The sequence below is a fragment of the Ochotona princeps genome, chromosome 2 (genome assembly GCF_030435755.1).
Source record: "Ochotona princeps isolate mOchPri1 chromosome 2, mOchPri1.hap1, whole genome shotgun sequence".
NCBI lineage: Eukaryota > Metazoa > Chordata > Mammalia > Lagomorpha > Ochotonidae > Ochotona > Ochotona princeps.
In genome coordinates, this window is record NC_080833.1 from 115234531 (window position 1) to 115337597 (window position 103067).

Sequence of the window (103067 nt, forward strand, 5' to 3'; positions counted from 1 at the left end):
AAAGTCAAGTTTTGGGCCTGGCGCGATGGGGTAGTGGTTAAGATCCTCGCATTGTGCCCGCTGGACATATGGGTGCGGTTCTGGTCCTGGCGGCCCCGCTTCCCATCCAGCTCCCTGCCTGTGGCCTGGGAAAGCAGTTGAGGACAGCCCAGGGCCTTGGGACCCTGCACCCACGTGGGAGATCCAGAAGAGGCTCCTGGCTTCGGATTGGCTCAGCTCCAGCTGTTGCGGCCACTTGGGGAGTGAATCATCAGACGGAAGATCTTCCTTTCTGTCTCTTCTCTCTATATATTCGCCTTTCCAATAAAATTAAAATAAATCTTTAAAAAAAAAGAGAGAGAAGAAAAGAAAGGCAAGTTTTACAGAGAGGAAGACAGACAGAAAGTTCTTCCATCTGCTAGATCACTCTCCAAATGGTTGCAACAGCCAAAGTTGAGCTGATACAAAGCCAAAAGCCAGGAGCGTCTTCCTGGTCTTCCATATGGGTCTAGGATCCCAAGACTTTGGGGGCATCTTCTGCTGCTTTCCCAGGCCATAACAGGGAGCTGGATCAGAAGTGGAGCAGCTGGGATATGAACTGGTGCCCATATGGGATGCTGGCACTTGAGGGCAAAGGGTTAGCCAGTTGAGCCACTGTGCCACCCCTGTTGTTTTATTCTTAAGTGTTCTTCAGACAAAACTCTGGGGTAAAATTATTAGGTGATAAGGAGTACAAATTTTGAAAAATAGTACCAAAATATCCTCAATGTTTAATCCATGGTTTGTGTCTCATTTTTTTAAATTGTTTTAATATTGTTTCTGTTGTTTAGAGGATACATGTTCTTGTGGGCCTCTAGTTAGGGTTGGAAAGGTCAGGTATGGAGGAAGGCGGGTGGGACACACGCTTCAGTCAGTCTTTTTTTTTTTTCCACCTGTGTTCACAGGGGAGGAGAGGGTCACTCCTCGCTGTCAAACCACATCAGCACCCCGGGCTGAGAGATGGTCCTATGATAATGCTTAGAGGTCCTGATGTGGGGAAGAGTGGTCTGAAGGTGTTACCTGAGTGTTTTCGATAGCCCTGAGATGTTGCCGGTTTCGTTGTTGTGTGGTTGAGAAAGTCTTTGCAAGGTCTACTCGTTGATAAAGGCCACCTTAGTGCATCCTCGGACCTGGGAACATGTGGCAAAGTTTGGTCAGGGGAACTGTCAGTCTTTTTTTTTTTTTAAAGAATTACTTATTTTATTACAAAGTCAGATACACAACTGTCAGTCTTTCTATGACATGGCAATTAACGTCCCCTGCTAGCTTAGATGAGCTGGCCGCCATGTTCTCCATGTGCAATTGGACATGCTGTCCACTGCACCCGTGTTCCACTTTTGAAATACATCAGTATGTACAGAAAGCAAACTGCTCAGCATGGGTAGTCTTTGACAATTGGAGTGGGGGAAACCTTTTACAATTCTATTGGGAAAAATATAATGTAAAACAAAAGCAGTCTTCTCCTGTGTTTCTGACCTTAGGGTGCCAACCACACCCGAGCACCACCATCCTCCCTGGCTCTGACCCTCTCCTGCTCAGGGCTGCAGCTTGGCTGCTTGCTGGTGGAGCCTTTCTCTTTGGCTGCTGCCGAGAACAAACCACTGCAATGACTAGTCGTTGTCACTGAGGATCATCTGTGTAGTAGATGTGGCAGGATTTTCCTCTTTTTAAGTGTATTTATTTGAGACACAGAGGGAGACAGGCAGAGACCTCCCGTCTACTTTTTTTTTTTTTTTTTTTTTTTTTTCAGTCTCAAAATGGCTGCAATGGTCCCCAGCTAAGGCTGAAGCCAGGAGCCGGGAAGCCAATCTAGTCTGTCTCACAGGTGGCACGAACCCAGTCATTTGAGTCAACACTGACGCTTCCCAGGTCTGTATAACAGGAAGCTGGAGGCAGGAATCATGCCTGGTATTGAACTTCGGCATTCTAACATGGGCTGCAGGTGTCTGAACTGTGAGGCCAGATGCCTGCTCTCCTTATTGAAGGCTGGTAATACTCCATTGTGTGACTATGCCACATTTTCCTTAGCCATTTACTTGTTGGTAAACATTTGAGTTTATTCTGCCTCATGGCTACTGTAAATAGTAGTGCCCAGGCCTGCTTCTTATCCCTCTGGGTATGGTATCCAGACAGTCAGAGGGGTCTTTTGTTCTTATAACAAAAGACAGCTTTTGGACAGCTTCAGAATAGGGGCTGGTTGCCAGGAAAATTAGCCATAATGATAAGTTTGGAGCTTTTAGCCCTATCTCCTTAACCCCAGGGAACAGAGAGGTGCCAGAGCATGACTTCATAACTGATCACATACATGTTAAAGACTCCATTAAAAAATCCCTAGAAAACCGGTTCTAGAGAGCTTCCAGCTGATAAACATGTCTACATGGCTCATGACTGGCACACCCCAAATCCAGAGGGACAGAAGCTCCCTGCACTTGGAATCCTTCTAGAACTCATGATCTACGTCCTTTATCATCTAATGCTCAGGGTTCCCTCCTGAGTTCCAGCAAATTACCAAGCCTGAAGAGGCGTTATGGGAACCCTGAATTTATGGCCATCGGTCAGAAGCAGAGAAGCCCAGTCTTGTAATCTGAAGGGAGGGCCGTCCTGTGGGAATGTGTCCTCAATCTGCTGGATCTGATGTTACCCTCCAAGTAGACATATTAGAGTTGAACTGAATGTGGAACACCTGGCTGGTGTCAGAGCAGTGTTCAGAATGGAAAAACCCCACGTGAGGAAATAAGCAGCCAGAGGGGGGAAAGAAAGTTTTCCATCTTTTAATCATGTTTGACTTTGCTCTCTGTGTTTTTGTTTTTTAAAGATTTATTTGTTTTTATTGGAAAGGCTGATTTACAGAGAAGGAGAAGTAGAGAGAAAGATCTTCCATGCACTGATTCACTCCCCAGGTGGCTCCTTGGCCAGAGCTGAGCCCATCTGAAGCCAGGAGCTTCTTTTGGGTCTCCCACACAGGTGCAGGGTCCCAAGGCTTTGAGCAATCCTGCTTTTCCAGGCCACAAGCAGGGAGCTGGATGGGAAGTGAAACAGTGGGGACATGAACCAGAGCCCATATGGGATCCTGGCGTCTGCAAAGCAAGGATTTAGTCACTGAGCCATCACACAGGACCCTTTGTGGTTTTCTTTTTTCTTTTTTTTTTTTTTTAAAGATTTATTCATTTTATTACAGCCAGATATACACAGAGGAGGAGAGACAGAGAGGAAGATCTTCCGTCCGATGATTCACTCCCCAAGTGAGCCACAATGGGCCGATGCACGCCGATCCGAAGCCGGGAACCTGGAACCTCTTCCAGGTCTCCCACGCGGGTGCAGTGTCCCAATGCATTGGGCCGTCCTCAACTGCTTTCCCAGGCCCCCTTTGTGGTTTTCTTGACAAGACTATATCTTGAACTTGAAAACTTTCTTTCATCTGCTGAGGGAAGTCAGTGAAGTAGAAGGGGCAGGGGAAATAGGTTTGCCTGTTGCATATTTACTCTGAGAGTCTCTTGGATGGAATGTTCCTGCAGATAGCGATCCTGCTTTGCTGTTTAGTGTCAGTGCCTATTGGCTACAGACTTTGGGCTTTTGTGTCTTGTTTGAGTTGAAACTCAATTGGAACTTTCTGTGTATGGCTGACAACATCGTGTAACACTGTACAGAGTGCTATGAGAATGGCATTGGCCTGACAACCCAGGACACCATTCTGTTTATTCCTAAGCTCTGCATCCTTGTGTTCCCCCAGTGGCTTCTTCACTGGCACACTAATGACCTCTCTCCCCAGGGCTTTCACAGGGCACACAGGAGGATACATGATAAAGAGATTTACCTGGAAATCAGACTCCACTTCTGTGACGCGTTAGTCATTAGATTAGCAGAAACAGAGTCTGCTAACAATGACTGCAAAAGAAGATGAAATAATTTCCTTCCTCTTTTCTAAATTTGCCTCCTGAGCCCCACTGGAGGCTGTTTCAGTTCTGGGATGACTTTGAAAAGCCATATGTTTCAGCATGTTGCTTCCAGAAGCCTGTGGCTACTTCAACCCCTGATGACTTTGCTGCTGTTAGGTGAGTGCAGGGCCTGCTGGAAAAGGGCAATTTAGGGCCCCTCTGACTGTCTGGATACCAGGACCTAGAGGGATAAGGCGCAGGCCTGGGCCCTGGAAGCTGGGCGCTGGAAGCTTGCAGGGTGGAGAGACAGGGGACACTGGGTTTTGTTTCAGGGTTGTTAAGGTCAGAATTCAGGGGTGCTTTCACAGTTCTTGGAAAATAATTTCTGTGCCATGCATTCATGTTTACTTAATGCCTCGCCAGGGATGGGGGTGTGATAAGGAGGACCCAAGAAGTGAATTTTCTTTTAAGAAATCAACTGGAAACAGGTTGTGAGATGGCACCTGGGGAAAGAGCCTAAGATGTTGCCTGTCACGCCCCTCGCCACTTATGCACAACTAAATGCGTTCTCCTCTGTTCTTCTTTCATTCACTCTTCTTTTACAGCTCCTGTGGACAAGGCAGCTGGTGAGTTGGCAACTGGCTTTCCTGTGTTGACAGTGCTGGTACAGATATGACGCAAAGGACAAAGACCACCTCGGTTCTTGTCTTGCACAGAGCGAAAATTTCTGTGCAGACAACACAGTGAGCAAAGCAAGATTCGTTAAAGCCAGGAACCTCCTGCTGCAGCCATCAATAGGGGGGCCATCCAAAGGAGCAGCACAGGAGAATCTGGTCTAAGTGGAATCTCTTAGGCATACTGTTTTGTGTGTGTGTGTGTGTGTGTGTGTGTGTGTGTGTGTGTTGCTGGGTAGGGTGGAGGGCAACGATAGAACAGCAGCTAACAATCAATGTGAGAGGGTGGGATAGAACTCATCAAAAGGCCACAATCCTGATCTTGTCTAGCCTGCTCAAAACAAAAATCCCTCAAAGGGTGTGATTTGTGATGATCATAAGCTGAAAGCTCAGAAGGGTGAGATCACTACTTTTCATGGTAAAACTTGTAACCCCGAGGAATGGGCATCTTTGGGTGAGAAAGAAGCATTTTGCACTCTCTTAAAGAAAGCTCACTCCTTCCTCGCTATTCTTTTGTTAAAACTGGAAACTTTCTGGGCACTTGCAAGCATCTTGTACACTTTTAAAAGGACTCCCCGTTTGTTCATCCCATCATCTGGCCTCATCTGCCTGGTTGTCTAACTCCTTCCAGTATTTCGCACAGTGCAATGCTGCAGACACCACGGAGGAAAAATGTCTCTCCCACCAAGAATCAGGCTTGGGTTCAGAACGGGCCTGGGCTTTGCTTTTTGGTGAGATTCCCAGAGGGGTCACCAAAGACCAGGGAGTGAGCTGGAAGCAGACAGGCAGACTTTTGAAAGTTTGCGCTGGGACTCTGCTGCCTGCCCTTCCCTGAAGTCTACGATCCCTCCACGATTACTTACCTCTGTTCCTGCTTCCTGCCCCTCAGCCAATCTCCCGAAGGCCGTGGTGGAAATCCAGCCCCCATGGATCCCCGTGCTCCGGGAGGACAGAGTGACCCTGACCTGCCAGGGGGCCCACAGCCCCGGAAACCTGTCCACCAAGTGGCTCCACAACGGCAGGCCCATCCCCACGCAGGTCCAGCCCAGCTACACGTTTAAGGCCGAGAGCAATGACAGCGGGCAATACAGGTGCCGCACAGACCGCACCAGCTTCAGCAACCCTTTGCAGCTGGACGTGATTCCTGGTCAGTGCTAGGAGGCCTGGGAGGGCCTGGGAGGATGACACCTGGGAGACAGCTGCTTCCAGGGCAGCGGGGTGGGGACAGGGGAGGGGATTGCTGGGAGTTGCTTGAAGTAGCTTTAGCTGCTCATTGCCCCTCTCCAGCCAGCTCTGCTTAGCATGTATGTGGAGGGTGGAAACTACCAAACTCATGAGCGTTTATTAGCTTGTTTTTTTGTTGTTGTGGTGGTGGTGGTTGTTTTTTTTTTGTTTGTTTTTGTTTTGTTTTGTTTTGTTTTTTTGTACTGATTGAGCAAGAAGATTCTAAGGCTACAGGCAGCAGGTGGGTATAAGAGAAGCAGAAGGAAATTCTGACTCCACAAAACTCCCCTGCTTGGCTGGCAGTGCAGTTGAGCAAGGCAGTTAGAGGCCAACAGACGTGCGAAGGTCTCAAGGCAGGAACCTCTCTGCAAACGCGAGGAGGTCCTTATTGTGCCAGAGCACGGGAAGCGAGGCAGGAGAGAGTGGAAGGCGAGTTGAAGGTGAGCGGGAAGGGATAGGGGAGCTCTGGTAGAGTAGCCTGTGGGTCATGGCCACGGCTTTGGCTTTCATTTCTGCATGAGAAGAGAATTTATGAGAGGGTGTTGTGGCAGTAACACCACCAGAGACTCAATAGCCACTTGTGGGTAAGGAAGTAACCTCTACTTCAGGGAGAGTCTGCCAAAATCTTCAATGGCTGAACCCCCAATTTCTCTCATCATCTTTTTCTTTTTTTAATTTATTTTTATTGGAAAGTCATATATACAGAGAGGAAAAGAGACAGAGAGGAAGATCTTCCATCTGCTGATTCACTCCCCAAGTGGCTGCAATGGCCAGAGTGGAGCAGATCTGAAGCCAGGAGCCTGGAGCTTCTGGGTCTCTCTTGCGGGTGCAGGGTCTCAAGGCTTTGGGCCGTGCTCGACTTCTTTCCCAGGCCACAAGCAGGGAGCTGGATGGGAAGTAGAGCCGTCCATGTGGGATCCTGGCATGTTCAAGGCGAGGACTTTAGCCACTAGGCTACCACGTCAGGCCCTCTCGTCATCTTTTGTGGAGTTAAGGCACAGGTGTCTGTGTCTGGGAGGGATAAGCAAGCAGGGAGATACAGAAGCAAACAGCCTGTTTTCAGGCAGGACTTCACGCAAGCCTGCTTTTCCCCTTCAGTCTGCTTTGGATCTGAGCAACTGAGAGTATTCAGTTTAGTCGATTTTGAAGAGAAAATGTCTTTACACATTATATTCACACACACACACCCCCCCCTCTCCACCGAATAGAAACCTAAGCACCTTTATATTGCAGTGTGCTTTGGTTGCGCCATGACCCCTGCAGAGGGTGGCATGTAAGCACCCGGTGTTTCTGAGTTTCCTGTTTGACATCAGGAGTCTCGTCTTCCTGCCCCCTGCTAAGGCTACTCTGCTGCAGAGATCCTGGCGATGGTGTCGCCATCCGTGGGTGGCGCTCTGCTGAGCTGGGGTGAATATTGGGTCAGTCACAAAGACCTGTCCAGTGGTGGCCTCGCAACTACTGTTTCCTCTCTCTCCTGCTTCTCCAGGAAGAGCAGGTGGCACTTCTGACATTTCCCCCGAAAATCTAAAAACATAGATCACAAAACCTTCGTGTGAAGAATGGGCAACCATCTATCCTCATCAATGAAGGAGATGAAACCCAAGAACTCAGGGGTCAACCATGGAGCCACACTCAGAATCCTGACTTTGGCTTTCTGTTCCCTGCTGTCTTCAGATCAGTCTCTTGCTTTTTCCTGTACAGAATATTGCGTTTAGTGAGTGTTCAACACCATACATGATAGTATTAATTTCTGTAACCGAGCAGTTTAATTCCCTTCTAGAGCGAGTTTCCTGAAATGTTAGTTTCTCCACAGACTTGTTCTCTGCGATGGCTGAGTCTTGGAACCTGAGTCTGGCCGTCAGGGAAGGGAACATCTGGGAGAGGGTGTGTTCGTAGTTTTAGGTTTACAAGCTTTCTTAAATGCCTCCCTTGCTCAGAGTTACAGTGAGATACTGAAGTCCAACTGTCATGCATTTCATTTCTTACATAGATGAAAGAATCCACTGAGGGCATGCTGAGTTGAATGGTTATGTCCTCCCACGTTTCTTAATGTTGAAATCCTAACCCCCAAGGTAACAGTGTTAGCAGGTGGGCCTTGGGGGAAGCATTTGTGTCATAAGGGCAGAACCCTCACAGATGGCATGGACTTCTTCGTAAGAGAGGCCAAGAGTGGGCCAGTGTTGTGGCATAACGGTTGAGGCCATCCTCGTACAGATACATGTTTGTGTCTCAGCTGTTCTGCTGATGATCCAGCTCCTTCTGCTAATGACCTGAGAAAGGCAGAGAAGTTGAGCAGGGAAGTTAGAGGTAAACAGACATGCCAAGGGCCTGAGGCAGAAACCTATTTAGGCAAATATGAGAAAGTCCTTCTGCTTGAAGCACAGGAAGACAGGAGAAAGAGTGGAAGGTGAGGTCAGAGGTGAACAGGAAGAAATAGGGTAGCTCTGGTAGAGGCTTGTGGCCCATGGCCTTGGCTTTGACTTTCTGCATGAGAAGAGAATCTGTGAGAGGGTGAAGACGGTTTAAAATGTTTCATCTCCCTACCATCCGTATGGAAGACCCAGATGATGCTCCTGGCTCCAGCCTGGCCCAGTGCTGGCCATTGCAGCCATCTGATGAATGAATCAGTGTATGGAAGATGTCTTTGTCTCTCCCTCTTTATCTCTGTAACTGGTTTCAAAATAAAACAAATCTTAGAGTGACAGAAAGGGAGACGGCCTGGCTCAGGGTAGTTTACTGACCTCTTCCACCATGTGAGGACACGAGAACCAGTCTGTGGGCCCTCTTCAGCAGAGGACCTGGAAGTGGCAGGTGTCTTGGTCCCAGATGTCACAGTTTAGAACTATGGGAAAGACATTTCTGTGGCGATATTTTATGATACTTTGTTACAGCAGCCCAAAAGGATAGAGTAGCTGGCGTTATTCAGATTCTACTTCATTGCTAATGTACTTACTGGCTACCCACCCTAGCTTTCCAAAACTTGTTTCTGAGTTACCATTACTAATAACCCCCAAGCTACAAACACAGTGTCCACAACAGACAGAAGGTTGCAGGTTCCGCTCCCTAATGTCAGTGACTAAAGTGCACTATTTTCCTTAAGCAATTACAGTACTTTAAACTCAAAATTGTTACTATCTTTTCTTCCTTTTTTGGAGTTTCTGGAACCTTCTATCCTTCAGGGGTCCCATAGACAAAATAACACCACATTTTACCTGTGGGAGAATCATCACTTCTGCCACGAAGCATCTTCGATTCCTCCTGCCCAACATCCTTGCTAACTCTGTGACTAATGCAGCCCTGGGCATGAGGTTGCAAAAGCTGTGGTGTCCCAGCCCAGCTCCTTTTCCTTCCATATGCTGTCTTTCAGAATGGCTGCTGCTACAGACTCCACGGCTGGTGTTCCAGGAGGGCGACCCCATCATGCTGAGGTGCCACAGTTGGAGGAACAAGCCTGTGAATAATATCACCTTCTACCAGAATGGAACATCCAAGCAGTTTTCTGGTTACAATACCACCTTCTCCATCGCAGAGGCCAACAGCAACCACAGTGGTGATTACCACTGCACAGGAAGAATAGAAAACACGTTCTACTCCTCCAAGTCCGTGACCATCACTGTCCAGGGTGAGAATCTAGGCTGTCGGAGGAGCTTCTGGCCTGGCAAGGCTCAGAGGGAGGGGCTTAGTCTCCGTGTTCTGCGGAGTTCCTAGCACACCTGATTGCTGTGACTTTATTCCAGCTTCTTGTCGGGGTTTAGGAAATGAGTGTCCTGTACTCTCGAGAGACAGAGACCATTTTTGTCTCTCCTCAAACCTAATGCAGGCATTGATCATTACTCGACCTTCCTACCTCCTGCCACTGTCTCTCGGATATTTTGAGGCTGCTGCCTTCCCTCCTAGTCCTGAGAGTCTCAGCTGAAGGTGGACACATCAGCTGGGGAATCCATCCATTTCTGCCTACAAGGCCCCTGTGTGTTCCTGGGGAAAGTTGCTGTGCTGTTGCGTTCTCCCTGGGTCTTACTGGAAGGCATCACTGGGTGCCTTGGGTAAAGCTGTGAACATAACCCTGGCCAGGGCTCAGAGGAGCTGCAGATTCGTTGTTGGCATCTGTGGATTCCCTAGTTCAAGGTTGCATGAAGGTCGTTCCCAGGGAGGTAACTCCTTGAGGGATTTGACAATGGAGTTCTCTGGTCCAGCAAACAGGGAGCAAGGTGTGGACTCGGCTTCTCTTGTTTGACATTCTTAGGGCAGAGTTCAGGCTTCTTCCAGGCGTTGTTGGCAAGAACACCTCTCTGCTCTGCCTTACATGGCATTTGTTAGACCTAGATGACTGCAAAAACATTCCCCTCTGTAACTTCTGCCCAGAGGAGCCCAAGGTCATCCTTCAGGAAATGTTTGATCTGGGAAGCCATAGAGATGGACCTGCCTGGCTTAGCCTTGGCCTGGCTTTGGAGGCTGGCTAGAGTGATTTTACAGAGCCTCCTCACGGGATGGGGGTGCGGCGAGGTGTGGGGGGTGGGGCAGGGAGGTGTGGGTCCTCACGGTTTAGTCCAACTTTCTGCTTTACTAACCGCTGTTTCTTCTAATCCCTCTGCTGCTCTCACCAGATTGGGTGGTCTCACCAGATTGGGTGGTCCCACCCATCTCCACCTCTCCACCTTGGTACCAGATCACTTTCTGCGTGGTGATGGCGCTCCTGCTTGCGGTCGACACAGGGCTGTATGTCTCTGTCTGGAGAAACCTCAAAGTTCTGAAGGAAAATCCGAGGGCTTGAAGGAATCACCAGGTCACATGGAGACAGGGCCTGTGGGACAAAGGACTCAGTCCCGTGGCCGTGCCTCTTCAGGCCACTCCTTCCTCCTTCCTGTGGTCCCTCCTTGAAAGCCACCTGCTTCTCTTCTTCAGAATCCACCCAGCAAGCTGACTGCTTCTCCATGTTCTATCTCGCTGGGCCAAGGCGCCCCTTCTGTTTCACTCAGATGGCCACAGCAGCTTCCTGTCTGGGGGTTTCCCTTTGCCATCAAACAGTCTCTTCTCACCACAGCAGCCATCACGATCTTTGAAAAAATTGTGTGTTGCATTAATCACTGGGCTCAAAACCAGAGTAAAAGCTGGGGCCTCCGCAGTGTTCTACAGGACATCTTGCAGTCCGCCTCTCACTGGCTCTAGGACCTCCTCCCCTACCACTCTGCCAGGCTTAGCCTTGTTTGCTTGGGCTTGTCTTTGAATGTGCCAGCGACATTTCTGCCTACAGCCTATGTTCCTTCCTGTGTCTGGATATTTCTTTTCTTGTGGATACCCCTATCCGTGCTTTATCATGTCTGTGGTGGTTTGAATGTGGTTTGCTGCCATCAACGCAAAGTGCTTGATGCAGCAGTGTCGGGTGGTGTTGGGTCCTGGCTGAGCCCTCGTGAGTGGGCCAGTGGGAGTGGGTTGGCTACCGCATGAACATGGCTTGCTTTTGTACTACTCTTCTGTCATGCTTGGAGCAACACGAGGCTCTCAGCAGAAGCTGAGCAAGTGCACCTGCCCGTTCCTGGACTTCCAGCCCCAGAACCACGAGCTAAACAAAGCTCTTTTCATCGTAAACTTCCCAGGCTCAGATGTTCCATTATGACAGCAGACAGTGGACTAAGATAAAACTCTTTCGGTCTTTACTTAAATGTCATGTTACTGGAAAGGTCTTTTGATTATTTAACCCAATCTCTCTTCTATCATATTTCTTTTCAAAAAAAAAAAAAAAAAAACCCACCAAAAAACATGAATGTCACTGGAAGTACGCCTGTAATGGTGACTTTCATATACACAACCTCGTTTTGGGGTTTTGCCTGCAAGTCTTGGGGTAGAGATTTTTGAAGCTGTTAGGGGGTTGAGGAGAAGGTTGGAGGAACACAGGGCTCCAAGGCTGGGTCATCGTTTCCCGTCTGAGGTTAAGATTCTTCTCCTCCAGGTCCCTGGCTAAAACACTTAGACTCTGCCATCCACCTGTAGTGGCCAGGTCAGTGAGAATGATGAACTGAAAACGCACGACTTCTCTCCCTTCTGCCAGTTACACACGGTTCTCAAGGACGGTCTCGTTTTTCGCTGTGGAAGTAACTCATTACCACTTCTTCAAACATTCCCCCTTTGCCCGGACCTCGGAAGCAACAAAGTGCCAGCTCTGTCTCCCCGGTCCACTGGGAAAGGATGGAACAAGAAATCCAGTTGAGGAGTCCACTGGCTTTTTGCATTCCCGATTCCCTCTTCCCTGCTTCAAGGGACCCACAGGTAGCTCAGGGAGTACTAACCCATCCGGGAGAAAACGCCCAGGCACCAAGTGGAAGGTTTTAGCTTTTTTCTTCTTCTTCTTTTTTTTTTTTTTTTTTTTTTAACAATTTGACATTTCCTTTGAGTCAATGACCATGCATTTAATAAATATAACTTTGAAATGTTCCAATATGCTAGTGAAACATTAACCTCAGAATACTTCACATGCTTTGTTCCTGAGAACTGGTACTACCGCTGTCCTCGTTAGTATAGTGGTGAGTATCCCCGCCTGTCACGCGGGAGACCGGGGTTCGATTCCCCGACGGGGAGGCTGGAGTCAGTTTTTGTGTAATGAGAATATTGCACTCATGATTGTGAAATGTGTTTTGGCTTTTAATAAGATCGATGGTCCCCTCGCCGGTCAGCTACTCCCACTGGAGAGTGTTGGCTGAGATAGAGACAGACCCGACTAAGCAAGGCTATAACACCTGTGCGCTGCATGTGGACTAGATCAGGGCCGCAGCATCAGCTGGCAGAAGCTGGCACTGGGGACTAATTCTGTCGAGTCAAGTCACAGGACCACCTAAAGAGTGCATAAACCGGGACAGAGAGACCTGGGAGGGAAAAGTGGGTTCCCCCTTCCTGAATCACTATTCCCGTAGGAGGGCATGAAAACTAGGATGGGGGCTGGGATGGCTAGATAGAGAGGCACTCAACAACATCTGTGAGGGCTGGATGGTTGAGTTGATTAGATAGAACTAAGCTTTAATACCCATTGACGGGTACCAGAGCCAAATGGGATGGGGGACAGACGGGTCTTCTGCTACACATACTGGCAAACCAGGGTGGGGGGCGGGCTTGGTGGGGGTTAATGTGGGTCGCCCCGACTAGGCTGCAGCTCCCACTGGTTGATGTAAGGGCCGAACCAGACTGGACTGCAACACCCATTGGTTCCAGTGCAACTCGGGACTGAAAACAGAACCAACCCAGCAGTTGCAACCACCAGCTGATCGGGGTGATGGACTGTGCCGGGCCCTGTGCTTGCTAGAACATACAAAAAACTAATCTGGGAATACCTCAAAGTATCTTTGGAGATCTCCCCAATTGAACTGCTGGACTCAGAACTCTAACCAAGAAAAGACAGAAGACAGAACAGGTCAATCATTCATCTCAGCTATATGTTGGCAGCAAATTATGGGGCAAACGGAGACTTTATGATGGACCATATCAATCAGTGGACGACCTCATCGAGCGAAACGCGCAGCAATTCATAACTAGAGAACTATTAACACCACTTGGGCACATATCTCGGAGCATGCCCCACATCCGGGACTTGGGGTGGGCGGGAAACCGGGTGGGGCTTCTCCCTCAATGTCCCCCTTTACCTCAGATGCAGGATGGAAACAATATGGACATAATGGCATTGCCCACTTTCCTATCCCTCTGAACCTTTTTTTTCCTTTTTTCTTTTTTTTTTTTTCTTTTTCCTTTAACTGTAATTAACTATGTAAAGATTGTCAACAACAATACAATAAAAAAAAAAAGAAAAAATAAAAAAAATAAAAGATCGAACATCCTAGAAATTCAAGTAAAATGTTCTGGAATAAAGTTTCTCAGATTTAAAGACTTTGGGTTTTTTATGGTTGTAAATAGCAATTGAGAATTAAAAGGCAAAAGAAACTCGGCGTGCATTGGCCGGGAATCGAACCCGGGCCTCCCGCGTGGCAGGCGAGAATTCTACCACTGAACCACCAATGCCTTCGCTGTGCTTTCTCTCCTAACAACCTATCTTAACGTGATTTCTGATTAGCTCCATTCCACAGGACTCAGTTTTGAAAACTTTACCTTCCAATCTAAAGTTGAAATATTTGTAAGATTTCAACGACGCTTTAAACTCCCGCCTGTGAAGCCGCGTCGCCATTTGCAGGGCTTTCCCGAGCCGCGGGACTTCGACCGCCGGTTGGGGAAGTCCGCAGGCGGGGTCCGGCCTCCACGCACACCGTGGGTCGGCGTGTTCGGGAATTTATCCCTCTGACTGACTGGCCTCGGAACCAGCCGAGAGGAGATCGAATCCTTCTCGGCACATTTCTCGGCCGCAGCTCTGAGACCGAGGCGGCGAGGTCCTCCCTGCCGCTCGGCGCTTCTCCTTGCTGGGCCGCGTCGGTGCGCGAATTCCCGGCGGCTGCGTCGGCCTGGCCGGCGGGCTCCCAGTGGCCCCGGGAAGGCCACGGAGACGGCGGGGGCAAGCAGGTGCCCGCGACCCGACACAGCGGAGTGCAGCCGGCGGGCCTGGAGCCCTCCGGAACCCGGGAGCCCACAGCTAGGGCCGCCCGCGGGGCGCGTCGCTGAGCTGCGCCCTTGGCACCAGGCAGCCGTGCGTGCCCGTGTTCCAGCGGGGTCGCATGGAGGTCCTCGCCTACGACCAGGACACCCGCACCGTGTCCAGCTATCGGGCCTTCTCCGACACCTCGTAACTGCTGGGTGACGCCTCCCAGAGTTCAGTGGTCCTAAACCCGCGCGACGTGGGTGTTTGGCTGCGGCGTCACGGATGTGACTTTTCAGGTGGTGAGCGCAGGCGGCCAGCCCCAGGTGCGTGTGTGCAGCGCTGGAAGGACGAGACCTTCTTCCCTCAGCAGAACCTCTACCCGGTGCTCAGCGAGATGGAGACGGCCAGCAGGGAGACAAGGGGGATCAAATGCAGCACCCCTGGCTGCTGGATGTGCCCTGGAGACAGCAGGTGGGCGAATGCAGACACTAATCCAGAGGAATGCCAGCAACTCGGCCTAGCAAACCCAGACCTCAGCACCTATTTTGACATCAGGGTCATGAACAAGGGCAATAACCTCTTAGGCGTGCAGTGAGCTCGGTGGGATCTCTCCGGCACCCCACCCCTTGGGGCCTCCAGATAGAGGTGATCTTTGATGTCGACACCAGCAGCATGCTGAGTGTCACGGCCACTGACAGGAGTACAGGCATGTTGACCGAAATTACCGTGTACAACCTCTCCTGTGCTGTGGCGATCGGCCTTCTAGATTGCCTTCTGCTCTCTGTAACTTTGGGAGTTGGGGGAGTCTTCCCCTAAATTTGGAAGCCTTTATCTCCGTGTGTTTTATAATTGAAGACTTTTTTTCCCTTTCTCTTTTCCCACTTGGTATCCTCATCAAGTAGACCCATTAATTAATTATCATATATATATTGGTGGCACTGAAAGCCCTGGGGGTTAGTTGGGTCAACTGGCTAACACTTCACCTCCATATATGGGATGCCGTTTGGTGTCCCAGCTACTCTACTTCCCATCTGGCTCCCTGCTTGTAGACCAGAAAAGCCATGGAGGATGGCCCAAAACGTTGGGGACCCTGATCCACGTGGGAGACCCACACAGAAGAAACTCCTGGCTCCTGGCTTCGGATCAACTCAGCCCTGGCTGTTGTGATCATTTGGGGAGTGAACCAGCAGATAGAAGATCTTTTTGGTCCTTCTCTCTGTAAATATATTTTTCCAATGCAAATAAATAAAATTTTTAAAAAGAATAAGGAAGAAAACACTTCTCTGGTTTTTCAGTCCAGTTGAGTAAGTTGCTGAGGAGGACTCAGCTTTCAGAAGCAGAAAAGGCTGAATGAGGAAGAGCAGAGTGGGGGAAATTTGCAAGGCTGTGGGCCTGATTTCTACAGCTGGAAACGGGAAGGGAGGGTGGAGGCAGGTGTGGTGAGGGCACAGAGGAGGGTGGGGGCTGATGGAGAGGGAGGTGAGCTGGAGGAGAGATGAACTGTCAAGGTGTGGCCCGGAGATAACAATTCTGCCTGGGCAGCCTCCTTATCTGCCAGCCTGCTTGTCCCACGGAAGGCTCATTGCTCCTAACCGGTCATTGACAGTGTTCTGTTGCTGACCAAACCCTGTCCTGGGCTGTGGGGCCCGGTCTAGGTTACAGATGGCAAAGACAGTGGTTGCCCCTTCAAATTACCCCTTATCCGTGGACAGCATGGGTTTGTCTGCATTCTGCTGACCTGCTCGAGGATGAAACAGTGACAGTGTAACATAATGGCGACATTGGAACTAGGCTGCACAGCTATGCAACAGTCCTGCCACACTACATGCTGTGCCATTGAACTCTCTAAACTTCCGTTTCTCCTTCTGTTCATTGTGGATGTTGTTAATAACAGTATGTATCTAAGGATACTACATCTAAGGATGGTGAAGGTTTAATTTGATGTTAGAGGCAATGAAGCATATAGGTGGAATAACATACATGTTAGCTATGACTAATTATTGTGGTTAAGTCCAGCTATGTATCAGGTATTTAGTACACACGATCTAGTGTAATGTAGCAGCATTTTAAGAATGAGGATGTGTAACAGAATACCACGGAAACACCATCTTGAGTCTTGGCCCTCTGCCTGGACGTCTGCCTGCATTCTAGAGCAGTGAGCAGCCCTGCCAGCCCCGCCAGCCTTCCAGACCTCACTCCCTAGCCGTAATGCGCACGCGCCCTGCTGAGTCTTCCGTAAGGTCAGGGAAAACAGCAGAATGACTGAGGGGGCTAACTCCTCATGCCCACGTGAAGACGTTGCTGGGAAACCAGGTCTTACTCCAGCTGCCTCCCGAAACTGTAAAGCTTCTGAAATCGGATCCCGTCTGCTGTCCTTGCTACAGCTTCTGACCGGATGGCTCATTCTGGGATCCCGTGACCAAGTTTCCCCGACATAGTCTTGTATCCTACCACCGAACTTCGGTCTTCCTTCTCCGATAGGATTAATTGTCAAGGTACCTGTACTCCTGGAAGTCTGGAATCTCCAAAGAGACACCTGCATCCCGTTATGAGAAAACGCTCCTGCTTCCTAAAACACCAAGAGGCAGGCAGGAGAATCTTGGAGTTTTGACATTTACCCTCGAGGCATGCTGTATTATTATTGTCTGCATTGAAGTGATAGCATCAGCACCCCAAGCCTATGCATTATAAATTTCTGTTGCCTGCTTTCTGCCTTGCGTCACAGCAAGCCCTAATCATATATTTGCCCACTGTCACATAGCCTTTGATTTTTCTATAGATATTTGCTATAAAAACCCTACACTTATTTCATTCAAGGAGCTTCTTGCTCATGGCAAGAGGTTGTCCCCGGACTGGAAATTAATATCATTTCACTCATCATGGAAGTAAAATTAAAATTATTTCATGCGTTTTGGAATCTCACTTGATTTCATTGAACCCCAACACTTGTCAGGGCTCCGTCTCCATTTCGGGTCATTAGTCTTCCAATATTCAGACAGAGGATTTTCAAAGATGATCAAAAACTTCCTCAGGTCACGTAGGTATTTGTGTAGGGCCAGGGGAGGGAAGGTTGGCAGTAAGACCCTTGTTCTGTCTGATTCTAGAATCCAGCTACTCTCACACCTCCTGCCTCATGTTGCAAAACTGAACACAGCATTCCTTTAGAACACAGGTGGGTGCTGAGTCCTGAGAGAAAAAGTGTACATCCTATTGTGAAATAGAAATTACAAAGTGTCCAATTGTGTCTATTTTAAAATTTATTTCATTATTTTTCATTGGAATGGCAGAGTTGCAGAGCAAAGACAAGACACAGAGATAGATCTTCTATCTGCTGCGTCAGTCCTCAAATGGCCACAACAACTAAGGGTGAGCCAGGAGCCAGGAGCTTCTTCCGGGTCTCCCATGTCAGTGCAGGGGCCCAAGGGCATGGGCTGTCTTCTGTTGCTTTTCCAGGCTATAACCTGGGAAATATCTCCAGTTAAGCCTTGCTGCCAGTTAAGCACATGATGGCATAAGACTAGGAACAAACTCTGATGCCCGAGTTAGCTGTTGCAGCTAAGCCACCCTCACTGTGTCTATCCTGTGGGGAATAAGAAGTTCATCCGCACATTAGACATGAGGTAGACTTGGCTAGAGCAAGAATATTTATGCTTAGCTGAGGTGATCTTTGCAGCTGGCGAGGAGGTGGTACTAACAGGCCACTTGTTCCAGGTGGTCATGTCAGTTTTAGTTGCTCTTTTTGCTTCCATCTGGCCCAAACCCCATGCAGCCTGGCTTTCACTCTGAAAGACCCAGAAGAAAAGAATGGAGTCATATACACATTCTCTCTTTATTGCATTTTCTCTCAATTTCCACTACCGTCCACCTTAATCTGCTTGGATTTCCCCAGGGGAACAATGGTACTCATATGATGTATATGGTATCCCTGAAAATCATAAAAGACGATTGTTTTGGCCTGAGATCCCGCAATGGGTCCCACCCGACCAGACCAATCCAAAATGGAGTCACTAAATGCTAGATAAGGGAACTGAAGCTTTAAGGGGCAGATAGATTCCCAAACAGCAGCTTTTCCTGAAACAGAAAAGTACAGCCTGCCTGAGTCAGTGTTACCAAGGATGTCCTGTCTGCTTTAACCTTTATAAAAGAACAACCTAAAGTGATCTATGCTAACCAATCATTTCCTCCTACTGTGGTTTCTTGTCCTTTTTCTCACCTGACTAAACTCACAGTTCTGTTACCGACTAGCAGGAGCTGAGGCCAAATTCGGTTTTTGAATTCCATCCTGAGAAGTCCATTTTTGATGGTGACCAAGCATGATGGTCCTGCTCACAGTTTTTAGTCACCCTGTTGAGGGAGTAGTTATTAAGCTGGGCTGTTGGGCCCAAGGCTGCCTGCACACATATATTACATGTGGTCTAAGGATTACTTTGTAATCTAACGTCCTGTATACATTGACTAAAATTACTCCTTCAGTAAATTGTCTCAGCCAATCACAAGTCCACTGTTCAAACTACATTCAAATCAGACAGCTCTGAGTGATAAGGCATGGGGCTGTATAGCTCGCTGCTTTCCCCCTCTCCATATGTTCCCCCCTTTTTTTCTAGCTGTAAATACAACCTGGCCATGTGATAGACTGGACATTCAGCATCATTTTTGATGTGGACTGTTGGGCCCGAGTCCACCTCCAGCCGAGTTCGGAGCTCAAGAAGGGTGCATGGATTAAGCATAGAAAAGAAATGGACCACTACGACTTCATGATCATAATGGACAACGAGAGAAAGCTGTCCCCTTTATTTATACAGAAACCCTCACAAGCTCTGGCACAGACTTGGTCAAGTGGGTGTATCCAAGAATAATTCTGCCATTTGTTTCACCTAAATACTCAATAGAAGTTTCTACTACAATTCTTATTCTACAACTCAACCTTGTATCACAAAGAAAAGGAGAACCTAAAGGTCAAGAAAAGAATGAAACCCGAAACACAGATCCCTTCATTAGCTAAGGTTGATGGGGGACAACCCGCACAGCATGAATAATAAAAGGCCCTTTGGCAAGACGTTATTATTGACATTAAGCTCAACTGATTGCTCAGATTGATAATAAAAAGCTCAGATTGATAACAAAAAGCCAACTCCACAACAGCAAACAATGCCTGAATGGATTACAGAATTCTTCTGCAGGGCGGTCCGGTGTCCATGCAAAGGGAGGTGGAGCTGAGTTCAGGCGCCTGTAGAGATGTGGACCGGGCCCTGCCATGCAGCGGGAAATTCCTTGCAGCCCTGCCTGCAATGGAACACCTCCGTGCCCCCCACATCCACTGCACGGACCCCAGCACTGTTGGCCAATTCTCACAAATGAAGGCAATTAAGACTTGCACAAATGACATTGGTTGTGAAGTTCAGCACAGATACGGCAGGAAGCTACTGTATGCCCTTTAGGCACTTTCCCTTGAAAGGGAACATTTAGGATTGAAATGACAGAAGGAACATTTAGGACTGAAGTGACAGAAGGATTTAATTTGCTTTTTTGCTTTCTGTATTTTGCTTGCGGAAAAGGACAGTGAAAGACAGTAATGTTTAGGGTTCCTTCCCTGTTTATGTTTAGGGTTCCCCTTCCCTGTTCATGGTTATGGTTTTTTATGATTTTAGCCTTGGTTTAGCCTTTAAAAAGGATGCTATACCATGACTCGGGGTCGATGCCTACCTCCTGCGTGGGGAACCGGCCCCGGCCCCAGTGTGCTGGTGATCGAATAAAGCCTCTAGCTTTTGCATTAAGCCTTGTCTTCGGTGGTCATTGGGGAAACTCACTCTCTCGAGACAGACGGTAAGGTGTTCCCTGTTGGGGGACCTTACACCCTGAATCCTAAGATTTTTACATAACCGCTCTTCTTGTCAGGTACTAAGACATTGGCAAGGGACAAAACTATTAGGTATGGATTTTAATCAACTTTTATTTCCTTTTCCACTAATGTCCTCCTTTTTTTGGTCCAAATGTTAATCCAGATACCATGTTGCATTTTGTTATTTTATATCCTCAGTTCCTTGACACTGTCAAAGAGCGCCAGTCAGGTGTTTCACTGTTGATATATATATATACATACATACATATATATATATACATACATACACCATCCAGGTCTTCTGAGGTCTTGGCCACACCTTCAGATGGGTGGCACCAGCATTGCCCACCCATTTTCTAATTAATTAAGAGACCACCAATGGGGAACATCTTACCTGTAGGTTCCCCGCACAACAAGGAGGGGTCAGGGAAGGCATAAAATCCCAAGACCCTTTCTCAAACCTTTGTGTCTCTCTCTCCCTCCTCTTTCGAGAAGCACCCCACCTCCCGGCTCTTCGGAGGTGCTTTCCCCTTGCTCTCCCTTCCCTGCTCACCTGGTCCCTTCACAAATAAACTTATCTGTTTGCAACAGATTCCCGGCTTTGTATTTCTATACTAAGCTGAGGAAAGAACCCACCGGGCATTTCTGCTAATATATATATATATATAATATATATATATATATATCTCACAAATACATATATTTTTTTATGAAAAAGAATTTTATATATATATAAAATTGAAAAAAATATATATAAAGTGAACCGGTGGTTCACTTCGCAAATGGCCACAACGCTGGGACTTGGGCAAGTCTGAAGCCAGTGACCAGGAGCTTCTTTCAGGTCTCCTGTGTGAGTTCAGGGGCCACATAGGACTTGTGTTATCTTCCATTGCTTTCTGAGACCGTTAGCAAGGAACTTGAACTCTAGCCGGAATCGGAATCCATATGGAGTGCCAGCTCCACAGAGAGAGACTGAAGCTATTACACCACAACTCCTGCTCCTAAAAACTGTTGCATGTCTGTCTTGTCAATGCATTACTGTCCTCTCTCGTATAGACACAGTTTTAACTTTGTAAGCTCTTTCCTAAGCTCGGTGTGGCAACATGTTGCAAGACCCTGTGTGACACTGAATAAAAGGTGGTGAAACGAGTTGGGAAACGGTTTTTAACAAGGTTGTTTTGGGTCAGGGCACTTAGACTAGACAGATTACCATCTCTCAAGCTGTAGTGGACGTATGGAGGTCCTGAAACGCAGGGTCGATGGGTCTGGCGTGGAGTCCGAGACGTGCATTTCTAATGAGTTCCTAGGGTATCTCAATCCACTTCACCCGCGTTTCCAGAGTGAGGCTCGGAAGGACCAAACGCATTTCCAGAGAATGCCGCTGTGGTTGGCAAAAGGTCCCTAGCCAGCTTAAAGGTGTTTTCTTACTGAAAATCCCCCCAACCAACTTCTCTACAGCTCTTGCCGCCGCTTCCCAATGGGTCAATCTTCTCCCTTTTTCATATCAGTCTTCTTCCAAATCAGAAATTGGCTGGTATCAGCTTCTAAATCTGCAGCTTTTGGAAACAGCCAGCTCCCTGGGTTGATCTCTTCTTACAATCCTCCTCTGGCCCTTAGGAATTTCTCTACTGAATTCCTTTCCGGGTTTCTGAAGATGGGCAAACCCCAGTTAGAACTGGGTTTGGCATGTATTGGGCGAGGCTGCAGACGGAGACTTTGGCAACTGTCTGCCTTATAGTATTTGGGACATAGAAAGGACTCATCGTGCTGTACTGTCGAATATGGAAGTGGCTAAACAGTCACTAGGAAGCTGGAGGTCTATGGTAAACATTTTTTTTTCGTAGTTCGGAATACATGCTTAAATTACAGCCCAATTTCAACCATAAATTTCTTGTCTATAAAACATGAAAACCTAGATTTAGCTCTTTTACAATGCAGTACCAATAATTTTTGTATAGATACGCATAATTTATAAGAGTGGTGTCCGTAGACAATCCTTTCGTTTTGATTTTACTCCTGAAAGGCTTGAAAGAAAAAGCTCAGAGTACTTGTCAGAAGTGGGATTCGAACCCACGCCTCCAGGGGAGACTGCGACCTGAACGCAGCGCCTTAGACCGCTCGGCCATCCTGACAACTAAGAAGGCCTGTCCTTACTTGACTATAAGTTTTGAAACAAGCCGCGAAGTAAGAGTATATCATAAAAATCGGATTCTTGGATGCCTTCGAATTTAAGCAAGGAAAATAAAAATGGCAGTTTTGTTTATTTCCTGCTTTCTATCTCCTTAAATCGTAAGGCTCCGTTCTTCCTGGTGCCGATTCAAGCGTCGCTCTTCGGAGAGGTGGACTCTGCGCTGGGTGTTCTCGCTTAAAACCTCTGCTGCAAATGCGCCTGGATCCGGTGCGGGACGGCGCGGGGTCCGGCGGGGTCCGGCGGGGTCCAGCGGGGCCGGGAGCTGAGAGTGCGGGGCAGGCGAGGGACTCAGCGACGCCTTTCCCTCCAGGCTCCGCACGGAGCTCACCTTCCCCCTGCAGGCGCGATCGGCCTCCGCAGAGCGGAGCCTGCTGCTGGCGGCGCTGCTTGGAGGACAGGTCCTCACCAGGTGACGCCTCCGCGGCTTCGTCTCGGGTCTTTAACGCAGAATTCCTTAAAGGCTGGGCCACAGTCACGGCTTGGTCTTCCCTTACATACTGAATTTTCAGGAACTGAAACCAGCGGCGTTGGTGGTATAGTGGTGAGCATAGCTGCCTTCCAAGCAGTTGACCCGGGTTCGATTCCCGGCCAACGCAAGGACGTTTTTGCATCCCAAGTTGCTTCTGCTTGTGTTTCTCTGCCCGGTCCTTTTAAAGTGTTTCGAATCTGAACACATTTTTCTTCCCTCTCTTTTTAAACTGGCAAACTCGGGCTGACCTACGATTTTCTGGCCTCTGGGCATCTCTCCTGTAAATCTTCGTTTCGGGAAGGGGTTCCTGGTGTCTCCGTGATGTTCCCACGGCGGCCACTAACCCGGGAGCACATGAAAGCGAAGGGTGTGTGCAAGACACTGCATTTTTAGATTTGATTTCAGTTAAAAATGTAACTGAAATAAAGATGTGAGTTCAGTGAAATTAATAAATAAGTGGATATTTTTAAATGGAAACTTAGCTCAGCTATTGGCTAGCTATTGGAAGTACTTGAATCCACTATTTCATCAATGGGATGTTTCAATGAAAGTGTTGTGAAGTGTAAAATTCATATCAGGTTTTGAACGCTAAGGCAAAATATATCCTGCCAATAGTATTTTATGTTAATTAAGGTTGGAATATTAGCACTATTTTGATAAAGTTGCGTTATATGAATTTATAGTTAAACTAATTATTTCTTTAAAAGATTTTTCTTCTTCTTCTTCTTATCATTTTGTGATAGAGTTCCATAGGCCCTGGGATTTCTCTTTCCCCCTCCCCAATTCCCTTCCCCCTCACTGAGTTCCTCTACATGATTGCTATAGCATAGGTCTTCATACTCAGTCATATGTCCATCATTGAAGGCATGGACAATGGCAGAGTCCAGCATGCTATTGTCAAGATATAGTTAACAGTTTCGTTGGGTAAAAATAGTTATTTCATGTTTCCTTTTACCATCTCATGTGATTTTGAGAACATTATAAATGACAGGTGACTTCGCTATATGTTTCTATTGTAATGTGTTGATTCTGACAGCAAAGGTACAGTTTTGCCAGCAACTAGAAATTGTTCACCAAATTGAACTGGTAATTGGGAATCTTTCCTAAGGAGAAATTTGAAATCAGAAGTCACAGTCATCCTCGTTAGTATAGTGGTGAGTATCCCCGCCTGTCACGCGGGAGACCGGGGTTCGATTCCCCGACGGGGAGACGCTGTCCAGTTTTGTTTTTAAACCAACTCTGACAATGAATCTTTTTCTCCTTTTTCTTTAACCATTGCTCCAATACCAATAAAACCCTTTACTACTTTGTCGTATGTGTTTATCTCTTTGTCGTTTTCAAAAGTAAATTTGGGATCACGATGTGCATGTCTTTTTTAAAAAAAATAGTATTGTTGTCAATTTTACATTCTAGCAAAATTGATAGGACTCACTCAACAAGAGATCTCCCCTCTATACCCATCCCCACGCATGTACAGCCTTCCCCATTTTCCTGGTCCCAAGCGCGTTATAAATGATTATCCTTCATTTCCCATCATCACCTCGCAGCCCACCGTTCGCACTTGGGTTCATTCTGGGTTGAGTTCACCTCGCGCGATTCACAACTCTAAATAACACACTTTCCAGATGTCTTGATCACAAATGTGAATATTTCTACAAATGTTAACTGTTAGTCCAAGACTTTAATGATTTTATTATGTTACATACTACATACCCACATCATTTAATGATTTCTTTAACACATTTCTTGTGTTTTTGAATATGCATGATGCTTCCAGGGTTTATTCTCATATAGCAATTTCTGGAAATCTCTGAACAGCCAATGTATGCACAATTTCTCTAGTCTTTAAAAAATATTTTCTGAAGGCTTGTGTATCTGTCATCTCTGTTACACAGGAGTCTGTGATACGGATGAATACATAACGAGCTCAGCTTAGATCCCCAGCAAGCAGGCTGGATGAGGCAGCAGAGTGTAATGGCCCTCTGCCCTGGACCCTGGTGCTGTCCAGGCCTGTTTCCTCAGCGGCCGAGCAGTGTACTCCTGACATCCGCAAGGGTGTGATGTGCCTCTAGAACCGAGCCTGGCACCGAGCAGGCATTGCCATTGCTTTCTATGACTAAGTGAATGGCAGGATGTACGGGTTTTCAAGCAGTCACACCTAGGAAGGGGCACCCACCGGCCAGTCAACCTTGGCTCCATCCTTGACGGGAGGGACATCCGGCTGAGGCTCTCCGCGTGGTCTGTCACTGCTGCCTGCCTGCTGTCTCTCCTGGCCGCCGGACTTCAGCTGTGATGTCCCGCAGGAATGCAGTTTCCGTGCAGCGGACCACAAATAAGGGTGACTGCAGGGTAGAACCAGCAGGCCGTACAGTCTCTACCTCACCGTGTGCTTGCTTTTGGCCTCCATTTTGTTTTATCTTTACTAAATGCTGTTTCATTTCTCTTTTTCCTGCTTTCATTAAGGTTGCTTTCAGGCACACATTAGGTGAAGCATAGCAAATGGTTCATCTTTACGATAAAGCACTAAGTAATAACGTTTTACTTTCTGCTATCTAACCCAACGAAGAGCTAAAGCTCAAGCAGTAGCTCTTCAACTTGGACTTCACATATGGGCACACTTCTATCACGTTGGTTACCAATCTAGGTTTCTCAACTTCGTGTTCTAAGGAGTTAATAAAACAGCCACAGACACAGCAACCGTAGCATCTATCCTAATTGTAGCACTATAAGAGAAAAGTTTTTTTTTAAACAGAAATTTTAGGTGCGGAAAACATTATTTCAGTTTAAAGGCCATTTGGCAAGTTATATACCAGTGTTTCAAAATGTTCACAATTCGACTTCTTTAATTCCATGTTTGCAGGAATTTTTATCTATTTTTGACAATCTTTACATAGTTGATTAGGGCACAAAGGGTCAAGGGCTACAGGAAAGTGGGTAAGACTATTGTTTCCACATTATTGCTTTTTTACTCCCCTGTATCTGGGGTAAAGGGGAAGATAAAGGGAGAAGCCCCACCCCGCATCCCACCCATCCCAGGTCCCCGATGTGGGGCATGCTCCGAGGGTCTTGCAGGAATTTAAGTCCCTCTGGCGTGGATATACACACATCCGTGTACGCAGTGTGATCTCCGCACACGCGTGCCCATGTTCGCCTACGTTCTCATTTCTCATGGTTAAAAGCCTGGAGCGCACCTGCTCGATCACACTGCTCGGCGTGGGGGCGGCAGACGGAGCAAGGAGGGGGTTCTGCGGCCGGCGCTGCGCAGGCTTTGCAGCCAACGGCTCCTTAGGCACAGCCCCGAGGGAGAGCGCTCGGCGGAGGAGGGAGGAATGAGGGCGGAATGAGGGCGTCAGGTGCCCAGGGAAGTCCTTCCCTCACGGGAGGTCGCGGCTCCGCCTTCTGGAAGAGCGCCCGCCCCCTCGCGGCCACTGGAGAACGGCCGGGGGCGCCGGGCCGGACTGTGCGCAGCTCCCGCAGTCAGCGACCACGCTTGACCAGACAGGTAAAGCGGACACCTGACGGGAGGGGACACCATCTTCTAAACCCGCCCCCGGGCGCACGTGAGTGAGTGCTCGTGGACGCACGCACACGAGGATGTCCAGATCGGCCGAAAGGGTTCTGGACCTGAACCGTCCCAGGCGAAGTCAGAGAACAGGAGCCAGACGAGGTTCCTCGATGCGTTCGCTGTCGTCTTCTGCTCCCCTCTTTCTCAGCTGTCTGGGGCTGAATCTGGGTCAGGGTGCAGATCTAAGCAGACGCTGTCGCGGACGGGCGGCCTGCGCGTCTCGGGGTGCGGGTCTGCGCTGCGGGATCCGGCGAGGTGCGGGCTTCCCACGCGGATCTGCAGCCCAGAGTTTGGCAAACGGGAACAGCACCGTAAGTGTCTGCTGCAGTGAACTAACTGGGCGGGGACAAACTACCATGCCTGTCTCTGTGGCGCAATCGGTTAGCGCGTTCGGCTGTTAACCGAAAGGTTGGTGGTTCGAGCCCACCCAGGGACGGCTACCTACACATTTTGTCAACACTGTCATGCAGCGCGGCTCCGGTACCCTTTCAGCTGGCCTCTGCCCAGTACCCACCACAGCTTAGAACTTTTCCATTTCAGTCTCGTAATTGTCGTTTCAAGCAGGGTTTTTTTTTTTTTTTTTTTTTTTTTTGTAGTAAAATGTACTGGTAAAGGAAAATAGGACAGAGGAAGTAACGGAAAGTTACGGAAAGTTACATTCCGTGCAGTGTCTAGCCTTTCCTTGGCAGCTGGGACGTAAGCACGGCGCCCGCCAGCCGGCTCCTCAGAGTCCTGCGCCCCGTGGGCTGCACGTCCCGGCCTCGGCACCGGGGATCGGCTCCCTGCGCTCCCGGCTGCTGCTCCCAGGTTCCGGCGCCACCTGCCACCGGGCAGCTCTCCTCCCCGCTCTCCTCAGGCTCCCGCCCTGGCACGCGCCTTCGCCCGTCTCAGGCGCCCTGGCTCCCTGGGCGCCACACAACCAGATGGTTCTCTTGACCCACTGCACCTACCCTTGACCTTTCTCCTCACCTGACCCCGTGGCCTCCTCCCTCTTGCAGTTAGTGGTGTAACTCTCTAGAAAGCAGAGTCCCCGTGGTGTTCATTCACTCAGATCCCAGCCCGGCACTTGGTGCGAACCAGCAAAGGTGAAGAGAAGGCCAAGAGGTCGCTGATGGAATATTGGAATATTGGCACGTAGCCCTGCCTTGCTGCTGAGTCTTCCCCCTGCTGTCCCCATGACCTGCAGGCACATCCACCTCCCCACAGCCCAGCACGGGCGGAAAGGTCTTGGCCCAGCTACCTGGGCAGTGTGTGGGCAGGAAATGGGGTGACTGAGAGAAGAGGGGCTTCCCATCAACATTCACCAATCTCTGATGGGATTGTGGTCAAACAATGAGAAAGGAAAGCTGATTGTTCTTGCTTTATCATCACGACTTTTCCCATTTTTGTGTGAAATAGCATACAAGAACTTGCAAAGTTTTATTGGAATCAAGAAATCTCTGACAACTTGGAAAACAGTGACAGCGAGCTGACGCTTTCTGCCATGAGCAACCACGGCCTTCTTCCTGCCACTCTGGAGCTGGCGTGCTCAGGGTGTGGATTTCAGCACCTGCCTCGGGGGAGCGCGGCACCTTTGCTCTTGGTTGTCTGATTTTATTCCCTCAATGACATGAGCTAAGCTACCCCTGCACCAGACACAGGAACAGGAAGCTGGCTTCATCATCGCCTCCCATCCTCTCTAATTCTTGCTATGTCTCCTGCCCCAACCCTCAACAAAAGCATCTTCAGCCCCTGCCTCTCCCTGGCCTGGCACTCCTGGGGGACCTCCCTGCTGTGCTTTCTTGGTTCAAGGTCCACTTAGCTCACAGCCACCCAGGAGCTGCACTTTCTTTTCTGGATCCCCCAGAGCCCTGTCTCCAAGCCAGGCCCATCTTCTACTCACAGGGTGGAGATGTTGGTTCCTGGCTATGAGGAGGGACCAGGGAGTGGGGAGGACCCTGCATGTAGGTTCTGGTCGCTGTCAGGGATGTCCCTTGGGGATGAGGATGTTGCAAATTCATGGAGAAATTTGGAGATCTGCTGCCACTGTCCTTGTAGTTCCCCCCTCCCCTGCCAAGATGTTATTTGTCCAGAGTGTCCTTGCTCCACACGAGTGTGTAGTCCTTCCGGGTGTTGAGGAAGCTTCGAAGGTTTCTCTTCACAGAGAAGTACAGTGCTGTGTCCATGGCCAGCAGGAGCCCCATCACCAGGCCATAGGCGATCAGGTACCAGGACAGAACGGAGGGTGAGATGCTTGGATTGGCTGCACCGAGCAGGAAAAGTAAGAGATGAGAATAATGACAGGCATTTGGCAGACAACTGGAATGATTAGCAAGGTCACCAGGTGACAGTTGTCCTACCCCTGCCAACACGTGGGTCCTAGGGAGGAACCTGTACTTCCTCCCACTGACACCTGCTCTAGGTGGTCCCTGGGTGAGCGCAGCCCTCATGCCCCGGGCAGTGGCTCTGTGTGTCAGGTGGCAAGGTGACAGAAGTGGGCAGCAGGTCAGGCTGTTGCTGGATTTCAGTGACAACTGTGAAGTTACCAAATAACTGTGCTGTGTATAAATTGGCACACATTTGTGTCCTAGTTTTTAGGGATTTGTTTTCTTTAATTGAAAGGTTGAGTGACAGGCAGAGAGGCTGAGTGAGAGATTCTCCACTCAGCGGATCACTCCCAAATGGCTGTCACAGCTAGGGCTGGGCCAGGCTGAAGCCAGGATCCCAGAGCTTCTTCCCAATCTCCCAAATTGGTGTACAGGCCCAAGACTGGGCAATCCTCTGCTGGAGCAGCCTGATCTGAAATTGGTGCACATATAAGACCGTAGGCGTCAGCTTCGCCAGCTAAAACTTAATACTGGCTTTTAAACTCTGTCTGCCTTTCTGATGGGAGTGCAGGCCACACATGGGGGTCCTGAGCTCTCTGGCAATCAGCCCTGCTCACCTTGAACAGTGATGATCACAGTCTCTGAAGATACATTTTTCTTTCCGACAAGTCCCCTACAGAAGTAGGAGCCGCTGAAGGTGCGTTTGGCTTCTGGAATGTGGAGGTCCGTATTGTAATGAAAATACTTGACGCCTCTGCCATCTTCGTGTAGATAGGTGACCTTGTGCAAGCACTTGTTCCTCCAGCTGTGGCACCTCAGATGAATGGGCTCCCCTTCCTGGATCACCCACCGCGCAGCCTGGAGCACCAGCCAGCCTGAAAGACACCAAGACCCCTGCTGGCCTCAGCTCCCGGGAGGACAGCACTTGGGAAGGGGGCACTGCCACACAGAGCCGAGAACCACCTTCCCAAGGCTCCCCCTGGGGCAGGACTGGCTGGACCTCAGAGCTCAAGTCATTCCAAGGTCCTTTTTCTGATGGGGAAGAGGGCACACGGCCACTGATGAAGACCTGGGGTTGGAGCAGAGTGCTCAGCCATGGCGCAGCTGAGAAGCAAGGTTGGGACAGCTGCAGGTGCTGACACACTGGAGGTGGGGTTGCCGTGGTGGGGAAAGAAGAGTTCCAGCATGTTCCAGAACCAAGAGCAGGAACTGTAATTGCAGATGCTGATTTGTCCCTTAGGGCCAAGCTAGGCTCTAGAAGGAAGAGGCGGTTGTGGAGATACTGAAAGACTCCTGAGCAGGCGGGACGAAGTAAGGGGAGGGCACAGCAGGATGTGCAGACACAGTGGAGGGGAGAGGCGGGCCTGGTTTGTGAAGGGTGCTGGGCCTTCGGAGGACAGCCTTCAGAAGAGGGACTCCTTGCACACCAGGACACCTGTTCCACAAACACCCCTCCCCCACCCCACAAGGAGGTCAGCCTGAGCAAAGCAGAACCTGAGGTCGTGGTCAAGATGGTGCCTGGAAAGGTGAGATGACAAGCTGCACAGCCCTGCAGTGACATAAGATATTGTAGAACGTACACATGCATAGAAGGGAGGAAAGCCGTGCATCTACACACAGCAGGGACTGTGTCTTAGGGAATGGGATGGAAGTCATTTTTAATTTCCTCTCTTTTGCTTTATATTTGTTTGAAAATTGAACACAGTGCCCTGGCATAGTAGCATAGTGGCTAAAGTCCTTGCCTTGCATTGCGCTGGGTTCCCATAGAGGCACTGGTTCTGGTCCTGGCTGCTCTACTTCCCATCCAACACCCTGCGTGGAGTCTCAGAAAGCAGCTGAGGACAGCCTGGGGCCTTGGGACCCTGAATCCCTGTGGGAGTCCGAGAGGAGGCTCCTGGCTGCTGGCTTCAGATCAGCTCAGCTTTGCCTGTTCCGGACGCTTGGGGAGTGAACCAGAGGACAGAAGATCTTTCTCTCTGTACCTCTGTCTCTCTGTATATCTGCCTTTCCAATAAAAATAAATGAATGTTAAAAAATAGAAAGGAGAATTGAACACAAATAACTTCTGCAAAGGAAGCAAATGAAATTTAGTAATTTTACTGCTTCATGCTAAACCACTGGTTAGCATGTATTTTGATGAAGCCTTTCTTTGCGTAACCCTGCTGTCAAATAAATAAATATTAAAAATATAATTAACTAAAAAAGACTTGCAGGTTGCAATTAACATGCAAGCGCTCTATGGAAATTTTTAGTAAAAGGCATAAGATTTATATGATCTAACATGCAAGCTCAATGTGCCTTTGCCTGCACCAGGAACGGTAAGCCATGCCAGCCTCTGCACAGTGTAGCTTTGAGCCTGGTGTTATGGGGAGTGGAGAAGGGAGAGGCCACACAAAGAGACTAGGGATGGTCTGGGAGGTGGCTCAGGGTCTGTGTGTGGGAGACACACGGCGTCGTGGCCTGTGTACCTCAGGGGGAACAGGGCGCTGTGCACATCTGTGCGGGTGTGACTCCTGCCATGGTGAGCGCCCCAGCCCTGATCGGGGCGCCCAGAAGCTCTGACATTGTGCTGAAGGCCTGGGTGTAAACCACAAGTACAGCTCTGGCCCACACTCCTCCTCCTAGTTTTGTTCCCCGACATCACTTCCTGGCTTCTCCGAGATCTCGGGGCCCCTTGTTGGTCCTCAGTCCCACAGGCTGACTCACCGACGCGGACATGCAACTGCACTGGGTCACTGAGCGAGGAGATGTTCGAGGAGATGTTCAAAGGGAGGTTTGAGGAGATGTTGGTGCCGCACCTGTACTCTCCACTGTCTTCAGCGCGGGCAGATGTGATGGTGTAGGTGGGGGCATGGCTTGAGATGAGGCTCCCGTTGTGCAGCCACTGTATGGAACTGTTCGCAGCAGGGGGGACCCCCTGGCACTTGAGAGTCACTCTGTCGTCCTGGAGCATCCTGTCCCACGGAGGGTCTAGCAGCACCACAGGTTTCAGGTCTTCTGCTGAGGAGCCAAGACAATAGGGGGTGAGGATGGGGAGCTGGGCAGGCCTGGGGCTGGCTTCTCTGGGAGGCTTCCTGCCACAAGGAGCAGGTGCAGAACCCCAGAAGGCAGCTCAGCCAGAGCTACTGACTGGGCCTTGGAGCCTGTTGGCTTGAAAACACTCAGCTCCATTTGAGGCAAAACTGGCCAAGCAAACTCAGGGGCCAGTTTCGCTGTGCTGGGGAACTGTACCCGACCACCCCACAGTAGCCATTTCCCAACATCTTGTGGCCATTGCACTCTCATGTACCCTATCTGTTCACCCCAAGACAGCGAAGTGAACTTACCAGCCTGGGAGGCAGCTGACACTGCAAGGAAAAAAGGGCATCAGAGGCTGAGCAGGGCAACATCAGGGTGAGTGGGGCAGGGACTGAGTGTGACACCCTTCTCTCTGCCCAGGGGACCAAGGGCACCCAGAGTGTGTGCTGCTTGGCACCCTCCACCCACACCCTGGTCACCACCCTCCCTACTCCTTGCTCCCTCAGAATATGCAATCTAAGGGCACCCCTGGGAAATCCCTGGATCAAGTCACACGGACAATGTGACCCCTAGCCACCTGGAAAGGGTAGAATTGAAGCAGCCTGAAGGGGAGCCTGAGAGGTTGACTGGGCACCTGTGAGAGCAGGTTCTCAGTTGACAAGGAAGGAACCTGAGGCCTAGGGAGGAATAAGGGTGCTCACCCTGGTCCTACACCTCCTGATTATGCCCAAGGTGGAATCGGCTTCTTCCCTCTCTCTAGGCCCTGGACACAAGGCTTGTCCTGGAGCTAAGTCCAAGCGGCAAGCTTGGTGCAGGTCCAGCCCCTGGTGCAGGTCTGACCCCTTGGTGCAGATCTGACTCCTCAGTGCAGGTCCCACTCCTGGCTTGGGAAGGCATCTATTCTAATCCCAGTACCCCTTAGCATTTCCTGCAGCCTTGGCAGCCCCAACTTACCCAAGAGCAGCAGAGCCACTGGGGACAGCAGCTGCCCCATGCTGCAGCACTGCCGTGAGTCACACTGATCAGCAAGGGACCTTACAGACCCAAAAAGGGGAAGGAAGCAGCCCCGCCTTCCCACCAGGCAGCCACTCAGCAGGCTCCTTTTCCCATAAGATCATCTGATTTATTCCCAATCCGGATTCTGAGTTACTACCATGGCAAGAATAGGAAGAAAGCGCCTGGCGGGGAAGCTGGAATTTCTGGGTCTGCTTGTTTCTGGGAACATCCAGTTGATCATCTGGATTTCACGGCTCCTGCCAGAGTCCACCCTCAGTACATAGTACAGGATGTCTGTGTGTACCTGCTGGGCTTAGGTCTCCCAGTTCAAGAAGAGGGGCAGCCAGAGCCTGCAGCTGATGTGCAGTACAGAGTTCTGTGGTCCTTTGGTCCTATGGTTCTGTTGCAGAATTTCTCTTTCCCCACAGGCCCTTGGACATTTGAAATGAACCTCTGACCACTCTCGTGTGCTTTTTCTCAATGGTCCCTTCACATCTTGCAGAATTTCTCACTCTTCTGCCTGGTCCCCAACCCTCTCCATTCAGGCCTGCAGGTTGGAAGGAAGAATTTAAATCCTCACACCACTGGCTGTGTCTTGCCTCAATATTGTTACTACCAAGAACTTTTTAAAACATGCACCTGCTCCAGAAAGTTACCACTTTCTCAGGCCCTGGAGAGAAAGAACTGGCCCTGGGGGTAGGGGCAGTGGTGCCATGGTGGAAGAATCACCAACACAGTGGGGTAGGGCTGGGGAGGAGAAGGTAGCAGCTCTCCACCTGCACCCAGACACTGCCAGGGCTGTGCTGAGCCCCAGCAGCTCAGGTCAGCTCAGAGCCCTCAGAGGCTGTGGCCCTTGGCTGGTCTGTGGGTCTGGTGGTCCAGGAGGGTCCCAGGGCTTGTAAGTAGTAGAGGTGCAGGAAGTGGCAAAGTTGTTAACCTCTTTCCCCTCCTTCAGAACATATCCACACCCTTGCTACCTTTGCCGGTCAGGAGCCATACATAAAGTCCAGTCCCTCTGCTTGGTAGAGCTACTCCCTCGGGAATTCCTGACAGTTCTGCAGCTGTCTTGGAGAAGTCCAGGAGGTGAGGAGCAGACAGGTGAGAGGCATGATGCTTGGCTGGATGGAGAGGGGGCAGGGCCTGGCACAGGTGCAGGGACCATGGTGAGACCACTTCCTGCTAATGTCCTTCCCACCCTGGGATCATGTAAGTGCTGATCTCAGGGTTGGTTGGGTTTGTTTTGTGTGCTCTCTGTCTCATAGTCATCCATGTACCAGGTTCATTGTGCTTGCTAAGACCCTTTCCCCACAGGTCCTTGGACATTTGAAATGAAGCTCTGACCACTCTCGTGTGCTTTTTCTCAATGGTTCCTTCACATCTTGCAAAATCCGGACTGGGATCAGCGTATGGAAATCTTAAAAATCATAGAACTAACAAGGCAAAACAAAAACCAGGATGTAGACAGTTTTATTTTTAAGAGCCGTGCACAGTGTACTTTCCATGAGCGTTCAGGTGGGTGTCTCAGGGTGAGAGAGGCAGTGACCAGGGTAGCCAGTGTAAGCACTGCAGCTGCCCCAAACCCCAGGGGTTGCCACTAGCGCGGTGGACACCTGCTGGCCACGCATCACGGTCCCTGTTTCAGACTCCCGGGGTGACGGATGGTGAGAGTGACCGGGTTTGCCTGTCTCCTGTGACCATGTTCAATGTTAGTGTGAGTCCCTACATGTGATTTCCCCTTTTTGTAACATTCTTGAGCCTGGAGTTGGTCAATGCCAGTGACATTTCTGTGGCTACCATCTTCCAGCCTCATGTTCTAGCTGGCCCCCAACCAAGATAAAGGAGAAATGAGTGGGAGCAAGCAGGGACAGGCCAGAAATGGAAACTGGATATTCCTTGCTCAGGCTCTTCTGCTGCTCACCTGGGCCACCTGGGCCAGGAAAGGCACTCAGAGGCTGTGGATGTCCATGAGGGCAGAGGTGCCTTTGCCTCAGCATCCTAGTCACTTCTCAGTTCTCCAAGTGGTTTCCCCTTGTGCCTGGGGGTGCAAGGCTTCCCTTTGGCTTCCCTCCCCTGACTTCATTTTCCTGTCTGTGGTCCTCAGTGAGGGAGCAATCACAGGGTGCATTGCAGGCTGATGAGTCAGATAGAAAGGGCAGGAGATTGGGCAGGATGTGAGAGAATAGCAGCCATCACCGACACACCCTTCCATCCACAGGAGCACGCCTGGGGAGGCGATAGTGACCTTGGGCTTTGACGTTACAGAATTCTGCATGGGAGTGGAGGTCTCAGGTGAAGGTGTCAAGTAGGCATTGAGACACGTAGTCCTGGAACTCAGAAGACAGGTGGGGAATAAAAACACAGCCTAAGATAACCCAACGTGACCACTGTTCTAAACTTACAGAGTGGTTTGGCATTGATGAAGCCACACTGGCATCGTGTATCAGAATGCAGTTTTGAGTCAAGGTTGTCCCCCTTCTGAGCTGGCTTTCCTGCAAATGAGTCTATGAAGGCATCCAAAGATGTTCCATTTGGGTCCATGCCACCCATGTGGGAGACCCAGATGGAACTTCAGGTTCCTGACTTTGGTCTGTTTCAGACCTCATTTTTTTCTGCCTGTTTTGTTGCTCTCCCTTTCAAATAAATATTTTTTAAAAGATTTACTTATTTTTATTACAAAATCAGATATACAGAAAGGAGGAGAGACAGAGAGGAAGATCTTCTGTCTGATGATTCACTTCCCAAGTGACCTCAATGGCTGGTGCTGCATCAATCTGAAGTCAGGAGCCAGGAGCTTCTTCCAGGTCTCCCACACGGATGTAGGCTCCCAAGGCTTTGGACTGTCCTCGACTGCTTTCCCAGGCCACAAGCAGGGAGCTGGATGGGAAGTGGAGCTGCTGAGATTAGAACCGGCGACCATATGGAGTCCCAGTATGTGCAAGGCGAGGACTTTAGCTGCTAGGCCACCGCACCGGGCCCAAATAAATAATTTTGTTTTAATACATGCACTGCAAGCTTTAGTTTGCTTTGAACAAAAGTTGCAAATATACTCAGTGGGAGCCCTCTCACTGAGAAAGTTCCGTGTGAATTTACCCAGAGATCCTCGGTTAAGGCACCGGGTGGATGAGGTCACTCCCATGAACAGAATTATTGAGCAAGAACCATAGGAAGGCTTAAGAGGAAGAGGAGAAAAGAGTCAAAACCAGATTCAGAGCATGCAAAGAACGATTGGCAAAGGGCTGTGGATGGAAGGGGCAAAGAAGGACGTGGACAGCTCAGGGAGGTCACAGGCCCAAGGAGGGCTTCAGCAGCAGTGTTAAAGGTCGGAGGTAAGGGCTCGAGAAAGTTCTCTCCATGTGGCAGCTGGGAACTACTTTCCTAAGCTGCCTCCAGCTTCCATTCACCACAGGGTTTGGGTGACAGAAACTATGAAAAAAAGAAAGGAAAGAAAAAAATTTTCGGTGACTCTCTCCATTGTGAGGAAAGAGGGAACAGTTCTGACAGTCCAGGAGCCACCCCACATCCTTTGCTATTGGCATCACATTCTCCCTTAGGGAAGAGTGGCCGGGAAGTAGCCCGGAGAGAAAGTGTGAACTGCCCCCCTACTGCAGAAGCCGCAGGGACCAGATGCTCCTTTTAATAGCTTGGGGCAGTGTCCTGGGCTGAGTGTGTGTCTTATCCAAGATCATGTGTTGAAGGTTCTATATTGAACTCTCCCTTTCTCAGCATGTGACTGTATTTAGAGCCAGGGCCTTTGTAGAGGTAATTAAGTTAAAATAAAGTAATTAAGAAGAACCCTAACCTTACATGCCCTGTGTCCCTATGAGAAGAGGCTCTTAGGATACAGATACGTATACAAGGGAGAAGAAACATCTACAGGCCAAGGAGAAAGGCCTTGGGGAACCCAGCCCTGCCACCTCCTTGGTTTCAGATTTGGGCTTCCAGAAGTGTGAGAAAAGATGCTGCATGCTGTGGATGCCAGCCAATCTGCGTTATCGAGACAGCCCCAGCCAATTGGCAGGCAGCCGGAAGGCAGGTCTGTGACCCTGGTTGGCCTATTGGATTCTGCTCTGTGGGACTGAATCCTGAAGTGACACTTGCCAACTTGTAAGGCTGGGAGGTGGTTGGGTCCCCTGAGTCATTGCAGTTGGAGGGGCTGACTTGCTGCCAGTTTCCACGCAGTAGATTCCCTTGTTTGATCCATCTGGATGATGTGATATGGTTACTTATAACTGAGACTCCCATGTCATGGAATAAGAATAAAGCAGAGGATGGTCACTAAAAGTTACCAAGGAAATTAAGTTATCTTTGAAAGATTTGAATGTGTTTTTATGTCTCTGGGAAGGAAGCAGGAAGGGAGAATCTCTTGACAGATCACAACTCAGAGCAATGCTGAGATCATTTATTTTTATTGGAAAGGCAGATATACAGAGAGGAGGAGAGACAGAGAGGAAGATCTTCCATTCGATGGTTCACTTCCCAAGTGAGCCGCAACGGGCCGGTGCTGCGCCGATCTGAAGCCAGGAACCTGGAACCTCTTCCAGGTCTCCCACGTGGGTGCAGGGTCCCAAATGCATTGGGCCGTCCTCAACTGCTTTACCAGGCCACAAGCAGGGAGCTGGATGGGAAGTGGAGCTGCCGGGATTAGAATTGGCGCCCATATGGGATCCCGGGGCTTTCAAGGTGAGGACTTTAGCCGCTAGGCCACGCCGCCAGGCCCCATTTCTGAGTTCTGTTGGTAGAACTTTGAAGGTCTCCCCGAGACCAAAGCTGAAACACCCAGGCGGACGGGAGAGGCAGCACTAGCACCTGGGCTTGGCCTCAGCTCCCAACTCTATGAGTGCAGAAGCAGCTGTGGCTGAAGCTGCTGCTTGGTGTGCTGGCTGTGGCCCCAGAGCCCACTGAAAGGTGCTACAGGGCAGGCCTGGAAACTGGGCTTGACCCATCAGCGTCTCCGCCTGGTACCCAGATCCTGAGAAAGTGCCACCTGCTCACTGCCAAGGGAGGTCCAAGTGGTGTCAATACTATCACTGAGTTTCAGAAGCAACCAGTGCAGGTTCAAGTCCACTCCAAGTTGAAGTGCATTTCCTTGTTGTTTAAGCCAGTTTCAGTTGCGGTTTGTGAACCTCAGCCATGGGCATCCCACTGAACACTACTAGTTATCTCCCTAGTAGCTGCTAGACAGATCTGAAACTGTTTTGGGAAGGAGCTACTGATTAAAAGTAGAGAAAACATGATGTTTACTGAAGGAGAAGGGCCGGAAGCCCCGCTGTCTGACATAGGGTGAGTGATATAATTTCACTGAATCTCAGCCTCCACATCTCCTCACTGAGAAAGCAGATAGCCTCAGCTGTAGGCAACTGCCTAGGCTGCATTATACCTAGGCAAGTGTTATACTTCTGGGAGAAAAGCTGCTAATAACTGGCAGGCATCAAGGGCCTGGTTAATGCCAAATTTGTGTTAACTATACCAGTGTGTCAGTATGGCTTTTTTTTTTTTTTAAAAGATATGTGTGGGGCAACACAGGCACACCAAAAGACAGAGTCCGTGAGTGTGTGTGGGCCCTGGATACACAGGTAGGGCCCCAAGCTAGCACAGCACACTGCTGGAGGACTGGGCTTGGGCATCTGTGTCCTCACAGGAATGGGATGCTGTGGATTGCTCAGGGAAGTGGGTCTGGAGATGTGTGGGAGGGAGACTGCTGAGGGAGAATGTGACATGTGAGGAGTGACTTCTGGGGGACTTCCACCAACCAGGTTAATGGATTTGAGTGATTTAGAGGAGGGAAACCGGAGAACATTTCGGGGCCAAACCAATACACTCACCCATGTGGGAGACCTGAGCTGGGATTATTGGTATCAACCATCATGTGCCAGCACACATAAAAGCCATGAATGAGGGGCCTGCCTGGTAGGGCTTGACCACAGTACCCACCAGTGAGTGCCAGGGCAGGGCTGGGCCACATTAGGCTGGGCCATGGCATTAATTAGTACATGAGCAGATTCTGTGGGGGATCACTGGCTCACCCCTGTGGGACTACCATGTAAACTGGTTTGTTCAGGGGCTGGGGGTGGCAACAGGCTGAGCTAGGCATTGCCATGGAACTCACTAAGACTCAGGGTACCGGGGTTGGGAACAGGCTGGACTGGTCCAGACTGTAACACCTGCAGGTACATCCAAGAACTGGGTGTGGGGTGGGCTGGGTTGCAATATCTGCAAGCACACACAAAGGCTGACACAGTAGGGTAGACTATGCCAGATAAGGACCTGGCATGCATGAAATCTGGGTCTGGGAGTGACCCTGATGGGGAATTTTGGGGAACTCCCCTAGTGGGTTGTTGTTCCTGCTGGTGAGCACGTGAATCACAGCTGTGTGTTGGTCAGGCTGAACAGGGCTGCTCCACTTGTCAGCAGGTGTGTGGGTTGGCTCTTGGGGGTGCAGACCTGGCAGGGCCATGCCAAACCATAGCACACTAGCATGTGAAGAAGCCAAAATGGGGTGCCAGCCATGCTTGGCTAGGCTAGGCTAGGCTAGGCTATCACACCTACTGGTTCGCGTGAAAGGGATGCAGGGCTAGGCTGCAGCAGACACCTGTGAGAGTTGCAAAGGGGGGCAGGCCGGGCCAGACCAAGCTACAGCATCCAATGGCAAAGGCCAAGCTGGTTGATGGGCTATGCCAGGCGAGGTTTGAGGAACCACCAGCACAGTCAAGATCTGTGAATAGTCCTGGTTGGGGAGCTAACGGGACACCCCTACTAGGCCATGGTTTCCATGGGAGAATGAAAGCGCTAGAATGAGGGTGGCGAACAGGACTGGATATGGCTGTGGTATCTGCAGCATGGGTGTGGACTGGGTGTGGGGTGTGTTAAACTGGACTAGGCTCCAGCACCCACTGGTGCTTGCAAAAGCCAGAGTAGGTGTAGCATAGACAGGGTTAGGTCTCAGCACCTGCTGAACCCTGTGAAAGTTGGGTCTGGGGGTGGATTAGGCAGGGCTGGGCTGTAGCACCCAACAATAAGAGCTGGAATGGGTGTGGGCCAGTCAGGCAAGGTGCTGTGCCTGCTGACAGAGGAGGTGAACCAAGTCAGGCCAGGCCAAAACCTGACTGGTGTATATGAGATCTGCCACTGGGAGGCAACCTGAAAGAGGAACTTAGGGAATTCTGTCAGGATGCAATCCCTGCAGGTGAGCACAAGAACCAAAGCTGAGAGCAGTCCAGACAAGGCCAAATTATAGTACACACTGACATATGTGTGGGTCAGGTTTGGGGATGGGCTAGTCCATAGCACCCAATGGTAGATTTGAGAACCAGTACAAGGTGCAGGAACCAGCCAGTTAAGCTGTGGAACCAGCCAGTTCATATTAGGGCTGGGACCAGGGACTGGCTTGGTTGGGTTAGGTTGTAGCATCCACCAACATGACCTGGAACTGGAGGCAGAGCAGGCTGAGCCAGGCTACAACACCTGCTGGTGAATACTGAGGTAAGGCAGGCCATGCCTGTCTGGCTTCATTATCCACCAATACATGTAAGTCCTGGGATTGGGGATGAGCCCAGTAGGTGAGCTGCAGGGACTCCACTGTTGGGCCACTGTTTCTGCTAGTGAGTGTGATAGCTGGGACTAGGGCCAGACCAGGCTGGGAAGGGCTATAAAACCCATTGGCATGCAATTGACCTGGGTTAGGGAATGCCAGGTTGGGCTAAGTGACCATATCCACCGGTACATGCATGAGCCAGAGCAAGTGTGAACTGGTTGGGCTTTGCCACAGCATCAGCTGACAAGTGTTGGGACTGAGGAAAAGTCCTGTCAGGATAGACCTAGAACCACTTGGAAAATGCAAGATCTGGGGCTGGGAGTGGGTCTGGTTGGGATATACGGGCACTTCAGCTCCCACTGGCAAGCATGAAAACCAGGGCTGGAAACAGGCCTGTTTGCACGGGTAGTGGCACCTGCCAGAGTGAGTATGGGCTGAATAGTAGGTTGGGCTGAGCTAGGTTCCAACACCTATTGATGTACAAGAGCTGAATGAAATGTGGGACAGACCAGAACCATCTGCTACACATGCCATTATGCACAGGAACCAGGGCTGGGGCAGGCCTGGAAGAGGTTATTGGGAGTTGCATTGACTAGACTGTAGTTCCTGCTGGTGTGTGTGAGGGCTGAGTGTGTGATGGGCAGGGCTGGGCTGGGCTGCAGCGTCCGTTGGCTGGTATATGAGAATGGGATGGAGACAAAACTGACCAAGTGACTGCAACCGCCAGTGAGGGTGTAGGCTGATGTGAGTGATGGACTGAGCTAGACCTCTACTGCCTGGTACACACAGGAATCAGGTCACCTCTGGCAAGGTTTCTTTGGAGAGCTCTTCCAAATAGATTTCTGGACTTAGAATTCCAACCATGGTGAAAATCACAGGATCTGTTTTCTGACCATGGAGTGTGTGTGTCAGAACTGGGCGTCCTAAGTTGCTAAAGATGGTGCAGTGGACATCATGCCCAGGTGCTCATGGGGGACATGACAACCAGGTCATTGAGGCCTGTAGAGGACGTCTAACACTACGGAGGGCAGAACGAATTGGACAGCTCTCCCAGTCAAGCTTTGACATTAAGTATCCTGGTGAGCGTAGACTCTAAGGTGGACTATGTCAGCCAATGGACCTTGGAGGGATTTTCTCAATCTTGGAGCAATAAAATCAACACAATCTTAGAACTATCAAAACTGCTTATGTAGTATCCTCGGAATGGCCCTCTTCTCTTCTCCCTCCACTTTCCCCTGATACCAAAAGAAAAAAGGAGATTGGAGGCAGTTGTCTCATCTACTTTTCCCATTTCTCAACCCTTCCCAGGCTAATCTGTGGTCCACATGGGCATGCATTCTCTTCAACTATGTAAATATCATCAAAGATAAAATGAAAAAAAAAATTTAAAAAGAAAGAGAGAGAAAGCGGATAGGATGTTTGCCCCGATCCCCTGTGGCTACCCAGCTTCCACCTTAATATGCGTCTGGTAAAGTGAGGCAAAGGACATTAAACTCCCTTTTATGGAATATTCTGCTTGCCTGTTTTCTAATAATAAGAAAAATATAGTGGGCTTTAAACTATAAATACTGTAGGTGGTAAACCACCTCCTGCAAACAAGTCACTGTTATATGTCTGATAATGTGAGGAGAAACAGGGAAAGGAAATTGGTTAGGTTAGAGAAAATGGGGGAGAACAGGTGAGAAGAGAGAGCATAGGGCCAGCACAATAACTAAATTGGCTAATCCTCCATATGCAAGTGCCGGTTTCCCATACTGGCACCAGTTGGTGTCCTGGCTGCTCCCCACTTCTATCCCAGCTCCACACTTGTGGCTCGGGAAAGCAGTGGACAATGGCCCGAACCTTGAGACCCTGTACTTGTGTGGGAGACTTGGACAAGGAACCTCTGGTTTCTGGCTTTATACCATGTGGGCAGTGAATCAACAGATGGAAGATTTTTTTTTTAAAGATACCCTTATTTTATTGGAAAGGCAGGTTTACAAGAAAGGTACCAAGGCTTTGGGCCATCTTTTATTTCTCTCCCAGGCCACAAGCAGGGATTGGTTGGGAAGTGGATCAGCTGAAACACAAACTGGTACCCACATGGGATCCTGGTGCTTGCTACACTTGATCTTATTCGAAAGCCTGAGAAGCAATCAATCCTGGTGCTTCCAAGGCATGAATTTAGCCACTGAGCCATCATGCTGGACCAAAACAAACAGATTTTAAAAGAGAGAGAGAAGGTGAGGTGGATAGAGAGATACTTGAGACTTGACCTAGGGTGGAAGATGGAGAAAAAGCATTGGGGAGGGGAATTACTAAGGAGAAACTTAGGTTTGCAAACCCCTAGCCACAGTAGCAGATGGAGGATGCCCTGGTATATGCTCCCAGAGGGGTCTGGAAACAGATACATGGCAGTGCAGACCAGGGTAGCCCTAGCTGGAATACAGAACATTCCCAAATGTAGGCAGAAATAGACTCAGGAGAGCAGGGGAGCAGGGACTCCTCTGTGCTATGTGGCTAAGAGCCACAGCATGTTTGTGTTGCCATTGGTTACTGAAATAACATAGACAATTGACACCAAAAAGTTTCCAAAAATTTGTTGTTTTGGCTCAGAGTGACTTACAAGAGTCTCGGTTCACATTACCTCCCATCAGAACAGACAGTCTCCAAACCACAACATTTTAGTTTCAACAGAAGAGTGTTGGTGGCATGTTGCAGGAAGGATATTTATTGGCTGAGGAGGAAGGAAACCCAGGTTTCGGTTTCTGTCTGGCGGGGCTGAGTTCTCAAGGCACTTCTCTTCCCTAAAGCCACTTTTTCTCTGCAAAAGTAGGTGATTCAGCTTGATTATATCTGGCTGCATTATATATATATTCTACGACCCTGACAGCTGACTTCCTTTGTGATCTGGACACTGCAGAATGCAGCAACCATGTCTTCTAAACATCCTCATTAAAGCCACTAGGCTACTTTTGGGAGTCAAAGAGATTTTCTAACAGCTAGCAAATTATTTCTTTAAGCTTTAAGTGTTGCTTATAAACATGGAACAATGCTTTTATTAACAAAATATTCAAAATCCATAAGAAAAATGTAACACTGAAAATAATCTTTTGGTGCTGGTGCAATGTCTCAATTGATTAATCCTTTGATTATAAGTGCCAGTCTCCTATATGTGCACTGATTCATCTCCTGGCTGCTCCACTTCCCATCCAGCTTCCTGCTTATGGCCTGGGAAAGCAGTAGAGGATGATCCAAAGCCTTGGACTCTGCACAAATGTGGGAGACTTGGAGGAGACTCCTGGCTCCTGACTTTGGATTGGCTCAGCTCCAGCCGTTGTGGCCATTTGAGGAGTAAACCAGAGGATGGAAGATCTTTCTCTCTATCTCTCCTTTTTGCTGTAAATCTGATCTGCTTTCCCAATAAAAACAAATATTTTTTTTAAAAAATTTAATTTAATTAGATATTTAACTGGTATATTCTCTCTATATTTGGGATACCATGAATTGTTTGTATATATGTTACACCAGATAATATTCAAATCAGGGTAGACATATCTGGTTCTTTAGATGCTTATAAATTCTTTTTTTTATTAATTACATTGCATTATGTGACACAGTTTCATAGGTACTGGGATTCCCCCACCCCTCCCCAAACCCTCCCCCCATGGTGGATTCCTCCACCTTGTTGCATTACTACAGTTCAAGATTAGTTGAGATTCTTTCATTGCAAGCATATACCAAGCATAGTGTCCAGCATCTTACTGTCCAGACAAATTCAACGGTTTATTGGAGAGACCATCTCTGGTGTGAATGTAGAGCTGGCTGAGTATCATCCCCATCAATTAAAAGCCCCAACCTAACATCACAACAATTTACAATGCTATGGAATTAATTGACATAGAATTGAGTAATCAACATGTTTAAAAAAAAATGCAAGTTCTTTACCACATCTTATGACACCTTTGTTGACATTTCAATTTTCAATACACGACTGGGTTCTATACACCTTAAAATGGCTATAGATTACTATTCAGCTGTCTCGTGACTGTTTTCATTATAGTATTTAGATGCTTATCAATTCTTTACAGTGAAAACATGTTAAATCATTTCTTGTGACTGGTCATTTTTTAAAAAAGAATATACTTTCAGTAACATATTATTATCCATAGTCACTAGTTATACAAAGAACAGCTACACTTAAAAAAGAATAGTTGAAGACCGGCACTGGGGTCACCTGCAGTACCGGTATCTCATATGGGCACCAGATTTGGAATCCTGGCTGATCCATTTCTGATCCTGCTAATATGCTTGGGAAAACAAAAGTGTATGGCCCAAGTCCTTAGGCCCCTGCCATCCAAATGGGGGACCTGGAAGAAGCTCCTGGCATCTGCTTGGTTCAGTTCCTGCTGTTGAGGCCATTGGGAAGTGAACCTGTGGATAAAATCTCTCTCTCACTCCCTCCTTCCTTCTCTATGTAACTCTGCCTTTCAAAAAGTTAAAAATTTGAAAAATTAAAATTTTTTTAAAAAGGAAAATAATAGGCTATAGCATAGTGGGCTATAAACCAAAACTTTTCATATATTATCACATATTGAAGTGAATCACATACTGAAGTGCTCGTTCAAGTTCTGACTGCCCTGTTGTGATATAGCTTCCTGCTAATAATGCTCCTAGGAAGGCAACAGAAAATGGCCCAAGTGGATTGGTGAGATCAACAGAATTTCAGAACTATCAAAACCACTTGGGGAGAACCTTTGGAGCATGTACCACATCAAAAATCCTGAGTTGATATTGGATAGCCATTTCCTATCCCCAGGTACTGGGGTGGTTGGGAAGCTGGGTGTGGTATTTCCCCTTATTTCCTTCTTTCTCCCAGATACAGGAAGAAGAAATACAAAATTGGCAAACAATGATCATACCTACTTTTCCCTCTCAGTCCTTCCCCCCCCGATCAACTATGTCATCATCATCATAAAAAAAAATGTGCCAATGTTAAGTATGCATGTGAATCTGATTGTATAGGGAACATTCTGGAAGGATACATAGCAAACCCATTTATTACCTTACAAAAAGTGTATGCTGGCAGGTACTATAACCTGGCCTGGCCTGGGCAGCTCCTTGCCTTGGTTTTTGTGCTCATTGTCAGGGACTGCATCCTGACAGAGGAGTTCCCCATGCTCCCCTATCAGGTCACCTCCCAGTGGCAGATCTCATGTGAACCAGTAGGTCCTTGTCCCATGTTGACTTAGTCCACTTCTTGTCCTGGAAGGAACAGTGCCCTTGCCCAACTGGTCCACACCCATTCTGCTTCTTACTGTTGGGTGTTACAGCCCAACCACACTGGTCCACGCCCAGACACAGCTCTCACAAAGTTTAGCAGGAGCTGAGACCTAGCCCAGGCCATTCACACCCACTCTAATCCCACGAGTACCAGTGGATGTTGGAGTCTAGCCCAGTCTGGTGCTCCCCCAGACCCAGTCCACACCCATGCCAAGGGAGGTTGCAGCCATGTTCAGCCCAGACCACTGTACCCATTCTGGCTCTCGTGTTAACCAGTGGGAACCCTAACCCAGCCGGTGTCACCCCTTAGCTACCCAACCAGGCCTGTTTCCTGCCATGGATTTTGCACTTGCCAGCAGAGATTGCAGCTCCACAAGGGTGCACCCATTAACACCCATACCCTCCCTCAATTCTGCCCCCAGACCTGTTCTCTCATGTGCTGGTTATTGTCATGGCCCAGCCTGAGGCTACCTGTCCACTGTTCCAACTTTCACTGGTTGATACTGTGACCTAGTTCTGCCAGGTAGGCCCCCAGCCCTAGGTTTAGAATGCTAGTGAGTGGTATTTGGTGGTGGTTGATGCTAACTAGCCCAGCTCAAGTCACGTGAGATGGTGTTTTGGTTTGACCCTTAACGGTCCTTCCATTCCTCCCTCCAAACTGCTTGGTCTCAGCCCCCTCACTTACCTGCAAGTACAGTGGCCTTGTCCATAGAAGTCCCCAGCAGTCATTCCTCACTTGGTCTCATGAGCCCTCAGGTCCCCAATCACCTCTTCCTGTGACATCTCTCAGACACCCCCCTTTAAGCCCACACCCCCAAGTCCCCAGAGTGTGTCCCTGACCCAGAGCCCTCCCACCTCATGCCTTGTGGGTAGGTTGAGAGTGTCCGAGTCCAACACCAGCCGAGATCGGAACTTGGGAAGGATGCGTGGAGTAGGTGTAAAAAGAAAATAAATGAACTGCTACAATTTCATGATCATAATGGACCATGCAAGAAAGCTGTCCCCTTTATTTATACAGAAGCAGTCACAAGCTCTGGCATGGACATTTTACATCATGGTCAAGTAGGTGTTTCCAAGGATAATTTTGCTGTAGACTGTGCATATGAATTAGTAACACATTCCTACTACAATCCTCATTCTACGATTTAATCTTGAATCAGTTAAGGCAAGAAATGCACCACAAAAAACGGGGAACCTAAAGATCGAGGAAAGAATGAAAGAAACCCTAAACATAGATCCCTTGATTAGCGTAAGGTCAATGGGGACAGACGAGACAACACGAATAATAAAAAGCTCTTTTGCAAGATGTTATTAGCGGCATCAACCTCCAGGCTCACATTGATAGTAAAAAAAACAACTCCACAGCAGCAAACAATGCCTGAATAGATTACAGAATTCTCAGCATGTTGGTCCGGTGTCCACGCAAAGGGAGGTAGAACTGCCTGCAGGTGGTTGCAGAGACATTCTCTGGGTCCTGCCATGCAGCAGGAAATTCCTTGCAGCCCTGCCTGCAATGGAACAGTTCTCTTCACACCTTTGTGTCCTCCACATTCACTGCACGGACCCCAGCATGAGAGACCCAGGCTTGGCCTGACCCAGGGACTGCCTTCCACATTGGTACGTCTTTATATTTTGTTCACCTGTGTTAGTGTTGCTTGCATATTACATGATACATATCATTCTGCAATTTATTTGCTTAAATAACAGTTCCACATATACATACACAAATGTATAACCCACTCAGCATTTTATTGACATTTTTAAATGGGAGAAAACTGCAAAAGTAATGTTTTGAGGATGTGTGAATAGGAAGAAAAATGTTACTTCCTCAACTTCCACTTATTAAAAGAGGCAGGTTATTCAGCACTGTAGAAGAGTGGATCCTGTTTGGAGGTTGCCTACAGAATGTGACTTTGTTCAAATACAAGGTGGCCACGAACAATTGCACAGGGTGGACCTTTTCTGACCCCTGAGCTGTGCTTTCGACATGTCCAACCTAGTGTTCTCAAATGTGGGCTTTGTCAGGGCCATTGGGAAGACCAGAACAAAGGCTGATGGGAATTACGGGTTAGTTATGTTACCAGAAATGCCCGGTGGGTTCTTTCCTCAGCTTGGTATAGAAACAAAAAACCGGGAATCTGTTGCAGACAGAAAAGTTTATTTGTGAAGGAACCAGGTGAGCAGGGAAGGGAGACGGAAGGGAAAGCACCTCTGGAGAGAAAGCCGGGAGGTGGGATGCCTCTCCAAAGAGGAGGGGGAGAGAGAGACACCAAAGGTTTGAGGAAGGGTCTTGGGATTTTAAGCATTCCCTGACCCTTCCTTGTTGGGTGGGAACCTACAAGTAAAATGTTCCCCATTGGTGGTCTCTTAATTAATTAGGAAATGGGTGGGCAATGCTGGTGCCACCCACCTGAAGGTGTGATCAAGACCTCAGCAGGCTTGGATGGTCTCAAGGTATCCACTATGGTATTTTTGTAATCCTACCAGTTAATGAACAATTACTTCTCCCAAATGGAAAAGAAAGAAGTACAGGCTGGAGCTTGTTAGTTCAGTAGGGCTAAAGAATTTGCATGTCTAGTTAGTTTTCAGCTAATGTTGAACTTGTCAGTTCAAAGTGTTCCTCATATGGCTTGCATTGTTAGGGTTATGGATTGCAGTTCGTTTTCTCTGAAGGGAGGCAACCACCTATTCCTTCTGTCTACCTGTCTGTCTTCATGCTCCCTGGGGCAGCTGCTACCTGAAGGGCTTTTGGAGTCACCATGCTGTTTAGCTTCTTCCAAAAACTTGTCCAAACCAAAAGGGTCTTCCCCAGGCTGAACTGGTCCTTGTTGGCCTCTCTGCCTGTGATCCAACACAGAAAACTCCTTGTGGGAAACGAATCTGTTGGCCTTTATTCTGACTTCTAGGTTATCACTATGCATGTCCTTATTCAGATTTTTTACTGGACCTGTAAATATTCTGGACCATATTTTTATCACCTCTCCGGGCTTGATCATAAACATTGTCAATTTCATCTTTTCTACCTGCAAATCCACTGTCTATACCCTTGCGCTGGTTGAAGAGTCTTTGGTCATACTGAAGCCCATTAGAAGTCTCTGAACTGGGCACACCAAAAGCACTGGCTTCACTGATCTTTCTATTTTCATTTTTCTGTGCTTTTGACCTCTCATCAGGAGCTTCCCTGAAAGATTTGTTCTTTCTGCCTCTTTTTGTAGAATTGAAAACAAAATGGAGTAAACATGGCTCATTGCTACGGCCTATGTGACCTTTAGCACCGATGGGCCCCAATTCTCATGAATCAAGGCCCAAGTCTGGTTATTTCACAGGTGGCCCCAAGTAATTAAAGGGGTAGTTACCTTAATTACTGGACCAGAGAAGAGCCAGGCATGGGCTGTCCAGCCAAGATAGGTAGAGAATGTGTGGTATTTCCCCTCTACCTTGCAGGCTAATGTGAATTACGGCTTTTCAAGTCATTGTGGACTGCCCCTATAAAAACCCTGTGAATGTGCTGTTCGGGGTCACCCTCCTGTAAGACTGTGTGGTCAGCTGCTCAGTCTATCAGTTGGTTGCCTTGCCTCTCATTTATAATAAAACTTGCTGTGACTATCACTGGTGAAATGCAGCTCTAGTTTCAAAAGCAAGATTTATTTGAAGAGAGAAGTGACTCTGGTCCTAATGACGGGAGTGGGGAGGGGGCTCCAAGGGCGGAAAGACCCGTATGCAGGGGGCACTTGTATCTTTTAAAACTTCATTTCAAAGGAGCTCCTCCAAAAACAAAGGAAAAATTCTGGTTTCCATAGTGCCTGGCTCTGAAACAAAACCCTCAGAAAGGTGTTATTGGTTAACTTCCTCAGTCCCTTTCTAGTGATAAACTGATCATTTAGACACCGCCTTCTAGACAACGGCCTGGAGATGCAATTAGGCTGGTTGCTTTAGGTGGTGAGTTGATAAGTTAATATTGCCCCTGTCTCTGGTAAAATTAAGAAAGTGGAGTAGAAATATGATTTTTATATTTTAGAAAAATAACTCAGGTACCAGGAAAATCTTAGCTGCCTCACCATCCAGTTTGACTCCTCACACACTAGCATGTTTGTCAGGTATATGTTTATCTTACTAGTTGCTTATAGTAAAAATATATCTGTGGTGAAGTAATTTTTTTAAATAATCTTATTTAGTTGCTTAGGGTACAAATGGTCAAAGGCTACAGGAAAGTGGGTGATACGATTGTTTCCACACTAATATCATCATTTTCCCCCTGTATCTGGGGTAAGGGGTGAAACAAACGGAAAAGCCCCACCCAGCCTCCCACCCATCCCAGGTCCCCGATGTGAGGTACGCTCCGAGGGTCCTGCTCAAGCAGTTTTGATAGTTGAACAGTTCTGAATTGCTGCCAATCTCGCCGTTCCAATCGTGATGAAATCTATTCAGAATCTACTGGCTGACATAGTCTCTTCGTGGTTGGGGTTCTGAGATCAGCAGTCCAGTTGGAGGGATCTCCAAAGAAACTTCATCTGGGGTGATCCCAGACCTGATTCTTGTGTGTGCTTGCCAGTACAGGATCTGGCACAGTCCATCACCCCAATCAGCTTATGCACATGCTGGTCGTTTCAATTGCTGGGTCAGTTCTGTTTCCAGCCCTGTCTTCCACGTGAGTCGAAGGGTGTTGCTGTCCAGCCGGATCCTTCTACTTCATACTCGGCCCTCCCACAAACCAGTGGGAGCTGCAGCCTAGTTGGGGTGACTCCGCATAACTCCACCAGGCCTGCCCCCTACCCTGGTTCCCATGCTTGCCACTATGTACCACAGACATGTTCAGTCTGTCCCACACCCCATTTAGCTCTGATACTTGTCAATGGGCATTGAAGCCTAGTTCAACCCAACCAATCCTAATATCCAGCCCACACACATACTGGCAGGTGCCTTTCTGTCTAGCCACCCCTGGCCCTGTTCTGGTTTTTGTGCTCTTGAGTGGGAGTGGTAACCCAAGAGGGAGGTGCCCACTATCTCCCTACTAGTCCACCCCAACTTCCAGGTTGTGCACGCTCCAGGTGGTTCTGGAGTTTGACAGATTTACCTCCCAGTGCCAGGCTCTGCCAGCTGATGCTGTGGAAAAGCCCAACCAACCCTCACCCACTCTAATTTTTGCTTGCACCAGTTGTAACAGTCAGTCCAACCTGTCCCTTTGCTGATCTAGCTCACCTGAGGCCCACAGGTGTTGTAGCCCTGTTGGTCTAGTCTGCCCCTAACCCAACTCATGCTCTCCAATGGGAGTGGTTGTCCAACAGGGGAGCCCACATTCCCTCTGTCAGTTCTGCCCCTTCCTCCCTGGATCTCACATGTGCTGTTTGGATGCTGCAACCACATCTGGTACGGCTCACCCCACCTTGGCATTCCTTAATGTGCATTGGTTTGTGTCTCGACTGAAATTGGCCCGACCCACACTCTATTCTGGTGCTCATATTTACCAGCAGGTGATGTGAACGGGTTCAGCCTGGTCTGCCCCCAACCTATGCCAAATGTATGTTGGTGGGTATCTTCCTCTGGCCTGGTTTGGGTTGCTCTATATCGTCATTCTTGCACTCACCTGTAGGGGCTGTGTTCTGACAGAGGAGTTTTCCAAGCTCCTCCATCAGAACCTCTCCCTGTGCCAGATCTTGTGCATACTGGTGATTCCATGGGTAGGCCTCATTGCTGGCCATCAATCAATTTCAGTTCTTGTCCATACCCAGACACTGCTCACACATGGCTCAGTAGGGGCAGAGAGCCAGCCTAGTTTGTCCTACATCTACCCAGGTTCTTCAGAGCACTAGATGGTGCTGGCATCTAGCCCGGCTCAGTGTGCCCAGCCCCAGCTCACACTTGTGCCAAGAGATTGCAGCCATATCCAGACCAGAACACAGCCCCCACTCCGGCCCCTGCACTCAACCCAGCAGGGATGTACTCTCACAGCTTCCCAACTGAGTCTATTCCCAGCCCTAAATTATGCACATGCCACTAGTTACTCTGACCCAATTGGCTAAGACTCCCACCTGTCTCAATCTTTGCCTTTGATGCTGTGGCCTAGTATACCTGCCTCAAGCAGACCAGTAGGTATAAGGGCCTAGTTCTGCATGACATGTGCTTCATGATTTCTATTCTTGTTAGTTGAGGTTTGCTTGGCTCTCCCCGGTCTGCTGCCTTCCAGTTGTAGCCCAGCCACCCCATCCTATTTTAGGATGTACCTATGGGTGCTGCTGCCGTGACCTGCCCAGACTGCTGTCAGTTGCTTTACCAGTGTGTGATGGCAAGTTTCATGGTCACACCTAGCTCGTGATCACCCCAGCTTGCGAGCTAACCTGCGGGATTTGTATTTCCACAGGGCTGGGCCCACACTTGCCCCACAGAGTCCATCCCCGGACCGAGTTCTCTCGCATGCTGGTTAGTGTCTTGACCCGTCAAGTGTGACCAGTCCACTATTCCATATGGTGGAGTAAGTTTTTATAAATATTCCCTTTTCCCATTTGCTGTTGGTCTTGTGTTTTAGGTTGGTGTTTCTTTTGTATCATTCAGTTTACAGGTTTTAAGATCTCCCTTTGCATGGTATTCCATGTTTTCCCAAGCTGAGAACTTTCTTCCTTCAGAAAGTCTGTTGCAGGGTGTGAGCGAGATCACACCAGACATGTCTAAGGTTTATTAAGGAATCTTTATTAACCAAGCTTGGTGAGAACAAGGCCCACTAGAAATAGCAAATCACAAGTCCATATGGCAATCCAATAAGCTGTAACTCCAGGAGGAACAAATGATCATTACCCTCAAGTCCATGCATTAAGCTAAAGACCTATGTCCCAGCTTCCCCAACAATATAAGTGATCCTAAGAGACATGTAATGAATAACCTGGACACACTTACAAAGCTGCAGATATTCACCTTTGCCTGCCTGCCTTCTCTGCCCACATTCCACTACTGCTAGGCCTCACCTCTCCTGGAACCCCCAATAGTACACAAACTAGAAATACAAAGCATCTTCGCATTGCTATCTTCACTGTTCTGCCCAAGCAGTGAACACAGGGTGAGGAATACAGACACAGAAACCATGCTCAGGGGATACCTGTTCTCAGAGGTACTGGGGAGGCCAAGAGTCGGAGTGCTAGAGCAAAGGAAGTAGAGGACCACAAGAGTGAGTCCCTCCCAATCATGAGCCTTTACAGGGGCTTGTGAGGGGAGTGGTTACACAACGATGCTGCACTACCGTCCCCTCTCAGGTGATAGGTGAGAATCACAGGTGGGCAGAAGGGAACACCTAGGTGGTGGCGTGACTTCCAAGTGACCCTGAACTAGTCGCCTACTTCACCGCACTGATTGGCATCTATTTCATTATCTTCTGAGTCTTCAGCTTCTTGAGATTCATTCTGTGATTTTTCTGAAGTGGATCTGCTTGTGTTCTGGGGAGAGTTGTCTGCCTGAATGCTGTCTTTCTGAAGCCTCCAAATCCCTGCACTTAGCTTGGTATGTGCTGACTTTCCCCAGAACCCAGCACAAAGAAATTTAACAGAGATGAGATAGAAATGTGAAGTGTTACCTTGTTTTCTTCCTTTTGGTCACTTGTCCCCTCCCCCGCCTTCTTAAATTGGTACTTATATTTGATGACATTTGAGGTAGAACTATTTAGAAATGATTAAACCTAGGTTGGATGCTTGACATGGCAGTTACAATGTTGCTTGGGGCACCTGCCACCCTTATCAGAATACCTGGGGTTGAGGATGTCTCTAGTTCCCAATTCCAGCATCTTGTTAATGCTGAACCTGAGAGGCAGTGAAAATATCATTGGAATTTGGATTCCTGTCACCCATGGGGGTGGGGGTTTGAGTTCCTGGCTCATGCCTTTGGTCCCTAGCCATTGTGGGTATCTGTGGAACAAGCCAATAGATGGAAGCTCTGACTATATGTGTGTGACAGATGGAAAGAAATTTAGCTGGGGCAGTGTGGGTATTCTGAGTCACCTGGGGGACCTGACAGTGCCAGGTTCAGGAGAACATTTGGAAGGAGAGGCTTTAGGCTACAACTACACACAGATTGGAGATGAATCATGCTTTTAGGAAATTAGATGGCAACCAGGGAGATGATTCCTCCATTTGTTCATGGCTTGAAATAAGTCATCTCCCTGTGGCAAGCAGGCTGTTTTGCATTAGTTAGAACTTCATTTATGGTTCCTCAAATGTTCTTGTTAAATATTTGCGTTTACTGAGCAGGGCAACCTGGGTTTTCCCCAGATGCAGCTTCCAGTTCCCTGCCACATGTTTGGCTCGGGATAGTTCCTACCTTCTTGAAGTTTTCTGTTTGCTGGAGAAAAACACACTTCTGACAGGTAAGTGACAAGCTGATCTGATGGCTGGAGGGCTGTCCTAAGCTTCTTGGGTTGCAGATGCCAAATGCTGGAATCTAACCTGTGATTTTTTTCTACACAGTCATATTCCACCTTTCCACAAAGACCCAAAGCCAGCATGCAGATGGATGAGGAAGTGTGTTATTGAATACCTCTGGCTGAGTCACTCACTCAGAGCAGCAGAATCAGTGGATGAAAGCAAGGCATCCTCGAGCTCACCTCTCCTGCTGATTCTCCCTCCCCTAGACCATTAGCTGCTGCTCCTCACGTCTAAGCCGTTTCTTTTCTTTTTTTCATTTTTTTCTTTTTTTTTTATTAATTATTTTGCATTATGTGACAGTTTCATAGGCTCTGGGAATCCCCCACCCCTCCCCACGCCCTTCCCCCCTGGTGGATTCCTCCACCTTTTTGCAGTATTACAGTTCAAATTCAATCAAGATTCTTTCTTTGCAAACATACACCAAGCATAGAGTCCAGCTACTTATTGTCCAGATGGGTTGAACAGTTTCTTGGGGAGACTATTTCTGGTGTGAAGTTAGAGCTGGTAGAATATCATCCCAGTCAATTAAGAGTCCCAATATAACATCAACAGCAATTTGCAACATTATGGAATTGACATGGTTTTGAGTAACCAGTATGTTAAAAAAAAATGCAAGTTCTTAACCACATCCTATGATTAGCTCATTGACATTTCAATTCACTCCTCACCATGGTGTTGAGGATTTTCCTGCACACCCACCCCCCCAAAAAAATGTTCTGCACCTTAATTGTCGACAAATGTCTTGTTAGAGTTACAAGCCAGGCTAGATTATCCCAAAATCTGCCAAGATCAACAAAATTATACTTCAACACAACAAATGGCTAAATACTAAAATGAAATAGACACGAGACAGCTGAATGGTACCTTATGGCCATTTTAAGGTATACAACGTCTAAGCCGTTTCTACAGTTGTCTTGAAAACAGGGCTCTTTTGTCGCACAGCAGAGACTCACAGTGCTGCCCTCTTTGCTTCAGTAGAGGGCAGTAGAAAACAGCAATCACACCAGTGTGAAACCAGTCCATTCCAACACTATTATTAGAATATTATTAGAATATGGCACATCCTACTTCACATGTTTGTAGACGAGACAGATTTTTGTGGAGACAGAGAATCAGGAACCCAGACTGTCCTTCCACAGACCCCAGGCAAGGAAGGCTTTATGGAGAAGGAATTGGATCCTAAAGAGTGAGTGTGAGCTTGCAAGGCCACTTTGTTCACAGAAAACAGCATGGGTAAGCATGGTAAGTTTGGGGATCAGTAAGAAGCTTCTTAGAGTCAGGGTTAGGGGCTGCAGTGATGCAAACAGTCCTAAAGGCTCAAACCCACTCAAACTCTTTTGGAGTGTTTGGAAGGTACTTTGAAGACTGACCACCATCCAAAAGGCAATGGGAAGTTATTGAAGAATTCTGAGCAGGGCAGCGATCTGTTTGGTAATTTCAATTTTGTTTTTAATTGAGAAATGTTATTATTGTTAGTTTTTAAAATTAGTACCAATCAGGTGAGTATGTACATTTTTTAGAGGATTTGTTTGTTTATTTGAAAATTGGAGTTGAGAGAGAGAGAGAGAGAGAGAGAGAGAGAGAGAGAGCGAGCGCTTCCATCCACTGGTTCATTCTCCAGATGGCTGCAATGGCCAAGGCTGGGCCAGGCTGAAGCCAGGAGCCAGGCACTTTTTCAGATTTTCACATATTGGTAGCTGGAGCCCAGGTACCTGGGCCATCTTCTGCTGCTTTTCCAGGCCATTAGAAAGGAGATAGGTTAGAAGTTAAGCAGCCGAGGCATGAACTAGTGCCTTTTTTGGGATCCTGGTATTGTAGGTAGCTGTTTTACTCACTAGCACTGGCCCCGGTATCTAGGGTTTTAATATACAGTTCTCTGTAAGACATGAGTTGCTGAGTTTCTTTCTAGATGCTTGTTTGGCCCTTTGATATTCTTTTTTGTGAAGTAACTGTAAAACCTTTCACTAATTTTTAAATCCTTGTCATTGATTTTTGAGGACTCACTATGTATTCTAGTTATGATTTCTTTGTGCAATATGCCTATTACAAATTTCTTCTACTAGTCTGTATAGGGAATGGATTAGAACGGAGCGAGGCTGAGGAGGGAAGACTAGTTAGGAGTTTGTTACACTCCCTCTGCCCTGTGAGGATACATGGAGGGCATTACCTAAGAGAGCAAGCCCTTAGCAGACCTTGAATCTGCCAGTACTTGATCTTGGACTTTGTAGTCTCTAGAATCTAAGAAATAAATGTTTTTTGCTAAGGGGTCGTGGGGGGAGAGAAAGAGAGAGAGAGAGTAGAGAAGAGAAAGAATGTGTGAGTGTGTTTGAGAATTTATTTCAATGCTCAAACATTTCAATGTTTAGTTAAACATGAAATAATGACATGAAATAATGATATAGCAACTCTTGCTTAGTACCTAGTACCACAGATACTATTCTAAACCCTTTAATTTCTTTAATATTTTCTGTGTTATTTATTTTTATTGGAAAGGCAGATATACAGATAGGAGGAGAGAGAGCAGAAGATCTTCCATATGATGATTCACTCCCCAAGTGAGCGCAATGGCCGGAGCTGCATCGATCCGGAGCCAGGAGCCAGGAACTTCCTCCGGGTCTCCCATATGGGTGCAGGGTCCCAAGGCTTTGGGCCATCCTTGACTGCTTTCCCAGGCCACAAGCAGGGAGCTGGATGGGAAGTGGAGCTGCCAGGATTAGAACCGGTGCCAATATGGGATCCCAGCGAGTTCAAGGTGAGGACTTCAGCCTCTAGACTACCACACTGGGCCCTAATTTAATCTTTATATCAATTGAAAAGTAATTGTGTTATGGCTAAGTATCTAGTATTACAGATGAGAAAATCAAGGCATAGTCATGTTTAGTGACTTGGTCAAGGTTTTATACCAACATTAGCCAGCAGGAGGAAGAGTAACTGGAGAGAACTTGTTGACTGGATAGAAAATGAAGAGGTAATCTACAGGAAGTTGCAGGGTTTTTTGTTTTTTTTTTTTAACTCCGTGATTTATAAAGAAAGAAGCATAAGTTTGGTTGAAAGCAGTGAATTTTAGTGTAGACAATTTTTAAAAGTAGAAATGCTTACTAGATAGTTAAATACATGTTTATAGGGTGCAATAGGAAAGTGTTGGCTGCGGATAAAGCTTTAGGAGTCATCTCAACAGGGAGCAGAGCTGGATAGCTCATCTTCAGCTCTGGGTGAGCTAGGTCTCTGGGGTTTGACTGTTCTGTCCTTCAGAGAACGCCAAGTAACAATCTTGGCCTCCACACTGAGATGCCCAAAGCAGCTCTCTCCAAATGTGAAAGCCCAAGGTGGCCGCCGACATGGGCTGCCACTCCTTGGGAGCAGAGTCCTCAACAGCTGAGAGGCTCTCCTGGAGAAGCCATGGGTGTTCATAAATCATTTAGAAGCCGTGAGAAAAGTACAGAATTGTTTCTCAACTCCTCAGTGTCATAACTCTTTTAAATGCAGTTTTTTCATCTTCCTTTGATTTTTAACTTCAATTGCACAAGTAGTTTGTCTTGTGCAAGTATAAAATTGCATTATAGGGACAGGTGTTTGGTGTAGTGTAGTGTTTAGGAGGTCACTTGGATCCTTGCATCAGGGTCTGGGTTTAGTTCCAGAATGTTCCCATTTCCGGCTCCCTGATAATGGGGACCCCTAGAAAGCAGCTGGTGATGGCTGATATGGCTGGGTTCCTGCTACCTGTGTGAGCAACATGGATTAAATTCTGGGTCCTTGGGGTTGATCTGATTCTCCTTTGACTGATTCAGGTATTTGAAGAGTGAACCGGAGAATGAGAGATTTCTGTTTCTTCTGTTTCTCTGCCTTTCAAATAAGTAAAGATCATTTTTTGTAATTAAAATAATGTATTATTGGGCTTAGCAATCTTTCAAGCTACAGCTTTATATCTCTTTACTCTCCAAGCCTCCCAATTTAGAGCATCACTGATAGAAGTGCACTGGGGACAGAAAGTAGAACAAACACCAACATGGGAACAGGCGGCTGAAGACCAAGGTGCACTGAGAGAAGAGCCGTCAGAGTGGCAGTAGGAAGGGCATCCTGCTGAGTAATACAAGAGCATATGATAGGTAATACCAGAGTGTTTCTCATGCAGATAGCAAGGACACATCCGAGATTACCCTTACCACTGCTGGGCATGGAGGGTGACACAGCTCTGTTCTGTCCTTTGCAGGGCACCGAGTGACATCTGGGAAAGCTCTGAGGAGGAACCTGTGAGATCCAGAATGAAAAGTGACTTCCCTTTTCCAGGAGAAGTTAATCAGGGCTGCAGGTAAGAGGGGACCTGAAATTTCCATTTAGAAGGGAAGACAAGAAAGAGTATGAGATCTGGGTTCCCAGATATTTCGTGAGCAGAGCACTGTCAGGTGGTTTACTTGAGAAACTGAGTTCAGGTGTTCTTCTTCTGCTCATCTCCACTACCCAGAAAAGTTTGTTCCTAAATTTCCCAGCCAACTGAGATGGACAAGAGGAAAATTTAGATATTTTGCTATCTCTGCTGATACAGTATCTAGCTATGACTTTGGTGGCTGGTTAGAATGAGGACACTCACATTCCAATTCTCTTAGATATATTTTTAAAGGTTTATTTATTTGAAAGCCAGAGTAACAGGGAAGAGGGTTGGGGGGAGGGAGAGAGAGAGAGAGAGAGAGAGAGAGAGAGAGAGAGAATTCCTTTGGCTAGTTCACTCCCTAAATGGTCACAATAGCCAGGGCTGGCCCAGTCCAAAGTCGGGGGCCAAGAGCTTTATCATGGTCACCTAAATGAATGCAGGGACCCAAGGAACTGGGCCATTCTTCACTGCCTTTCCCAGGCACATTAATTAACAGGAAGCTGTACTAAAAGTGGATCAGCCGCATGAGAGCCAGGCCAGGGGAGGGACTGACCAGGCAGCTGGACCCACTGGTACATGTGTCGGCTGGTGCACCAGATGATGCACACAAGAGCAGGTCTGAGGACGTCCCAGGGGAGGTTTCTTGGTTGGTTTCACAGCCAGACTACTGTGCTCAATCCCCAGTCTCAGGGAAAATCATATGAGCATGTGGTCCAACCTCAAAGCACATTTCAGGACTGGGTCACCTCAGCTGCTGACTCCTGTGTTAGAATGGAGAGTATACTCAGAAAGATCAAGACAGCCAGCTCATCTTAAGCCAGCAGTGGACTACTAGTACTGCATCAAAAGACGGAAAGCAGGACAAGTTGAACAACACTAGAGGCCAGGCTCTACAATAAGCAACTGAGGTCTGTGGGCAACTGAGGTGGACAGAGACAACCAACAGGCCTTAGAAAGAGTTGTTCACCTCTGGTGTAATGAAAATGATAATATCTCAGAACCTTCACGACTACTTAAAGTAACACCCTCAAAATATTTCTCCCCACACTGGGGTCTCCAAGGTGACATCAAAAGTTCATCTCTGTCTTTGGGCAATGATCAAGTCTGACAGCAAGGAGCGATATACTATGTTCCTCCTACCTGAAACATTTTACTAGTGTCCGCCCTGCACCCCAATCCTCCCTATCCTAGTAGGAGGCCTGCATGGATCTGTAATCCCTTCATCTTTGTAATCAATATTGGAAAAAAGAAGAAGAAGAAGAATGAATGAATGAATGAAAGGAAGGAAGAACAAAAAAAGGAAGGAAGGAAGGAAGGAAGGAAGGAAGGAAGGAAGGAAGGAAGGAAGGAAGAAAGAAAGAAAGAAAGAAAGAAAGAAAGAAAGAAAGAAATAAAAGAAAAGAAAAAGTGGAACAGATGATACTTGAACTGCTACCTACCCACCATGCCACAATACCAGCCCCTCTCTTAGATTTAAAAAAATAAACATCTATAGGTATTTTAATGACTTAACCTTTGGTTTACAGCAGTTGCATACAATGTGTTTAGATGTTGGGTATGCATTTAGTCAGTTCTCTGAGCTTCTTGAATGTATCTGTGGTTGGACATTTACATTGTGCTCAGAAAATTGGTGATCATTGAGTCTTCAGATGTTTCTTCTGTCTCATTCTTTGAGACTACAATTACATGTGCGTTAGACTACTTCATATCATTCCATAGTTCTTGAATGTACTATTGCTTTTTTCCCATTGAAATTCAGTTTTGGTAAATTGCATGATTCTTCAAAGTCTGATTATTTATCAGGAGTATATGAAATCTTTTTTCCCCTTTTATTTTATTTTTAATTTTATCATACAACTCCATAGACTCCAGGATTTCCCTTACCCCTCCCAAATTCCCTGCCCCCCAACTGATTTCTTACAGCTTTGTCCTAATACTTGGTACTCATACCTACTTTCAGCTCACATGTTGATGTGTTTGAAACAATAAACCTCTTGATCAGACACTTTGTCTCAACAATTAATAATTGCTTCCTGTAGCATTCACATTTTCCCTTAATTATTAATTCCAGTCACAAAAACAAAGCTCCTTTCTATTTTTCAAATATTTGTTTATTTTTATTAGAAAGGTAGATTTACAGACAGAAGAAGAGACAGAGAAAGATCTTCCGTTCACTGCTTCACTCTCCAAGTAGCTGCAACGACCAGAGATGAGCTGATCCGAAGCCAGGAGCTTCTGCCATGTCTCTCACATGCATGCAGGGTCCCAAGGCTTTGGGTCATCCTCTGTTGATTTCCCAAGCCACAAGCAGGGAGCTGGATGGGAAAGTGGAGCACCCTGGACACAAACCGGTGCCCATACATGATCCTGGCATGTGCAAGGCGATGATTTAGCCACTGTGCCATTGTACCAGGCCACCCCCTCTTTTTTTGAAGATTTTTTTATTTTTATTAGAAAGGCAGACACAGAGAGGAGATACAGAAAAATCTTCCATTCACTGGTTCATTTCCAAGTAACTGCAATCAGGCCCTTCTCTTCTAGCATAGGCAAAGCACTGGGTGTTTGTGTTATTTTTATATTTGTCTCCTGCATGTGTCTCCTTTGCTTTACCCTGGCCATTCCCCACCCCTCCTGTTTTTACTGGCATAGACTCAACATGTGGCCAGAGATGTGGGTGAAGATTAGGTAACTCAGTTGCTAGTTGACTCTTACGACTTCTTTTTCCCTTGTTTGGATTTTGATGCTGTTGCCAGCCTCAGTTTCATTTCCCTGAAATCAAACAGAAGAATCAGTGATTTTTAGCTTCGCTTCTGCATTTCTGTTGGGTCTCAAGGTCACTCTAGCCCTCCCTCCTGACTCTGCCGTCCCATGGCTGCCTCTGCTGACACTGGTGGCCGCAAGAAAAATCAGATATTAGCAGGGACCCCCACCATCCTCTTGTACACAGTAACTTTCCTCACTGCTTGGGAACATTTACACAAGACTACTCAACCAGCAACAGCACCACTTTCATATTTGTGTTGAGTGACTCACACTCAGAAAGTTAGAAGAGCAGAACTTTCTCTGTGGTGTGAGGAGGGGAATCAGGAATCGGTGCTCCAAAGAAACTTGTCTTTCAAAGGAAGGCTGCGGACAAAGGAATTTCCTAAGTCCCATGGAAAGAATGGGGACAGGGTGCAGAGAAAACCCTGGCTTTCTGCTGTGCATCACCAGGCTACATGTGATAGACTCGCTGTGGGTGTGAAGCTCCTTGGTTATTTGTGACACTTGCTCAGCTGCAATACCCAATAAACACATTAATGGCTTTGCAGGCTTTGCCTCTCCAAAGATAAGCATTCTGGTATCTTTCTCCCTGATGTTCAGTGCAAGAGTGCGCTTTCCCAGTCACTTAATCCATGTGGAGACTTTGGTCCCCTAATGGTCTCCCAATTCCACTTTGAAATGTGATTTCAAAGCTGCTTTTTATTATAGTCTTCTTCTGCCCATCACATTGTCACCCTCTTTGAGCACGATCGAGATAAGATCATTCTTTGGATTTTGTCTCAGTTTCGTGCAGTTGGGAAGGCCCATTCCCTGGATATCATATCCCATAAAGGAGATGTAGACGATGTAGAAGACTACAGATGATGGTTTTACACCATGTTTGAGTGACGAGCAGGGCAGATAGGGCGCAGGGCTTAGGCAATAACTAGATATTTTTCATTGCAAGCTGCCCAGGAAAGATGACTGATTTCCTCTAGTTGTCATATGTTCCTTACTTTAGCAGAAGTAGCAGAACAGTAAGCCACACAGTTGCATTAGGACCTGACAGAAAACACAAACGAAAAGAAGAGAAAGTAATAATAACAGTGTCATTAGCAAGAGTTTTAACTAGCTAAGGCCTGAGCCAAATCAAATCTTTAACAAATCTCTTAAACTAAGTGAAGGCTCATTTAGGATAATACCTTGTCTTTTCATAAGATTGGCAATAGGAGTAAAATTTGACAAGTCATCAGGTATACAGGTACAATGTTGTGTTCAAATAGAAGCACAGATTCTCCCTTGGGAGATAGTGATGATATCAAGTGCCTTGTGGTTTGTAAGATCACTTTTCTTACCAATCATATTACCAATGCTGTAGTACTTGCTGGTTGTTGTTTAAGAGTTGTTTAGTGAATCCAGGTAGTAGATCACATCTTCAGCCCATAAAGGATGGATGAACACAGAAATAATCATACCAATGGAACAACACTTGAACCATCTGTCCTTTAAAAGTGGAAAATTACAGGGAGGGCATTTGGCTTAATTGTCTATATCCCACATTGAAGGGTTTGGGATTGGGTCCAGGCTTCTGCTCCTGATTCCAGCTTTCTGCTAATGTGCACAAAAGGCAGCAGGAAATGGCTCAGGTGTTGGGATTCCTGCTGCACAGGCGCGAGATGCAGATGGAGCTCTTGATTCCATTTCAGGCTGGGCCACCCCAGCCATTAAAGGCATTTTGGGAGTGAACCAGTAAGTGGGAGTTTCTCGCTCTTACTCTGAGCATTCCACCTCTCAGTGTATGTGTAAGTGTGTCTGTCTCTTTACCTGTCAAATAATTTAAAAAAAAATTGGAAGCGTAGCAGGGGCCATATCAGATGGGCTTGATAGGCTCTATGTCCAAGGAAAACCCAAGTGCAAGAGGAAGGTTGATCCCACAAGGTGTCACCTGGTTAATGCCAAGCCTTTATTCTCATTCAAAGCTGAAGCCATCAGAGGGGTTTCAGTTATTACAGTAATATGGTATTCAGAGCAGCACCTGTGAATGTTATATGGTTGATTCATTTTAATATGATTACATTGTTCCTAATAGAAAGACTTCCTGTTCTATTAGGAACCAAAGTGCTCATGACCAGGTAAGAACCAATACAAATCTGTCCTATAAGGCAGCCAAAGGCCCAGTATGTATGATGGTTCAATGGCTAAATCCTTGCCTTACATGTGCTGGGATCCTATGAGGGTGCAGATTCGTGTCCTGGATGCTCCACTTCCTGTGAAGCTCCTTGCTTGTGCCTGGAAAAGCAGTAGAGGATGGAGCAAAGCCTTGGGACCCTGCACCTGGTCAGGAAACCCAGAAGAGGCTCCTGCCTCCTGGCATTAGATTGGATCAGCTCTAGCTGTTGCAGCCACTTGGGGAATAAATCAGTGGGTGGAAGAACTTCCTTTCTTTCTCTCTTTCTCTCTGTGTATCTGACCTTCCAATAAAAATTTTAAAAATGTTTAAGAATATTTTTAAAAACATCTAAAAAAAGAAGTAGTCATAATTATCCTTAGACCTTTATTCTACCTTTTTTAATAAATGATGACTTTATAGCAGTTGGTACAAGGTGAGGGCACACACCCATGGGCCTGAGATCAGTTTCTGAGGCCTCCGAAGCTAGGTTATCTAGCTGTCAAAGCCCATTAGTGATTTCAAGAGCAATCTGATAAAGGCGAGTGTTCCTGGAAGGCTCAGGTGACTGGCTTCTGGGACTTGGAGGGGACACAGGCAACAGCACCCCTGAATTAGTGTGTAAGGTTCAGGTATATAGTCCCCAGGTGCTCCCAGCCATGCTGGCCCTGCCTATGTCCAGGCCACCCCCAACCCTCTCCCAGGAAAAAGAAAGAAAGAAAGAAATTTTAATTTGAGGTCTTTGATATCTTCAGTAGGTTGGGTAGCCTTTTTGAAATGAGAAACATAAATCCATGAGTCGATACCTTTTGGTTTAGCAGCACAGGGGTTAGTTAATAAAACCTATTGTGGTCCTTTCCAATGAGATCGGGAAGGACTTTTATGAATGTGGCATTTCCAATATACATAGTCACCAGGTTATAGATTGTGGGGTGATATTTCTTTATCTCCTTGCAGTGTGCTGTGGAAATATTATTCTATAAGTTGTAAACTAGCTTGAGGGAATTTGGTGAGTCCGTTAGAGTAAGTGAGAAGGTCTCCTTTAATCACAGCAAATTCATAAAGTCCTCTATCTAGTCTCTTAGTTCTACCATTAACTAATTCAAAAGATGACAGCTTGTTGTTACCTGAAGAAGTGGATTTTTAGGTTAAGTAAGATCAAGGACAGGGCCTGAGACAGGGACAAATGGTTTTTATTAATTTGGCCATCTTAATTTTTATGTTTCCATTAGTGCATTCCACGAATCCTGAAGACTAAAGGTAGCATGCCCCATAGAAATGTGGGCCTGAAGATCAAATATTGCAAACAGATTGAATTCCTTGCCTAGCACAAGGAGATGCTCCGTTGCTATGTAGTTCAGAGTTCTCGCCAAGGAAGAATAAACTTTTCTAATAATATTCTACTGACTCCATGTTGTGATCTTGTGACATGAGGAATCTTTTATTTAATGAAAAGACAAAATATCATTGCTGACTAGTATTTGTACCCTTGTGAAGGTGGCAGCTGGATACAATTCATCTGCCATATATTTTTTAAATTGTTTTATGATACAGTTCCATAAGCTCTTGCCTTTCCTGTCCCCCTCCCCAAGTTCTGTCCCCTCCATTGATTTGCCCTCTAGTATTACAATAGACAGTCATAAATCCATCATGCTATCAATGAGGTGTTTCCCAACATTGTGAGCATGGACAATATCTAAGCATCCAGCATCCTATTGCTAGGATATTTTCAACTGTTTCACTGGGAGTTTATCTTTGGTCTGTATGCACAGAGATATACTATTCATACTGCACTTTCTCTCCACTTCTGAACATGTCAGTCTCTGCTACACTTCTATTATACATCTCCTTAAACACAGAGCCAGTGAATACAGTCCACAACAGGGAGAAAAAGAGTAAGTTTTCATCAATGTGAAGTTAACAAACATGCTACATCTGTCATATTCCAAAATGCCCAGATGGTAAAGGAAAATGCCTTTTCAGGGTCGTGTTTTGGGTAGTTCTGACAGTTCAGACATGCTTGCTAGGCTACTTTTAGAGATGATTCACTCTTACATCTCAAATACATCTGTTATGAGTTGAATCATTTCCCCTTCAAACTTCATATGCTATAGTTCTAACTGCTGGTGTCTTAGAGCGTGATCTTATTTTTATGAGGACTTTGTAAAGGTAATCAGGTCAGGATTGTCATTGTGATGGACCTTAATCCAATATGACTGATATCCTTCAAAAATGGTTAAACACATATGGAGTAGAACTCCAGGTAACACATCGTTTACAAGCCAGGTACAAGCCTGGAACAGAGATTTCCCTCACAGTCCTCATAAGAGACCAAGCTTGTCAATACTTTGTTTTTTAGATGTTCAACATCAAGAATTTCATAACAATAAATGTCTGCTGCATAGACATTTTTAAATTTTGTCTTGCAGAAAAATCATGTGTTACTCCAAAGGCATATCTACTATCAGTATAGACATTTGTGGTTTTATTTCTGGCCAGTTAGTGTGTTTGAATTAAGGTAAAAAAGCCAGCCTGTGGGCTGAAGAGGCTTCAGGGATAATCTTAGCTTTTGTAAGTTCAGTCTGTAACACAACAGCACATGCAGCTGTAAAATGTCCATTTTCACTTCCTTTTAAAATTATTTAAATTAACTTGATTAAATATTAGAAATCTAGACAGAGAAATTTTCTATCTACTGATTCGCTCTGCCAATGTCTACAACGGTGAGGCCTGGACCAGGCTAAAGCAAGCCCTGGGAACTCAGGTTGCATCTCCCATGTTTGGTGGCAAAGATCCAACTCTTTAAACCAATACTTGCTGCCTCCCAAGATATACTTTAGCAGGAAGCTGGAACTTGAAGCAGAACTAGGACTCCAATCCAGGTTCTTCAACATGAGGTATATGGAACTTTGGCATCCTCATTTTTATCTCTTAGCTAACATCAATCAGCAATTCAGATGACTTTTATGCTCTCTGACGTGTTTGCTGTAGGTCTAAACAAGAAATGGAATGACTGTCTGGTAAAGTCAAACAGTTAGGAGGAATTGTGTCAGGCAGAAGGTAAGGAGAGCAGCCGAGATGAGGGTGTCACTGTGGGCAACAGTTACATCAGAAGGAAGAGGCACAAGTTATTCCCTGGAAGTCAACCTGCTTGGAAACAGATGCTGAGTGTGATGGGGATTGGATCAGGCTTCCACAGAATGAGGAACCTTTTTGTTAATAGACAGTCTTTGGCAATTTCTTGTAAAGCACGTGAAACTACAATGGGGACAACAATTATGGGAACAACAATGGGAGCAAGCATTTTGAAGGGAAATGACTAGGTCTCTATTTTTTTTTTAAGAATTATTCATTTTTTACTGCAAAGTCAGATATACAGAGAGGATGAGAGAAAGGAAGATGTTCCATCTGATGATTCACTCTCCAAGTGACTGCAATGGCTGGAGCTGCGCCAATCTGAAGCCAGTAGCTAGGAACTTCTTTCAGGTCTCCCATGCGGGAGCAGGATCCCAAGGCTTCGGGCCAATCTGGACTGCTTTCCTGGGCCACAGGTAGGGAGCTGGATGGGAAGTGGGGCGCTGTGGGGATCCATATGGGATCTTGGCACATTCAAGGTGAGAACTTTCACCACTAAGCCACTGCGCCAGGCCCTCTATTTGTTATAGTATCAGCTAGTCCACATTGTTCTACATGAGGCTGGGACACAGTGTTCCCAATATATTCTCTTCTTTTCCATGAATTAAGAAGAAAAATAGTCATTTGTAATCAAGAATCCCAGTGCAGGGGATGACAGACATGCTCCTTTATCTCCTTAAGGGTAGTTTCTGATTCCTTTTCCAGTTGAAGGCTTCGTTTGGATTTTGTCTAAAGTAATTCACATAGAAGCTGGACTATAAAGAGAAATTGGAGATCCAGTTTCTAAATATCATGCCAGCCCTAAATGTTCTTTTAACTTTTTTTGATTGTCCTCATTGAGTTTATTTTATTTTATTAATAATAAATTTATTTTGGCTCTAAGCCCCTTCATCCTGGGTGCTTTTTGCTCCTGCACGAGTGTAGGCAACCTGGTGGCATAACTCCCTAGGGGAGGGGAGGCCCTGGACATCCTGGGTGCCAATGATGCCAGGTAAAGTCCTGAGGTTGCTTAGTGGCACACTGTGGAAAATTGGGGTTTAGGCTTACATGGGGTCTGGTGGATGGCACAGGCTGGGGTGAGCAGGGACCTGAGGGTTTATGTCCAGGTGAAGAAAGACTATTTAGGGACTGCCATAGACAAGGTCACTGTACTTGCAGGTAAGACTTAGCATATTGAAGGGGGTTGGGGACCTTTAAGGGTCAGGCTGAAGCACTAGCACACATGGGAGACCTGGGCTGGGCTAGTTAGCATCAACCACTACAATACACCACTCACTGGCACACACTAAAGCTAGGGTTGGGGGCTTATCCAGTTGGGTTTGATAACAGTATCCACCAGTGAGATTTGGAACAGGGATCAGGTAATATTAGGCTGGATCATGACAATAACCAGCATATGAAAGAATCAGGTCCAGGGGCAGAATCCGTGGGGGTTGTATGAGGACCCATCCCTGTGGAATTGCAATCTCTGCTGACACAACAAAACATCTGTGGCTGTGAACGGTCCTGATTGAGGAGCTAAGGGGATGCCCCAGGTGGGTTGGGGTTCCCATTGGTGAATGTGAGAACCAGAATGGCAGCAGCTTTCTGGGCTGGAACATGGATGCAGTCTTCTTTGGCATGTGTGTGGACTGGATATGGGGAGCGCCAAACTGGCTCAGATTCCAGCACTCACTAATACTTGTGAGAGCCAGGGTGGGTATAGAATAGGCTGGACTAGGTTTTTTTTTTTTTTTCCACCGCCCCAAGGGCAGGTTCCCTCCTGCCTTCACCCCCTACTTTCCAGCTCTACCCTGGGGGTAGGTTTTTGCTTTCTCTGAACCACGTGAGAGTTGTGTCTGGGTGTGGACCAGTATGGCTGAGCTTTAACTCCCAACAGTAACAATCGAAATGGGTGTAGTCTGGCTGGGCACGGAAACTGTTCCTGCCAACACAAGAGCTGAACTAAATCAAATGGGTCAGACCTACCAGTTCACGTGAGATCTACCATGTGGAGGAGATCTGTTAGAGGAGCTTGGGGAACCCTAGCATGCAGCCGCTGCAGGTAAGCACAAGAACCAATGCAAGCAGCAGCCCAGATCAGGCCAGGTTTCAGTATCCGCCAGCATACATACAATTCAGGTCTAGGGCTTGGCCAGGCTGAACCAGTTCATAACATCTACTGGCAAATGTGAGAACCAGGATAGGGATGGGATGGGCCAGGTTGGACTGTAACATCAGCCAGTCAACATTAGGGCCAGGACTTGGGGCTGACTGAACCAGGCTAAACTGTTTCTCCCACCAGCAGGAACTGGAACTGAGAGTCAGCTGGACTGAACCAGGCTGCAGCACCCACTGGTGAATGCTGAGGTGAGGCAAGCCATGCCAGTCTGGGCACAGCAAGATGAGGTGGGTTCTGGGTTCATGAGTCCTGGGGGTGGGGGTTCAGGCAGGGCCTGAGTCTCTTAGCCTGTGTCCTTAGGCCCATTTGTGCAGTGGGTGCCAGGTTCATGATCCCCGGTAGCACCGGGTTCAGCGATGCCTGGGACTCCTGCCCAGGTCCTTGGGCCTGTCTGTATGGTGTTTGCCAAGTCCATGAGCCTGGGGCATTGGGGGGTCCAATAGGGCCCAGGGTCTCCTGGCCTGGGTCTTTGGGCCTGCCTGCATGGTGGGTACCAGGTATGTGAGCCCCAGAGGCGATGGAGTCTGTCAGGGCCTAGGTCGCATGGCCTGGGTCCTTTGGCCTGCTAGCAAAAACTTGTCCTCCTAAGTGAAAAAGATGGAGCAGTGGACACCTGGCCCAGATACACATGGAGGATATAGCAGCCCACTGGGGCCTGCAGAGAAATTTAGTACCATAGCAGAGGAAGGAGCACAGAACAAATTAGACAGCTACCCCAGCCAAACAAATGACAGGAAATATCTGGTTGAGTGTAGACTCTAAAGTAGACTCTGTTGGCCAGTGGACATTGGAAGTGTTTCTTCTTGGATTGGTGAGATTGACAGCATTTCAGAACTATTGAAACTACTTGGGCAGAACCCTTAGAACATGCACCACATCAGGAATTCTGGGTTAATATTGGGTGGTTGGTCCCTATCCCCAGTTACTGGGCTGGTTGGGAGGTTGGGTGTGGCATCTCCCCTCATCTTCCCTCTCCTCTCAGACACAGAACCTTTGGAAACAATGATCATACCCACTTTTCCCTAACCCTTGATCCTTCCCATCCTGATCAACTATGTAAACATCATATAAATTACAATAGTAACAAAGTCATTTAGTTTTGATGATGTTTACATAATTGAGGGGTATGCATATCTATGTGGACCACAGATTAGGGTGGGGAGGGTCAAGGAATGGGGGAAAATGGATGAGATAACTACCTCTAATCTCCTTTTTTTCTTTTGGTATTAGGGGAAAGTGGAGGGAAAAGAGGAGAGGGCCACTCCCAGCAATTTAACTGCATCAGTCCCAAGGAAAGGGGAATGACCACCTGATTTCATCCCAGGGTCCCCGATATGGAGCATGTCCCGAGGATACTACTTAAAGCAATTTTGATAGTTCTGAGATGCTGTTGATTTCGTTGCTCCAAAGGTAAGAAAATCCTTCCAACATCCATTGGCTGACATAGTCTACCTTCAAGTCTTGATTCACACAGATACTTGCTGACAAAGCTTGGCCAGGAGAGCCATCTGATTCATTCTGCCCTCCATAGTACTACATGTATTCTGCAGGCCTCAATGACCTGGTTGTCATGTCCCCCATGAACATCTGGGCATGTCATACACTGCACCATCTTCAGCATCTGAGGAGGCCCAGTTCTGACACGTGTGCTCCACAGTCAGACCACAGATTCTGTGATTTTCACCATGGTTGGAGTTCTAAGTCTAGTGACCCAGTAGGGTGGTCCCAAAAATGTCTTCACCAGGGGTGACCCCAACCTAACTCCTGTGTGTGCCAGCTAGTGCAATGTCTAGCTTAGTTCATCACTCACATCAGCCTACACTCACAATAGTGGTTGCAATAACCTGGTCAGCTCTGTTCCCAGCACCATCTCATACACCAACCAATGGATGCTGTGGCCCATCCTATCCTTGCCCACTCAACGAGGATGTACACCTCATGTACACACACTTGACCCTCATGTACACCAGTGGCAACTGCAACTTAGTCTAAGCGACTCCCAATAACCCCCACCAGACCCGCCCTCAGCCCTGATTCCTAAGCATGCCAGTAGGTACACGGTAGACTAGTCTAGTCTGTTCCAAATTCCATTCAGCTCTTGTATACTTTAATGGGTATTGGGCCTAGTTCAACTGACTCCACTGTCCACACTCATGCCTGTCTAACCAGGCCTGCCCCGAGCGCTGGTTCTCATGCTGACCAATGAGAGCTGTAGCCCATCAGTTTCCCTTTTGGGCCCACTCCCAGTCCAGAATCTTACATTCTCTAGGTGGTTCTGCAGTCTGGCTTGACGGGATTTGCCTCCAGTCCTACTACTTGCTAGCTGAAGCTTCAGCAAAGGCCAAATAGCCTGCACTTACTCTGGCTACTGCATGTAGCAGTGGATAGTTGCTTAGCCCAGCTTGGCTCTCCCCGTAACACTGTTCACATGCAGGCCAATAGGTGATGGGGTGCTGAACTAGCCCATACTTATTCTTGTTCTTACTGTTGGGTATACAGCCCAGCAATACCTGGTCCATGCCTAGATACAGCTCTCACATGGTTCAGCAGGAGATAAAACCTAGCCCAACCAGTCCCATATTCACCTTGGCTCTCATGAGCATCAGTGGGTTCTGGAGTCAAGTCCAGCCTGGCACACCCCAGACCATTCCACACCCTAGCCAAGGGACTCTGGAGTCATGTCCAGCCCAGATTGCTACCCCATTACAGCTCTTGGGCTCACCAATGGGAACCAGACACAGATGTTGTATGTGTCAGTGGTTGATCTGACCAAGCCCAGCATAGTTCATCCATGTTTTGGCCTTTGCCATTGGATGCTGCAGCCTAGCCTGTCCTGGTTTTTTTCCAACTCTCACTGGTAGGTATTGGAGCCCAGCCTGCCCCTTCTGATCCCATGCTCAGCTTTCATGCAAAACTGCAGGTGTGATAGCCTAGCCTGTCATGACCCACATTTCAGCCTGACTCCTGCAGATACACTGGGCTAAGGTTGGCCCTGTCCTGCCTGGTCCACCACACTCCAGAAGCAACCCACATATTTGCCAATGGGTGAAGCTACTTTGCCCGGCCTGGCCAACATCCATGCCTGAACCATATGGTCACCCATGGAGCTATGGCCCACCAGGGCAGTTTTCCAAGTTTCCCTACCACCCAAGACCCACCCAAGACCCAGATCTCACATGTGCTGGTTGGTTCTAGGTCCCCTCCTGGAGCAGTTTGCATCCTCTGTCCTGGCCTTTACATGAGCTGGTGGATGTTGTGGCCTGGCCAACCCCCACACCCTGTTCTTGAGTGTACCTGAGAGTGCTGCAGCCTGATCTAGCCCAAACTGTTTCCGACTCCAGTACCCATGAGTGTCGGAAAGTTCCATGGTCATGCCTATCTTAGTCTGTTGCTATTCCCACCTCTAGAGCAAAGCAGTGAAAATTGCAGTTCCACAGGGTTGGGCCCACATATCCCCCACAGAATCTTCCCCCAGACCCAGTTCTCTCACGTACTAGGTAATATCATGGTTCAGCTAACATAACCTATCCCCTGTTCTGACTCTCACTGGTGCTTACTGTGATCTACCTTACCCTGTGAGGCCCTCAGCCTTAGCTTTAGTGTGCATTGGTGAGTGGTGATCAGCCATGATTCACACTAACTAGCCCACCTCAGGTCTTCCACTTGGGCTGGTGCATAAAGGTCTTTTAGCTTCCCCTCCAAACTGTTCGGTCTCAGACCCCTCACTTACCTGCAAATATTAGTGGCCTTGTCAATGGGGGTTCTTCAGAAGTCACTCTTCATCAGTGGTCTTCCCTTGAACGCCCCGGGATCCCATATGGGCGCCGGTTCTACTCCCTCAGTGGTCTTCCCTCCCACACATCCCTTTGCCCCTTCCCCTGCACCCTGAGAGCTTGGGTTCCCCAGCCCAACCTTCTGAAGCCCAATCTTCCAGTGGGGTGGGGTGATGACCCAGAGCTTTGTCCGCCCACCAGGATCCCAAAGTCCTGGCAGGTGTGCTGGCCTGTAACCCTACTTCTCCAGATACCCAAGACCCAGGCCCCATCAAAGTTCCCCAAAAGTCTAGTCCACTAGCATACCAGGCCTGCTTGTTAACTGGGTCTCTCCTCTCCCTTCCCTCACCATGCCCAGGACCAGGGATATGGAGAAATCCCCAGGCTCACTCAGCCCACCTAGGTCTCTGCATGCCTCTGCCTGCTCTATCCTCCAACCACCCGCAAACTGCACCCCCGGCCTATATGCCTGTGTCCTCCATGTGGGCACAGCAGGTGACAGGCTGTCTCCACAAGGGCATAGAAGGCAGCAGGCCCTATCCGCTTTCAGCCCTTTCAAATTGTACTTATACAAGGTATTGTGAAATGTTGGGTAAGGATTTTTTTTCCCCTCATATAGGATGTTATAGCTGGTACTGAGTTGATTCAGTCAACATCTGAGCTATTTCTAGACAACAAACACTGCAGTGATGAATCGTTAGTTTTCTGATAGGGATTTTTTTTTTTTAAGATTTATTTTTATTACAAAGTCAGATATACACAGAGGAGGAGAGACAGAGAGGAAGACCTTCCATCCGATGATTCACTCCCCAAGTGAGCCGCAACGGACCGATGCGAAGCCAGGATCCAGGAACCTCTTCCAGGTCTCCCACGTGGGTGCAGGGTCCCAAAGCTTTGGGCCGTCCTCCACTGCTTTACCAGGCCACAAGCAGGGAGCTGGATGGGAAGTGGAGCTGCCGGGAGTAGAACCGGCGCCCATATGGGATCCCGGGGCGTTCAAGGCAAGGACTTTAGCCGCTAGGCCACGCTGCCGGGCCCGTGATAGGGATGTTTTTAAATGAGTCTTCTAGCATAGGGCTCAAAAGCACTGTGGCTGATCTAAATCTTCAGGACAATGATACATATGCCTGATGAGCTTTAAGCAGATACCTTCCTCCCAGGTGAAGAGGAGTAGGTGGAATGATCAGTAACTGCTGAAGTTCTTGTATAGATCCTGATCAAAAAGGAATGAAATGAGACCAGCGCAGTAACCTAGTAGCTGAAGTCCTCACCTTGAATGCATCAGGATCCCATATGGGCACCAGTTCTAATCCCTGCAGCCTGCTTCTTATCCAGCTCCCTGCCTGTGGTCTGGGAAGGCAGTCGAGGACAGCCCAAGGCCATGGGACCCTGCACCCACATGAGAGACCTGGAAGAGGCTCCAGATTCCTGGCTTTGGGTGGGTTCAGCTCCAACCATTGCAGTCACCTGGGGAGTTAATCATCGGACGGAAGATCTTCCTCTCTGTCTCTCCTCCTCTCTGTATATCTGACTTGCCAACAAAAATAAAAATAAATCTTTAAAAAAGGAATGAATTGGGGCTTAAAAACCATTGTAGACTGGGTTGATTTCTGATGTTGAAATAGTGTTGTGACTCTAAGATAGGAAGACTGAGCTGATAAGGTTAAGAATCAATAAAGTGACTCCTGTGTCAGTCAACTTCTTGGTAACCTCATTCCCGACTATTAGATCAATTTTCCTCAAAGAGTTTGGTGAGTTTGTCAGGAAAATCCTTTTTTTCAGGACCCAGTGAGATAGCCTAGTGGCTAAATTCATGCCTTGTGTGCCGGGATCCCATATACTGGTTCATGTCCCAGCTGCCGCACTTCCCATTACAGCTCCCTGATTGTGGCCTGGAAAAGCAGTAGATGATGGCCTAAAGTCTTGAGACCTTGCTGTTGCTTGGGAGACCTGGAAGAGGCTCCTGATTCCTTGCTTCAGATTGGCTCAGCAGTGGCTGTTGTGGCCACTTGGGTAGTGCACCAGGGGATGGAAGATCTTTTTCTCCGTCTCTCCTGCTCTGTAAATCTGCCTTTCCAATAAAAATGAATAAACTTAAAAAAAACCCTATTTTTCATTGTTTGAAGTATTGAAGAGCAAAGGTAAGACTGTTTATTAAAATCGTGCCTTTGGCAGTGATGTTACACACCAAACTTCCACCTCCCCCTTTTAAATGTCCAGGTTTCTCACAGTAGTGACAAACACCCTGGAGCAGTCTGAAGGATGTGGTTTAGGAGAGAATTGTTCAAGCTGACCATCCCGGATCTGAGAGTCCATAAGGTTTGGAGTGTTTTCCCTTAGATTTCTTGGCAAGAGTTTGGGATAGATAGTTCAGCTAGGGCAACTAATCAGGAGGCTTTTTGTCAGATCAGATCAGGGAATACCATTTAACCTAAGTATTTATATCTTCCTGAAGAATGGCTAAGAAAATAGAGTTGAATAGACTTTCCATGTCATCTTTCAGGTGTTTCATATCTGAATTTCAGAAGATGGTTCTCTCCAGACAGCTATAACAATCACAAATGGGTTCATGAGGCTGCTGGCTACACTGTTGGATGATGGAACACTCAATTTCTTTGGAATTCTTAGGAATTTACTCATGATGTGTTTGATAAGTTCTTTCTTTCTCTTTCTTTCTTTCCTTCTTTCTTTCTATGAAATGAAAAAGAGAGACATACACACATATCCACATACACATTGGGGGTGGGACAGACAGAGAGAGAGATATTCCATTTTTTAGTTTATTCCCCAAACGCTGACAACAGCTAGAACTAGGCCAAATCAAAGCCTGGAGTCCAGAACTCAGTCTTTGTTTTCCATGTGGATGGCATGGATCTGCTCCTCTCAAAGTGCAGCTAAGTGGGACTTTTCATATTTATTAAAGAGACAGAGAGATTTTATTGAAAATACACAATTCAGTTCTGCCCAACAGACATATGTAGTTGCCTTAATGATGTACTCATGACTATGGTTTGAACATGATTTGACTCTCAAATTTACGGAGAGCTTTAAATGCCCCAAATGTAAATTAATGGTACTATGAGGTTAGAAATTTATTCCAACTGTGGTGCTTTGGAGGGAGACTTAGTGAGAGGTTCTTAGGTCATGGGGATGTGCTTTCAGAAGGTAGTTCTTTTAAGAGGGTTGCTTATTCAGTCTGATTGGGCCTATCTGCTTCAGTTTACCACATCAACATTCCTACCAATGCTTTGTCATTGCTATCCTCTTGCTGTATCAGGTGACCAAACCAATGGGACCACCAAACCATAAAGCTTGTTCCTCTTTAAGTAGCTTGTCTTGGGTCTGTAACCATAGTAAAGACAAGTTGATGAGTACACACATTGAATCTAATGTTTAGTACGATTATTAAAATAGTCGGTGTGTCAGAGCTAACCTTCCATTGCTTCTGACCTGCATACTGCAGCCTTAGTGATAAACCTACCTCTTCTCTGGCTCCTCATGCTCTTGCTGTCTCCAGGCAATGACATACCTTTTCCTTTCTGGTTCACTGCCCACTTGGGAGGCCAACCACCATCAGTCGTCTCTCTGTCTCTCTCTCTCTCTTTTTTCCCTCTGTAATTACTTTATTTGATAATCTTTATGGTTACTTAGGACACAAGGGATCAAGGGCTACAAAAAAGTGCATAAGACCATTGTTTCTACATTATCATTTTTTCCCCTTGTATCTGGGGGAAGGGAAGAGATAAGGGCAGAAGCCACACCCACTCTCCCAACCATCCTAGGTCTTGGATGTGGGGCATGCTCCAAGGGTCCTGCTCAAATAGTTTTGATAGTTCAACAGTTCTGAATTATTGCCAATATCGCCATTCCAAGAATACACTGGCTGACATAGTCCACCTTAGAGTCTCTCTTTGTCCAGATTTTCACTGCCAACAAGTAGCTGGAGTAGATATTGATTTGTTCTGTCCTCCATCCTGTTGTGGTATCACGTGTCCTCTGCAAGCTTCAATGGACTGCCATATCCTCCATGTGCACCTGGATATGTTATCCACTGCTCCATCTGAGCCTCTGAGGAGGCTCAGCTTTGACACATGGAACCTACACTTCTCTTCACAGTCAGAATTCTGAGATTAATTCAGTTGGAGGGATCCCCAAAGAAACTTTGTCTGAGGTGTCCCCAGACCTGGTTTGCGTGAGGGCTGAGTGTGTGCTGGGCAGAATCAGGCTGGACTGTAGCACGCAAACCAGTTGGAGCTGCACCCTAGTCAGGGTGACTCTCAATAACCCCCACAAGGCCCGCCCCCTGCCCTAGTTCAAGTGCTTGCAAGTATGTATGGCAGACTTGTTCAGTCTGCCCACACATCCCATTCAGCTCTCATACATGTCGATGGGTGTTGAAGCCTAGCTCAGCCCAACCAGCTCCCCAACTATTCAACCCACTCACATGCTGATGGGTGCCATTCTGTCCAGCCACCACTGTCCCAGTCCTGGTTTTCATACTCTCCAGTGAGAGTGACACCCCAAGAAGGAGGTACCCACTATTTCCCTCCTGGGCCCACTCCTGCTACTGGAACATGCACTATCCAGGTGGTTCTGCAATTTAACTTGACAGAATTAGCCCCCAGTGCCAGCATCTGCTGGCTGATGCTGTGGCAAAGCCCAACAAACCCTCACCCATTCTGATTTATGCTTGCACACATAGGAACAGTCAGCTCAGCCTGGCTCTTCCCTGATCTGGCTCACATGAGGCCCACAGGTATAGTAGTCCTGCCCAGTCTAGTCTGCCCCCATCCCAACTCACACTCTGCAGTGGGTGAGGTGTTCCAGCAGGGGGGCCTTCCACATTCCCCCTGCCAGCTTTACCCCGACCCTCCATGGTTCCTACGTGTGCTGGTTGGGTACTGCAGCCCATTCTGGCATGACCCTCCTCGCCTCGGCATTTGACAGTGGATGCTGTAGCCTGGCCCAGCCCGGCCCACCCCAATTCCAGCTGATGCTGGTGGGGGATACAGCCTAGCCCAGCCCAGCAGACACCCAATCCCAGCTGTAATGTGTACTGGTATGTGTTGCGACTGAACCTGGCCTGATCCATACTCTGTTCTGGTGCTTGGATTCACCAGCAGGTGATGTGAACTGGTTCAGCATGGTCTGCCCCCAACCTATGCCAAATGTATGCCAGTGGGTACCTTTCCCTGGCCTAGTCTGGGCTGCTCCTTATCATGGTTTTTGCGCTCACCTGTAGGGACTGTGTCCTGACAGAGGAGTTTTCCAAGCTCCTCCATCAGAACCTCTCCCAGTGCCAGATCTTGCACATACCAGTGTGTCCATGGGCCAGCTCTACTTAATCTACCTCCTGTTCTGGCAGGAACAGTGGCCTTTCCTGACTGGCCTTCAACCCATTCCAGTTCTTACTGTTGGGTGATACAGCCCAGCCACAGCTCTTCCATACCCAAACACAGCTTACACATGGCTCAGTAGGGACAGAGACCTAGCCTAGTCTGTCCTACATTTACCCTGGTCCTCCAGAGCACCAGATGGTGCTGGAGTCTAGCCTGGCATGGCACAGTCCATACTTGTGCCAAGGGAGACTGCAGCTATATCCAGACCAGAACGCAGCCCCAACTCTGGTCTCCACACTCACCAGTGGGAATCCCAATCCAGCCAGGGTGTCCTCATAGCTCCCAAATCAGGCCCGTTCCCAGCCATAAATCGCATATGCCAGTGGTTGCTCTGACCCAGTTTGGCACGGCCCCTCACCTGTCCTGGCCTTTGCCTTCGATGCTGTGGCCTAACATCCCTGGCTCATGCAGACTAGTAGATATAAGAGCCCAGCTCGGAATGACCTGTACTCCAGCCTAATTTCTGTTCTTGCTTGTGAGCTAAGATTTGCTTGACTCTGCCCCATTGCTCCCTTCTATAACCAACCTACACATTAGCCAGTCACTGGAGTTACTTTGCCCAGCTTGCCCGACCCCCAGGCATGGACCATGTGATCATCAGTGAGAGTTGTGACCCAGTAGGGGAGTTTCCCAATTTCTCCCACTTGACCCACTCCCAGACTCAGATATCATACATGTCAGTGGGTGTTAGGTCAGTGCCCCACATAGTATGCGCTTCCAATTTGGCATTGTATGAGCTGGTGAACGTTGCAGCCCAACTCACCCCACACCCTGTTTTAGGATGCATATTTGGTGAATATTTGGGTGCTGCTGCCTTGACCTGCCCAGATTGTTGTCGGTTCCTTTACCCATGAGTGGTGGCAGGTTCCATGGTCACACCTAGTTCAGCCCATCACCACCCCAACTCTTGAGCTAACCAGCGGGACTTGTGTTTCCACAGGATTTGGTCTGCACATCCCCCACAGAATCCACCCTCAAACATGGTTCTCTCATGTGCTGGTTAGTGTATGGCCCTGCCTAATGTGATCTGTCCCCGAGCCAATATTCTGTCAGGTACTAGGATCTAGCACTGCTAGACAAGCCCCCAACCTTAGCTTTTGCGTGGACTGCTGTGTGGTAGTCAGCATTGTTCAGTGATAACAAGTTCGTCACAGGACTCACAAGTGGGCTGGTGTATCAATCTGACCCATAAAGATCGTCCGGTCTCTCTCCTCCAAACCACCAGGTCTCAGTACCCTTGCTTACCTTCAAGCAAAAGTTACCCTGTTGTTGTGAGTCCCTCAGGATTGATTCACAACCCACAAGCACAGTGTCCTCAACATGGATGTTCCTAGGCAGCAATTCCACACCTCCAAGACCCCAGAGCTCGCTGCTGGGTGGCCATCAGGTGTAGCCTGGTGCCAAATGGGGCACTGACCACCCAGGCCCAGTTCACTGCGTGGCAGTGGTGGCTGTAGTCATGGCCCCAAGCATGGAGTCTGACCTGGCCCAGGTGCTCCCAGCAGCCGGTGACTGCTGAAAGTTCTGTGTACCCAGACCCCAAGGTCGCACTCAATCAGTCATCTCTTTATACCCACTCTTGGAGATTCATCCCAGAAAGCAGTCTGCTTAGATGTGATCTAAGCTCGCATTTTTCTGTGTCTTTGTCAGGTTGTGGAAGACTGGACACTCCCATCCTGGGAATCAGCACTGAACAGAAAGTAGAGCCTGGAGCCTGAGTAAAATGGGAAGTGAGTGAGTGCGTACCTGCATTGCTTTCTTAAATATAAGAACATGGCTGCTAGCCAAAATGCCCATCAGCAGAGGATTGGATAAGAAAGCTATGGTTCATCTACTCCGTGGAATGCTACTCAGCTATTAAAAAAAACAAAATGCAGTTCTTTGTGGCCAAATGGGCCAAACTGGAAACCATAATGTTAAGGGAAATGAGCCAATCCCAAAAGGTTAAATACCACATGTTTGCCTTAATTTAAGATGACACGATGTTATGTATAACATGTTATGTTATGTATGTTATATGTTGTGTATAAACTAAAATTGAAATGTCAATGAGGTGGTCACAGAAGGTGGTTAAGAACTCACATTTACTTTTACCATATTGGTTACTCATTACTATGTCAGTTAATTCCATAATGATGTAAATTTTGCTGATGGTATGTTGGAGCTTTTAATTGATCGGGATGATACTCTGCTGGCTCTGTCTTCAGACCAGAAAGGGTATACCTAAGAAGCCGTTGAACTTGACTGGACAATAAGATGCTGGACTCTATGTTTGGTATATGCTTGCAATGGGGGAATCTCAACTGAACTTGAGCTGTGGTTATGCAACAAGGTGGAGGAATCCACCATGGTAGGAGGGTTGGGGGGGGGAGAATCCAAGTACCTATGAAACTGTGTCACATAATACAATGTAATTAATGAATTAAAAATAATAAATAAATTAAAAAAAAGAGCATGGCTGCTAGAACCAGGAAGTGTTAAAGCGTGTCTGGCTATTGGTGAAAGTACAAACAGGTAAATGAAACACAATGGACAGAAATAGACTCAAATGTAGTCAACTTTCTCAGCAAAGAAACAAATGCAATACAACAGAGAAAAGATAGTCTTACACGCTTGACAAAAATGGACTCAAAATGGATTAAAAAACAAGACTGCACATCAAATGCAAAGTTGTAAAACTCCTAAATTATACAGGAGAAGAATCTAGATGACCTCGAGTGTAGCAGTCTTGGAAAGAAATAATTGAGAAGCTGAGCTGTACTAAAGTTAAAAACTCCTGCTCTATGAAAGACACCACCAAGAGAATTAGAAGGCAAGACAGAAAATGGAAGAAGATGCCTGAAGAAGACACATCTGATCAACAACATCCAGGCCATCGCCCTCACTACTGAGGTTCAGAGAAACAATGCCTCACTCAAGATCGAAGAGTGGCAAACCAGGTGTCATCTCTCCCTTTCTAACTTAGGTCCTTAGAAATGAGCAGCCCCTTGTTGTCCAAGCCCCTCACCTTGCCAAGGTTCTTGGCTTCCCTAGGAGCAGTCTTCCTCTCATATTCTTGTTCCCACCTCCTCTCTTCAACACCTCCAGCATGTTGCCACTCTGAAGAAAAGTAACTGGGGACAATGCTTTGCACAGCTTATGGAATTTTCATTTCTAAAATGGTGGTGGAGATGAGAATGCTTTCACATTAAGATACAGATTCCTTGTTGAGAATTTTCCAAGCCAGACTGGTGATGTTGGTGCTTTGACCTAGCTGAGATCTTCAAACCCAAGCCTCCATCATTGAGTCATTCTTTTTCGTTTGTAGTGTCACCTTCCCAACCAGACTTCCTTCTTTTTTGGGCTGAGCAGCTGATTCTAGTGCTCTGGATGGCTTATTCATGGGGAAGTGGCTGTAACCAGGAAATCCTGAAGAAGACTAATAGAGCAATCTCAGGGGTCCACTAAGACAGTGGTCAGAACACTAAGAGGAAGAGAAACAAAAGCCAACAGGCAGATGAAAGAGAGCAGGGAGCTTTTTAAATCAAGTGGTTGGACTCTGACATCAAAGTGTGCAGAGCTACTTTGGAGCATTTGGGTTTACAGCAGTCATTCCCAAGGGAACAGCACACACCACTACCACCCCCTTTCCCGAAGCAGCCAACAAGATAATTAGACTCTCCTAGTCTTTTATTTTATTTTTTTTTTTTTAAAGATTTATTCATTTTATTACAGCCAGATATACAGAGAGGAGGAGAGACAGAGAGGAAGATCTTCCGTCCAATGATTCACTCCCCAAGTGAGCCGCAATGGGCCGATGCGTGCCGATCCGATGCCGGGAACCTGGAACTTCTTCCGGGTCTCCCACGCGGGTGCAGGGTCCCAATGCATTGGGTCATCCTCAACTGCTTTCCCAGGCCACAAGCAGGGAGCTGGATGGGAAGTGGAGCTGCTGGGAATTAGAACTGGCGCCCATATGGGATCCCGGGGCTTTCAAGGCGAGGACTTTAGCCGCTAGGCCACGCCGCCGGGCCCAACTCTCTCCTAGTCTTTTAATACAATAATGGTAAGGTCTAAATTTACGTGCCAAGTCTATGTTGGGCTTCAGTCATGAATTTTCTTGTTTAGTCTTCAGAGCAACATTGTATGTTTGGTGATAATCCCTTCTCTCTTTTACAAATGAGGCAACAGAGATTAGAAAAGATGAATGAAATGTGTATATCCAAGATTGCTGTGTTGTGATGTTTGTTTTTCTGTGTAATGGTTTCTGTGACTCTAAAGTAAATTAGCATTTTAGCGATGATTGAGGCAACTATGCTTTCATAGTCTTGACTTCATTTGGGGCTTTCTTTTGCAACACAAGCTGTAATTGGGCCATGTTATTTCACACGGACATCCATATCTATGTATCAGTGCGCAAATGAGATAATTTGAATCTGGGATTTTTCCTTCTGAAGTGACCATTTGGAAAGTAAATACTATGGTTTTGGTATTCGTTTGGGTGTCCCAAAAGGTTTATGTGTTAAAAGTTTGGTCCTTGAAATTGCACGATAATGGTACTTACTGCGGTGGAACACTTAATCCAGTCATGATATTCAGAAGATAAGAATTAGTGGGAAGTGCTTAGGTCACTGAAAGTGTAACTTCAGGAAGGTAGTGTTGGTGACAGAATTGGTTATTAAAGCTGAGTCGCTGGGCCAGGGCTATGGCATAGCAAGCTAATCCTTCATCTGCAAATCTGGCATCCCGTATGGGCACAAGTTCAAGTCCTGGCTGCTCCACTTCTGATCCAGCTTTTGGCTGATGGCCTGGGAAAGCAGTGGGGATGGCGTAAGTGCTTGGGCTCTGCACTCACATGGAGGACCTGGAAGAAGCTCCTGACTTCCAGCTTTGGGCCAGCCCAGCTGTGGGTGTTGTGGTCATTTGGTGAACGAATCAAATACAAATGGATGGAAGCAAATGGATGGAAAATCTCTCTCTTTTTTTCATCTCTCTCTGTATTTCCTTCTCTCTCTACAGCTATGTCTTTTTCAAATAATAAATAAATGCATCTTAAAAAGAACTGAGTCAGGCCTAGCCATTCTCTCTGCTTCTTTGCTTGTCATGTACATGATGAGCCATTGCCATTTTTCTTTTTCTTTTATTTTATCTTTGATGATATTTGCATAGTTGAGAAGGGTACATGTCCATGTGGACCACTGATTAGGGTAAGAAGGGTTGAGGAGGAGGGGAAGGTGGATGATATCATTGTTTCCAATTTTTGTTTTCTTTTTCCTGTATTTGAGGGAAGGAGGGAGAGAAGAGGAGAAGCTGCATCCAGAATCCTAATCACCTCAGTACCCAGGGATGGGGAACAGCCATCCAGGGTCATTCCAGGGTCCCCGATGCGGAGCATGCTCTGAGGGTTCTACTCAAGTGATTTTAATAGTTCTGAAATGCTGTCTGTCTTGCTGATCCAAGGATAAAGAAATCATTCCAAAGTCATTCCATAGTTCACTTTAGAGTCTCCATTGCCCAGCTATTTAATACCAACACTTGGCTGGGGTAGTTGTCTAATTTGTTCTGCTTTCCGTTCTATGCTGTGGTACTAGATGTCCTCTGAAGGCTCTGATGAACTGCCATATCCCTCATGTGCATCTGGGCATGCCATCCACTGCACCATCTTCAGCAACTAAGGAGGCCCGGTTCTGACACAGGCATTCCACCGTCAGATGGCAGATCCTGCAATTCTCCCTGTGGATAGAGTTCTGAGTCTAGTAATTAGGTTGTGGGGGAGGTTCCCAGAGACACATCGTCTGAGATGATTCCAGACCTGACTCCAGTGTTAGCCAGTAAAGGATCCAGCTCAGTCCATCACCCACCTACTCATGCACTGGTGGTTGCAGTCACCTGGTCAGTTATGTCTCCATCTCCATCTCTTATGCAAACTAATAGATTCTGCAGTCCAATCTATCCCTGCCCACCACACACTCAGTCCTCATGTGCACCAGTGGGAACTGCAGGCCAGTCAGAATGACCTCCAGTAACCCCCACCAGACCTGCTCCAGGCCATGGCCCCTGCGCATTATGGTATGTGCATCAGACTGGTCCAGTCTGTCTCATATTCCTTTCTGCTCTGATGTACCCCAGAGCAACCCACTATCCAGGCCACACTTACACTGGTGGGTGCTCCTGCATGTCTAGCCAGGTCCACCCCCAGCCCTGCTTCTCATGTTCACCAGTGGGAACTGTAGCCCATCAGAGAGGTGCCAACAATTTACCTATTAGACCCCCTCCCAGTCCTGGATCTCACACGTTCCAGGTGGTTCTATGGTCTAGCTGGACAGGACTTGCCTTGCCCCTAGTCCTAGCACTTGACAGCTGATGCTGCCTCAAAGCTCAACCAGCCTACACTTTGGCTCCTACATGTGCCAGTGGATACGGTCACATAGCCCAGCCTGGCTCTCCCCATAAGCCAGCTCACATACCGGCCAACAGGTATTGTAACCTGATAGGGTCAATTGTAAAGGTGACTGTACTCCTGGAAGTCTGGAATCTCCAAAGAGATACCTGCATCCTGTTACGAGAAAAAACTCCTGCTTCCTGAAACACCAGGAGGCAGGCAGGAGATAGGGAGAATCTTGGAGTTTTGAGACTTACAGGAAAGACAGCTACCTTCGAGGCATGCTGTTTTATTACTGTCTGCATTGAAGTGATAGAATCAGGACCCTCAACCTATACATTGTAAATTCCTATTGCATGCTTTCTGTTTTGTACTACACTTGATCTTGGGCCAAGAAGCAATGCTTTCTGTTTTGTGTCACTGTAAGCCCCTAATCAGGTATTTGCTCACTGTCACATAGCTTTTGATTTTCCGATAGATACATAACTATAAAAGCTCCACACTTATTTTGCTCAAGGTGCTTCTTGCTTATGGCAAAATGTTGCTCCTGGACTAGAAATGAAAATAATTTCACTTGCTTTGGAGTTGTGCTCGGATACATTGAACTTCAACAGTAGCCCTTTCCAGCCTGTCTGTCCCCAGTCCCAGTTCTCATGCTTATTAGTGGGTGCAGTGGCCCAATGGTGAAGCCCCAACTGGCCCCTTACCAGGCTCACCCTTCCTGGGGCTTAGGTGTGGTGGGATGCTGTGGATCAGATTAATATGGCCTGCCTCACCTTGGTTTTTGTCGGTGAGTACTTTAGCCTGGTCTGGCCTGGCCTGCCCCCAGTTCCAGCTTATGCTGGCTGGTGTTGCAACCTAACCCAGTCAAGACTGGTCCAAGTCCTAATCCTAATATGAACTGGTTGGTGCTGCAGCCCAACCCGACCTGTCCTGTACCCTCTTCTGGTTCTCAGATCTGCTAGTGGCTACTATGAACTAGCTTAGCCTAGGCTGTCCCCTGACCTGTCCCACACGTGTGCTGATGGGTACTATAACCTGGTTTGGTCTGGCTGCTTCAAGTTTTGGTTCTTGCGCTCACCAACAAGACTGCATCCTGACAAAGATGTTTCTCAAGCTTCTCTATCAGGTCAGCTTCAGTGGCAGATCTCGCACACACTGGTGGGTCCTTGGTCCAGCCTGATCTGGCCCACCTCTTCTCCTGGCAGAAACAGTATCCTTGTGCAACCTACCCACACCCATTCCTGTTCTTATTGTTGGGTGCTACAGCCAAGCCCTGCCTGGTTCACCCCCAGTCCTAGCTCTTGTGTGGTTCAATGGGTGCTGAGATCTACTCCAGCCCGTCCTACACCCGTTCTGGTTTCATGAGCACCAGCAGGGTCTGTAGCCTAGCCCAGACTGATACATCCTACAACCAGTTGAGGTATTCTGTAGCCATGTCCACCCCAGTTTGCCATTCCCATTTTGCCTTCATGCTCACCAGTGGGAACCAAAACCTGGCCAACTCCATACTCTATTTTTTCGTGTACCTATGATAGGCATATTTCATTTATAAACATTTTCTTTTTTTAACAAAAGATTTATCCATTTATTTTATTTATTTGAAAAACAGAGTTACTTAGAGAGGGAGATAGAGAGATAGAGATAGAGAAAGAGAGAGAGAGAGAGAGATTCTCCATGTAGCCTGGACTAACCTCAGTCTGTTCCCAACCCCAGTGCCCATGAATGTTGGTGAGTTCCAAGGGCATGGCTATCTCAATCCAGCTTTTGGGCAAACCAAGTGGTATGGCAGTCCCACAGGGATGAGCCCATAAGTCCCCCACAGAATCTGCTCCCAGACCTAGCTTTTTGTGTGCTGGCTAGTGTCGTGGTCTAGCCTAACATTATCTATCCCCGTTCCATCACTCACAGATGGGTACGTGATCTAATTCTGCCAGGTAGACCTCCAGCCCTAGCTTCAGTGTGTACTTGTAGGAGGTGATTGGCGGTTGTTGATGCTAGCTATTCCACTTTAGGTTTCCTACTGGGCAGGGGCTTCAATCTGACCCAAAAAATTCCTCCAGCTTCCCGCCTCCAAACTTCTCAGTCTCACTTCCCTTGCTTGCCTGTAAGTATAATGGCCTTGTCAGTGGCAGTCTTCCAGAATTCATTTCTCACTTGCAAGATACGCCCACACATCCCCAACCCTCTTCCTGAGCAATTCACTGTCCCTGGGAGCTCATGGGTTGCCTTCCTAGGTCCCCCCATGTCCCCACCAGTGTCATTCCACAGGCCCTCACCCCCAGGACTCAATGAGCCCACCCACGCCAGTGGAAGCCAGGCACACATTCGTTACCATTTTTCAACATTGCCAGATGGCTGAGCCAATGGAGCTTAATGGATCTTGTATCATGATACTCCAAAACCATGAGCCAAAATAAACCTCAGTCTGTATGCAGCTTCCCTCAAGCTTTTGATATCATGATGAGAAGCTGGCTGTTACACTAAGATAATATACCTTCTAGGCTAATAAATATTAGTGTCTGCAAATCGCTATTTGAGACAAATCATTCTGTGATTCCACGGGAATTCACTCTGAGAAGGTGTCAGCTACTGGCAGTGTTGTTGCAGTAAAAATTCTTGACTTCATAATTGAAGATTTAATGGCAGTCTGGAGCCCTTGGGAATCACTCTGAGGGTATATAACTTCCTGGATCATTTGGAAAATGTCTCCATGGGTGCATGGTATTCCGTTTGTTACTAGCATCCCATCCTTGAACAGTTTCTTTTTTTTTTTTAATATTTATTTATTTTCATTGGAAAGTCAGAATTACAGAGAGGAGAGACAGAAAGAAGGCTCTTTCATTTGTTGATTCACTTCTCAAGTGGCCATAATGGCCAGAGTCGATCCAAAGCCAGAAGCCAGGAGCTTCTTTTGGGTCTCCCACGCAGGTACAGCATCCAAAGGCTTTACGTCATCCTCTACTGCTTTTGCAGGTCACAAGCAATGAGCTGGAAGGGAAGTGGAGCAGCCAGGACATGAACTGGCACCCATATAGGATCCCAGGCATGAAAGGCAAGGATTTAGCCACTAGGCTACCATGCAGGGCCTGAGTAATTTTCTTTTTCTCACTTCACCATATCTTTCCATATATCTCTTTTGTTTATTCTGCTTTAGTGTGTGCATCACGGTAAGTACATTGATTCTTGAACTGTCTTGCCTCAGTTGGCTTGTCTTTTGTAGTGGGAACAAGGATATTATCTTCTTGGGGAAATTGATAATCCTTGAGGTTGAGATTGTCACACAGTTTTGGGGAAACCAGGCTAGCTTGGCCAATCTAGCTGACAATCTGGTAGGGGATGAGGTTTCTGAGTTAGGCCATGTTCTTAGTGACTGGGCTTTCATGATTTCTGAGTTTCCCATGATCAGAAATCCACATTTCAGATAAATCTGTCCCTTTCAAAGAATTCTCCTTTATGATTGGCATATTTCATTTATAAACATTTTCTTTTTTTAACAAAAGATTTATCCATTTATTTTATTTATTTGAAAAACAGAGTTACTTAGAGAGGGAGAGAGAGAGATAGAGAAAGAGAGAGAGAGAGAGAGAGAGAGAGATTCTCCATCTGCTGGCCTACTTCCTGAATGTTCACAATGGCCAGGGCTGGGCTATTCAGATGCCAGGAACCTGGAACTTCATCCAAGTTTCCCACATGGGTTTAGGGGTAGGGGCAATGAGGCCATCTTCTGCGTCTTTCCCAGGTGCATCAGCAGGAAATTGGGTCAGAAGTGGAGCAGCTAAGACTAACTAGTGCCCATGTGGGATGCTGGAGTCACAGATAGTTGTTTTATCTACCTTGCTGCAACATAGTACCCTACACTTATGACCTTTTTCTTCTAGGAGAAATGACGTCTCCTTACATTCTGTGCTTTCTTAGCTGCAGTGAGAAGGAGGCTCCCATTTCTGCTTCAGTTTAGTGTGCTTGGACCTGCCTTGACTCTGTCACTATCTCCTTTTATAAATTGCTCAGAGGTATTGCCTGGTTTTTTTGTTGTTGTTTTTTGTTTGTTTGTTTTGTTTTGTCTCATCTGGGGTCTGAGACAATTCAGGAAAGCAATACATTTTCATACCATGATACTCAGAGAAAACCATGGCATGGTACAGGTAAATGAGCTTGCTCAGAGCCAGGGGCTCTTCCCAGTCTTTACCGGGCCGGAGGACCAAACCAATGTATCAACACACTTGTGACTCCCACAAGGTACAGAAATAGTCCCATACACCCTAGGGAAGCTATTCTATGCTGCATCAACTGTGAAGTTTTTAACATCAGGCAGACCTGGCTTCCTATTGACTCCACTGCTTACTAACCATGTTGCTTTTGGCAGACCAACTTCTCTGAAACCGAGTTTCTTCATGTGCAAATGAGGATGATGTATGTATCTTCTTAGATTGCTGTAAAACTTAGAGATAACACGAATTGAGTCCTCCTGCACAGTAAGCATTGACAAATATGCCCAGTAGCTGTCACTTCTTGTTTCTTAGTACATTAACTATATTTTGTCCTATGCTTCTGCTTTCAGCTTGATTTTAAAAGCAAAGTCCACTGGTATTTCATCATTAGTCAAAAAGATTATTTTCACCTAAAACTCAGAAAGGCTGGAGTAAGATCCGGGTGGGGTAGGATGGGGCAGGTAGTAAGGGGGTGTAGTGGACAGGGTGGGGCTGTTGAAGATTTCTGAAGACCACAGAGGGTGGGAAGATGTTACAATGTCATTTCCTCGATGATTACAGCTTGCTTCCTGAAAGGGAAACCCATGTGTCTCCTGTTTGGGGGGTGTTGAACATAAACCACCGCTGCTGAGGACGAGGACAGAAAGCAAGAGCAAAGAAATTAGCACTAATTGGACACCCGTGATGTACCACTTTGCTAGCACTTCAGTTCACCTCTATGTTCACATATCATCAAGTACAGTGCTTCTCAACCAGGGACAATTTTGCTCATTTATCAGGATCTGGGATCATTGCTGTTTTCACAAGTGTTTACTGTTATTGACATCTAACAGGTAGAGATGGGGGAGGATGGCTAAACATGCTACAGCGCACAGGACAAGTCTGTACCATCAGAGTTGATTGGTCACAGCTGTCTATAGCATTGATGTTGAGAAAATCTACATGAAAGTAGACATGATCATGTTTATTGTTATGGATCTGAAAATCCATAATCCGGCTGAGAGAATTCCACCTGGAATTTAAGCTTAGACTAAATACACTGTGCTATTTCACTATGCCTGAGCAGGCAGAACAGTAATAGATATGAACTAGAAAAAAATTGTCTCCATTGGGTCCTGGCTTGAGATCCAGCAGCTCCACTTTTGATCCAGTGCCCTGCTAAAGTGCCTGGGAAAGCAGCAAAGGATGGCTTCAGTGTTTGGGGCTCCTGTCTGCCATGTGGGAGACCCAGAAGAAGTCCCTACCTCCTGGATTTGGCCTTATCCAGCCCCAACCTTTGTGTCTATTTGGGGAATGAGCCAGAGGATGGAAGACTCTCTCTCTGTCTCTTCTCCTCTCTCTGCAACTCTGCCTTTCAAAGAAAATAAAAAATCACCAGGGCAAATTCATGCTCACTAGGTATTTTTTGAGATATACAGTACACGAATGAATGAATAAAAAAACCAGTGAGGTAAGAGAATCGTGAGGATTTCCTTTCACAGAAAAGAGAAACTCCCATCACAGCAGGTGCCCTCAGGTTGTCTGCTCATTTTCAGGAGGTGTACGGATGGCAGCATCTGCCTCTCTCAATGAAAGTGGAAGCATCAAGACTGGATCCTTTCTTCCACACCTCTTCTAAGATGGATAGAGACTCGGATGGGAGGCGCTAAGCACAGCTTGCGTGACCAGTTCGTTCCTTCAGGAGCCCAGACCAGTTGGCATCCAGAGGAAGGAAATTGTTTCCCTGTTCTGAAATTTCTGGAGTGAATGGATTGATTCTGGGAAGCTCTGAATCTTTTATGAAGGCTGAGTTGAGAGGAAAGAGGGTGGGAGGGGAGGAGCTTGTGATTAGACAGACCGTTTATTTTCACTTCCCCTTTCTGACTCCAGAATCTGTTATCTGGGGTGGAATCCACTAAACCTCGAGAGAAGCTTGTGCCTGCCCACTGTGCCGCCAGATCCAACTTGCAGATTCCTGCCTCTCTTCTGCACTGAGAGTGACCGGGCAGACTGCAACCTCTCCCGGAATTTGGGCCACATGATGCTGTGGATGGCTGTGCTGTTGCTGGGTGAGTCAGGGCTCCAGGAGGGAGAGGAGCAGAAAGGTCTTGGCTGGGACTGAACTTGGACAAGGATGAGGTGCAGAATGGGGAATATGTCAGGGAAATGAGGAGGCTAAAGGGTGGCTGATGATAAACTGTGATACACCTGCTGGTCTTGTGCAGGGGATGGGCATCATAAAATTGACAGAGTTTGGGTTTCTCAGGCTCTTTTACTCAACTCACTGGGCCCCTGAGTCCTTGCTGTTCGGCCAACCTGCATAGCAGAACCTGTCCTGAGCAATGTCTAGGGGTGTACACTTGAGTGGCCAGAATGTTTACCTGATTGAAACTTCTGCTTCACGTTAACACTAAATCTTAGGCAGGAAGACTGGTGCTGCCATAGACAAGGAAGGGTGGTGTGGGCCAGAAGCAATAAGATGCATTTTGGTGGTGGGGAAATGGCCACTCTCTGTGCCCCTACTTGGTGTAATAGAAGCCTGTTCTTGTTATGAGTAAGGAGCTCTGCCTGGGCAGAAGCATGCATGGTACGATCTGGGTTGACCTTGAAACAGAATCTCAGAGAACCTGCAAGGCTGAGCAATTCTGGCTCTGCCAGCTGTGGGACCAGAAAAACCATGCATGCTTCCTTTTACACATGGACTTCGGGGTCAGTACTAGCTCTCATCAACACAAAAGCCCTTATTTTAGACCAAGGTGGAGGGTTGCTTTCTGACCGTGTTCTTAGGGGATGGGAACTGATGGTGCTGGGAGGCCAGAAGAGTCTGAGGGAAGGCATGGAAGGGAGCCGTACAGCCAAGCTCAGTTCTGGCAGCTCCCACCTCCACCTCCCAGATAAAGACGCTCCTTCAAGTTGAATGTTACATAGTGCTGCGGTGACATCTGGTCAGCTCTGGTAGTCATGGGTCCTCAAAATTGGCTGATAACTGGGCTAGAGGAGGCCGGGGGTAAGGTAGAAAGAGTATTGTCCCATGAGTGAATGGAATGGATTACAATAGAATAGGAGGCAAAGTGAGCCAAAGATCACCATCTTTCAAGTGGGGAAGATCAGGCCTAGAGGTAATGTTCTTCTCTGTCTCTGTTTGCTGTGCTACCAATGGACCAATCACCTGGGCAAGACTTTTGGAAGGGCTCTTCTGTGTTTTCTTCCATTTGCCTTTTGCCCAGTCACCAAGTATCTACTGCATCTGTTCTATCTTTCTTGAGGCTTCCATGTTTAAACCTTTATTGCGTGATGACTCAGTTACACACATCCCTCTGATCAGGTCGTAATTGTTCCTGTCACTCCCCCACCCCCACAACCCTTGCAGAATTTGTGCTGCCCACCTAGGCAATGACATCTTCCCATACAGATGTAGTTGAATCACCACATTTCATAAATACTTTCAGGGATACTCCACTGCTTGCTGTAGAGGCTTCAGTCCTACCCTTTTAGCCATGTGCCCAAGGTCTGCTCCTCTTTAGCCAGGCAGTACTGTCATTCTTTCTGTTTTCCATACTTTTCTTCTGCTTACCTTTCCAAATTGCCTTGGGGGTTGTTCTAGGATTAGGGAACTATTGGTAAACATGAGACAGTTTTCCTGACCTACAGCAGAGGATCTTGGTCTCCCTCACAATGAGTACGTGTGTGAATATCTTCCGTATTCAGCTCTGCTTGCTAACTGGAATGATTCAATGACTTTTCTACTTTTCCCATCTCTTTTCTTCTCTCTGCCTTTCTTTGCTGTATCCACTCTCCCACTGTGCTTCCCCTTGCTGGTCCTACATACTCAGGTTTTTAGCTATCGCTTCTATGTAATAAACCCCAAATCTGTTTCTCTTACTCTTTCCCTATGAAGCATAATATTGTATTTCTTCTGACTGCTGATTGGATACTTTGTAGTTGATTTGTCAGATCAGGAACAAAACCTATTCAAAACTCAACTGTCCTTCCAAATGTTCTTATCCTCCTAAGACTTCTATTTGCATGAGCATGACTACTTTTTTCTATCAGCCCCATGTCTCATTAATGCTCAGTTCTCTCAGTTCTGCCTTTTATATTACTCTCATAGCTCTATCTTCTTCTCACTTACTGTTGTCAGTAAAACTGAATCCAGAGAAAGGAATGGAGAAAATGGGTGCATTTGATGGAGACACAAAAAGTCTAAGAAGTTGGGGGCTTTGACATAAGGTACCTATAATTTTTTAAAGATTTGTTTATTTTTATTGGAAAGACAGATCCATAATGAGAAAGAGAGACAGAAAGATCTTCCATCTGGTGGCTCATTCTCCAAATGGCTACAGTGACTGGAGCTGAGTTGATCTGAAGCCAGGAGCCAGGAATTTCTTCCCTGTCTCCCACACAGGTGCAGGTTCCCAAGGTTTTGGGCCATCCTCCACTGCTTTCCAAGGTAGCTAGATGGGAAGTGGAGCAGCCAGAACATGAACTGGCATCCATGTGGAATGCTGCTGCTTATAAGGGGGAGGATTAGCCAGTTGAACAAGTGCACCAGCCCTAAGGTGCTTATGATGTTGTGTCATTAAATCTAAGCTAGATAGGTAGGGAGAAGGCAACTGTGAGCTAAAGAAAGACTATGATGGGGGAAATGTGTTGTGATTCTTGATAAGGTAGAAGATAATTATGCGGGCTGCAGATGAGACAGAAGAGGAAGTTGTGATTGAAGCATGGTATGTTTTTTATTTTGTGACTTTGACGTTGGTGTGATTTTTGATGTGTTTTTGAGTATCACGATGCAAGTTCATTGGAGACGAGTAGATCAAGGAATGAATAGATAAGCATTGGACAGGTAATTCATATAAATCTGGATTGTCACAATGGTCTCTTTATTGACTGATCTTTTTGGCATTTACTCTATCCCACTTACTTGAAAATGGGCTTTCAGCTCTGATATGATAATTTTAAGTGATTTCCCTCTGTTCATTGAAGAGGAAACTTTAAAAAAAGACTGTATTTGCTTAAAATTTACCATTGTCAGTACATTAAATGCTTTACCTGGATGGTCTCATTTAATCCTTGAGTTAACCAGTCCTCCTCTGCAGTGGTAAGGAAACCAAAGCAGAGAAGAGTTGTATGATTTGTTCAGGGTCTCTTAGCAGTAACACAGTCAGCATTGAATCTTGGCCTGTGCTCTTTTGTCCCTTGTCACTGGAGATGATTAAACAGAGCAGGGCTGCAACTTGTCAAGTATGTTGACAATTACTTTCTTGTTCTTTTCATGGAACACCTCCCTGCCCTTCCCGCCACCCTGCCACGCATACTTTCTCTTTCTCTCTCTCAAAATCCTACCAGTTCTTGTAGGTCATAATGAATACTGTCTTTTTCTTACCAAACTGTCTTTTTCTTACTGAACACAGGAATATTTTTCTTCCCTGAACCTCCACAGCATTTTGTCCACACTCTTCCAATGACACCAAGTACTTCTCCTTGACATTACATTGCATATGTGCTTGCCTCCACCATTGGTCCTTGGTGACAGCAGGGACAAATATTCTTGTTTCTTAGGCAGAGTCAGTATGCATTGCAGGACTGTAGGAAATCAATGTAGGTTTGATGATCAGTGTTAGATGGCAAAGGAACAGAGTGACTGGTCCAAGTGCATTTAGCAGGACATGGCAGATCAGGACCAGATCCAGACAGGCTCAGATAGGCATTCTCTGCAAAGTGCCTCCATCTCACCCCTCAGTCCTTCTTCAGCTTCATTCCACACACACTTTGCCCCTGAAAATACTTGAGTCTTGACTTTCTTTTAGCCCAACTACAAAAGAAAATCTTCATTAACCACCACCACTACCAACACATACCCACCACCCCCAAACTGGATTCTAACTCATCTAAGTACTCAGCTTTGCTTCTTTGCCAAATAATTTAATCCACAAATCCCTGCCCTCAATTCTGATTTCCTGATGCTCCCTGGCCCATGTTTTGCCTCCGTTTGAGAAGCATTTTCCTTCACAGTGCCACTCACCTTCCGACACATCAAGCCATAGACCTGCTACCCTCTTGAGGTTTGCTCCTCCTGTCAGATATGCTAGTAACAACTGGAAGGCCTAAAAGTCAAGCAATACAGATGTGAAGTGAGTCCCAGGAGAACCAAATAGGCTTTAGTGCAGTCGTTAACAATGACAGCACGGTAATCTCCTACACCTGGAATTGCTCAGTGAGAAAACTGCTAACAGCTCAGCCTTTGTAGCCTAGCCTCATTTACCATTTGTGTGTCTTCGTTAGCATAGTGAGTGTGTATTCTCTTGTAGATATATCCAACAGGATGTATACCAAGGGGAAATAGTTATCTTATGTGTATTTTCTATTTTTCCTTAGTGACCATGGATTACCTGTGTAATCTTTAACCCTATCCCTCACAAAAGAACAAGTCTCAGGCCCAGGACAGGCTTGGAGCAGTCTGAAGCATAGGAGGTAGGAAAAACCCAAGGAAGGGCCCTGCTCCAGCGATATCTTTGTTTTATTCAGTCACAACTGCCAAGCCAAATGGAAGAAGAGATGCTGGACAGGTAGAATAGGGTTTTACATCAGTTTCTTGCGTTACTGCGGAGGGAGCTCCCAGTTCCTTTGAAAGTACACCGCATCCAGGTAGTCCCAAGGGGTTCAGGTCAGGACTGAGCCATGGGAGAGAGGGCTCAGGGTTCCGGGCAGATGAGTGGCCACACGGGACTCGGTCTCTGAGCTGATCTATACTTTCTGTCTTGCAGCTCCCGTTGCTGGGATGTCCAGTAAGTATGTCCTCCACCCCCGTGCCACCCCCTCTTTTTTCTACCGTCCTTTGCTCTCTTTCCCCAGCTCCCTCCCATAGCTACCCTCTCCCTTTTTGGGTCTTGCCTGGGAGGACTCTGAACAGAGAGGGGCAGAGCCAAGAAGGGTCATTGCTCCCAGGTGTCCTCTCCTTCTCCCTCTCTCCTCCCCCTACTCCGCCCAAGAAGGAGGTGGGATGTAGATGGACATGGTGTGCTGATCTGGGATTCAGGATGAGATGTCACAGGCACTGGCATGATAAATGAGAACTCTGTCTTCCCCCAATCACTTTCCCCTTCCTAAATAAAATCCTCCTTCCAGATAAAATTAGGCACATGTAAAAATGCTGTGGTCTGCATCAGCTGTCCCCATTGCTAATGATCCTGGACCCGCCTGTGGCTTTGAGAGCTCATTCTGTTCCCCTCGCTGAGGGTGGCATCTCCTGACTTCTGGTTGCAGTTCTTCCACATGAACTTGGCTGTTCTGCTCAGCCTTCCCCACCCTTGCCTGGCCCTGCAGTTTCTTGCCCTCCTCCTCCTACTGCTGAGGCCACAGATGCATCTTTGCAGTTGGGTGTGGAGAGGCAAACAATGACCTTCATCAGAACAGGAACCTGTCTGACCCCCACACCTGACCTTACCGGGGCCTTTCCTGGTCTTCAGCTAGGTGTGGAGGGGGCTTGTCCACAAGTACTCAAATGCCTCAGTTACAGGAGACCACGGTGTGCCCTTCAGAGTATACAGACAGATGCAGCATGTGGACTCTGTGTGTGTGGGTGTGAGAGAGAGACAGAGAGAGAGAGAGAGAGAGAGAGAGAGAGAGAGAGAGAGAGAGAGAGAGAGAGAGACTGGCCAGGGCATCTCCTGGTAAGGCATGTATCTTCCTGGGGAGTTCCTCTTGTCCCCTCCCCTTCTTCTCCTGAGGATCAGCCAGGATCTCTTAGGCCCTGCCGGTGGGGTGTGTAAGCAGAAAAACGGCCTGCAGCCACGGAGCCTGCTGCCCTCGGCCTGGCTCCTTGTTTGGTGTGGCCTCTGGGTTGCAGCTTTGGGGTCTTAGGGTTCCCTTTCCCCACCTCCTGCTCGCTCTGCCCCTCAGCCGATCTCCCGAAGGCCGTGGTGGAACTCCAGCCCCCGTGGATCCATGTGCTCCGGGAGGACAGAGTGACCCTGACCTGCCAGGGGGCCCACAGTCCTGGGAACCAGTCCACCCAGTGGCTCCACAACGGCAGCCCCATCCCCACGCAGGTCCAGCCCAGCTACACGTTTAAGGCCGAGAGCAACGACAGCGGAGAGTACAGGTGCCGCACAGACCGCACCAGCCTCAGCAACCCCTTGCAGCTGGACGTGACTGCTGGTCAGTGTGAGGAGGCCTGGGAGGGCCTGGAAGGAGTCGCAGAGATGACACCTGCTTCCAGGGCAGCAAGGGGCAGGGTGGGGGGTCGGGGAGCTTCGCTGGGAGTTGCTTGAAGTAGCTCCAGCGGCTCATTGCCCTTTCCAGCCAGTCCTTGGTTTAGCAGGCTGGTGGGTTGGTCCTGGGGGTGGTGGGCGGTGCTATGTGGAAATTCTCGAGGAATTCCTCAGCGGATGTTAATGGTTATCTCTGCTTTATCTCTCCTATGGGAGAAAGAAAGTTTCAAGGTCACAGACAGGCAGTGAGTATGAGAAGTGGCAGGAAATCCCTACTCTGTAAAAACAATCTTTCCGCACATCACATCTCTTCAGTACTGATAACGTGGGTCTTGGAGTTGAACTAAGCCCTCCCAGGTCCTATGATCCTTCTGTGTCTTTCAGAATGGCTGCTGTTACAGACTCCACAGCTGGTGTTCCAGGAGGGGGAATCCATTGTGCTGAGGTGCCACAGCTGGAGGAACAATCCTATGAATAAGGTCACCTTCTACCAGAATGGAACAGCCAAGAAGTTTTCTCATTACAATACCACCTTCTTCATCGCAGAGGCCAATAGCAGCCACAGTGGTGATTACCACTGCACAGGAAGAATAGGAAACACGTTCTACTCCTCCAAGTCCGTGACCATCACTGTCAGAAGTATGGGAACTCTGTCAAACTGTGGCAAGGCGAGAGAGGGGGATGAACAAGGGCTAAGGTCATATGAGCCTACATGGAAATCTGAAAAATGCTACAGCAGCCACATTGGGCACTGGAGCAAGGAGGGGGTAGTGCGAAGACTTTGCTAAGCGTTGGCTTGTGGCAGGAGTCGGGACTAGAGCCTGCAACCCCTGGCTTCTGAGTAATAGGTGATGAGGCTTTTGTCCTACTCTCAGATCCAGGCTCCAAACTGAGGGCTAAGCAGAGCTCCCTCACTGTTCCAGATTCTCTAAGCTCCAGGGCATCCCAAAGTGCTGAGGTTTGTCTTGTTTCGTCCTGGGTCTTAAGTTATGGCCACACATTCCCAAAGGTCTGGCATGTCCTGGAGAGTTCAAGGCTGTGCTTGATAGAATAGGACTGCATCCAGTTGTAAGAACCGTCCCTGAGGGCAAACAGGAGCATTGCCTCTGCTCCTGCACACTACTCAGTGTGTCTGTGTTAGTGTGATGGGAAAGTCTGGCTATTGGGGGGGGGGGGTAGGGGGACACAAGCCCAGCAGCAGAAACCCTGTGCAGGTGGGATTGAGGGTGAAGCGAAGGGTGCAGAGTGATGGTGCAGGGAACGGGAGAGTTCCGAGTGGCCAGTCCTGGAGAATAGCATTGTAAGAGGGTGGGGAGTGCAGGTCAGGTGGAGGGGCGAGGAGAGTAGCTGTTTTGCTAACTCTGAGGTCTGTCTTCCCCAGAGATTTTGTCCACCTCGAATGACTCACTGGTGGTGACAATTGTGGCAGTGGTTGCTGGGATTGTGGCAGTGGCTACTATTGCTGTTTTAGCTGTCTTCATTTACCTCAGACGCAGGCGCAGTTCAGGTGTGTGGTTCCCTTTTGTTCCTCTTGTTAACCCTCCTCACTTGGCCAATATCCTGTTAGAATCGCTGACCACCAAATGCCAGATCCGCTGACCACCAGGGTAGAAATATGTCAGCCAAATATATCTATTAAAAAATTTAGATGGCTTTATTTCAGGGAACCGTGGGTCACGGACTTCACTTCCCCGTGTGGTGGAAAGGCAGAATGAACTGCAAAGGAAAGAAAAGCCAGGAATAGCAGAGCAAGGGGTTTTTAAACTCCCCTTGACACAGAAGCTGAAACAGGGGTCACTTTGGCCATTATTTGGTGGGAGGATATGGGTTTGTGTAGTCATTGGTGCAACAGTGATTTCACAGCCTCGGCCACCCGCCTGAATTCCGCCATCCATTCTGGGACCGGCTGGAAGCAAATTCCACCCTCCTCCGGTTACCGTGGTAACCATCACTAACCCCAGATGTTGTCAGAACTGCTTTCTTTGGGCTAGAGATTCTTCAGCATTCTAATACAGCCCTAACTTTTAATCATCCACTCACTTATTAATTCTTTCATTCAACAAGATTTGAGCCAATTTGCTTATATGTCAAGGACTGTGCTAACACTGCATCACCAAAATAAAGTCCAGTTCCTGCTATCAGAGTTGTGTGGAGACAGGTGTACAAATAGGTAGTGATCAGCAATGATAGGAAAGCAAAAAGGCTAGGAGACAGGCATAGAGGAGGCTCCATAACCCAGTAGCGGCTGGAGGAGTTAAGACGGTTCCATGAAGAAATAGGGGAATATGGTGATTGCAGCTCACATGACAAGGCCGAACTACCAGCCCTACAGCTCAGCACTGTATGATCTGGGGTGAGCTACGGAGCCTTTCTGTGCCTGAGTTTCCCCACCCACGAATTGGGGACCTACTTTGCAAGACTGTTAGAATGGTGAATGAGGTTGAAGCTCTTGTAATAGGAACTGGCAGATGGTATACAGCACCTAAGTATGGTTGTCTCCATGTGGAGGAGGTGACGATTGAGAGCTAGCAGTTAGCTAAGCACAAAGAGTTGGAGAGCATTCTGGACATAGAGGCTAAGGCATGGAAATATTGTGGTTAGCATGGGATTGAGGAGGAATAAAGCAGGTGCAATCAGTCATTGGGAAAAAGAAAATGATGCTAACTAATGCCTCACAAAGCACTTGGCAAATAGTTCGTAGTTAAGACTTTAGTTGTTGATGACAGGTAACTACAGAGACACAGAGAAATAGATATTTAGAGAGAAAAGTGTGTTTATAAAAGGCACAACAGTCCCAAGAAGGATGCAGTGGCATGGCCATTCTGACACTTCTAGGAGTTCTCACAGGCTAGCAGCTGATTTAGTTCTCTTTGGAGCAGCACCTTTCCAAGCTTGGAGCAGTGAAGACACAAGGCATCTATGTGAGGGCAGGGTCTGTGTGATTGTAACCCAGTCCTGTCCTTGGTCCTTGAAGACTCACATCCCACCCCATAACCCTACTAATCTCCTCTGTGCCCCTTCCTAGCTCTCTCAGGAAACTCTAAGCTCCGGGGAATGGGAGAGACCCTCCCAGAGGAACTGGGTGAGTACAGCGTTCTCTATGGGGGCTCAGCTATGCCCCACCCAGGGCTGCCGGAGGGCTTGGAACCAGCAGCAAGTAATCTGTGTAAGTTTAACAGGGAGCACAGGAGAGGGAGGGACAATGGGAGGAAGGCAGAGGCCCCAGCTGCTTGGTCAGTTCTGAGTCTAAGTCCTGGGCCACATCAAGACTTGGCTGAAGGTGGAAAGAGGGACACAGATCCCAGAGAGTGTGGGGAGGACTGTATCCCACTGGCTGGGCTCAGAACCTGGGGATGTTTCCTAAATAGGACATCAGAGACTATGGGTGTTTGTGTGGTACTTTTGCAATGCCAATAGAGGACAGAGGCTATGAATTGTAAGACCCAGGCAGATAGGATTAGAGAGGCAGGAGTGTGCAAGGAGGGAGACAAACACATTGGGTAAGCCACTAGATTCATGGTGGACTCTGTGTGACAGGGGTAGGGCTGGTAGGGTTCTGCTCTTTGTGGGACATCTGGGCTTGAGAAAATTCTGAGGGTCTAGGGCGTTAGTGGGATTTCCTTGGTAGCTAATGCTTGGCTGTTTTGCCCTCCGATGAAGCTTTATTGAATTTGAACTGGTTCTGTGGTCTTCACACAACATCTTGAGCAAGCTACTTCCCCTTGTGAGGTTTGCTCATCTCCCCAAGGAAGTAAGTGGGTGGCCTGGGTGACTTCGAAACCCTTATAGGTCTGAAAGTCTGAGGGCCAGTGATCTCCTGATCCTTGGCCCAGCTGGAAGAGTGTGAAAGGAACGGGATTGGCCAGGCACCTTCTCGACTGGGAAGTCACAGCACAAAGGATATGGAAGTTTTTTTCTGTGGGAAGAAATGGGCAGGAAAAAGAAGCCTTCAAGGGACTCTGATCTCTGAAGGCTGGAATGTGGCTCAGAGCAGAGCCAACACTTCTCAGAGCTCCAGCCAAGTATAATGCATTCAGTGGCACCTTCAACAGAATAGCCATGTCCCTAGGCTAGGTTAGCTGGGGATGTGAGCTTAGGTCACACCCCAAGGTTGCATCAGAATTAGAAAAACGTTCAAGTACAACTGGATTTGAAGTTTGATTCTAGCTACACTGGTGCAAATATGTGCCACAGAACATTTGTGCAGCCAGGCCCTGGGGGCTACTGGTTTCCCAAAGGCATTGATTTTTTGCTGGGATTTCTAAGGACCTTATGGAATGCGCTTTGTGGTGGAGCAGGGGACACAGCGGACAGAGGGTTCTTTGTGTTTTGAGCATTAGCGAAGAGCCTGGGTGCATTGTGTGTGACTTCTCCCTGGCTCTCAGGGAAATGGTGAGGGGCAGGCTGAGGTTATTTTTTAGTCAGGCAAAATCTTGAGGGAATTTGGTGTATTTTGGACATTTCCCTGAGAGACAGGCTTGCTTTTCCTCTTTTCTCCTTTTTCTCTCTCTTCCCTCTTTTCCCCTCCCTGTCCCCTCCGTCCCTCCCCTCCTTTTCACCCACTTGTTTCTTTTCCTTTCTTCTTTCCTTCCCTCCTTCCTTCTCTCTCTCTCTCTCTTTCCCAACTCCTCCTCCTTTTCCTTCCTTCATCCATCCAGCCCTCCTTCCTTCTCTGCCTCTCTCTCTCTTACACCAGTATCTTCTTTTTCAAGGCCATGGAGTTCCAGATTTGTTGAAATTCTAACAAAGGTGCTCCTGTGGAAATCCTCAGCTTTGTCTAGTCTATGGAAATGAAGACTTACTTTGATAACCCTTAGGCTCTTTTCTAGTAGTTCAGCTTTCCATGCTGCCTGATTTGCTTCTGGGGAGTCTAACAATTCTTGGAACAGAATGTGGTACAAATGACTACCTCTCTTCCCCAGTGTTGTCAGTGGGCAAGGCAGTATCCGGGACATCCCAGGATGGGCAAATGGGTCACACTGTCACTTTGGGTCAGCGGGTTTTGTTTTGGGGTTCACATGAGGGGCAGAATAACAGCCCTGATCTCTCTTCTTTTTGCTCACAGCCAGTCCCATCGATAGGGAGGAAGCTGACAAAGCTGAGGTGGGTGACCCACAGAAGCAGCTGTCCCCTGGCCCCCCTCCTGTCCCTGCTGCTTCCTTCCTTCCTAGGATCTCTCTGTGGATGCCCACTGATCCCTCTCGTTCTCTTCAGGTTGAGAATACAATTACTTACTCACTTCTTATGCACCCGGAAGCTGCCGAGGAAGACATAGAACCCAACTACCAGAACCACAATTAGTCTCTGATGTCTTGCCCTGAGGTTTGGGGCAGAGAAGCAGAGAGGAAAGATCACGGCCTCCTTGCCTGTGGTGTCTTTGGGGAGGATGGCCGGATGCTACAGCTCCGAGGGAGAAGGACTTTTGCTGAGTTCCTGGCGTGAGCCCTTGAAGCTCCTGTTCCAGAAGTGCCTGAAGCTCCAGACCTGCTGGCTCCTGTGCTGCTCCCATGCCTCAGAGCTGCTCCACACCCAGATTCTCTGCTACACATCCATCCAGCCAACACAATCAATCATAGCGCTGTTATTGACAAGTTGCAGCAACATGGGACATGCTAGATATATATGATTTCATAAACGCTAAAATAGACTAACATATACCAACATACAAAAAATGATCAGTTCAGGGTGATGGAATGTTTGGTGATTTTTCTTTTCATTCTTTATTTTTCTAAAAATATAATGTATTACTTTTATAATAAAATATTATTTTTAAATGATTCATTTATTCATTTGAAAGGCAGGATTACTGATAGAAAGAAATAGAAACAGAAAAAGAGAGATCTTCCATCTTCTGGTCCATTCCCCAAATGCCCACAATTGCTGAAACTGGTCCTATTTGAAGCCCAGAGCCAGGAGTTTCTTCTGTCACGTGAATACTGGGGTCCAGGCACTTGGACTATCTTCTGCTACTTTCCTGGTGCATTAGCAGGGAGCTGGATAGGCAAAGGAGTAGCTGAGACTCAAACTGGTGCCCTTCTATTTACCCTTTCAAGGCTACCTTGGCTGGAGTTCAGACTGGGCTACTTGGGGTCTGCTTTTCTTCGATGGTAAAACTCTTTGGAAGGCAGAGATGCCTTGGATGTGGGGGGAGATGATGGATGGGGATTTGGCGTGTAGGATAAGTGTCCCTTTTCTTGACCATAAATACTCTTCTTCCAATGAACTTGCATTTGGGCTTTCACATCTTTTTCCATTTTCTCCCATGGCAAACCCAACAGTCATATTGTTTGGCAGTATACACTCAGGAAGTCAAGCATCAGATGAGTCCTCAGTGGTGATTACAGGCTTCCTGCCTTCTAGTCTCCCAGAGCAGTTACAAGAAGTATGTGACCTTCAAGACGCCAGCCCCAACAGATTAGAAAAGTGACTGCCAGCTTTCTCAGGGTGTTTGGTGAGTGCTCTTGAAGAAGGTTCATTTTTCTGGGACTCTCATGACATTGTTATGTAACACTCTTCTCCCAGTCAAGATACAGCAACTTCCTTTTTTGGGGGGTGGTGGGTGGTTTCCATAGATTTTTATGACACTGGATTTCACAAAATTTTATTCAGTTGATTATTTGAAAGAGGGGGAAGGGGCTTCTCTCTGTTGGTTCACTCTCCAGATACAATAGTCAGATC

General features: G+C 47.5%; 2 protein-coding genes and 6 non-coding genes across 14 annotated transcripts; 5 read left to right on the forward strand and 3 right to left on the reverse strand.

Moving 5' to 3' along the window:
• The first annotated feature begins 3887 nt into the window (after nt 1-3887).
• On the forward strand, nt 3888-102166 carry FCGR2B (Fc gamma receptor IIb). Of its 6 annotated transcripts, none has more exons than XM_058660540.1 (8): nt 3888-4070; nt 4499-4519; nt 96079-96336; nt 96774-97028; nt 97771-97896; nt 99415-99555; nt 101455-101492; nt 101604-102166. In XM_058660540.1, exons 1-8 carry the CDS (start codon nt 3986-3988, stop codon nt 101688-101690), a joined length of 1011 nt encoding a protein of 336 aa, XP_058516523.1. In that variant the 5' UTR covers nt 3888-3985; the 3' UTR covers nt 101691-102166. The 6 variants fall into 6 exon arrangements, with proteins under 6 accessions (XP_058516523.1, XP_058516525.1, XP_012783578.2 ...); XM_058660541.1 differs by lacking the exons at nt 3888-4070; nt 4499-4519 and adding exons at nt 90154-90245; nt 94944-94964; XM_058660543.1 differs by lacking the exons at nt 3888-4070; nt 4499-4519 and adding exons at nt 90176-90245; nt 94944-94964 and having other exon boundaries at nt 99415-99471.
• TRNAD-GUC (transfer RNA aspartic acid (anticodon GUC)) lies at nt 12293-12364 on the forward strand. The gene has a single exon. It is a non-coding gene; the product is annotated as a tRNA-Asp (tRNA).
• TRNAG-GCC (transfer RNA glycine (anticodon GCC)) lies at nt 13722-13792 on the reverse strand. Its single transcript has one exon. It is a non-coding gene; the product is annotated as a tRNA-Gly (tRNA).
• Nucleotides 22189-22271, reverse strand: TRNAL-CAG (transfer RNA leucine (anticodon CAG)). Its single transcript has one exon. It is a non-coding gene; the product is annotated as a tRNA-Leu (tRNA).
• On the forward strand, nt 22855-22926 carry TRNAG-UCC (transfer RNA glycine (anticodon UCC)). Its single transcript has one exon. It is a non-coding gene; the product is annotated as a tRNA-Gly (tRNA).
• TRNAD-GUC (transfer RNA aspartic acid (anticodon GUC)) lies at nt 23937-24008 on the forward strand. Its single transcript has one exon. It is a non-coding gene; the product is annotated as a tRNA-Asp (tRNA).
• Nucleotides 26727-26800, forward strand: TRNAN-GUU (transfer RNA asparagine (anticodon GUU)). The gene has a single exon. It is a non-coding gene; the product is annotated as a tRNA-Asn (tRNA).
• Nucleotides 28276-32691, reverse strand: LOC118758563 (low affinity immunoglobulin gamma Fc region receptor III-A-like). 2 transcript variants are annotated; one of them, XM_058660546.1, is made up of 5 exons: nt 32643-32691; nt 31997-32017; nt 31377-31667; nt 29288-29545; nt 28276-28606 (listed from the first exon to the last, which is right to left on the reverse strand). In XM_058660546.1, the coding sequence occupies exons 1-5, from the start codon at nt 32680-32682 to the stop codon at nt 28425-28427; spliced, it is 792 nt and encodes a 263-aa protein (XP_058516529.1). In that variant the 5' UTR covers nt 32683-32691; the 3' UTR covers nt 28276-28424. The 2 variants fall into 2 exon arrangements, with proteins under 2 accessions (XP_058516529.1, XP_058516528.1); XM_058660545.1 differs by having other exon boundaries at nt 31377-31670; nt 32643-32689.
• Nucleotides 102167-103067: the final 901 nt, after the last annotated feature.

Coding starts and splice junctions, on each gene's coding strand:
- FCGR2B (XM_058660540.1), top strand. CDS start 3,986: ATGACTTTGAAAAGCCATATGTTTCAGCATGTTGCTTCCAGAAGCCTG. Junction 4,071..4,498: donor GATGACTTTGCTGCTGTTAG/GTGAGTGCAGGG, acceptor CTTCTTTTACAG/CTCCTGTGGACAAGGCAGCT. Junction 96,337..96,773: donor GCAGCTGGACGTGACTGCTG/GTCAGTGTGAGG, acceptor TGTGTCTTTCAG/AATGGCTGCTGTTACAGACT.
- LOC118758563 (XM_058660545.1), bottom strand. CDS start 32,682: ATGGGGCAGCTGCTGTCCCCAGTGGCTCTGCTGCTCTTGG. Junction 32,018..32,642: donor AGTGGCTCTGCTGCTCTTGG/GTAAGTTGGGGC, acceptor TTTTCCTTGCAG/TGTCAGCTGCCTCCCAGGCT. Junction 28,607..29,287: donor TGTGATCATCACTGTTCAAG/GTGAGCAGGGCT, acceptor TGCTCGGTGCAG/CCAATCCAAGCATCTCACCC.